General features: G+C 47.4%; 1 protein-coding gene and 2 long non-coding RNA genes across 4 annotated transcripts; 2 read left to right on the top strand and 1 right to left on the bottom strand.

The window, feature by feature from the left end:
• Positions 1-89,739: 89,739 nt before the first annotated feature.
• On the bottom strand, positions 89,740-117,310 carry LOC309807158. The gene is made up of 5 exons (XR_014294521.1): positions 116,915-117,310; positions 103,612-103,732; positions 99,099-99,206; positions 94,409-94,445; positions 89,740-92,898 (listed from the first exon to the last, which is right to left on the bottom strand). It is a non-coding gene; the product is annotated as an uncharacterized lncRNA (long non-coding RNA).
• A 176-nt stretch (positions 117,311-117,486) lies between these two features.
• LOC309808196 lies at positions 117,487-128,336 on the top strand. 2 transcript variants are annotated; one of them, XR_014294707.1, is made up of 3 exons: positions 117,487-117,552; positions 120,685-120,793; positions 125,171-128,336. It is a non-coding gene; the product is annotated as an uncharacterized lncRNA (long non-coding RNA). The 2 variants fall into 2 exon arrangements; XR_014294708.1 differs by lacking the exon at positions 117,487-117,552 and adding an exon at positions 118,837-119,085.
• On the top strand, positions 117,836-118,636 carry GVQW3 (GVQW motif containing 3). Its single transcript, XM_082628222.1, has one exon. It carries the CDS (start codon positions 118,000-118,002, stop codon positions 118,627-118,629), a length of 630 nt encoding a protein of 209 aa, XP_082484348.1. The 5' UTR covers positions 117,836-117,999; the 3' UTR covers positions 118,630-118,636.
• Positions 128,337-144,179: the final 15,843 nt, after the last annotated feature.

The following is a 144,179-nucleotide window of genomic DNA, read 5'->3' as shown; positions in this document are numbered from 1 at the left end:
GCACTTGGCTGCTGGAGCCAGAACAGGCTGGAGCAGACAGCGTGCAAGCAGCTAGGCGTGGAGCATGGAGGGGGGACGCTAACAACTCTGGCAGGAGAAGCAGCTCCTGTGGCCCAAGAGATGGGAGGGAGCCAGGGAAAGGGGTGTCTGGAGAGCAGGGCAGGGGTGGGGGTGGGCTGAGGGAGGTGGGGGCACTGGTGAGCCGGGCCTGAGGCTCAGGGTGGAGGGGAGGCAGGGGGCCTGCTGATCGGAGGGGTGGGGGAGGAAGTTGAACGTGTTTCCACGGGGATGGAAGCGGGTGAGGACAAAGCGGGGAGGTGCTGGGTGGAGAAGGGATCTGCCAGAGGGAGGAACAGGCAGGGAGCCCAGAGATGGGACGCAGGAAGTCTCTTCCATGGGGCAGGCCAGGAGGAGGACAGAGTGAGAGTGGGAACGGACTCTGGTGAGTCTGAGTGGCAGGAAGTTAGAATGCATTCCCTTTGCAGCAAGAGCATCCTGTCTGGCGAGAGTGGAGTGCCTCGAGGGAGAAAGACTTGCTGCCAGCGAGAGATGGGGAGAGAGCTGAGCAGAGCATATGGAAATGCTGCCGCTGAGGACCAAACACAGGTGGTCACAGACCCACAGTAACCTGCAGCGCTGACTGTCGCTGACACTTAGTGACCCAGGCAGCCTGACTCCAGAGTTGGGCTCTTTACCATTATACTCTCCCCTTCATCATGGAGAACTTAGGAATATTTATATTTATAGGGAACTTAGGAAGTGCCAGGCCCTGCACCGAGCCTTTTACGAAGTGTTAACTTGTTTAGGCCTCATAACAATCATACGAGGCAGGTACACTGATTACACACACAGACACGCACAGATACACAGACATGCACTGGCTCGCGTCCAACCCGGGATGGAGCATGCGGTGGAGGAGGGACCCCTCCTGTCCGGCTCTCAACCCCTCTTCACCTCCCCACCCACCTTCTCCTGCAGGGGCCATGCACCTCTGCTCTGTGTCTCCCTTGGACTGAAGATTCTCTTAGTGGTTTTCAGACTATCCTTCCTCACCCTGCAAAGCCCTGACTCATACCCACTTTGGCAGTTGGGAAGACTGAGAAATCTAAGTCCCAGGCCCCTGTGATGGACGATTCCAGGCCCTCACCTCCAGGGTAGGCTGCCTGTGTTGAAAGTTCCCCCACCCCCACTTACCCCACCTGCAGCCCAAGCACTCCTGGGAAAGGGCCCCCAGAGCTGGATGTGGGCAGCTGGAGCAGAGTGAGGCCCCTCTAGCATTTGACTGGGGTGGCTTGGGGAATCACCAAGTTCATTATCCCTGGGCAGTGCCCGACTAGCCAGAAAGAGAAAGGGGGCCTCTGCAGCTGCTGGCTGCCTCCCATCATGCCCTGCACCTTCATGGAGGTCCTTCCTCCCCTCCCTGGTCCCAGAGGTCACTGGCTGCCTCCCTCCGCACCCCCAGTTCACCCAGTTGCATAAACTAGAACTCCCTCCAGGAGGTCCCCTGGGCTGCACAAATTCTACCACGTTTCAAATTCTTCCTGCCCTGTCTTCAGATCCAGTCTCTGCCCACCCATCAAGCCATCCAGTCATTCACCCATCTGCCCACTGTATCCATCCTTCCTTCATCCAGCATCTAAAAGTGAGTATGTTGCTAGATGCCAAAGACATAAAATCCTTGCCCTACCCTCTCAACAGGGCTATGGTGAGGTTCAAAGGAGCTAATGGTTGTAAACATTCTGGGTAAACTGCTGGGATCTGTGCCGTGGGGCAAGCTTCTAGCTCATTTCCAGAGCAGGGGAGCACTGGGAGGCAAGTACCCTGAAGGCTTGAAGCCACCTGGTGCCTTCTGGGAATGAAAAGATTCTGTCTGCCGGGAACCCAGAGGTGAGGAGGGGAGGGCCTTGTAGTGAGGCTGAAGGTAAAGACAGGGCTGGGCTGTGAGGACCTTGGGGGTTGGGGGAAGGAGTTCCAACTTTGTTCTGTGGGTGCTGGGGAGCAGAGATAGGATTTCCGAGGGAAGTTATAGGACCAGAGCTGCAGGGCAGCTGGTACGGACAGCCCATGCTATCTCCATGGAGAATATAGAGACGTTCAAAGAAGAGGAGGCCACTGGAAGTGAGGGTTGAGTCCCATCCGTGGAAAGAGAGGGAGCTCTGATGCTTCCTCACAGTTGGAGTCTGAAGCCATAAGCCAAGAGTTAAGCTGGAGAATTCTAGAAGCTTCATAAATTTGGGCATGGTCCTTCCCCCTGCCTGGGTCCCATGGAGCATCCTGACACAGAAGGGGTGTCTGGTTGGTCCTGGGAAGGAAGAAAAGGAGACTGGGGAGAGGGTTCCCCTGCCAGGCACTCCAGGGGAGCCCCAAGAATAGAGTAGGCCCAGCTGGGAGGGGAGAGCAGAGGGGGCTGGGCAGGGCCAGTTGTGCAGGGTGTTCACTGCACAAAGGCAGCCCACTGAGGGGATGAATGGGTGGTGAAATCCTGGCATGGGGCTGTATCTGCTCAAACGGGCGCCTTTTTTCTAACTTTCATAAAGGTACCATAGAGCCTTACTGGAGCCCTTGGGCCATAGGAGAGCAAAGGGGGCCTTGGAGCAAATTCAGGAGTTGAGAATCCAGGAGCCTAGTAGGGCCCATCACTATCTACCTCTTGCTCTTTCAAAACACCACCTAGTTTTCCCCTGGGCAACGAGGGAGATGAGGCTTCACTGGCTTGCTGAGGACCCAGCCTGAGGAAATGGGGCTGTGACGGAGCCCCGGGCTGATTCTGGAATCTCCAGCTGATTCAGGCACTGTGTGTCCTCATGGCAGACCTGTGTGGCTAGGCCAGGAGAGGGGAGATTTGGCAGGGTGACCCTGAGCTCTGCTGCTGCTATACTGGGCACCATCGGGAAGTTTCCAGAAGACCCATCTGAAAAGTGAGGCATCAGATGAGATGGTGGCCACACTTGTGCTGGCCTCCAGGAGGCTGTGAGACCCAGCAGGGGAAGGCCTGCTGGGGGCTGAGCTCAGCATCCATCCAGCCCGGGCCATGTCTGGTCACTTTGTGGCAGTGGCACATCACTGTCCCCTCTGCAGCTCAGTGTCCTCGTCTACACAGAGATAGTGTCTGAGGCCTGCCCTGAGGTATCTTCTAACTCTCAGACCTGAATCCCTTACCTGTGCACATGCCTTTCACCCCCATCACCTCACCTGATTTCATTTCCGTCTGAATTACGTAGATGGCATTAGACCTATTTGACTAGGGGAAAAACTGAGGCTCCATCACGGAGGCCCAGGATCCCACAGTGGGCAAGTGATGAAGCCAGAATTCGCTCCTGGAGCCTGAGGTCATCGTCTCCCTGCCCTGAGGTGCCTGGTGGCTGCTGTGAGCTGGGACGGACATCCTCCTGCCCAGAGGAGGGCGTGTGGTAGGGAAGCTCAGTCAGGCCAGGGGGCAAGAGATCCCTCAACATGAACGGGGATGCTTTCTCCCATGACTTCCGGAGAGCCCCTACCTCTCCAGCCCTCCCTCTCTCCCAGCCGCCCATCTTCTCCACACCCCAGACTCCAGAGGCCCGGTGATGGCTACCATTTGAGAGCACAGACCTCGCCAAACCCACTGCTCAGCACCATACACACTTCAACTCATTTGAGCCTCTCAACAGCTCTGCAAGGTACAGTTTTATTCCCAGTTTACAGATGTGGAAACAGAAACCCAAAGAGGATAAATCACTGCCTCAAGTCACAGCTAGCAAATGCCGGCCCTAGGAGCAGAGTCTGTTCCTCACAACTCTATCGTCCTACGTTCTGGCCAACATGGCCTATTGTTCAGGCTCGGTGTCTGACTCTCGGAGCGGATGGGCCAGCCCTGGCCCTGCAGGGCTCACCCAGCACAGAGCCAGCACCCACTGCCTTCTGGAGCCACACGGGGTCTTGGCTGTCAGGAGGTCCGCCCTGCCAGCTTTACGTCTGGGTTGTTTTCTGGAGCTCCAAAGACAGAAGGAGAAGCTCCTGCCAGACCTGGCACAAGGCCTTAGCCTGGAGGGGCCACAGCCCCCAGGCTGTCCCTGGGGACCCTGGGGTTTCCGGCCTCCTGTCCTGTCCCAGGGGACTCCATCTGCACACTTGGAGCCATATCCCTCTGGTTCCTGGGGAGCAGCTTTGCACGAATGGACACGAATAGCTCCGATGAAGGAGAGTTTCTAGTTTGGTCCTCCCTCAGTCCTCCCTGCTCCAGCCCTGTTTCACACCCCACGTCAGGGCATCCCCGAGTGCAACCCCACTGCCAGAAGGGGAATTGAAGCTCTGTAGGGGGCCCTGACTGGCGCAAAGCCATACAGCCTGGGGACCCTGTTCTATTCCCTTTCTCCTCTGCCAAGCCCTCCTGCCCCAGCTCAGCACGATGGGGCCCAGCCTGGTTTTAGCGCCTGGATTATTATGGGCCTTCCACTTCTCCCGGACAAAGTTCCAGCTCCTCGGCCTGGCAGGTCAGATCCAGATAGAAGAAACAGTGTCTGCAAAAGCCTAGAGGTGTGAGCAGGAGGGGCTGGGTGTTGTATGTTAATCAGACCCCATGGGTCAGCACCGGAGAACTGTGTGAACTTTGGCTCTGAAGCCAAAATCAACAGAGGTGCAGTGGACACCCCTGGGCAACCTCCCTGCCACCCTTCCTGCCCTGACGCCCACCATCACCTGGGGCCTTCTCAGCCTATCAATCAAGAGCTTAACCGGGTAACCAAGACTGAGCCCTGAACTTTCTCCCACTTCTCACCCACCAAGGAAAGAAGCACGGCCTCTGAGGGGGCATCTACTTCAGCCTCCAAGGACCCCCAGGTCACACGACACACTGCTCTGAAGGTGCTGCTCTGTGGCGACTGGGGGTACCAGGGGCTTTGCATCTTGGAGGCCTCAGTGCTACAGAGTCAGTGGGAGGCAGATGGGGAAAAAAAGGTGGAAAGAAGCGAGAAAATTTATTCGTTCAAGAAGTTTTTTACTGATTGCTTACTACACACCTCATACAGAGTGAACGAGTACAGAATGAATGAGTGAGAAAATCAGTGGGTGGGCGTGCATGCTGGCAGCTGGCCCTTGGTGAACCTGGGGGCGGGGGGAGGGGGCTGCCAGGTGGGGCTGAGGACCTGGCAGGAGACCCTGGGTGGGCATATCAGTGAGTGGTCCTGGCTCGATCACAAGGGCGTCCACTGGCATTCTCGCTCAGAGGCCAGGCAGGGGGTCTGGGCCCTGACAGGCCACTCGCCCCATAAAAGCCCTGATTTACGCGGCGGCCGCCTGCTGGCCGTGATGCCGCCTGTGCCTTGTTTATTTGTGAGAGCCAGGTTAGGGTCTGGCTCCTCTGTCCTTCCCGGCTCCATGTGCTCTAACCCCACATGGTGAGGAAGACGGATGCCTTGGAATTATTTTGCATGAAATGACTGTGGAAAACTATTTGGCCGGCATTTGATTTCACCTCTTGTTACAGCATGATTTGTTATCCTGAAACATGAGCAGCTGGAGGCCTGGAAGAGCAGATGTTCCTGGGGAAGGTGAGGGCTCCCCAGGCAGGGGTGGTAGTGACACGGGGCAGCGGCAGAGCACAGCTTCTGCCACGCAGGCCTGTGCCCCTCATGACTGTGGGAAGCTCACAGAGAGCTTTCTGGGGCTTGGTTTCCCCCATCTGTAAAATGGGGATGAGGACACCTCTCTCTCGGAGGTGCCGTGAGGACTGGATGAAACAAATCACAGAAAGCACTTAGCATAGTGCGTGACCCACAGTAAGATTCAATAAATGTTTGCTATTATTCCTGGAAGAGATGACTGTCTAAGAGAGGCTTTTTTTTTTTCCAGAGAGGCTTTTAAAGCGTGAGTAGAAGTGAACCTGGTGAAGAGATGTGTTTTCTGGCACAGCATGAGAAAAGACATGGAAGGGAAAACGGGAACAATCATTTGGTGTGCCTGAAACAGAAAGAAGGAGGCAGGCAGCAGTGGGAGAGGGCACCTCGGGCTGGGAGGAAAGCTGGGGGAAAGTCCACAGAGTTAGCTGAAGGGCCCCCCATATGTGTTTCTTAGGACCACCATAAGCAAGCACCACAAGGGGGGCTTAAAACAAGAGCAATTTATTCTCTCACAGTTCTGGAGGATAGAAGTCCAAATCCAAGTTTGGGCAGGCCCATGCTCTCTCTGCAGGTTCTAGAGAAGAAGACTTCCTCGCCTCTTTCTAGTACCTGGTGGTGGCCAGCAAGCCTTGGCATGTCCTGGTTTGCAGATGCATTACTCTAATCTCTGCCCCTGTTGTCACATGGCATTCTACCCCGTGCCTGTGTTTGTGTCTCCTCTTCTTCTTATAAGGACAACAGTCATACTGGATTTAGGGCCCACTCTTTGGAAGACCCTAGGCCTCCACTCTGCAGCCTGAAAATCAGAGTCGTCCAGACTTGACTTCTATCTGTGCCAGGGTCCCAGAGAGGACAAAGACCTCCCCCAAGGTCGCACATGGGCCCACAGCAGATGGGGGGCTGGACCTCAAGCCTCCTGCCTCCCAACCCATGCTCTCCCATCACCCCAGCTGCACAGGTGCTCCCTGCTCTGGACCAAGAATTTCAAGGGTTATAGGAGATAAGGATGGGAGTGGGAGGTGGTATTGAGTTCGGAGCCCTCTGGAAGGGTGGTGAGCATCAGGTGAAGAGGGTACATCTGGGTGGAAGGGCACAGTGATGGGCTTAGGGCAGAGAGAGAGAGAGAGAGAGAGAGAGGGAGGGAGGGAGGGAGGGAGGGAGGGAGGGGGAGAGAGAGAGAGAGAGAGAGAGAGAGAGAGAGAGAGAGAGAGAGAGAGAGAGAGAGAGAGTGTGTGTGTGTGTGTGTGTGTGTGTGTGTGTGTGTGTGTGTGTGTGTGTGTGTGTGTGTGTGTGTGTGTGTGTGTGTGTGTGTGTGTGTGTGTGTGTGTGTGTGTGTTGCATGGCCCTGAAGGGACAGTGGCACCAACACAAAAAGGAGGGCTTTATTTATGGGGAAGACTGATAATGCCCCTCTGGAGAGAGAAGGTCTCAGAACTGTGGACAAAGCTGAGGGTGGGTGCTGCTGCCCTGAACTCAGAGACAAGGTCTAGTTGGATTAAGTGGTTCTCCCAGTTTTACGTTGCAATAAATCAGCTGTTCTGTGAAGACTTTCAGGTGCCCTTAGACCAAAAGGATTATTCACTCTAAGGACACGCTGTCCCGTGCAACCCCCGTCAGGAGTGAGGGCCAGCCCTGGTCCCGTGAGAACTAGAAAAGCAGCCAGGGGCTGAGGAGGCAGAGCCAGGGGGCTTCTTATCACTGCCTCTCTCTGCAGATGCTTTCCTGGACTCACGGGGGAGGACAGACACCCCGCAGTCCTCCCTTCATCTGTCCCTCAACATGGGCCACACCTGGAGACTGACTGAGGGCCAGAGCTGACTCTGAACACCAAACCCCCAGTTCAGCAAGGGAACACGTGATTGGGCCGGCCTGGGTCACGTGCTCACGCTCACCCAGTCAGGAGCCAGGATCCCAGGTGAGTAAACATGGCTGCCAGGGCCCCACCCTCAGTGTGACCCTCAGAGGAGTTCTCAGTGGGCTCAGCTCGCCCCAGACGGTGCCTGCCTGCCAGCAAAAACCAAAGATTATTCAAATTCAAAGGAGAAAAGTTCACAATGATACAAAAGGAGAATACATGCCACATTAAAAACAACCTAGGCACAGAAGAAATACAAAGTAGGATAAAGAAAAAGCGACAGACACACTCCAAAGCTCTATCATGAAGACACGGGAGCCACAGCTGAGGCCTCGCCAGGCTAGCATTCTGCCTGAAAAGAGCAGAGAGCAGAAGCCCTGATGCCTGGCATAGGGAACACCACCCACCCACCAGCCTGCCCCATCCACCACTGTACCCCCTGGCAATCTGATCACCTCTCTGAGCCTCCACTTTCTCATCTGCCAAATGGGGGTGCTAATCAGCCTTACCTCTCTGGGCAGTGGTTGGGACTAACCCAAGGATGCATTTTAATAAGGGGCTGGCCCAGGGTCTAACAAATGATAGGTGCTCAGCATTTGCTAGTTCTCTCCATTTCTTTCCTCCTACACCAGGGTCCCACAGACTTTAAATAAAGGACCTACCCCCCGCTGAAGATTAGCCTGAGGTGCTTCTTGTCTCCCTCATGAGTGTTAGGGCCTGGTTTACCTTCAGCTACTAGTTCCCTTGGAAGCCAGAAGCACGTCCAAATGTGAGCACAGACTGCTGGCCAAGAGTCCCCAGCTGAGCATTACCAGTGCTCTAGGAGGTGCTAAGGGCCTTAATAAGGCCAGCTACCATCCGTTTAATGTGCCCGTGGCCTTCATGTTGCTACTCTGGAAAGATTGGGGCTGGCCTGGTCCCTCGCCCACCTCATTCTCTGGTGGCTGCTGGGAGACAGCAAGCCCTCTATGGAGGTTTGTCAGGCAGACAAAAACCCAGGCCTGGAGCTTCTCTCCTGCACTGGCTGGCTGCTGGCTCACGGGATAGAAATTCCATCTGCCTGGGTCTCCAAGGGAGGGCTGTTCAGCACAGGCCTGGGAACCGCAAGCCCCTTGGGGAGCCAGGAGCCCTGAGTTTACTGTCTGACCCCTCCCTCCCTGTCCCAGCTTGGGACCCCCAGTTCCTCCTGGAATCTCTATTTGGGTTTGGTTTGGGGTTGGAGCTTGTTTCCATTCAGGGCAACTTGATCCCAACCCAGCCCCCAACCCCTACCCCCATCCCTGCCCCTCTGGAGGGGGCTTGACTTCCCCACATGCTGACAGGGCTGGCTCCTCCAGACCTCCCACCAAGGGCATGGGTTCAGTTGACTTTGATGTCCTGAAAGGAGGCCTCCCAGCCTCAACCCCCTCTCCCCCAATAGTAAATAAGTCAGAGGCTGTGAAGCCAAATGCCACCTGGTGGAGTAAAACAGAAAAAGAAAAACAGCCGTAGGGAGACAGAATAGGTGGGGTAGAGACACCTCTGGACCAATTCCTTACTGTGTGACCTAGAGGAAGACAGTCAACCTCTCTGAGAGGCGGCTGAAATGACCACAATGAATACCTGTGAGAAGGCACACGTGACAGATGACCAGGTGACCAGTACAGTCCCTTCCAAGGCCCAGTCAATTACTATTCTTTGTCTTTCATGTGTATGGATGCCTTTGGCCCACACTATGCTTTGGTTAAAAAGTGAACGCATTTTAGTCCTGCTCTCAAGGAAACTGCAGGCCTGGGGTCTAAGTCCTAGATGAGTAAACTGAGCCTCAGAGAGGAAAGGCACACTCAGAAAGGGAGTTGGCAGGGGGACGGGCTGGGCACTCCACCAAGTGTGTTACTGCCTGTGCTCTACAGATGAGGAAACAGAGGCTCAGGCAATTACACGAATGTCCCAGATTTATTGTCAGGGAAGGTGTGCAGGGTGGGGATGGAGACCCAAGAAAGGCTTAAGCAGAGGTCTTATCTGTCCTCTTCCCTGGCAGGCCTGAGATCAACGTCCTCAGTGTGGCTCATGGCCTCAGCCCAGCTTTGTCCCCGGGCACCTGGTTTTCCTGCCCTTACCTCTGAATCATGTCAGGTCACCAGAGCGTCTCAGAGAGCCCTGCACTGTTCAAGCCCCTGAATGCCTCACATTCGGAGAAAGCCTAGAACATGATAAGCCACAAGCTACCCACCAGTTGACTGTTCACCTAAAATTATTATGCCCTTGCTGCCATGAAACTGGAGGTCAGAAAGGCTGAGTGCCTTGTCCAGAATCGCATGTTATGGCATCATCAGAGTTGGGGTCAGACTCAGGTCTGCCTGTCACCAGAGCCTTCCTCCCAACACTGAGACATCAGGGTCTTGTGTAGGGCAGGAGCCCCAGCTGCAAGGGCCACAGCCTTCCCTGCTTCTACTGCTGTGTGACCCTGTACAGAGAATTTTCATGGTATCTTAAACCACAAACATTTATTTCTCACAGTGCTGGAGTCTGGGAAGTTCAAGATCAAGACACTGGCGGACTTGGTGTCTGGTGAGGGTGCTCTTCCTGGTTTGCAGATGGACAGCTACTTCCTGTGTCCTCACATAGTAGACAGAAATCATCATGTCTCTTCTTGTAAGGGCACTAATCCCATTGAGGAGGCTCCACCCTCATCACCTTGTCACCTCCCAAAGGTCCCACCTCCAAAAACCATCACCCTGGGGATTAGGGCTTCAATACAAAAACTTTGAGAGGACACAAACATTCAGTCCGTGGCACATGGATACCACAGGCAGTGGACTCTTGCGTCCAACCTGATGTTTTTGGCAGCACCTTGATGGGGATTCTAGGATTCCATATGCAAAGATTCCATGTGGTAAAAGGAATCTCTGGCTTTAATGTAATATAATACTAAGATATCATTAGTGTGGCTTTCTGATTCAACAGTTCTTGAATTCTAGCGTTACATTAGTCTAAGCTTCCATTATCCTGTGATTCTAAGATCCTACAATTCTAGGTTCCCCTGAAAGCTTAGGCTCCGAGGAATAGGAAAATCCAGCTGGTGGTACCAGGGTGGGTAAAGAGGCAGCTTTTCCATCCTATGGACTTTTCTAACAACGATGAGCAATGTGCTGTTTGGTTTTCATTGCATTCAAAGGAAAGCTTGGCCAAGCCACATCAGACTGTGAGTTCACCCACCCTGGGCAGGACAGCCCATGGAGCCAGAGGTGAAGGAGGAGGAAGGGAGGAAAGAGAGGGGGAGGAGGGGAGGACAGGGGGAGAGGGAAGAGGCAGCATCAACCTACCAGGCTGGAGGTGGCCGGTGCTCCATCCCCTTCAGTGAGGGTCTGAGTTGTGTGTGGCGCTGTGCTGGACACCAGAATCCTGTGTCACTCTTCTCTCGTCCTCACGCACCAAGCTGGCAGTGGCCAGCCAAGAGCAGGGACAGATAAGCAGACAAGAACAGATGAGAACAGGGGCAGGGGGTGCGAAGGCAGTCAGGGAGGGCTTCCAAGAGGAGGTAATATCTGCATCAGGAGTCGAAGGCAGTAGATCAGTAAGGGAAGAGTGCCCAAGTGTCTGGGGAGTGACAGCTGGTTCCATGTGGCTGGAGCCTAAAAGGAGAAGGCAGGAAGTAGTGAGAGCTGGGGTTGTAGAGTCACCAGGGGTCAGTCCATGCAGGTCCTTGACTGCCATAATAACCTTGGACTCCACTCTGAGGGCAGTAGGGAATCAGGACATTTTTTGTGGGGGGAATGCGGTCACTGGGCACCCTGAGAATGTCACAGTTGAGGGGCCTAAGATCATGGGGTCCAAACTTAACTGTACCTTCAGTTCGGAGGTGAGGACCAGAGAGCAGAATGGCTCACAGTCACCCAGCGCATCAGCCCCTTATGGTCTCACCCATGTTGCCAGGTTCTTTCCCCCATCCAGCTCTCCTGGCAATAGAGAGTCTCACAGACTCTGAGCCTGTGGCTCTCCACACCCAGCTGCCCATTATGCTTTGGGTCATAGAAACCACCCTGCAAGCTCAGCACAGCTACCAAAGCCTCCTTAGGACAGGATGGAGCCAAACCTGGGTTTTCTGGCATATTCCACCTGCAGGGAGGGGTGGCTTTACCTGTTCTCAGTCCCTTGCTAGATGTCATGGTGCTGGAGGAGGTCACCCCAGACCTCTTGGCTACCTAGGAAGACCCTTGGGATGAATCGAGTGACCAGCAATGGGAGAACGGCACTGTCAGCCAGCGTATGTGACAGAGCCCAGTGGAGTCCCGCTGTTTGCCACCCCTTAGCCTGAATGTCCTTAATAAGGGATAGAACCCAAGAGACAATACACTTGGCCAAACTTCAGGCAGCCAGTGGTCTTAGCACTGGATACCCTGGCCAACAAATGGTCCCATCTTCACATTTATTATAAACTCTTGGGCCATTATCTAAAAATTGTCCACTTCAAGATAGAGAACTCTGGGAATCTCTTGCCTCACAGATACTCACAATATAAATCAAAATCACACAGATCTCAGTACAAGACCTTGTCAGGCCTCTCCTTATTCCCTTCCAAGTTACAGACTTACTGGTAATAACCAAGATACACGTTTCCACTTCTCAAAATACACAATTCTGGGCCCTTGGAAGAGACATTTAAGAGAACTTTCACATCCCTGAAAGGTCCCAGATAGCTAACTGAGAGGCATAATGGCCTCCTCAGACAAATTCTTTTAAAATTCCAGTTCAGCAAATAAACTCCTAAATGAGTCTCTGTCTTGACCCAGGCCTTAACCTATCTTTATAAATTTTCAATCTTGTCCCCATCCCAGCTGGAAGCCAAACCAAGGGTGCATACTCCCCTGGGACCCTTTAACCATAGATTGTCCCACAGGCCTGGCAGCTACTCATTTGATATGGGACTCCTGTGAACCTAAACTTCCACTAAAAACAAAAACCTGTCAGGTGCAGCTGTACACCATTCTGGTGACTGTGGTCTTCTTGCTATCAGTCTGGGAGTGTTCATTGATTTATAATCTAGAGGCCCAAACCCTCCAAATAAGTAATGGTTTCAACCAAACATGGCAATGTTGAGGCCCACATCAGCTAGCAGGTCCCCAATTGGAAAGGATACCCCAGTCCCACATCCCAGATGACATTGCCCCGGCCCAGAAGCTCACTGCTAGAGGTGACATTGCCTCAGAAACTCAATCACCTCTAAAAATTAAAATCCTGCAGGTAATGACTGTGACATCCTGCCACCCATATCCTGCTTCTAACCTGACTCTGTCTGTCCATTCTGGGTTGGTCTGCATTGGCTTCTGATCTCTGTACTGGCCATACCCTCTCTGGGCAGCTTCTGGCCACCCAATGGGGCTCTCAGTCTTCTGCAAATGCTTCGTGTCTGTCTAGATGCCACACAGCTGGGCCTCCCAGAGCCCACCTCTCTGACTCCCAGACATGGGTCACCAGACCTGCTGGGGCCCAAAGCAGTTGTGGCCACAGAATCGTTTGGCCAGGTCTGTTCTCCATGGAGGTGGTGTTCTTGCCTGCGAGAAGATGGGGCTGAGCTTATAAGACAGGACTTCGCCCAGGTCTGAAGGAACTGCTCATCTGTCCCAGACCATCTGCCTTCCTGGAAACCACTGAACTTGACCCAACCATATAGCAATGTTGTAAAGGCCCTAGTGTCTGATAGTGGGTAATCCTGTCCCAGTCAACCTGCTCTTCCAGAGGACTTACTGGGGACAAAGTCAGACCCTGGGGAAGCAGCTCTCAGGGCAGAATTTTAGGCCTGGATAGGCCAGAGGAGATGATACTTTTAGGTTACAGAGTCACCAATGCCCCTGAAATCACATAAGAGCAAAATGTCAGTCATGGGCAGAACTTCAAAGCACATCTCCACCTACGATCTCATTGAAATCTTCCAACACTTTTTATTTTTATTTATTTATTTTTAAAAAAAAATTTTATTTTTTTTTGCGGTATGCGGGCCTCTCACTGTTGTGGCCTCTCCCGTTGTGGAGCACAGGCTCCAGATGCGCAGACTCAGTGGCCATGGCTCACGGGCCCAGCCGCTCCGCGGCATGTGATTTTCCCGGACCGGGGCACGAACCCACGTCCCCTGTATCGGCAGGCGGACTCTCAACCACTGCGCCACCAGGGAAGCCCCTTCCAACACTTTTTAACTAGGGCAAGAATGAATTTTCTCATCTCATGGAACCCTTGAGGCAGGGAAGTGTAGTGACTTGTGCAGCATCTTGCAACAAATATAGACTGGAGCTAGACAGTGAAAAACCATGGGTTGTGGGCAGAGAGATCCTTGTCAAAATCATAGACCAGGGTGACTTTGAACTGGTCACTTCACCTCTCTGGATCTCAGTCTCTTCATTCATAATATGAGGCTAATAATCCCTATTTCACAGGACTGTTGGGGGATCAAATCAGCATATGTCTTTAAAATACCTGGTTCATTTCCTGGTGGCTCACCTTGTAACTGGTGTCATTCTTAGAACTCAGCTCCCTCACAGCATCCATACTTGCTACTCTGGGAGCCAGCCAGAGGGGTTGGGCACTGAAAGAGCCCTGTGTCTCTCCAGTTCCACTGATGGGCCCCTAGCAGCCTACCAGTGACGTCGTGATGTCAGATGCCCTCCTCTCAAACTCAGAGTGGCTGGGCCCCAGGACTGGGTTCTGTGCCCGGTGTGAAGCAGTATCCTCTAAGGACTGACTTGATATCTCCACGGTTGGATATAAGATTCCCGCACCAGCTGACACCATACTCCAGCTTAAAGTACCTTCAGAATGTGGCACAGGCTCCTCTCATGGATCCCTGGGTATGGGTCCTGGATCTGTTGTGGGATCCAGGACAAGCTGTTAAAACTCTCTGAGCCCCAGTTACCTTGTCATTAACATAGAAAATATACAACCTAGCTTGAAGGTGGTTGTGAGATTGAAATGCAAGAAGGCATGGACAGCAATTAGCTCAGCACCTGGAATGTGGTAAGTGCAAACTTTGATGATGGGCTCTCAGTAAAGTTTCATTGACTGGATGAGCATCCTTCCCTCTCCCCATTTTACAGAAGAGGAAAACAGAAGTCTGGACGAGGGAAATAACTGGCTCACTCTGGTGGCTAGTATCTAGAGTGCTCAGAAGTCAAAGCTCTGGCCACTTCCTTCCCAGTCTTTTTTTATTTCTTCGGTACACGGGCCTCTCACTGTTGTGGCCTCTCCCGTTGCAGAGCACAGGCTCCAGACACTCAGGCTCAGCGGCCATGGCTCACGGGCCCAGCCGCTCCGCAGCATGTGGGATCTTCCCGGACCGGGGCATGAACCCATGTCCCCTGCATCGGCAGGCGGACTCTCAACCACTGCGCCACCAGGGAAGCCCTCCTTCCTAGTCTTTATTCCTTCTAAGAAGGCCCTTTCTGATTGGATTTTGGGAAAACCTTTGGTGTCTCTGCCCATCTGGCAAATCCCAGAGTGGCTGGATCCACCCACATAGCTGCAAGTGGACAGGCCTGGGGAAGGGGAAAGGAGACACGAATCTTGGTCTCTCCAGCTCGTCCCCAAGTCTGGACTTTCCGGAAGCCACACCCTGTCCCCAAGTCCCTCTGGAAGCCTTGGCAGCCTTATCTGCAAAGGGGAGGAGAAGGGGCTCTGAAGTCAGCCAGGGCATGTCAGAGGGAGGAGAAAAGCAGGTCAGAGAGGGACACAGAACACCCCACGTGACCCCAGCCATGCTCACAAGCACTTGCTGTCCTCCCAAACTGTGGACAGCCAGCGAGAACTGGCTCCCAGCCCTGACTCTGTCTTGAATTTGATGGTGACCTTGGGTGAAAAACCATTTCTCCTTTCTAGGCCTTGGTTTCCCCACCTATGAAAGGGCAAGTTGAAATTGAGCAGGGGGTCCTCAGCCCACTAGTAGGAAGCAGAGTTTCCAGAATGAGGCCTGTGACCTCCTTGCTCACAGGCCCCACACCCACCCTCAAGGGTCCAAGAATTTGGCTGTGGTATTTCATTTATCATCCTTGCGGTTTGCAGGTACCATGGCTGGCAGGCTGATTACTCAGCAGGCTTATTACACTCCTCTGTGACTAATAGATTCTTTTTCTGTTTGTGTTTTAAAGCCATAGCAATAACATTGGCTCTCAGGGACACCGCTGAAATCACCATTATTCAGCCCGACCCTACCTACAGGATAAACAGACCAGCAGAAACATCCCTTCTAGAAAAAGGGAGCCTCTGCTTCTCTCACAGTGGGGGCAGGTTCTTTGAGAAGCTGGTATATGTCGGGGTGGAAGGTGGATTTATGAAGTGTTGAGAATCATAGGATTAGGTGAGTTCTCTGGTCCCTTCCAGCTCTGACCTACACATTGGACCTCATCAAAGGGAGGAGCTGAACAGATACCATCTTCCTTTTGAAAGTTTGAGTGTGGTTAAGAGCCTGGCTGGGAGTCAGCACGGCTTGTGGTCCTGGCTCCACCAACTGCTGGCTGGGTGACCTTGGGCAAGTCCTGTCCCCTCTCTGAGCTGGTCTTCTTATCTGAAAAATGGGGGAAAAACAATGATCTCTCATGGGAGGTGGAGAGGGCAGAATACCAGGAAGTCATGCGTGAGAAGCACTTAGCACAGGGCTTGGCATACAGTAGGAGCTCACAAGCTGGGCATTGTTACCATTAAATGTGGAGCCCTGAGTAGTGGGCTGGAGCGCAACAGGATGGGGGAAGGTTACGGCCAACCCCAGGGGGGTACTTCATGAAGGGTCCAAACCCCCAGGAAGGCAAGTCAAGGGCTGGTCACTGTCAAGGTCACCTGGCCTCTCCTTTTCCGACCAGTTCTATCTGGCAAAACTGCAATGCACAGGGCTTCCCTGGTGGCGCAGTGGTTGAGAATCCGCCTGCCGATGCAGGGGACGTGGGTTCGTGCCCCGGTCCGGGAAGATCCCACATGCCGCGGAGCGGCTGGGCCTGTGAGCCATGGCTGCTGAGTCTGCGCGTCCGGAGCCTGTGCTCCGCAACGGGAGAGGCCACAACAGTGAGAGGCCCGCGTACCGCAAAAAAAAAAAACCCAACAACAACAAAAAACTGCAATGAACAAAATAGCCCAGCACAACACAGCAGCCCCAGCGTCTGTCGTGCCAAGTCGCTGAATTCTTCAGAGGGAGGAAGCAGGGGCTGCCTATGGTCTGGCTCCTGCCTCCCTGGAGCGGGTGGGGAGAAAACCTCTTATGGTTGTCTGACACCCCCTCAAATTCTCCTCACAAGTATTCAAAGCTCCCTGGCTTCTTCAGGAGCCTGCTTCTCACTTGCCGTGGGCAGAAGGTCCTTACTGACAACCATCCACAGGCCCATTTCCCTCCGTCTGTGGGTCTCCATCCCATGGGGCCCAATGTCCCCTTTATTATGTTGAAATAGTATCATGAAATGGTCTTCATTGATAACATAGCCTGCCTCCACACACAATGAAAAAGCCAGTGTAACCAGTGGTAGGCTGATAAATGTTTAACAATCAAATCTCTTAAGGAAAAAAATAAAATGATTTATACGGGCATACCTTGTTTTATTGCGCTTCACAAATACTGCGTTTTTTTCCAAACTGAAGTTTTGTAGCAACCCTGAGTGCAGCAAAGTTATCGGCGCCATTTTTCCAACAGCATTTGCTCCCTTCACGTCTCCGCGTCACATTTTGGTAATTCTCGCGATATTTCAAATCCTCCACCAACAGAAAGATTATGACTCCCTGAAGGTTCAGATGATGTTTAGCATTTTTTAAGCAATAAAAGTATTTTTTTTTTTCGCCAGACACGGGCCTCTCACTGCTGTGGCCTCTCCCGTTGCGGAGCACAGGCTGTGGACGCGCAGGCTCAGCGGCCATGGCTCACGGGCCCAGCCGCTCCGCGTCATGTAGAATCCTCCCGGACCGGAGCACGAACCCGTGTCCCCTAGCATCGGCAAGCGGACTCCCAACCACTGCACCACCAGGGAGGCCCCAAAAGTATTTTAAATACAGGTACATACATTGTTTTTGTAGACATCGTGCTATTGCACACTTAACAGACTACAGTATAGTGTAAAAATAACTTTTATATACACAGGGAAACCAAAAAATTCGTGTGACTTGCTTTATTGCGATAGTTGCTTTATTGTGGTGGTCTGGAACCGAACCCACAACATCTCCAAGGTAGGCCTGTATCTTTTGCCAATTTCCATGGTGTGAATACTTCCACAATGGCTGATTTCAGACTACCAGCATGATGACACTGAATGCAGAGTTAGAAAGAAACACACACCCCATCTGCTCTCGTGTGACTTGGCTCCAGCACACCACTGAATAAAAGTGAAATGAAATAAATGGAAAGTAATTTATAATAAAAATACATATTTCACTAATTTTCATGCCCAGGGCTGGCTGCTCTAAGAATACATAACAGAAGGAGCTAACTGTGGGCTCACTGCGATTGAAACTGCTGTGCCTACAGACGTGCCAGTTTACTCAAACATCATGAGAAGTACTGCCATCAGTGATGTAATTTTTCCGAAATGGTGAATGGTGAACCAGTCTTAACAATGTTTTGAACAAAGGACAGTCTTCCCTCAATTTACAAGGTAATTGTATTTCTGGAAAATTCAGGTGTATTCAGGGTGTATTAGAATCATGTAAAAAATACTTTGTGCTTATACATAGAATAGAGGTAGGTTTGAGGCACAGGTGATTACAAACAGGATTTTCATTCACACAAATGTCCCACAAGACTTTCCAATGTCCTCATTCGCAAAATGTCAGTGGAGATCCCCAATCACTGTGACATTGAAAAATCACTCCACAGATTTCCAGTACAGTCCCTTGGTTTTGTACTTGGCATCTGTCAAGATCCAGTGTCCCAAACACATACCCCTTCACCCCAGCAGGCCACTCTCCAAGACCCCTACCACACTAGCTTTGTTAATTTGATCATGTACTATCTTCCAAATTGTGACTAGAGTTTATCCATCCATCCATCCATCCATCCATCCATCCATCTCCTCGGTGCCAAGCCCAGTACTGAGACATAAGGATCCAGGATGAAGCCAACCTGACCCCTAACCTCAGGGATCTTCCAGGTAAGCCGGGAGACAGACACACAGAGAGACATCACAGAAAATGACAGCGCAGTGTGCCAAACGAGATGACAGAGGTGAGTGTGTTTGGCGGGTGTAGTTTACAGGCAAGAGCACCAGCTTTGGTCTTAACACCTGAGTATGAACCCTACCTGGGCAGGTACTCACTGTGTGACCTCAGCAGGGTGATCACAGTCTCTGGGCTTCAGGTTTTTTCCACTATAAATTGGGGAGGTAAAAAGTCTGATTTCCCCTTCTCCCACCTCAGGGCTGCTGTGCAGATCAACTGGGATAAAGCTCATGATGGGCCCACATGCCCTGGCAGGGGCCTCACAGAATCAGAAATGACCAGTCACTGGTTTTTCCTAGTGGACCTGTGTAGCTGGCTGCCAACCCCTGAGGTAAGGAGGCTGTTCTATGGAGACCAGATTGGGTGGATTTCTGCCAATGAGATAGGAGGTAGTCCTGGGCTTCCCAGACCAAGAGTCACAGTGACGTTAACTTCCAGGGTTGGTCCAGTGTCCTCACTGTGCCCTTGTCTGACAGGGCTGGGTAGCTGGGTGAGGGCCCACCACTCTGGGCCAGCCCTGATGTCCACTGACCATGTGGAAATCAAGAGAAGCCAGACAGTCCTAATGCCAGGGACACCTCACGCCCCGCCCCCAGTCAGCGGGGAAGGCAAACACCTCACGGGGTCATTGGCCCCTCCCCATCTTTTTGGCTTGTCTTTGTCCCTCCCCAGCGACCTCCATGTTATCGGTGGCTAACGGCCACGTCTCAGTCCCTGTCATCCACAGCGTCCCGGCTGCCACTGGGCCTGTGGCCTTCCTCCTCCTTGGCCCCTGTGACAGACCCCACACTTTCCTGAGGCCGGGGTGCCTCCCTCAGAGCCGGGTTCCCGGCTCTGGCCCAGCTCTCCTCTGCTGCATGACGCCACCTGGGGGAGAAGGAAATTGCCCCACTTCTCTGTCTTCCCCCAGCCCCGTGGCCTGCAAAATAGCAAACAGCTGCTGTGACCATGGGCTGCCCAGACCCCAGGGGCCCGGGGGGAAGCTGGCCAAGGGGAACTTGGAGAGAAAGCTCTTAATAACATACCTTCCCCAAGCTGCTTCCAAAGAAACTTCTCTTCACAAATCATTCCATAAACACTTAGCAGGCTCTCAGGAAAGCGTGCACGGCTCTCACCCGGCTATTAGGAGGCTCCTCACAAGTAAATTGAGACCAGGCAACAGCGGCCTGTGCCAAATCCCCCTTCCTGCCCTCTTCCCACACGGCCCCCCTCCACCACCCCGGGCCCTTCAGCTCCAAGGGCCGGGGTCTCCTCCCTTGCTGCTCTGGCCTCTCTTCAGGCTCCAGCCCCCTCTCCCTGCTGGGCAGAGGGTGCCCTGTTTCCCTGGAAACCAGCCCCCTACCAACCCCAGCTGCTGGGTTTCCAAGGGGCTGGTGTGTAGGCCTAAATCCCACTAAGACTTCTGAGGGCCACACCAGCCGGCCAGGCCTGGCCAGACTGGGCCGGCCCACTCCCTGCTCTGTCCCAGCCATCCTCAGCCGAGCCTGCTGGTGCCTCTCAGGCTGGGGCTCCTCAATAGGGAAATAGCTCTGGGTTCATCCAAGTCACGAGCTGGAAAATCCCTCCCATCCAACAACTCCCCTCCAGGGAGAGTGTTGTGCAACTCAGCTGGCCAATATCCAGCGCTCGGCTAATATCCCACACGGATCGGGAATCACTTGATTGTTCGTTAAGTTGACGCATTTGCTCACAGGTTAGCAGCTTGCTCGTGTAATGACTGCCATTAGGGTTTCTGAGAACAATAGCAGGGGCTGGCACACCGTATCGTCCTCCATTTTCCAGCGTTGGCTCTGGAAAATGCTTCAGGACTGACTTCCCCTTTTTCTAGGTTTGCCCAATATCATTTTGGAGAACAAAAAGCTCTATTGCAAATGAAAATCATCAGTGAAATAAATAAAATGTTTGGATGAAAATAAACAGGCAGGTTTGTGGGCACTGAAATTAGCATTAGATGGGCTTTGAGAGACAGGCCCCAGTCACAGATCTTGGGTCAAGCTCAGCCCCCCACTTACAGGAAGGCTGATCTTGAGCAAGCCTCTGTAAACCTCAGTTTATTCAACTCTAAAATGGGGATAAATCCTACCTACTTCAGAAAGCTGCCAGGAGAAGCTCACCTCACTCCGCCATCCGTTTACGAGTGGTCGGTGGTTCCTTCCGGGGAACTCGGAGTCTGGGGGCCTTGCCCATGACCCCGAGTACTGCTGTCTGTTCACTCTGAGAGTTCAATCACCGGTCATTCATTCATTCTCTCTTTCAGCAAATATTTGGGGAGCTCTTTTATACAACAGGCACTAAGCAAGACGCTGACCAAGGCAGACACAGGCCCACCCTGTGAGGCACGAGCAGAACAGGAGAGACAAACACAAAAGGATAAGTAATGAATCACAATTGTGGTAAGGGTTATAATGTCCCTGAGTCAAAGGACTGAATATTTCCTTACGGCAGGGTAAGAATCAGACAAACCCAAAGCCGTAGGGAAACAGAAATCCAGGCCCAAAAGGCACCAGGGAGGGGAATCAGTCTGCAGGTCTGTTGTCTGCACGGGGAGAAAGAATGGAAGGAGGAGTGGTTTCAGACATGTAATAACAATAATAGTGATGATGTTGAGGATAATAATAATAATAGCTACCATCCTTAGGGGACCTACTCTGTGGCAAGCTTCATGCTTTACTCTCATTATTGCAAATCCTCATCGCAGTCTATAACTTGCAGATGGGACACCAAAGTTCAGGAAGGTGAAGTGAGTTGCCCAATGTCACATATTTTAGAAGCAGAAGGGCCGAAATGCAAGCCCGGGGCTGTCAACTTTGAGGTAGGATGAGAGCAGAGCCCTTCCCAGATCTGAAACAGCGGGGTCACCTCTGGAACCTGAGCAAAGTGGCATCACTCCACAGTGTGTGATCTAGGGGAGTCAAGACAGACCCTCCTGACTCTTCCAAACCCCATCTTCTCAGACATGAGGGGCCTGATTTCCACCCGTGGTGCCCTGCCTCAACCTCTGCGCCTGTCCTTAGTGGGCCCTAGGTCGCCCGTCACTCTCCACCACACCTGCCCTTTCCACCTCCAGGCTTTTGCTCATGTGTTATTTTCCCCCCTAAAATATCCTTCCCAGCTTCTTCTATTGGAATCTTACCCATTCTTCAAGGGCCAGCTCAAATTCCACTTTTTCTGACTCTTCACCTTCTGGGAAGGGGAGAAAAAGCCTAAGTTTTCACCTTAGGAAATCTGTCCCTGGCATGTAAATAATGTGCAACCATGAACAAATCAAATCAAATCAGACTCAGTTTTCTTATCTATAAAATAGGGTGCATAATCTTTATGTTATGAGCTTAACGTGATTATTACATAGAATCATGGATATAAAAGTTCTTTGTGGGCTTCCCTGGTGGCGCAAGTGGTTGAGAGTCCGCCTGCCAATGCAGGGGACACGGGTTCGTGCCCCGGTCTGGGAGGATCCCACGTGCCGCGGAGCGGCTGCACCCGTGAGCCATGGCCGCTGAGCCTGCGCGTCCGGAGCCTGTACGCCGCAACGGGAGAGGCCACAACAGTGAGAAGCCCGCGTACTGCAAAAAAAAAAAAAAAAGTTCTTTGTAAATGGGAGAGTACTGTAAGGATATTATTTATAATCACAATCCCATTGCCATATAACGGTCCCATTGCCCAAATATTGGCTTAAGCAAAAATTAAAAAAAAAAAAAAGTCTTGACGCATGTCACCAAAAAATCCAAGGGTATGAGAATTTCAGGCATGGCTTTTTTCAAGGGATCAAATTCTGTCCCCAAGACCTGCTTGCCCCATCTCTAGATTCTCCTGGTTTCCATGCTGGCTTCATTCTTAGGCTCTATGTGGAGGAAAGATAACTGTGGAGTTATCTTCCAGGTTCAGATCCAGCTGTAAAAAAAGAGTACTCCTTTCTCAGTAGTCCCAGCAAGTATTCCAGTATTTCACCTTTTTGGTTCTGAGGTCACGTGTCCATCCCTGAACAAGACCTTGTGGTCAGGAACGTGTGGTGCTCTGATCGGTCAGGCCTGAGTCTTTAGAGTTGGAGGGTGGAGGAGAGTGGATGAGAGGAATGATTACCCTAAAGCAAAATCAGAGTGTTGTTACCAGAATAAAAGGGGAAAGGATGTTGCTGTCAAAAAGAATAACTGCCCCTCACAGTTCACCCCGTTGATGGACTAACATCCACACACACCCTTATTCACGTACAAAATACCTTGCCATCTCCTCCTCTCCCCCAAATGGAAGACAAATCAAAGACTCACATACTTACTGAGTTCCAAATCTCCAGGTGACTTACATTCTTTTACTTCAGAATCACATGTGTTCTCAAGGTCCTGTAAACTGTGGCCTGAATGATAACCTCCCCAACATGCCATTACTCCACAGTGGCCAAGAGAGAATAGAGTAACTGCAATCACAACTCCTATTTGAAAGAGGAAAGAAAGGAAACAGCACACAGGGCCACTAGCCCACAGCATCAATCAGTTCCTGATGAGCAGGAATAGCATAGTCTCCCTGTCCTGATGGAGCAAACAGTTACTTGGATGGAGCAATAGGCAGAATAATGGTCCCCCAAAGGGGTCCACGTCGTAAACCCTCTGAACCTGTGAATATGTTATATTACATGACAAAGGGAATTAAGATTGTAGATGGAATTAGGGTTGTGAATCAGCTGATCTTAAATAGGGAGGTTATCCTGGATTACCCGGAGGAGCCCACTATAATTGCAAAAGTCCCTGAAAGTGGAAGAGGGAGGCAGAAGAAGAGTCAATGTCAGGGCAATGGGATGCGAGGAAACGCAATCAGCCACTGCTGGCTTTGAAGAGAGAAGGGACCATGGGCCAAGGAATGCAGGCAGCTTCTAGAAGCTGGAGAGTGGATTCTCCCCAGAGCCCCCAGAAAGGAACGCAGCCTTGAAGACTACTTGCTTTTAGCTCAGTGAGACCTGTTTTGGATGTCTGGCCTACACCACTGTAAGATCAATCTGTGTTGTTCTATGCCACTAAATTTGTGCTATTTTGTTACGGGAGCCATAGAAAATGAATACAGATAGCAAAACAACAAAGCCCACTCCCCCAGGACTTCTCTGGATCCGATTTTTATGCCTCTGGCTGGGCATTTAACAGATACCACCACTTTCGCTCCCCTAGCCATCTTGGGAGATGGGTGTGACCATCCTTACATCACAGCTGAGGAAGCTGAGACTCTGGTAACAGCCCACTTGTCCAGAATCAACCAACTAATAGAAGAGGGAGCCAAAATTCAAACTCTCGTCTGTCTGGCCTTGAGCCTGGCTGGGTCCTCATAAAACTTCTTTGTCCAGTGGGCCTCTCATCTCTGCCTGAACCCTCCAGTGATGGGGGCTCACGCCCTGCAAAGCCGCCTTCCTGCCCCAGGCCTCCCGGCTCCTTCTTGGCTTCACTCCCTGCCTGGTCCTGATGTACGAGACAGCCCAGTGGATGGCGGCTAGAATGTCGGACTCCGGGCCAGCCAGTGGGCAATAAATCCAGGACGGAGTTGCCTGGATAGCGGGACTGAGGCTGAGCTTTCCCATCCCCGGGGGAACAAGTTCTTTTTATCAAAATCTAGATTTCTGCTCTCCTCTCTCGTCTCCAGCCTCGAGCTCCCTTCAGCTGTAGGGAGAAGGGCCTGGAATGCACCACTTTGTATCAAATGGAGGAAAAGTGGAGCTCTGTCTTGCAGGATTTATTCTTCTCTCTGTTGTCACCTTCACTCTGTTCTGACCCAAGAATGTCCCAGGAGTGGCTGAGGTGAGGAAGGGCAGATCTGGCTCCTCCAGTTTCTCCCTGACAAATGTGAAATGGGTCAGGGGGTTGCAGGGGAGGTAAACAGATTCCTAAAAGCGCCTTGTGTGTAATTTGGGGCTGAAAGTTCATGCAGAGATAGAACTCCGTGTGTGCATCCCCAGGGCCTGGCCCAGCTGACTGCCAGCCAAACCCAGCCTCCCATACCCCAACACACACAACCCATGCAGAGGCCAGGCCCAGACCCCCACTGACTGAGTGGAAATGCTCAAGGGCTCCCCGCTTTAGACCACAGAACCTAAACACAGACTCCAAAAGATCAGATGAGACCCAGTGAGCTTCTAATTTGATTCCTTCATTGGCCCAGAGAAGGGAGGTGATTTTCCTAAAGTCACATAGCAAAGCCAGGGCTCGTGCCTCATCAAGCCTCAGTTTCCCCAGTGGTAAAGTGCAGGCCTGAGGTGAACTCAGATGAGGCAGAAATTGCTAAGTGTCTGAATGGGAGAGGGAAATAATAACAGCCCACCATGGACTGAGCACACTCTGTGTACCAGGCACCATGCTAAATGCCTGACAAGCTTCATCTCATTTTGTCTTTGTAGCATTCTATGGAGCTATTGTTTCCCCATTTTGCAGATGAAGAAACTGAGACTCAACAAGGAAACCTTCTTGGGGGATAAAAATCTGTATCTTAATTCAGGTGGTGGTTACACAGCTATATACATCTGGAGATGTACACTTAAAATTGGTGTACTTTCTTCTCTGTCAATGACACTTCCATTTAAAAGTGCTGTGATGAAAAAAAAAAGAATAAACTAAGGCTCAGAGAGGTTAAGCGACTTTCTCAAGATCATTCAGCTGGCAGGCAGCAAAGCTGGGTGGGCCTTGAACTGGATCTGTCTGACCACAGAGACCACGGTCACTACCCTTGCCATATTGTTGTGTCACATATCTGCCTCACAGTGACTCTTCTCGTACCTCAAGTCTGCAGCCCTGTTCCAATTTGCTGAACCCAGACTCAAGAGAGTGACTGGGAGGCCTGAGAGGCTCTGAAGAGAGGTCTGAGTCTGGACAAAGGGCAAGGGCAGGGCTGCTGCTGCCCCATGTAGTGGTGCCTCAGTGCAAATTAGGACAATCTTCTCTTTCCCCTGACGGTGCAGCCTCACACCAGGGTGCAGGAGCATGGTATGGACTGTAGCCCCCAGCCCCTCAGTTCTCTGTGCAGTGCACAACCTGAACAATTGCACATGGCCCTGGCAGGGTGCCTCACGCTGTGGGCTTTGGCCTGGGGGGACTGACCTTCCTGACCCACTGCACTCTCCCACCTAGCCATTTCTGATGTCCCCCCATCTGTCTGGGGCTTGAGGGCCCTCTTTTTTGAGTTCAGGCCCTAACAAAGGTCTTCAGCTGCAGGGCACATGGGAGGAGGGGTGGTGGCAGCACAGGGGTGTCACTCAGTCACTTGGCAAATGCTTGGCAAGGGTCCTTTCTGTCCTAGGCTCTGGACAGAGATGATCAGACCCAGTCCCTGCCTCAGAGCAGTCCCACGCAAGTGCAGGAGATTCAGGGAGAGATAGTGACGAAAGGAGAGCCAGCACCTTCACACATGTATGAAAAGCATATTAATAAATATACAAATCCCTGGAGCTTCCCTGGTGGCGCAGTGGATAAGAATCTTCCTGCCAATGCAGGAGACACAGGTTTGATTCCTGGTCTGGGAAGGTCCCACATGCCGCGGAGCAACTAAGCCCATGCGCCACAACTACTGAGCCTGCGCTCTAGAGCCCACGAGCCACAACTACTGAAGCCCGCGTGCCTAGAGCACATGCTCTGCAACAAGAGAAGCCACCGCAATGAGAAGCCCGAGCACCACAACAAAGAGTAGCCCCCGCTCGCCACAACTAGAGAAAGCCCGCACGCATCAACGAAGACCCAATGCAGCCAAAAATAAATGAATAAATAAATAAAAATTAAAAAAAATTTTTTAATTAAAAAAAAAGAAATATTCAAATCCCAGATGACAGTAATGCAAAGGATGGCCCCCAGAGTGGTACAGAGCCAGCCTGCCTAGCTGTATAGCCCTCCTGCACCCCATACCTCCAAGCCAAGATCTGACCTGAGGTCTGTCTGACTCCAAAGCTGTACTTGCCCAACAGCATGTCCCCAGCTTCTCTCCCTGCAGCGCACACGCTTTCCTGCACTTGCTTCTCCCTGACCTAGGCTGGTAGCTTCCTGACCAGGCCCCTGTACCTCCACTGCACGGGCAGGGGCTGGATGAGGGATCCCGAAGACCCCTGCCTGCCTGGGATGGTCTGGGTTCTCTGCGTGGGAGAGTGTGCAGACCTGGCCCTCAAGCCAGGGTAATGGTCCTTGAAGCACCCGAGAGCATTCCTCTTCAATGTGACGTGACCACAGGGGTCACTAGGAAAGGGCAGGAGAAATGGGTCATGCGAGAGCGAACGAACATAACGGGAGCCCCTCCCATCCACACAGGCTGTGCAAAGCCTGTTTCTACACCTTGGTTCACTGAACCTGCAAAAGAATGGATGAGGCAACAGAGGCTCAGAGAGCTCAAGTAACTTGCTCAAGGTCACACAGCCATGCTGCAGCACAGCTGAGCCAGGAACGCCCGCCTGCCTCTCTGTTCCAGGCCTTCTTCACCACCCATGGCCCCTCTCTGGCTCGCACGGGTGGGCTCAGGGACGCAGGGGACTGAGCCTGGGGCCTGGGCCCCACCAAGCGCACTGAGGCATTGGACCTGGCAGAGCTACAGTCTGCTGGGAGGAGGTCACGGTCCGTAGATGCCACGGTCTGTTGGCTTTGCGAGCAGGATGAACTGGTGAGGCCCACCTGGGGCTAGGCAGGCCTGGGCCAGGGGCTCCTACCCCAGGTCGGCTTGGGGGGCTCTCGGCAGAGCCAGGGGAGACAGCAGCACCGCCTAGGCCCCCCTGCTTCCCCTCTCCTGTTGGGGGGGGTGGCCGCAAATAACCCGTCAAAGCCTCCTTTGCTGGGGCAGCTGGATGGGTGGTAGGCTGGGCAGGGGGTGGGTGGAGGTAGACTGGAGAGGACCAGGGGGAGCTCAGGCCCAGGGCAGCTTTCCCCAGCACTCTTGGAGGGCCAGCAGGCAAGCTCCAAGTAGGTTCCAGCTAGTGAGAACAGAAGAGCTAAGCCTGAGGGCTCTCTAGCCACACTCCTGGGTTCAAATCCCAGCCACCTCTGTGTGACCTTGGGCAAGCCACTTCACCTATCTGAGTCTCAGCTGATATACAATATCTTGAGAGCTGATATCAGTGTTTACCTCATAAAGTTGTTAAGACGATTAACTCCTAACCCTCACAACTTGCAAGTCAGGGCCAGGGCTGCTACTTCCCTTTCAAAAACAAAAGTATGGCAAAGTCTTCCTCCCTGGGTATGGATTGACAAAGATTACAGTGTGTTGGGGCCAGATAAATGTAGGTTCCCAGCCCACTTCCACTTAATGCTGTGTGACTTTGGGTAAGACACTCAACCTCTCTGTGTGTCCATTTCCTTGTCTGTAAAATGAGAATAATATCCCTTGCTCACAGAGAAATGACACATGGGAGAGCTCTCAAACCAGAGTTGGTGCTCAGAAGACAATGGTTGCTTTCCCTCCTCTTGGTGATTCAGTCCAACCACCTTGATGCCCCCTAAAATGAGCTAGGCACAGGTGTAGGCTGTGTACTCATATAGACCAGCCTCAGTCCCTGCTTTCCAGGAGCTCAAAGGACCCTGGGGAGGCCAACGCTGTGGCCAAAATGTTGGGATGAGTGAAGGCTTCCTGCTGGAGGTGGAGGTGACTGGATGTTTATTCATAATTGTTGAAGTTGGGTGATCAGTACATAGAAGTTCATTATCCTATTCTGTCTAATTGTGTGTATGTTTAAAATTTTTCCATAATTAAAGTTTGTAAAGCTTTTTCATTAATCACCTAAAATTATCTCAAGTACCACCAGCTATATGTAAAGTCTTTAAGAAAAACTAGACAACCTCTCTCTTCCCCAGTTCACTGCTATTATCCTTGAATCCAGGGGCTATCAATCCATGATCCATGAGCCAAATCCTAGCTTGCTGCCTGTTTTTGTAAATAAAGTTTTATGGGAACACAGCCAGCCCATTCATTGGCATTTTGCCTATGGCTGCTTTTGCCCTAAAGGCAGAGGTGAGTAGTTGCAACAGAGGCCCTATAAGAACCAGGCTGCAAAACCTAAACTGTTTACCATCTTCCTTTTAGAGAAAAGGTTGCCAACCCTGTTCTAATCTCCCACCCACCCATCCCCCATTATTCACGGACAACTCTGCTGTCAGGATTGCAATCCTGCTCTCCAGCCCTGGGGTGATCCTGGGTGATTTCCAGGACCATGGAGATGACAATCCACCCCCGGCCCCTCAGTCCTTCCCACTGCTGTCTCCACTCCCTTTCTCCACCCGCTCCAGCCTTCATTCCCACAGTCTTACCTCAGACCTTGCCACCACCCACTATGGCTCCACCTTCAAAGCACTGATTTAAACCCCAGCTCTCCAACACCTTCCTTCCCGTTTGTCTGTGTGGTCAGTGCCCTAGTCAATGGTTCTCTGACCTCACAGCACCTTTCCATCAGTTGATCTCTCTACTTCCTCCCACTCCATAAGCTTTCTCCTTTCTTTGCTTTCCTCCTGATCCACAGTCCATCATTTCAATAACACCCTTGTTAATACCCCAACCCTGTTCCCTTTTCACTTTGCACCAAATCTAAAATAAATCCAATGGTGGATGAACCCAACTATCCCCTTTTTTTTTTTTTTTCGGTATGCGGGCCTCTCACTGCTGCGGCCTCCCCCGTTGCGGAGCACAGGCTCCGGACGCGCAGGCCCAGCGGCCATGGCCCACGGGCCCAGCCGCTCCGCGGCACATGGGATCCTCCCAGACCGGGGCACGAACCCGCATCCCCTGCATCGGCAGGCGGACCCTCAACCACTGCGCCACCAGGGAGGCCCAACTATCCCCTTTTTAATGCCTAGACCCAAGCAACTGTTGAAGAAAGAAACCACACAGGGGCAGAAATTGTTTTCACTAGTTTCATACCACACTCCAAACAGTCAACAATGACTCAAACTCCAAATGCATTGACCTAGTTAACTCATTTCCCCTCTATCCACAGTGCGTCTTTCAAGCCTTCTCCAGTCTCTGGTGACGGGATTTTTAACAGGCTGAGATGGGGTGCAAAGGGCATCGCAAGTGAACCAGGAGGTGCCCGGAAGACATGGAGCTGGGTGTGGCCAGAGTGAGGATGGAGAGGGAGGCCAGGCCCAGGAGACAGCTGCATCCTATAGATTTAGAAAAATGCTGTGGGCACTGGGGAGCCACAGAAGGCTCTGGAGCAGGCAGTGGTCAGATGGGAGGCGGGCTTCAGCAGGGGCAGGGGTGGGGAATCAGGGAAGAGGTGTGGGGGGAAGGGGTGCTCATCCACCTCCCATTCTGCATTCATCTGACAGGTTGCAACTTCCTTCTGAGGAGAGAGTATGCTTCCAGGCACCCCCAGTGAGGAACGGCTGCCCATCCCCAGGGAGGCCCAGCCCATCTGCAGCGCACAGCTTCCATGTCCCTCAGTCAGGGAGCACCAGTGGCAATGTCCTCTGGAGGGAGATCCTGGCCCAGCGGCTGGGCGTCCTAAAACAGATCATCAAACCTAAGAGCTTTATAAAGCAGGAATGATGACATTTTCACATACCAGCTTTACTGTGGGGTAGAGTAGGCATTCCAGAGCACCTACTGTGTGCTGGGCCCCATCTCAGAGACTGTCCCACGGCCATTAGAGGTAAGCATGAGCACACCCATGTTACAGATCAGGAAACTGAAGCCCAGCAGGACGGGGGACCAGTGTCCAATCCCACAGTCCATGATGGCGCCAGACCTGGAGGCCACGGGTTAGGCTCCCTTGCAGTGCTTTCCCTACAACCAGCTGCCCCGTGGGACTCACCAACTGTGAGGATTCAATACCCTGAGGCAGGAATTCACATCCATCACCTTGCATGGCTTCCATGGAGGGAGGTCAGCCTCCCAGGGCCCCTTCCCGCTGTGAGCTGGCTCCATCCAGGAGAATGTCATTTATCCCGTGGAGCTGTGATATGACACGCTAGGGAGTCCCAGTTCATCCAGAGAGAGGGAGCTGGCAAGGGTGGCCTCCCACCCTCACCTCCAAGACTGCCCTTCTCCAGGCGGGCACCCCTGCCGTCTCAGCCACATTTCACAGGATACACTTGAGGACCTATCCAACATTTTGTCTCCTCTGAACAAGCTCCAGTCTGTCCGCGGAGCCCAGAGGGGGCAGTTTTCCAGAGCAGGACATCCCCTCTTGTGGTCCTGGTCCCTACGCCTCTCGGTGATGGACACAGAGGATACTGGCATCCTTTGCAGCCTCACACTGTTGACTCATGGCCACCCTCCCCTCTGCCCCCATCCTGGGTGGCCTGCAGATGTGCTGAGCCACAGGCGGGCGGCAAATATTTGCTGACCAAGGGAATGCACTGTCACTGAAGCTACTCAGCAGGTGTCTGCCTGCGTAGGAGGTGAAACAGGGAGCAGTGGCTGGGGAAGGAATTGCCCAAAAACTCACACCTGTGGGGAGGCCCAGACAGTATGTGACCCACCTCCAACCCCAGTCAAGTTCAAAGACTGAGGGAGAAGACCGGGCCAGATCGGACCCTTAAACAACGGGGTACGAGTGAAGATGTCATCGAAGGCCAGGATGACAGCTCCACAGCTGCGTCTGTGCAGGGAAGAGCTGGGCATGAGAAGACAGCTCCAGATCAGAGGGAAGGGCACCAGCAGCCCCTGGGAAAGCCTGGATATCCGGAGACCCCAGGGGTGCTGAGCACAAGGGGCCGGAGGGAACAGGACATATCAGTGTCCGCCTGGGGAAGGGCTGTGGCTGTGCTGTGTGCTGGACAAAGGGTCCCATAGAATCCCCATTCCACCCCGCAAATCTGTTCAGCCTCAGCTGGGACACTCCCCCTCTCTGAGGTCATCCTCCCCTACAAGGTCATCCGACCAGAGGTGATGATGGATATGCAGCGGGTGTTCAGTAGAGAGGAACTCACCCCTGTCTCTAAATCAGGCCCAGCCTTTATCTCTGGGGCTGCACCTGAGTGAAGCTGGCCTGTTTACCACTTGTTTAAAAATATTCATAATATAAGTAGCTACATCTAGTAAGCATCTAGTAAGTGCCAGCCACTTGTTAGGTGCTTGACAAGCCCTCACACTGGATCCTCAAGGCAAGGTCATGAAGTAAGTGCTGCTTTTACCATCCCTTTATTTATTTGTTTGTTTGTTTGTTTATGCATTACACGGGCTTCTCACTGCTGTGGCTTCTCCCGTTGCGGAGCACAGGCTCCGGACGCGCAGGCTCAGCGGCCATGTCTCACGGGCCTAGCTGCTCCGCGGCATGTGGGATCCTCCCGGACCGGGGCATGAACCCTGCATCGGCAGGTGGACTCTCAACCACTGCGCCACCAGGGAAGCCCTTACCATCCCTTTAAAGACAAGGATCCCGAGACTGGGAGCTGATGGGACTTGCCGTGGTGCAAAGCCAGCCTGTGACAAGGGACTCTGGGGCCTGCAGGCCATGCTGCAGGACCCTGTCCATCCTGTAGCAGTTCGCCCCCTGCAGCTTGCCACCTGGGTCACTCGTCTGGCCCAGAACCACCTACCACCGTAGAACAATTCAGAAGTGGTGTCTTGGGTTTCCCACTGGTCCTGTGGGCAGAGACTCTGTCCACTGCCCCCGCTCTCCCACTCTCGACGGGGAGAGACTGGGCGGCCTCGCGTCCCTGTGGAGAGATGAGGGCCTGGGTGTGGGAGGCCATGGCTGGGGAGGGGTCCGCAGAGCAGCCAAGAGTCCAAGACTCAGAGAGGAACTCCCACAGCTTGCTGCACGTCCGGGGACGTGTGAGGACCTGGACTCCTGCCCGCGGCTAGCTTCCTAGGGAAGGAGAGGCAGGGAGAAGGGCCAGCCAGGTCTTCAGCAAGTGGGACCGAGGCCCCTGCATGGAACCTCCCCTGCTCAGCATCTGAGTTGGGTGCAGAGGAAAGGGTGCCAGGTGCGGGTCTCGGACCCTGGGACCTGTGAGGTGGCCTTGGCAAGCCCCGCCCCCTCTCAAAGCCTCAGTTTCTGCCCGCTGATGCTTTGAGCGGCAGAAGTGTCCAGAGAGACAATGTGTGTGAATGCCCTTGGGGGAATGGGGGAGCGCCCTCTCTGTTTTCTTACGGTCATTGTTGTTGATACGTAACCTCAGGGCACTCTTGAGTCTGTCCCGGCAGGGCTTAGATGGGGGGCAGAGGTATGCTCTGCTCAGATAAGGGGTCCCCTGGCTCCCTGACCAGATGGCAGGGGCACCACCGTGTGATTATAGGGGCCATCAGAACAGTCAGGTGAGCCAGGAAAATAATAACATGGGCTGCTCCTTCCTGCCGCCAGAGATCGCAGATGGGAGAGAGCAGGGTGGGACTGCATGGCATGGCGGGAGTGGGGTGTGCCAGTGAGGGCCACTTGCCCTTGTGCCTGCCTGTCCCATATGTGGATATCCATGGGGAAAGCCCCAGCCCAGGGCTGGTCTCAGCTAATTGTGCCTCCAGCCTCCCCGACCCAGGATGGGCACCAGTGCATCAGAGGGGGCTGGGCTGAGCTGGGCTGGACTAGGAAGACCCGTCTCTGGAGGGATCTTGGAGGTCCCCGGCCCTCTCTGGACATTAGGGTTCCCACCTGTAGATGAAGGATTTCTTTCTGACTACTTCTCCAAGATGGGTGATCCTGACAGGCTGAGGGTTGATGTTTGCAGGGCCCTGTGCTGGGAACAGGCAGAGGTGGAGAGTTGGAGAGTTAGGGCCGCCCGTTCAGGCCTCTGCAAATCACTCCAGCCCCACGTCTGTGGCCTGTTCCTTAACATCCCTCGTCTGGACTTTGCCACGTCGTCCCCCCAGAGTCCCTGTCTCCCTCACCCCCTCCAGAGTGTGCAGACCTCACCCCCATGCAACAAAAAGGGCTCCTCAAGGGCAGGTCTCTGGCAGGTGCCTGGCACAGAGGAGGTACTGGGAGATGTTTGCTGAAGGACCAACTCTAGGCAGAGAGAACAGCATGGGAAGAGCTCAGAGCCGGAGGAGACCTGGCCCAATTGGGCCCCAGCATATCCCTGGTACGGCTCAGGGACTAAGATGGGCTGGGCACAGAAGTGGGAGAAGAAGGGGCTAGAGTGGGCATTTGGAGTAGACTGAGAGGGCCTTGAATGCTGGGCTGAGACCTGGTGTCGGGGAGGCCGCTGCACAGGACACATTTGTTCTAGGAAGGAGCCTCATGTCCACAGCGCAGAGCCCACAGCACGGAGCCAGGAAACGAGGGAGAGACCAGGGGCAGTGGGCCTGGAGAGTATGGCGGGTGTGGGAGAGATTACAGAGCCTTGACAGAAGTGCTAGGATGGTCACAGAAGAGGTGCCCACCCCGCTGGATGGGGGCCTTGCTGGGCCCTGGGGTCTCCCACCGCAGGGCAGAGACAGGAGTGGTGCTGGGGTTCAGTAGCTGCAGTTCCTGGAGCCCGATGCAGCCCTGGGGATGTGGGCCAGGGCTTAGTCTAGGGCAGTCCACCTGGGGTGGCCTGGGGCAGGGACAGTCACCAGCCACCCCAAGACAAGCTTGGCCAGTGTGGGGTTGGGGTGCCCTGGGCTGAGGGCTTCTGCCTCAGCTGGAGGTGACACAGCCCCTGTCTCATCCCTCTCTGACACCCAGAGCCTCCTGCCCACCAGCGCCTCCCCACCGATCTCCCCAGAACTCATCTCCATGCTTCAAGGCTGGGATCAATGATATTTCTTCCAGGCAGCCTCACTTGAGCCTTCCTTACTCTGGGTTCCCAGGATTCCTGGGCTTCCAGCTCTGTCATACTGTGTTGGCAACATCTGAGTCTTTTTTTAAAATAATTAATTGTTTTAATCATTCATTATTAAATTAATTATTAACTTTAATAAACAATTAATTATTTATTTTTGGCTGCGTTGGGTCTTCGTTGCTGCGCAGGGGCTTTCTCTAATTGTGGTGAGCAGGGGCTACTCTTCGTTGTGATGTGTGGGCTTCTCGTTGCGGTGCCTTCTCTTGTGGCGGAGCACGAGCCCTGCAGCATGTGGGCTCAGTAGTTGTGGCGCACGGGCTTAGTTGCTCTGCGGCATGTGGGATCTTCCCAGACCAGGGCTCGAGCCCATGTCCCCTGCATTGGCAGGTGGATTCTTAACTACTGCACCACCAGGGAAGTCCAACATCTGAGTCTTTGTCCTTTGCCCTGTGCTCCCAGGATCACCCTGAAGTCTGGGACTCCTGGGTGTGACTGAATCAGGAGTGTGTGTCCCCAAGATACTGAGTGACTGTGGGTAATTCGTGCGTCTCTGAGCCTTAGTTTCTCAGTCTGTAAAGTAGTGTGATGATCATCATCAGGCCCATCCCACAGGCTGCCAAGGGCCTGTGCAGACTATGTAGGTGAGAGCATTTCTGGGTGTTCTAAGTATCCTGCCCAAGGAGCCACGTCATCACCAAGCATCCCCTGGGGTGCAGGTGCTATATGTCCTGGCACCCATTGGGACCAGAAGAAAGGAGGCTGCTCCCTGTCTGGTCTGTGGTTTCATCTGAGCCACCCGCACCCTGAGGGCTCTGCTCAGCTCATGCCCAGCCCTGCCCCTCCGTGCCCTGCCCTGTCTGTCCCAGAAGCTGCCCCCCACCCAGGCCCCCATTGTCCTCAGAGCCCTTCCACCTGGTATCCTGCTCCCAGTCTGGAGCTCTGGAGAAAACGCTCATTACAAGGATTTCATAGCCCCTACCTCTGCCCTCAGCCTCCTTCAAAGAGGCCACTGGAACTGGGGTCCTCTTCACAGAGGTGCCAGGCCGCATGCCCCTCCCATGCCCCTCAGGCTTTACCAGCTCAGCTGCTTCTGAAGTTCTTCCAGGGGCGCTGAGGAGGGGCCCGTGCTGTAGAGGGTGCAGCTAGGGAAGCCTGGCTGGGATGGTGGAGCTCAAGCCAGGCCCAGAGCTCGGGAAGCCCCAGTGAAGCCACTGCCCTCTTGGGAACTCAGTTTCCCTGAGATTTACAGAAATAAAGCCTGTCAGAGACAGCAGGGTCCCAAGCTTGGGCTTCGCAGTCAGATGCCTCCGGGCCCTGATCCTGGCTTTGACCTGTGCAGGTCGTGAGGCCTCTGTTTTCCTCAGTTTTCTCCTTCATCAAATGGGGATGGTACCAGCACCTACCTCACGGGTGGCTGTGTGGTTTAGATGAGCTATGCAGACACGCCACCCAGCTCAGGGCCTGGTCCGGTGAGCGAAAAGGGGAACAGCCATCCCTAAGGGGCCTTCCAAAAGTACCCCTCACCCGTGTCGCCTCCTGCCACTCTTTGCTCCCCATCGCGGACTGTCCATGCGGTCCTGCCCTGTGCCTTTCCCCATGCTGTCCCCCTGCCTAGCATCCTTTTCCCCTCTACAGCATTTGTCTCCCTAGAGACTTGCTGGCCCTGCCCATCCCACCCTGACCTCTCCCATGTTGACCTCCCCATCTCTTCATCGAGCCCCATGGACCTAGCACAGTACACACCACACACACGCACACACCCCTACCCCCAGGACACATACCCCCTCCAGCACACCTCCTTGACCAGAGTCCTGGCTGACAGAGACATTCTCTGCTTTACGATGCAGCTCTCCTGCTGAGCTCCTCTCCTGGAGCTGCCCTCAGGTTCCTCCCTGCTGGGAAGGAAGGGGAGCTGGGAGGTCTTTTGGGAGGACAGGCACGTGACACCCTCTGAAACACAATGATCTGAGCATGTGGGAGGCCAGGAGCTGCCCGGAGGAGGGGCCTTAACTCTGTCCGGGAAGGGGATGATCAAAGAAGGCTTCTCAGAGGAGGCGGTGCTGAGCTCGATTTTGAGTGGTGAGCACGACTCTTCAGGCAGACAAGGGGTGAGGGGTCTTGCCTCACAGTGGGAGAACACAAGCAACGCCCCAAAGCCTGAAGCCACAGGAAGGGCTGAGGTGCACAGGGTGGAAGGGCTGGGAGAAGGGGGAGGTCTGGGGAGGCAGTGGAGGCTGGATCGAAAAGGCGGGCATGGGACAGGCTCAGGCACTGGGGAGCGGCTGGACAGATGTGATTGGCTGCTGGCAGCAGATGGGTCGGAAGGGGTGAGACTGGAGGCCCGAGGAGGGGCAGGGGCCCAGCCCAAGTCCCACTATGGAGGGAATAAGGGAGTTTAAATAAGGGAGGCAATAAGCATTCATGGGAGCGTCTCAGGCTCTGGGCTAAGCCTCTTCTATACTCTCCTGGCACTTCTCCTCCTGGGCAGGCTCATCCCCACCCCTCACCTGGACCTGCAAAAGCCTCCTCACTTGTCCCTCTGCCCCTGCAGGCTGCTCTACCCAGGAGTCCAGGTGAATGTTTTTAAGTCTCTTTTCCAAGCCTCAGTGGCCCATCCAGGCTGGCGAAGCCTTGGGACAGAGCTGGGGCATCACCCTCGTGCCCAGCTGGGCACTGGCAGCGAAGATGCACAGTCACAGAAAGCCTCCCGTGATTCCGACGCCACCTAGGATGGCGCCCCGCCTCTGGCGCCTCTCCCCAGGCTCCGCTCTCCAGCTGTGCTGGCCTTGAACTTGCCCTGCCTGGTCCTTCTCCTTCAGCCTCCACAAGCTTTTCCCTCCACCTGGGCCGCCCTCCCCTCACCCCTCTGACTAGTCACTGTCCCTCAGGTCTTATTAGCTTTAAAGACCATCCTTTCCCCAGAACAGCCCTTCCTGACCCTCCCTGCAGAGTCATCTCTGTAGTGGCCATTTGTGAGGTTAGATCATGGCTTTCCCCAGGGTGTAGGTCCCACCGGGGCAGAGAGCAGTACAGCTTGGGCCACAGAGCGAGTCAGACAGAGCGGGGAGCTGAGCCTCACACTCCTAGGCCCATGCTCAGGGAGGTTTCCAGAGCCCCTCTCAGCCTCCACGGGCTGCACTGGGCAGGGCCCTCCTGGTGGGCCTCACAAAGAGACTCGGGCAGAGGAGGTACTGAACCCAGGCCAGCCCAGGGCCATACTGCCACCCTCTTGCCCCTCACCTGCCCCTAGTTCTCCCTGAGGCCTGAGGCTTTCCACCCACACTGCCGGGAGGGCCACGTCCCCACCTTCTCCTGTGACATCCTCCTATTCCCACCAAGACCCAACTCAGGTGGTACCCTCTCCCTGAAGCTGTTGCTACCTCCAGGCAGGGTTGGCCACCCCTGCCTCAGGACACCCATGTCATTCATTAGCTGTCTACCAGTCAGTCTCTCTTCCCCGTAGGAGGTCTGGAGCCTCTTGACGGCAGGGCCTGAGCCTGCCTCTGTCTCCGAGTTCCCCACTCCCAGCCAGGGGACTTCAGTTGGGTTTGGTGTTGACTGTGGTTGGATGGGGGAAGGCGGATGGATGAGTGGGGTGACAGAAGGAACACACCCATCTCCAAATGGCCTCCAGCCCGTCCTCCCGGCCCCTCCCGGTGAGTGGGCCTCACCCTGCCCTTGCTGGCCTAATGTGTGGGGGTCCCTGAGGTGGTGAAAGGAGCCTGGGCCCCCTTCCCCTTCCTGCTTGGCCCACATGCACCTCTTGGAGGCTCTGAGACAGAGAACCCCCTCGGAGGAGGCATCTCTCAACAGCGTCAGGAAAGGGACACAGTCGGCTCAGTCAGCCCATTTGTCATCCCACTGGTCGACACCTGCCTGGCTCTGGCCTCCCTCCGTGGCCTGTTTCCCTTGGAGCCATTTCCCAGAGCTGTCTGCTCCCCATGAACATAAGCCATTCATTTCCTTCTGAAAATACAAACCACTTCCTGGCTTCGCAGAGAACTGTCCGGGTGAAATGGGCCATGGTCTCAGAATAGTCTGTGCGCCCCTCTCCACCGCCCAGCTGGTCAGGGATGTGTCCCCATTCTCTCCTCTCCCCATCACCCCCTCCCGTCCCCAATCCTGGCTCATATACATCCCCACAGGCATACACACTCAGCCCATCCCCAGTCTCGACCCCAGGCCTCCGAAGTGTCCAGCCCTGCACAGAGGACTGGGACAGGTGCAGAGTGTTCTTTTTTTTTTTTTTTTTCCTGCGGTACGTGGGACTCTCACTATTGTGGCCTCTCCCGCTGCGGAGCACAGGCTCCGGACGCGCAGGCTTAGCGGCCATGGCTCACCGGCCCAGCCGCTCCGCAGCATGTGGGATCTTCCCGGACCGGGGCACGAACCTGTGTCCCCCGCATTGGCAGGCGGACTCTCAACCACTGCACCACCAGGGAAGCCCCCAGCGTGTTCTTTTATTCAATAGACTCTCACCAAGCATCTTTTCCATGTCAGGGCCTGGGCTGGGCACTGGGGTGTCAGGTGGGCATGCCCTGGCCCTGCCCTAAGACTTTGTCAGTCTGGATGGCAACACTGAGGTATGGAGAAAAGCCAGATCCTGTAACCCCACATCTGGGTTTGCATCCTGACTTGGCCCCTCACAAGGCTGTGTGGCCAGGACAAATCCCGGGACCTTGTCCCTGAGTGCTGATGGCACAGGGCTGGGCTGTGTGGAGGAGCAGAGGCGGTGAGCAGATGCCACAAGGTGTTCTCAGGGGGACTTGTCCCCTGTACAACCTACGCAGTCCTTAGTTAATGAGCAGGCTACAAGGCGACAAGTACTCGGGGCTGAGGGAACATTTCACTCTAGGAAGTACTGAAGAGTTTCCCAAGTGGGTGAGATTGCCCAGAACCCCCGGAGGTGGGAGCCTGGAGTCTGCTTCTCGCTCCCTCCAGGAGGGCCCGCTGCCCAGGCCTCCCATTGGACCGAAGGGAGCACTGAGGTCCAGAGAGGAGCGGGAACTTGTCTCAGTAGATTGTGGTTCAGAGCGGCTGGGGCAGGAGGGGCACTGAACCCAGGGTCACTGTAGGTGTCCCCACAATGTCAGGTGAGGTGGAAGAGGAGGGGGAGAAAGGAGGGGGAGATCTGCAGAGGAATCGGTGGCAGGGTGGCCGCACCGGCATGGAGTCCAGGGGGCTGATGAAAAGTCTAACAACCCCTGGACATCCCACAGGCCCTGCAGACCCAACCTGTCCAAAACCCTCACCACCCACCCTCAGCCCCGCTCTCCCCGGGTTCTCTCTCTCTCGGCAGGGTGATCCTACCCTCCCGAAGCCCAGTCAGAACCCGGCCATTCCCTGAATATCCTGCCTCTCCCTCCCTCCCCACAGTGAGTCTGTCCATGAGGCCTGGTGGCTCCACCTCTTGAAAACCTCTCGATGGTGAAGGTGGGAGCACCTGTAACTCTCACTCGCTGCTGGAGGAGCAGGAACTGGCACAAGCACTTTGGAAAACAGTGTTGCCATTCAAGATGAATATTGTGAGTTACGGCTCCTGTGAGCCAGCACTGGGGATGGACCCAGTGATGTGCTGGTAAATGTTGACCAGCCAGCTCTTTTTAAAAAGCCCCAATTTGTAGCATTTGCTCATTCCTATGATGTAAATATTTCCCCGGGGTCCGTTTTGAACTGTGTACCAAGGTGATGTCACCGAATGCAGAGTTGGGAAGAGAAGCACATAATGGGCCCTAGTGCTGGCACCACTAGATACATCCCACACAAAGGACTAGAATATTCACACAGCACTACTCTTAATAGCCCCAAACTGACGCTACCACACGCCCACCTGCAGCAGAAACAGTAAATAAACTGTGGTCTGTTCACACAATGGAGTATCATGCAGCCACGCGAGGGGACAAGCCACTGGGGCTACGTGCAGCATCCTGGGTGACCGCCACTTGTTCTGTGTTGGACAAGAGCAGCCGGACACAAATGGGTACGCACTGCGCTAAGAAGCCCCAACACAGACAAAATAAACCTGCAGTGACAGAGGGCAGGAGATCGGTCACCCTGGAAAGAGGTCTTGCCGGCACAGGGCACAGGGCGCTGTCCTGTTTCTGGACCTGCTTGGTGGTTACTCAGGTGTGTTCACTTTTGATAATTTGCTGAGCCCTGTATCTATGATTTGTGCACTTTCCTGTATCATGTTATACTTCAGTAACGAGTTTTCGTGAAAACAATACTACCACCCAACCCCCTCGGCTGCCCCAGACCACCCACGCTCTAGCTCCACCAAACATTTTTTTTCCTCATAGCATATCAGCTTTTTTTTTTTTTTTTTTTTTTTTTTGCAGTACGCCGGCCTCTCACTGTTGTGGCATCTCCCGTTGTGGAGCACAGGCTCCGGACACGCAGGCCCAGCAGCCATGGCTCATGGGCCCAGCCGCTCCGTGGCATGTGGGATCTTCCCGGACCGGGGCACGAACCCGTGTCCCCTGCATGGGCAGGCAGACTCTCAACCACTGCACCCCCAGGGAAGCCCTGGACACAGCTTTTATCCATTTTTTTCCTTTTTTTATACTGAGATATAATTGGCATATGACAGTATATTAGTTTCAGGTGTACATAATGATTCACTACTTGTATATATTGTGAAATGACCACCACAATATGTCTAGTTAACATCTGTCACCATATACTGTTACAAAATATTTTTTCTTGTGATCAGAACTTTTAAGATCTACTCTCTTAGCCACTTTCAAATATACAATACAGAATTTTTAACTACAGTAGCACCAAACTTCTTAACATTCATTCAAGAGATAGTCACTGAGCGCTTACCATGTGCCAGGCCCTCTTCTCCAACCGTGCTGTACCCTCTAAAGGACTGTCATTTTGCACATGCTGTTCCCTCTGCCGTAAGGGCCTTCCCATAGCTCAGCTGCCTGAGAACTCATCTTCAAAATTCAGGCCAGGCTTCATCTCCCCATCCTCCCACGGAACTCCCTGACCCCAGGTTGTGTTAAGGGCCCCTCCTCAGGGCTTCCACAGCCCCTGAGCTTCCCTTTGTCCCAGCACTGAACACCCCGGTTTGTCATTGTCATTGCCTGTATCCACACCTGTCTCCCCACCAGACTGTGACCTCATCCTGGACAAAGGCCAGGTCTGACTCATCTTGGGGTCCCCAGCCCCACCTCAGGGCCTGGAGTGGAGCTGGCATCAGAAAAGGTGTGTGGAGGGACTTCCCTGGCGGTCCAGTAGTTAAGACTCTGAGCTTCCACTGCAGGGGGCCTGGGTTTGATCCCTGGTCAGGGAACTAAGATCCCACATGGTGCATGGCGTGGCCAAAAAAAACCCAAAAAACTGTGTGGAGTGAGTGGAGGAATCGGGTGATAAATGAGCCCAGAGAGCAGAGTCCTGGAGTTTTCTAGGCGGTTCTGATTTCACAGTTTCTTTCCAGTTGTCCCCATAAAAACTCAGCTAGTGGCAGACCATGTGTCTCTACTGATGTTTCGGAAAGCACCGTGCCCATCTCCGGGTGGGCGCAGGGCCTGGGGTCGTGGGGTACACAGTGGGCTGTATGGCTTGAGTTGAGGTTTGAGCTCTGGCTCTGACTCAGTGGGCCCCTGTTCCCTCCACTCCCCAAAAGTTCAGTCCCTGATATGTGATGGGAGACTGGAAAGTGTCTGAGGGTCCTTGCCTGGCAGCCATTTCTGCCCTTGCCGTGTCTTCTCCAAGCTGCCCTTGGGCCTCACGCTCCAGCGCCTGTGGCTCTGGGAGGTGAGACTGACAGCAGCAGAGGTGGAACCCCCGGCGCATTAATGGCGCTTGTGTTTACCCAGGCTGGGCCCATAAAATGTCTCAAGCGGAACTGAGCTTGGCTTGGAGCAATCTGGCATTGTCCGTTCCAGCTCCTGAACCTTGGAATGGACCACCTGGGTGGACATCTCATTCCCTAGACACCTTGAAAAACTCCCGAGGGAAGCCTGGCAAGGCCTTGGAGCACAGGAGTAGACAAGGTTGGGTTTGCAGGACTTGGGGACCTGAGAGGTCAACTTGTCCAGCCCCTGGTCCCATGCAAGGATCCCCTGCAGGCTGCATTATGGCCTAAGGGGAGAAGGACCTGTCCTGTGTGCTGCCTCTCAGCAGAACCCTGCACTGGTACCCAGGAGGCATGGCTCTCTGACACACCACCTCTGCCCAGTCTGTGGCTTCTTTCCATACTGAGTTGCTGAGTTCCTGAGGGCAGGAACTTGAGTCTCCTCATCCCTCTGTCCCCAGCCTGGCCCTTTTCTAAGTTCCTCCTCTGTGCCCTGTCCTGTGCTGAGCTCTTTGGACCAAGGAAGCATCAGACTCAGTCTTTCCTTTGGGTCATTTATGTCTAGGAGGAAAAGCACCTGGGTACCCAATGCATCAGAGGATAAGTCAGGAGTCCATCCCTCCATCCATCCACCCACACACCATCCATCCATCCACCCATCTATCCATCCATCTCTTGACAATAGTCCCATCAGCTTCTGGGGAGCAAAGCCATAAGCACAGGCTTTGGGTCACGTGGTTCTGAGTTCAGAACTGTCCCCCACTGCATGACCTCTCTGGGCCTCAGTTTCCTCATCATTAAAAAACCTGCCTCACAGGGTAGTTATGAGATTCTCTGAGACAAGACAGGCAAACTGATGAGAACAGTGCCTGCACTGAGGCAGACTTACCTGGAAGGTAATGAAATCTGTGTTTAGGGGCCCTTTGCTTACACTTGTCTCTTCTCTGGAAGATACTCTCGAAATGTGTTCTCATGGTCATATATTTTTATAAAATTTTGTAAGAAGTAAGATATTTTAGCCACAAACGGTTGATGGCACTTTTTCTCCCTGAATCCCCCTCCGTCTTCCTTTCCTGTTGAGTAGTGTTGAGTGGCAGAGGCATTTAGGGATCTGGCTAATGGGAAGTTGAGTTGAGGATATATTTACTGTATTGGGGGATTAGTGGTGTATATGTATATGCTTTGCAGTCACTTACGGGTATAGTTATTGTTAGCCGTCCTAGTATAGGAATAGCTTCCAGCATGAAGAACCCTGCTGCGCGCTGTGCAGACTCGTTTAGCATTGGAACTGCAACTGGCCCTGGAAGCATGTGGATGGTGGGAGAGAAACAAGGTTTGACATGAATGCACCTGGAGGTTAGTCTGTGGAATATTCTTTCAAGCATCAGTTGTGCCAAACTGTAGGCAAAGAATTTGGGCCTTATCAAAATAGAAACTCTCTCCTGTCAGTAATGGCACTGTGGCCTGAATAATTAGAAATTATAAATGTATCTTTTTTTTCTTGCTGGGAACCATGTGGAATAGAACTGATTAGAAGTTCTGTGCTTGTAGGGCACCATCTGTAGCAGTATACAAGCAGCAAGTGCCTTTGTGTCCAAAGTTGCTTATTTTATGTATCCCAGCTGTTATTATGAGGAGGCAAAGAAAGAGTATGTAGTCCAAAATTACAAGAAAAAAGTGTTATGAAGGTATTTCTGACACTTAATTTTAAAAAAAGACTGTATTACTTTTCTGAATTTGTTGATATTTGTGGTATTCAGCCACTTTAAAAAATTTGTAATTAATTGTGACTTCTTTTCTCATTCTGATTATTTACTTTTGTACTAGGTTTTTTTTTTTTTTTTTGGTATTTTCTTCTTAAAGAGGGCTCCCCAAATCGTATAAGTTTCAGGTCCCTGAAAACTTGATCAGGCCCTGCCTAGCACAGAGTAAGTGCTCAGTAGTGCTGGAAATTGCTGACTTGGTCCTCTTGCTCTAGCCAGGAGGCCAGTTAAGGTCTTCCCCCTCCTCCCACCATTGAACCCAATGCCCCCTACCCATGTTGCAATTATAAACAGATACATGGCAGCAGATATCAGGGCAGATGCAACGTCAATGCTGGCACAGCCAGCCAATATCCATGTCACACATCTGTCTCTCCCACCAGAAGGGAGGCTCCCAGGCAAAGACGTGTCTGACTCCTTTGGGTCCCCAGTGCCCAGCACCAGCCTGGCAAGGATGAGGTCCTTGAGCTCACAGGAGGGATCTGTCTCGGGCTCAGTGTCAGCCACAGCTGGGTGCCCCTAGCTTCCTTCACTTCTCACCTGATGGACAGAGAAGAGTGTAGCTTGGTGGTGTTAAACTGAGCCCTTGGGACCCTCAGAGGGACCCCCGGAGCAGCCAAGAGGGTGGAGGGAAGGCTGATGGGTTAGGGTTCTAAGACCCCCTCACCTTCCTTCAACCAGAGCACCTTCCCTTTTGTTGGATGTTTTGGCTGGGTCATAGCGTTATGGGTCACATCAGCGTTCATCTGGAAAATGTGTGGCAATGTGAGAAACAGGATGGAAAAGCACTGGTGTGCTCCTCCCTCCTGTGCACTGTAGGAAGCACAGAGCTGTGCTCCAGGCTCGTGCTTGGTAAGTAGAGAGACACACCCAGCAGGCATTTTGTGAGTTGACCTCACCCTTTGCATCCTTGTATTTTTTTTCTTCCCTTTTGGTCCCTTGTTCCTTTAAAAACTGGTTAAATTCTGTATGCCTGCAGTCCACCGCCTTTCGAAATGAGGTGGGCTAGAAATAAATTCATCTAAAGGTTTAACAAAAGTGTGTTGAATGAAGGATCCTCCAAACACATGTCCTCTTGCCCAGCCCAGCCCTCTTCACAATTCTCGTTCCCTCCCTCCCTCCCTCATGGGATAATTATCAGCTCCCTGTCTACTTTCCGCACTGGACGATGAGCAGGGGCCGTATGTACCCATCTAGCGCTCTCCCCAGACAGGGCAAGTTCTCACTACACGATTATGGAAAGAAGGAGGAGAGGGAGGAAAGGATGGCCTATGTCACAACCCGTCGTGCAGGGTGTGTGTCAGAGCACGCTCGGGCTCTGGACTGACACACACCCAGGTTCGAATCTTGCCTCCACAGCCTGCCAACTATGAAACTATGGGCAGGGACTTCCCTGGTGGGCCAGCGGTTAAGACTCCATGCTCCCAATGCAGGGGTTCTGGGTTCAATCCCTGGTCAGGGAACTAGATCTCACATACCATAAAAAAATCCTGCAGGTGGCAACAAAGATCTCGCGTGCCATGCCTAAGACCCGGTGCAGCCAAATAAATAAATATTTAAAAAAAAGAAAGAAAGAAGAAAGAAACTATGGGCAAATCACTTTCCCTCTCTGAGCCTCGTCTCTAAAACAGGAATAATAGGTGCTCAGGAAAGGGCTGGAGAATGAACTGAACTGACTTGGAAAGGAAGGGGGCCTCTGCATGCACAGCCTGTCCCAAGCTGGGGCCTCCCCTCTCCCACGAGTTCCTCAGCCCCGGGGGCTCCAAGTCCAGTGGGGCAGAACCTTTTAATTGGGCCAGGCCGGGAGGGTGAGTGGAGGCAATCAAGCCTGCCCAGGCTTGGCAGGCGGCCTGGTCCCCCTAAGCCTGCCCGTGTGGCTGCCAGCATCCAACAACAGGGCATTCCAAGGCCTGTCTGCCACTGGCCACGCAGCCTGCATGGAGTCCTTGAGGCTTGGTATACATGGTTAGGAGCCCAATGTGACAGGATGGACACAGAGTGGGTACCAAGCCAATGCCAGGTGCGTTGAATAGTTACATTCTATGGGCACATAGATACATCTGGCCCTAAATGGGAAAAGTGAAATAATACAACAACAGCCATTTATTGAGTGCCTACAATAATGAGACATATTTATATTATTTAACACTCTCTCTGAGTACTATTCCCATTTTACAGGTGGAGAAACTGAGGCTCGGGGAGGTTAAAATTTGCTCAAGGTCACAGAGAAGGCATGTACTGTGGTCAGGTTTCGAGCCCCACCATGTACTCCTCAGGTGTGCGCTGTTGCCCTGCCAGGGCCAACCAGCTCTCAGTGCACATCCATGTTAACCAAACCCTCCTCTGCCCAGCCTGGTGCTGGGGCTGGAGGTACAAGATAAACCTGCAGGGCTCTGCCAGGGAAGGTTAGCCTCACACAAAGACAATGCTAAGAGGAGGTAGCCACTCCCAGAGAAGGAGCTGGAAGAATCTGAACTGGGGGCATTAGAGGGCTAGAGGTAGCCTTTGTGCCGAGCTTCGAGGGCCGGGGAGAGAGGATGACCCCTCAAGACCATCTGCCTTGGATCACCCGTTATACAGAAGAGAGACAGACATGCCCCACAGCGGGATGCAGGGAGCTGGAGCAGAGCAGCACCTGTAACCCAGGCCCTCACATCCCGCCTGGGGCCCTGGCCTGTGCTTCGCCTGTAGCCTCCTCTGGGCCTTTGATAACTGTTCAGAGGTGCAGCCAGGGGACAAGAAGGTGGGGCAGAGAAAGAACTGACCGTTGACACTGGGGGCAGCTTCAAGAGGGCCCAGTTGGGGTACTCATATCCCAGAGGGGCGGACTGGGCAGAGGGGATGGCAGACACAGGTGCTACCCACACTAGGCTCATAAGTATTTGCTGAAGGACTTACCTGGTGGTCCAGTGGCTAAGATTCCATGTTCCCAAAGCAGGGGGCCCAGGTTCGATCCCTGGCCAGGGAACTAGATCCCACGTGCCACAACTAAAGATCCCACGTGCCACAACTAAAGATCCCGCATGCCGCAACGAAGATCGAAGATCCTGCGTGTGGCAACTAAGACCGGGCACAGCCAAATAGATACATAAATATTGAAAAAAAAAGTATTTGCTGAATAAATGAATGAATGAATGAGTGAGTGGGGTCCTAGTGGGCAAAGTGAGGGCCAATAACTAGGCGGCACAGAGAGGTAAACGTCTGAAGCAGTGTCTGCAAGGACCTTCTCCCAGGAGAGCGGTCCCACACGAGGGCGCTGCCCCGGGAGGAGTGAGCTCCCCGTCAGGGGACAGCGGGAAAGTCACTCTGTGAAGGGCCCATGGTCAGGACTGCTAGAGCCAGGGTTCTGGCTCCTGAGGAAATGGTGTCTCTGGTTTTGAGATTCTTTCCACCTTGCTGCTGGGGACAAGAGTCAGTTCCCATGAGGAGGACAAAAGTGCTGGCAGGCTGGAGAACCAGCCGGCTGAAAGGTGACCCCTCTGAAGGTCCGGGAGAGGCGGGGGCCTGCTGAGAGCTGAGGCCTCCACGCCAGACAGCCTCCAGCTCACTGTGTGGCTTCCTGTAAGCCTTGACCCCTCAGGGCCCTCATCTGCCCTGTAGGCTCTCAGGGCTGTTCTGAGGCCAAAACAATTCCTATTTCCCTCCACACTTTGCAATGTAAAAACATGCTTACATTATTCCATTTATATACAGTGGGGGAAAAAAACCACAACTCAGCTTTGGGTACAAGAATCTCCCACTATAGCTGGGAGTGGGGTGGGAAGTGGCCCCCAGAATAGGCCCGTTCTCATCCTCATCTTCCCCAGAGCCATCTCATCATTCAAGTCCCTTCACCTCTCTGAACATCAGTTTCATCTTCTGTGAAATGGGACTATAAACTATTTTACAAAATCAAAACAAACCACAAAAAATTCTTAAGAAAGGGATGGGGGCTTCCCTGGTGGTGCAGTGGTCAAGAATCCGCCTGCCAGTGCAGGGGACACGGGTTTTATCCCTGTTCCAGGAAGATTCCCACATGCCACAGAGCAACTAAGCCCATGCGCCACAACTACTGAGCCTGCGCTCTAGAGCCCGTGAGCCACAACTACTGAGCCCGGGTGCCACAACTACTGAGCCTGCACTCTAGAGCCCACGAGCCACAACTACTGAGCCCGGGTGCCACAACTACTGAAGCCTGCGTGCCTACAGCCCATGCTGTACAAGAGAAGCCGCCACAATGAGAAGCCTGAGCACCGCAACGAAGGGTAGCCTCCACTCGCTGCAACTAGAGAAAGCCCGTGCACAGCAACAAAGACCCAACGCAGCCAAAAATAAAATAAATAAATTTATTTAAAAAAAAAAAAAAGGAAAGGGATGCTCTGGGGACTTTGAGGGCTGACAAGTTGCCTGGAAGACCCCCACCCTGGGCCTGGCTGCCGTGGACACCCCCTGTGCTCCTGGGTTAGGCGCCAGCATGGGGAGCAGCCCCACCAAGTGCCGCTTCTGAAGCTGTTCGCTTCTCTCACTTTGGCCCTGGGCTGGGAAGACATGAAAATTCTGAGAGCCTCAGACTCCATGTGTTTTATGGGCCCTGAGAACACAGCAGCCCCGTAAAGTCACTTCAGATGGCTTACAAGCCCCAAGACCATCCAGGATCGCCTGACCCAGGGAATCCTGAGCTCACCGGGGAGCAACTGGGCCCCAAAACCAAAGGACGAGCCGCCGGGCCGATGGGACTGGACCACCAAGATAAATCTTCCACCTGCCTTGCTGCCCCTGTGGCCTGACGGACTTGGGAGTGGCTCTCAAACCAGCCAGACCCGACTGAGACTGCTCACCTATGTGCTGGGTGAGCTGAAGGATGGCCTTTGTCCCCAAACCCAGGCTGAGCCTATGTGGCTCTCGGAGATCTACTATAGAGAGGGAGCCGGAGAGGCTCAGGCTTTACAGTGAGCCCCAGGTTTGATCCTGCTTCTGCCATTAGCCCTGTGACCTTAAGGCACCAGCAAGCCAGCTCCCAATTTTCTTATCCCTTCAGTGCGAATAACAAGAGCAGCTATTTCTACCTCATGTGGTGTTGTGGGAGTCAAACAAGGTGCCCAACTGGGGCTATTATTTGGTCCCAGCTTTGCCCTCCAGGTAAGATGGCGCCAACCACTGACTCAACCGATGGGCACGTCCTGTCCTCACCATGGTTGCTTCTCTCTGCAACTTACCCCACTCCCGCCGACGGTCTTCTTTTTCCTGGATTGCCAAGATCTTCCAACAGAAACCTTGGCTCCAGTGTCCTCTACCCATACCCAGTAGCCCGCCCTCAAACTCTCTAACCTGATTTTCAGGGTCGTCCTCCACCCAGACCATGTAGACCTATCATTGCCCTCTAGTTCCCCCAAACAGAAGGACCCAACATGCTTCACTCACACAGGTAATGTTACTACTACTACTAATATTAATAATAATAGGGCTTCCCTGGTGGCGCAGTGGTTGAGAGTCCGCCTGCCAATGCAGGGGACACGGGTTCGTGCCCCGGTCCGGGAAGATCCCACATGCCGCGGAGCAGCTGGGCCCGTGAGCCATGGCCGCTGGGCCTGTGCATCCAGAGCCTGTGCTCCGCAATGGGAGAGGCCACAACAGTGAGAGGCCCATGTACCGCAAAAAAAAAAAAAAAAAAAAAAAATTAATAATAATAATAACTAGCATTTATGGAGTGCTCACTCCCTGTATATTACATGTGACATATCACTGAGTTACATGAACCAACGCAATTAATCCTCACAACCACCTTATGTGGTAAGTACCCGAATTATCCCATATTACAAATGAGGACACTGAGGCACAGAGAGAAGTAACTTGCCCAAAGGTCACACAACTAAGAGGGAGCAGAGCTGGGTTTCGAGCTTGTGAAGTCTGGCTCCAGAGCCCCAGAATGACCATTCTCGGCTCATGCTATTGTGGGCCTTCATGAGACTGGAGGGCACAGAGAACATGGGGATGAGGGGTGATGTCTGGCCTGGGCATTCTGGAGCTGCCCTGTCGTCTGCAAAGTTATTCTCACCACAAAGCCATCACGGTGAGGGTGGTGTTTCCCAGGACGTGCTCTCTGGACCACCTACCTGCACTGGAGCCTCCCAGGTGCTTATGAAAATGCAGAATCCTTTGCCCCACTCTGATCTGAATCAGAGTTTTGGGGGGCTGAGCTTGAAGGCCAAAAAAAAAAACAAAACCACTAGACTAGAAAGTTCTGCCCAGGGAATTCCTTGGCAGTTCAGTGGTTAGGACTTGGCGCTTTCACTGCCGTGGTCCCGGTTCAATCCCTGGTAAGGGAACTAAGATCCCACAAGCCGTGTGGCACTGCCCCCCACCCAAAAAGTTCTGCCCAGACACTGGAATCCATTCAAATCCTGAATCAAGGGCCCCTGGGCAAGTCATTGATTTTCTCTGAACCTCCATTTTCTCATCTGTATTAGGGAATGAGAAAATTGACCCCAGGGATGGCTGTGAGAGTCAATGAAATAATGGGTGTATAACTGGCATGTGGAACAGGCTAAATTCTGTGGTGTGCAAGTGAAAAAAACTTAATTTTTCACCACTGTCTCTCAAACCTGCCCTGTGGGCTCTCCCTCTCCAGCCCTAACTGCGATCTAGGGTGGACCCCAGCCTTCCTGCTCTAGGTTAGGTATAAAGTGACAGTCTCATTCCCAGGTGGTAACAGATGCACCCAGTCTGACCTCAGTAGGTCACTCTCATATCTGATTCAAAATTCCTCCTCCCCCTACTCAGGCCCATTTCCAGATTTAGCTGCTGGGAGAGGGAAGGGACTTGGGGGCTTCTTCTATTTCCTCACCTCCCTCCACTCCTCTGTGTCGTCCACTGCTTTCAGAATTAGGTCTGGGGACAGTGTGGAGGGGGGAGTGGGAGGGTAGACACAAAATGATGACAGTAGGACTGGCCTAAGGCTGCCGGGACCTGGCTTGGGGACTCCTCTTGCAGCGGCAATGCCCCAAACCCAGCCTTCTCTCTTTGGGGTATGTTGTGGATTTTTCAATGACCACCCCCCCTTGCTAAGAAAAATTTACTGACATGAGTAATGCCCCCTCTTCCAGTTGATGTCTCCCACTCTCCCCTCAATCCCAGGCAGACACCTTCTGTTTGGGTCACATGACCCTGGCAGGCAGCAGACCCTCAACTGGACCTTGCTACATGATTCATGTCCTGCTTCATTCCAGAGCGCCCACTTGGGCCCACAGGAATCTTGTTTCTTTGTCTGCAAACCCTAGCAGGGCGTGCTTGACCTTGCAGTCCCCTGTCCTCTCTCTCCAGCCTCAAGGCTTCAGACGGTGTTTCAGGTGAGAATCAGACACACAGCCCTCTACCTGCAAACTCCAGGACCTACACAAGGAGGGGACAGTCCTTGCACACCAAGTTTGTCCTTCCAACCCCTACTTGGGCTGGAAGTGAGTGCCAGACACAGAATTGGTTTGGGGTCATTCCTTTTTCTTGTCCTGCACAGATGCTTTGAAATGTGGGGTGCTGGGGATCTGTGGTATGCAATTTGGGGCCTCAGCACCTAACTCAAAGAAGGTGTCCATAAAGAATTCCTGGCCCTTCTCTTCCTGAAAAAGGGGAGCTGGGGATTCAAGGAAGGAGGCAGAAGAGCAAAAAGCAGGGCTACGCAAAGCATCAGGCAGAGCAGAGCCTCCACAGGCTCCCAGAGATGCATGTAAAACCAAGGATTGGGAGGGATTCGTTTTTAATTAAAAAGCAATCGAGGCCCAGATATAAAGTATCATGACACTAATGGTCCAGGAAATCTGGAACCTTAAATCATAGCAATTTCTCCCCAGAGGGCAGGCCTGGGACCCCAGGATTAGATAGGGGGCTTGGCGTGTGCCAAGGCAGGAAATGCTGAAGGTGAGTGCAGATTCCTCCCTGCTAAAGCATTCAGATAGACAGCAGGTAAGAGCTCAGAGGCCTCTGGGTCCAGTTTGGCGCCATCACTTCAAAGACGGGGAAACTGAGGCCCAGATAGTGGTAGGTCCTGCCGAGGGTCACACAGAGAATGGGAGCAAAGCCAGAATCAGAACCTGAGCTGGAGGCCCTGTCCCTGTACCAGCATTGTGCTCACACCCCAGGATGGATGCTTTCCCTGCCAGGGCCTTCAAGTGAGGCCTGGGGTCTGGGAATCTGCCAGGGTCACTGAGCCCAGAGATTTTTAGAATTTCTGCACGGCTCTTGGGTGGTGGTGGTGAATGGGGTTAACCTGGAAGCCTTGCAAATAGGGTGAGCCAGCTGTCACCTCCAGGTCAGGGGCCACCTGCACTTACATCATCCAGTGTGGTCCTCACCACCTGCCTGAATCGCCTTGCATCAGGGACTCACTGAGTGACTCTAGGAAACCTTGCCAGCCTCCCTCTATCCGGCCTTAGTTTCACCATCTGTATGATGAGGAGGTTGAACTGGACCCTCTGTAGAGGCCCCTCAGTGCTGACAACCTGTGAGTCCATAAGTCTTTTAAGCCTGCTGTTCCATCCCCCAAAGAGGGGTATTGTGAAGACAGCAACCAGCAGGGTGGAGTGATCATGAATGGGGAGACAGGAAGCATTCTGAGCTCCCAAGGAAAGCCTGCAACATAGCCCCCAGCTGCAGGGATCCTTCTGCATCCCCTAATTCTCTGGATTTCCCTCCTGAGGGCTGGCCTGAGCCAAAAGTCAGACACTTCATTCATTCATCCCACAAGGATTTATCACTTCCCTGGAATGCTCTGTGCTTCTACAAATCTTGAGATGTCTGAGAGCATCTAGCCAAAGTGGGTGGGTCTCCCTGCTGCACCTGAGTGAAAGGCAGGCTGCCAAATAACCACTGGCTTCTTTGGCCATATCAATAGAGATGGTGCCAAATCCAAGGAGGTGATTTTCTCAATCTACTCTGTACTGACAAGATTCCTAGAGAGTGATGACCAGTGTGGGAGTAGAACTTTGTGACCAGAGGAGGTGACCAGGGAGGTAAGAGTTCTGGAAACTGGAGAAAAGCAAACTCAGGGGACAAAGGTACTAGTCCCACACCTCTACGAGGATGTTGGGGATAGATGGCCGTATGTGTTTGGTGGCATTACAGACCTGAGAACTAGACGACTTCAGAGATTTCTGGTTCAAGCTCTCTTCCCGTAGCCTCCCTGACTGATGATAAACTGATAAACCCTAATGCAGGGCACACACCTCCTGTGACACGGAGTTTAATCCCCACCTGGCAGCTGTTTCCATGGTAAGAAGACTCTGGAGGCTAGAAAGCTCTGCTTACTGGTGGTGCCCCCTGTGATTACCTCTGTGCTGACCTCTGCCAGACCCCGGGTGGCATGCTTTACCTACCTTCTTTTATTTAATTCCCACAGCCCCGAGAAGTTAGAATTATATCCCTTTCTCTACAAACTCCTAGGCTCAGACAAATCAAACAACCCTGTAAGTCTCACGGCTAGTAAGAGCAGAGCTGGGATCTGATTTTGGGTCTCTCTGGTTCCAGAGCCATTTACACCAGAAAGCAGTCACCTCTTTCCTGATTCAGCCACACAGAACTTTGTGTCCCTGTCCAGACCCATGATGTTCTTTCATGAGTCACTGTCTTTGCCTTGTGCTCCTTCTGCCAGGAATGCCCTCCCTCCACATCCATTTGAAAACTTCTGTTCTCAGGGTTATGTCTTTCTTCATCTCTGTTTTACACACACACACACACCATCATCATCATCATCTAGTATGTTTTAAGACATATAGTAGGCACTCCATGTTTATCTAATCAATACACAAAGGCACCAATAATTCCAGTCCTCGGGACTTCCCTGGTGGCGCAGTGGTTAAGAATCCACCCGCCAATGCAGGGCATACCCGTTCGAGCCTTGGTCTGGGAAGATCCCACATGCCACGGAGCAACTAAGCCAGTGAGCCACAACTACTGAGCCTGTGCTCTAGAGCCCGCGAGCCACAACTACTGAAGCCCGCGTGCCTAGAGCCTGTGCTCTGCAACAAGAGAAGCCACCGCAATGAGAAGCCTACACACCTCAACAAAGAGTAGCTCCCGCTCACCACAACTAGAGAAAGCCCACGTGCAGCAACGAAGACCCAACGCAGCCAAAAATAAATAAATACATAAATAAATTTAGTTTAAAAAATAATAACAATAATATTGAAAAAAAAATAATAATTTCAGTCCTCAACAAAACTCTCATCCACTGTAAAAAGTCTTCCTTGCCTCCTGCCTCCAGCTGAGCCAGCTAGTTCTGGGCTCCCTCAGCCCCACTCCCTGTCCCCCCCCTCCCCTCGACACACTAACAGGCCCCCGGCATCTCTCTAGACCCCAGCATTGGCAGAGGAGGGAGTCAGAAAGGAATGTGCAATGCAATGGAACGCGAGGTCCCTAATAATACTACAGATGACCTTTCTGATCTAACCTCCTATTGGTACAGAAAAGGAACCTGAGGCCCGGAGAAGGCCAAGTGGGGAAGGCGGGATTCCAGGCTCTGAGTCCCCGTCCATTGGCTGTCCTGACCAGAGAAACGTGAAGAGGAGGCCTGTAGAGGCAGAGGGCCGGAGCTGGCCCCAGGCACCCCCACACATCAGCCCAGCCCGCAGCTCAGCTAGCCAGGCCTGCCTCTGGAGCCGCGGAGGGGTGAGCCGAGGGTCAGGGGAGTTACTCAGGCTCTGGCCTCCCCACAGCTGCCTTTCATTTTCCAGGCCAAGGGCCTGCTCCTGCTGGCTAGAGGAAAGACCCCCGCCATGGGTGCTGAGTGTGGGGCCGAGGTTCAGAGGCTGCCTGCGGCAGGCGCCAGCCCTCAGCTTCCCCCCGCAAATTCACAACCCCCAAAAGGCCCAGCGTTTTCAGACGGGAGTGGGGTGGGGAGGGTGAGTTTTTCCGTGGTTGGCCCCATGGCCCTACAGAGTCAATGACTTGTTGGAAAGTCTGAGGGAGATAAAGAGCTTTGTCCATGCTGGGCCTGGGGGGTGGGGTTGGCCCCAGGGACCCCATGTGGAGGAGTTGCAAAGCAGGCTTATCGCCTGAGCCCCCATCTGACCAAGCCATTTCCTGCCTGGCGTGGACTCCCACATTTCTTAGGTGACGTTCAAGCTCCTTTATCTGGATTCAAAAAACACAGGGTTGGGCTAGGGGAGAGGGGAAGTTGACTCCTTACCTCCGGACTCTTTGGTGGGCTTTCTGGGGCTCAGAGCCCTGCAGGCCTGGCCAAAGCTCCCAGACCTGCAGATGGCAGCCAGATCCCCAAAGTGGAGTGTCCCTGGCAGAAGCGGTGCCAGGGGTCGAGCACACTGAGCGATTTGAGAAACATCTGCGGAAAGAGCCCTGCCTCCCCAGGACAAGACAGGAAGTAGGCCCAGTTCCTGGGAAATCCCTCATGCTGCCTGTGGGCTGGGACTCAGCCCCGAGGACCCACCTCTGCCACGCTCAGCTGCAAGGCATCAGCACTGGCCTCTACTTGGTTCAGTAAGACCTACACCAGAAACTGCTGCAATCCCTGATCACCAGATACAGGACACTGAGTCCCACTTTTTGCAGAATGGGAAACCAAAAGGGGAAGGAAGTAACTTGTCTCAGGCCAGTGGCTAAGCTGAGTCATGAATGAGGCACTTGGTTCTTCACCCCATGTGGCCCGTGCAGCTGAGTGATCTCCTGGTGCCTGGACTAAAACCGCGACAAGAGTCATAGCATTAGCGCTGCAGAGTCAGAGAGAGTCAAGACTATCTAACCTTCCTCGATGCTACCTCTGTGCCAGGCCTTTCCTGGCCCTGGGGCCACGGGGGTGATCAGATCTGCCCCTGCCTTCCACTTCCTGGAGAGACAGATCACCAGATCCAGGGTGTTGGGAAAGGATCAGGTGCTCTCTAGGGAAAGTGGGGGGAAAAGACATCCTGGACCAGGAAACCACAAGTACAAAGGCCCAGGGAGGTGGGAGCGGGGGTGTTGGGAAAGCTCACCAGCCAGAGAACCACAGGTGGATTCAGGGCATCTACAGTGTCTGGTGGGGTGGAAGGAAGAGGGTCAGGGGCTGGATCGGGAGGGCTCTGTGAGCCTGTTAAGGAGGTGGGCTTCATCCTGAGCCCAAAGGGGTTCAAATATGACCTTCACACAGCAAGTTGCCTACAGAGCCCAGACTGAGGCCCAGGTGCCCAGCCCTCTCTTGCACCCACCCACTTACCACAGAGAGCCACATGTCCCCTTGCCTGGGGTAGTGAGGACAGAGGCCTGGCCATGGGTGAGGACCTCCCCAAGTGACCCCTTCAAGGTTTCCCCCTTAGACCTTGGGACTCGGGCCTTAGCCAGACCTGCCAGTTCTTACCTTCTCTAACCAGGAATTCGCTTCCTGAAGCCTTTGTTTAATGAGGGTCATTTTCTCCCGACCTGCACATCAGACTGAAAACAAAAACAAAACCACAATCCTGGCCTCTCCCTCTGCATCTCCAGCACTGCTTTCCCACCAAGGAAGGAGCAGCCCTCACACCCATCTGCCCGCTGCCTTCCAGATCTCCCAGCGTGGGCTGGGCCCAGGGGCGGAGGTGCGGTGCCTCAGGCCTGCCCCTCCACCGAGGGAGGGGCCCAGAGCATAGAGTCCATATAAATTAATTTAATTGGGCCCTATTATCACTTTGTTCCAAGCCTGCAAGTCTAATCTAGCGTTGAAGTAATTCATTGAGTGTGAATGTTCCGGAGCCAAGACTTCCCTCTGTTCTCGGAACAAAACTCTCCGTGCTTGGCCCAGGCTCCGGGCCACTGCAGCCTGGCTCAGCAGAGGGGCTGTGTGGGGAGCAGGGCGGGCAGGGGAGGCCTTAAAATAGCTCTTTGCTTTGGCTGCGTCCCCTGACTTTCCCAGAACGAGGCCCCGGTCCACACCTCCAACACACACACAGTCAGCCACACAGGCACACACTGGGGTGACACTCGGGCCTTGCAGATCCCAAAGATGGCTGAAGAGGTCCCAGGAGACCTGGGTGAACCCCTAATGACAACAAGAGCTTGGACAAGTCTTTCTCTCCCTTCTGTGCCTTAGTTTCCCATCCTACCAAATTTCCTGACTTCTCACTTTAGCAGCTGTGTGACCTCAGGCAAGTTATTAAACCCCTCTGAGACTCAGCTTCCTCATCTGTGAAATCCAATAACGCTTATCTCATTGGGTTATTAGGGGGATTAAATGAGTTAACATATGTAAAATGCTTAGAACTCTGCCTGACGTACTGTACGCGCTCCATCCATGTTCTCCCATTACAGTTGTGAGACTCCGATGGGATGGGGCCAGGGAGCCCTTTGTGCTACTGTAATTACTGAGGCCAAGGTACGCATCATAGTTATAATTTCAGAAAAGTAGGAGGGAGCTGGGTGGTGCAGTTCCCACGGAAGTTTTATCCCAGGAGCAGGGCACCCCGAGAGCTGAGAGAATGCTAGTTGCCCAGCTCAGTGTTGTTATGATTAGATTTACATAATTTATGGTGCAATTATTCATACCCTGATGCCAAGCTCATTAAGCAATCAGGCACCATGAACAGGGTGAGTCCCAATCTAAAGGAGAGACATGGCCTTGGGGGCCCCTGGGGGCCCTGGTCTGAGGGCAGAAGCAGCATCCTCATGCATGAATGCAAGTGCGCACACCACACACTCACAGGGGGCCCAAGCCCTGCAAAGGAACCTCTCAGGAAGAGGCAAGGGACACAGGCCCTAAAGGGAGTGGGGGAGCTGAAGATTTACAGGTCTGCCTGCTCCTTCTCTTAACCACCCTGAAATACCAACCAACCTTTGTAGGGCACCCCCTGTGCTCCGGGCCCTGGGCTTGCGCTAACCCCTGAGCCATAGGGCATCCAGAAAGCAGAGTTTATTAGCACTACCCCTGGTATTAATACTGATTTAACAGATGGGGAAAGTAATGGTTGGCAGGTCCAACCAAAATCTCTCCCCAGCAAAAACAAAGTCAAACCAAAGGCTCCTGCCCACTGATATTTGCTCCCTAATTCAGGGATTATACGAGATGGGAGTTGTGTTTTGGGGCAGTAACTAGTAAAAGAGAGAACCTTGGGCTGGGAGTTAGGTAATCTGAGTAAGTCCCTTCACGTCTCTGTACCTCAATCTCCCCATCAGAGCAATGGGAGTGATAATCTCTCTCCCACTGGGCCCTTGTGTGGATTGGATGAGACCACTGATTACAAACCTCCACATGGGGCTCAGCACACGTTAAGTACATGCAAGATAAAGCAGCATGTGAGCACAGCCCCAGAGCTGCCAAGTTAGGACAACATTCAAGTCGTCCTGACAAGTTCCAGCCTCTGGTAAGAAGAGGTTTCTTGATAATAAATCCCTGCCTCCTACATCTAGCCCTAGAAGGAGAATCTCCACCCAGGGCTGGGACATGGGAAATCAGGCCCCCAGCCTCCTTACCCAGGATGGAACTTTCCTTGTTCTGTAGCTAATGGCCCTGCTGGTAGGGGGAGGGGGTCTACTCCCCCTTAGTCTCTTCCCCCAACACCCAGGGCTCAGCAGAAACAGAAGAAAGTTCAGACAAGATTCATCTAGGGCTCTGTGGCTGAGGCAACTTTAACCTGTCCCACCTCAACACACCTCCAGGCATGGACTCAAGATGGCCTGTCCAGGCCTGGCCTTGTGGGGCTTCCTCTCCACCCTCCCAGAGGGCTGCCAGGGCTCCAGGAAAGTGGCGGTGGCTCAAGTCAGGGACTCCCTCCTGGCTCCCACTCGTACTCTCCATTCTGAATTCTCTTCCTCCCGTCCGGGTTCCTACTGCCCACCATTTATTCACTGGATACCGCTGTGCAAGTCACTGCAGCTCTCCAAGCCTCAGTTTCTTCATCTTTAAAATGGGCTAATAAATCGTACCTCCTCACAGAGTTGTGAGAACTACCTGCAGCGTATACAGAGCTCAGGTAAAGCAACTGACAAATACTTCTAGATGGCTGGTGAGTTGGGTGTTTTGTTTGTTTTGCTTTGTTGTTTATCCTGTCTAACCCATGATCCTGGGAATGGCAGGGCCCAGCTCTGGCTCACCTGTCTTTCCGCTAAAACATATACTTACCTCACCTGCTGGCTCTCAGCCGGTACCCAGGCTGTGCCTCTGAAGGTATGGGGGATCAGGGATGGCACCAAGTGCTTGAGTGAGGACAGTTCTGAGGCTGTGAAACACCAGCAGGAGGCACGAGATCTCTCCCGCCCTCTTGTGTCCCCCGGAGGTGGCTTCTGCCATGTCCCTCTAACCACCAAGTGAGGCCACCCGGCAGAGGGATCAACCACTCACTGCCCCTGCACTGGATCATTTAATTGTGTGAAGTGCCCCTCAGACCCGCCAGTGATCTGCTGCCTCCACGGCTCCCCAAGGGTAAAGCAGGTGCCGAGGGCAGAAAGGAAGGTTGGGCACAGCTGGACGTGGACCCATAGAACATGGCTTTAGCCTACGAGCAATGGGAGCCTGGAAGAGTTTTCAGCAGAGAGACATGATCAGGTGTGCACTTTGGAGAGATATCTCACTGCCACATGGAGGATGGGTGAGAGAGACCTGTCGGGTAAATAAGACTTGAGTGATGAGGGTTCAATGAGGGTGGTGATGATGGAGATGGAGAAAACTGGAAAGAGCAGAAATGTATTTGGAAGTAGTATCCTCAGAGTTTACAGATTGCTTGTTTGCGTGTCAGAGGCGAGGGAGAGGGAGAGAGGAGTCTGGAAAGATGCTGAGATTTGAGGGGTCATTAACTGACCTGGGGAAACTGGCAGAGAAAGAGGTGGAGGTCATGATGCTCAAGTGTTCCAATGTGAGGAGCCTGGAGGCATCCAAGGGGTAAAGTTCAGGCATCTGTGAAATATAAAAATCTGGATCTGGGAATAAAGTCCAGGCTGCTGAGACAGATGTGGGGGCAGCTGGGAGATGGACTGTGAGTCTTTGAGGGCAGAGACCCTGTGGGGTTCTGCTCTGCAATCATAGTGTAGCCTAGGCCTGGGACATTGACCCTGCTGGGTAAGTATTTGCTGGTTGGATGGATGGATGGATGGATGGACAGAAGGATGGATGGATGCATGGTAGGACGGATGGAAGGATAGACTAAAGGATAGATGTGTTCCCCCTGGAGAACTTTGGGATCTCTCAGTCTGCGATGCCCACAGCCCAGCCCAGGCCTGAAAAGTGGTCAGTACGCAGGATACTACTGTAGCCACCACTTTCTCTATGAGGCTGATGGAGAGAGAGGGGAGAAGGGAGAGGAACAGGGCATAGTCAGAGCCCCATTTGTACAGACAAGTTGCTGAGGCCCAGAGAGAGGAAGAGCCAGGCCTGGCTCCCGGTCTAGAGTTTTTTTTCACAAGCAGCTTCTTCATTTCTACAGGCACCTTCAGGAATACTGGGCAACAGTTATCTTCCTGAAACAGATAAAGAAATGAAGCCCAGAGGAAATCACTCACTTGCCCAAATTCACACCTTCAGGCAGAACTGGGTATTGAAGTAAACCAGTTTGGAGTTTAAGACTTGATTTCAGATTCCCAGCTGGGCCACTGGTCACTCAGTGCTAAGGGCCAGTCTGGCCCCTCCCTCTGCAGGTCCCACCTTCCTCACAGAGAGGCTGGCCCCCAGGTTGCAGGGAGGGGCACAGGCCTGGTGACCTGCAGAGCATTGCAGACACCGTCCGATCCTGGGAGTGGATTTCAGGACCTGTCCCCAGCAAGCCCTGGCTTCTGTCAATGGGTCCGCTGGCCAAGCAGGCTTGCTCAGGGCAGAGAGATCAGAGCTGAGGTGGAGCATTTCTGAGATGAGGCGAGGTGAAGCAGCATGGGGCTAAAGTAGCTTGATGGGTCCTTCCCTCACCCTGCCTCGCGGAGCTCAGGGCTGAGGGGACAAGGAGGGGGCAGGGAGTAGGGGGCAGCTTCATGCTGAGCATGCACCTGTGCACGCAGCCCTGCCCTCACTCCCAGTTTCTGAGGGGTGGCTGGAGGGTCCCATCACCCCAGTGGACAGATGGGAGATTTGAAACCGGAGTGGAACAGGGCTCTGCCCAACGTCACCTGGCAGCTGGTGGTAGAACTGAGGCCCAAGGCTTGCCAACTGGGGAGACTTTTGCTGCCTGTTTCTTTTATCCATTCATTCATTCATTCATTCATTCATTTATTCACTCATTCAACAACCTTCCTTCCTGGTTGTGCCATGGGAGTTGCAGACTCAGAGAGGAATCAGTCAAGGCCTGCCCTCAGGGAACTCCCAGTCTGATGGGCAGACAACCACATAACTAGTCAATGACAACATGGAACTTTTGTGACAACAATTCACAAGGCTGGGGAGCAGAGAGCAAAGCCCAGTCCAGGCTTGGGAACAAAGAGGCTTCCTGGAGTAGGTCGAGACTATGGGAGAGGAGGGGCCCTCACGGGTATATTCTCAGCTGAGTGAGGAGCACAGAGGTAGGAGAGCCACACGAGAGGGCAAGATACAGGAGCCCACAGAGGGGAAATCCCACGGTTAATTCAGTCCCCACCCAAATCCTGGTTCTCAGACTTGCTTTGCTTACCCCTCAATGGTGGAGGGCGAGAGAGAGGAAATGACACCCCAGCCAGATGTGAGGGACAAAGGTGGTTCTGCTCTCAGGGTCCCAAGGGGCAGCCCCCTCCCTGGGTGGGGACTGAACACCATTAAGGGCAGGTCCTCTCATCCAGCCCCCCATCCCTGAGAGCTAGTTCATTCACTCACTCCTTCCCTCAACAAATACATCTTGAGCCCCTACTACGTGCTAGCTGAAATATATGTTTATTCTCACTAGTTACAATCATTTTAAGAAACAGCAATAATGGTCTTTCCCTGTACACGAATGGGGACAGCTTCTGATTCTGTAAGGATTTGGAGAGACTTAATTCAAGTCCTGGTTCCTCTGCTTAGTGGCTTGGAAATTTGGGGTCTCAGCTGGTCATTGGGAGTGGTGACACCCATACCACATAGAGTGGCTGCAAGGACTGTCAGAGAAGGCATTCATACCAAGTACGAGCAGGAGCTCGGTAAAGGCTTGTCCCCTCTCCCCTGACCATCAGGGCGAGCACCTTCAGTGCGCCCTTCCCTGGGAAGGGAGAGGATGTTTCAGGGATGAGGCAGGGCCTGAGGAAGAGCCAGGAGGCCAGGAGCAGAGGCTCTGGGGCGTGTTGAGACTCGCCTGATTTCCTCACTTGGAGTGGGAGGATGCTTTTCCCCTCAAGTCCCCCAAGGGGAGCTGGTGGCATCATCCCAGTGGCTGATCAGACTTTTCCTCCCAGGAAACCAGCAGGGATTCTCTCTGTAGTCCACAGCTGGGGAGCAGTGACCAGAAACCCCGTCATCCAGAACTGGATGGCTGGAAGAGGTGCCCCACCCTGAGATTGATGACCCAGGGGAAGAGTTGCCTTCTAGAAGTGGCTGGGCCCCTTGGCTGAGCCTGGGAGAAGACCTGAGTGGGACCCCATGGGAGGCCCCGGGAGCAAACCTCCCAGAGAGGGGATGACCTCACCAAGCTGAGCGATGCCATCGGGTGGGCATGTGTCAGCCTGAGCTAGGCAGACACCCCTCTCCTCACCAGCAACTGCTCACAATGCCCTGCCCCAAACACATCCCCAAGCAGCCTGGCTGCAGCTAGGGGGGGCAGGGGTAGCCTCAAGGAAGTTCTCCAGCACTGTCTGGAGTGGATTTAGGCCAGGAAGGCATTATGAATACTGTCTCCTAGAGAGTAAGGATTAAGTCCAGCCACAGGGGCTGTATCAAATGACCCCCAGAAGGTTCCCCCAAAGAATCTGAGCACAGGTCTTAGAACAGGAGGGAATATGCTTAGAGTCATCACCAAATCAGACTGGGAATCAGGAGACCTGGGTTCTGGGCCTGCCTTGTGGGACTGGGCAGGTGCAGTCCCTCTCTACACCTCAGTTTCTCCTTCAGAAAACACAGGGCCCAGGCTTAGACACCGAGGGCCCTTCTATCGCTGACTTCTGCATGGCTTCAAGACTGGGCACCAGACACAGGGGCCCCTTGGCGGACTCCAGGCTAGAATTTTCCTTACTGGTACCTAGACCAAGCCAAGGTCACACAGCAAGTTGAGGACACTCCCATCATTGATACTGTGACCCAGAAGCCTGAGACACTCTGTGGGCCCCTCCTTTTGCCCATCCCCAGCCCTGGGATTCTCTGCAGCAAATATTTGCAGCTCGTTACCACGTCCTGCCTGTCCTGCCCGCCTGTCTTCTGTGGGCAGCCTTACCTCCGGCTTCCAGGCATCTGGCCTGCTCACCACAGGGCTCCTTGGAAAATCTTGGTATTTTGGCCTGGCCTGATCTCAGACCATGAGCTGCCTGCCCAGCGGGGCCTGCCCCTCTCTGGATCACCAGGTCAGCCTCTTCCCCGGCCTTGGCCGCTGCTTTCTGCCTCACAGCCGCCACGTGAACACGTCTGGTACTCAGGCCCCAGGTCCTTGCCTGACTCAGAACGGCAGGGGGCTCCCCAAGCGCCAAGACAGGAAGGGAGCTCACTTTTGAGGACCGTCCACCCCAGGCACCCTGAGTGGCCGCCTGATAGCCCCACACTAGCCTTACTCAGACCATTGGGTACTTGTGGCTCCCACTACCCTTCAGCTGTGGCCCGAGGCCTTGCCCTGCCCGCAGCCTGCCCTGTTCCACTCCCTCGCTTACTCACTGCCTGACCTTCTGCACTTCTGTTTCCTATTCTGCAAAACCAGGATAATAACTGCAGCCTCTGACCCATCCAGCTTGTGGTGTGGACAGAGAGGCTGTGAGTGTGCAAAAGCACCTAGCACGGTGCCTGGCTCGCAGCGCGCGCTGACCTGGTAACGCTCCTCCCAGAGCGTTCCTATCGGTCGTTCGGTCACTCAGAGAGGCTGCACTGAACTCCAGTTGGGGGTCCCCGCCCGGAGGCCCTCTGGGTCACTGGGCAGAGGGAGCCGGGCACAGGGGCATCCAGTCACACGGTGCGGTCACAGCCACAGGAGCCCAGGAGGGGTACCTAAACCTCCACGTCTCAGAAGCCCCACGAGACAGGGCGGTTGAAGGTTGGATCTGTGTGTGAGAAGAATCCTTGGATGGGTGCAGGCTGCGTGGGGTGGGGAGGGGCACAGGCAGGCACGGAAGAGACCACCGTGCAGGGACCTTTGAGGAGACTGGGACAGTGGTCCAGGCCAGGCAGATGGTTCAGGACTGAGTGGAAAAGAAGCAGCGGGGATGGCAAGGCGGAGGAGAACTGGTGAGAGATGCAGGAAGAGGAAGGGACAGGAATACTTCCCGCGGCTGGCACACAGGAACAACTCCTGAGCTACTAACCCACTCAGGGGCTCCAGCAAGCCCCTCCCTCTCTGGACCTTAGTTACCCTACCTGTGAAATGGACCAGAGGAGCCCTGGAGGCCCTTCCTGCTCACAGGTCCTGTGGTTCTGTAAAGCAAAGCAAGCGGCCCTCTTTACTCTTGGAGGAGGGGGAGCAAAGCCCAGCCCCACCCCACCCTTTCGCGGGGCCTCATCAGCAGAGATAGTGCCCATCAGCAGAAACAGGGCCCAAGCAGGGCTAGGGGTCTCATCGTCTAGGTGAGGAGCAGGTAGCCCCGCCCATGAGGCTGGATGCACAGGGATGCAGTGCCACCTACTGTCCATGTGGGAAGAGGCCACCAGTCCCAGGAGCCTGGCTCTGACCTAAACAAGTCCCAGGGGACTGAAGCATAGGCAGGGGTTCCTAATGGGCCCTCTGCCCCAGTTCCCCTTCCCCCAGGCCTCTCCAGGTGGCTTACCAAACACAGAATGTTCCCTTCTCTAATGGATTCTGACCACATCATTCTCTTGCTCAGAAACATTTCATGGCTCCCCATTGCCCTGGGGTTCAGTGCACACTCAGCCTAACAGTCAAGGCCCTTCCCATTCCCGCCCCTCCTGACTACTACAGCCTCATTTCCTAAACAGCAAAACACTCACCAGCTCCCTAAACACTTCATATTTTCCCCTCCCCCATGGCTTTGCATATGCTCTTGCCTTTGCTTAAAATATACTTCTCTGACTTCTTGGATTAGAAAACTCGTGCATAGCCATCAAAGACCACTGCAGATGTCACCTCCTCGGTGAAGCCTTCCTTAACATGCCATTTATCCCAAGTTCACCACTGAGCCCCAAGCCTGCCCCACAGCAGAGATTCAAGCCTGTCTCCTTCTGGGCACCCCCTGCCAGTCCCTGGGCTGCCCTTTATCTCTGCATAAGCCAGGAATGTTTCTGTGTACAACTTTTGGTCTTCCCAGGCTTTGAGCTCCTTGAGGAAGGAGAGAGTGGGTGTGACCCATTGCTTCCCTGCATAGGGTCTGGTGTTCAATTAAGTAACATTTATTAAGCATCTACTCAGTGCCATTGGCCTAGATGCTTTCCCATGCCTTATCCCATTACAGTGACTCAGTTCACCTGTGTTGAACACAGAAGCCTTTACCACTTTGTTCCTGCCAGTAGCCTGCTGCATGACCGTGGTGGCTCACTTAATTTTCATTTGGGCAAAGAGAAGGGTGTGGTAACACCACCGCTATGGCTTTTTCAGCTGGGACCTACCCAAATCCCATGGCTTTGCTCACATATGTCTCATCCTGCTGCTCCCAAGATGCCTACCTCCCATGCCCTGATACCTGCTGCAGCTGCTCCAAGCCAGGCCCTTGCCAGTTTGTCCTCTTGGAACTGCAGCTCTGGGCTTGTGTTCCAGGTGCCTTGGCCTCCCAAGGAAACCCAGGCCCAATCCCACTACACCCCAAGCCCTGCTGGAGGACCAGCCCCAGCTCTGGTCTCTAGAGGTCTGTAGGAGGGGGATACTTTTGCTTCCCCATTAGGATGGCTGTAGGGGGAAGCCAGATTCACAGGCTGGAGGGAGGAGGTCATGGCAGCCTGAGAATGAGCACTGCTAATCTCTCAGTGCTTAGGGCTTTCTGGGAGCTATGGAACTCCACTAGAAACTGGATGACCGAGGGGCAGCAGCGGGGACTCCAGGTGCCATCTTATCCACTCTCTGTTGTCCAAGGTGGGTAAGGGGGCCCTGACTTGCCTGAAGTCACATGGGAAGCCCAAAGTAGGGCCTCGTGCCTTCCAATCCCAGCCTTAACATCTTTCTATTACCCCACTCTGTCACTTCTATCCAAAAGCTCCAGAAAAGAAGTTTCAGGAGATACTCTAGAGACCTTTATTTGGTTTTCCAGGCTGATCAACTTTAGTGGAAAGAAAAGCTCGCTCACTGAGCACACACCATATGCCTGGCACATAGAATCCTTCAAGGGAGGGATTATTAGCCCCACTGTATGGATGAAGAAAGCAAGGCTCAGAGAGAATAAATGACTTTCCCAGGTTACAGAGCAGGACTGCCAGGATTCTAATGTGTTCTTAACCACTATGCTGAGCTCCCTTGAAGGCTGATGCACACAAATTAATTCTAGAACAATGCAAGACAGCATTTAACCAAACACAAGTTTTGACGTTCTGAAATCCATAAAGGAGCAGGGAAGGCTTCCTGGAGGTGGAGGGGTCAGGCACTGAATGAGGCCTTGGTCCAAGCTGGATGGATAGAGAAGGAGGGACACACTGTGGGAGGAGGAAACCTCCTCCCCCTTGCTTCCTACTTGGGAAAGCCTGGGCCATCCACCCATCATCTCATCCAGTCTACCACTGAGTCCTACCCATAACACTCAGAATTCTCCATCCCCTTTTTTCCATTCCCACTGTAGCTACTATGGCCAGGCACCATGACCTCTGTCTACAGATTCCTCACTCATGTCCTGCAACCCCTCTATTCCACCTCCCACACCAAGCCAGAGTGGTCTTTCTTAAAAGCAAATGATCTGGCCGAAGCACAGGTCCTGCTTAGAATCCTACAGTGCTTGTCCCGCACTGTTTACAAGGCCCTGCTTGGATTGGTCCCTGCCACTCTCTCCAGCCCTGCCTTGTGACATTTCACCTTAACTCAATACTTCATTAACACAATATACCTGTAGTTTCCCCAATTGCCACCCTCTTGGCCTTTGCATATTCTATTCCCTCTGTCCATCACATGCGTTCATCTTTCAGAGCTTATCTTAAATATCACCAGGAAGCCTGTGGAGTGCAGAGCCCTCCTGCAGATTTCCATGGTGCGTCTGTTTGCCTCCGCTGCCCAGGTGCCGTACTTGGGCAGCACCGGCAAGCTGGGGCGCGGGAGCTAATCCGCTACCCTGTCCCGGGTCGCGCATGCGCCCCTCAGGCTTCGCGGGCCGGAGAGGTGCTGACTCGAGTCCAGGCTTCTCCTCCCATGGTTCGCGCGGGGGGAAGGTGGGCCAGGGCCAGAAGGGGAGCTGGAAAGTCCGTTTCCGCCCCCTCCGGACCCACGAAATATTTATGGGCTGCTGGAGGCGGGGACGGAGGGAGGCGGGGGCCTCGGCTGCCCGGGCCGGCGGGGAGCGCTATGCCCTCGGGTTCCGGCGGGGGGCCGGCGCGTGCGGAATGGGGACCCCGAGCCCCCAACCTCAGGGCGCGTCAGTAGCCGATTAGAGGCGACCGCAGCCTGGAAGAAAAGAGCCCCCAGCTGTTTCCTTCCACTTGGGGCGGGGCGAGGCGGATGAAGGCGGGAACGAGCCTGGGGAGGGAGGCAGGTGTGGAGCGTGCCTGTGCTACTGGGGCGGGCAGCCCGCGGCACGTCGGCCCTCGGAGCCTCGCGTGCCTCGCCCACTTAGAAGGCGGGAAACTGAGGTGGTCCCTAGACAGAGCCAAGAAGGGCAGTGCTGACTCCAGGGTCCCCGCTCTGCCCACTGCGCTGTTCAGCATCACTGTGGGCCCAGGGCTGTTCACTCTTAGGTGAGCACAAGAATCACAGGGACAGTTGTTAAAATGCGGATTCCAGGGCCCCATCTCCTACTGATTAGGTATGTCTAGGGTGGAACCCAATAACTGGCTTTTAAAAACAGTCAGGCGGGTCATACACACACATTGTGAAACAATGGTGAAGAGATATTTCAGAATAGGAAGGCTCCCCTCAACTGATGGCCAGGGTGAAGCAAGAGTGAACAGGGTGGGAGAAGCAGGGAACCTAGAATTGGAAGGGATGGATTTGAATCCTGAAACCAACATTTTCTGCTGGGTTACCAGGAGCTGGTGATTAACCTCTCTGTGCCTTCATTTTCCTCTTGCCGAAAATGGAAATAACATTCAGCCCACAGAGTTCTGTAATATCAAAGAGATCTGTGTAAAAATGCTTTGCACACTAAACCACTACCATCATTATTATCCGCTGTCACTGCCAATCCTCTAGGCAAGGAGAGAAGCCAGCCTGAGGTGGTGGTGGTGATGAGCTCAGATGCTACCTCCTATGTAAAGCCCACCCTGATTCAGTCACTTGGGATGAAGCCCTCCTTCCTCTGGACTGCACACCACTCAACTTCTTTATCCCTATTCGGTACTCCTTTTCTGTGCCTGGGGCTGACTTTGCAGTACATGTGCCATTTTTTTTTTTCACCAGAATGTGAGCCCCTCCTTTGGGGAGCCCCTGAGTTAGGAATGATGTCAGAGGGCCTGGGTAGTGGAGACAGGAGTTCAGTCCTGTCACTCGTTAGTCATGGGATCTTGATCTATGGATCCACCTCTCTGAGCCTCTATAGCTATAAAGTATAAAGGTTTAAGTGGAATAATGTCTGTAAGGTTCTGTAATGTCTTTCACTCAGTAAGTCCAACTTGGGTAAAACAAGATACAAGCTTGGGAGACTGAGAAAGGCATCACAAAGAGTGGCTTTTGACCTGGGCCAAGATCTTTTTTTTTTTTTTTTTTTTAAGCCGGGAAAGATCTTAACAGGTAAAGAACTGGTGGGGAAGGCCCCTGCAGGCCCTCTTCCATATTCTGGTTACACTCTATTTACTTCTGTAAATTGGAAGCAGAGAATTCCTGCTTTGAAATATGTTGCTGTTCATTTAAAAATTGAAATGGGATAAAGATAACAAGTCGAACACACACTGTGGTCTTTCCTGAAACCAACTAAAACAACAGTAAAGGGATTTATCAAAATATTGGAAACCAGACACAGCCAACAAAGAATGGTAACTGACTGAATCCTAAACAGGCAATAAAGAAAGTTGAAGAGCAGCCCAGTTTACACTGTGAAACCCTCATATGGTTTAGGAATTGGCCGTCCCAGGTATTTCTGGAAATTGGGTGGGTAGGGAGGCTTAAAAACAGGAAAATTGTTTGAAAATACATTTAAGAAGCAATCAGACTCCAGATACCCTCCCCACCTGGTCGAATACTGAAGGTCTATTCTCAGAAGAGGTTAACAGAGGATCTCTATTCTGGGGGCACTCTGACAACAGGAATAAAGTGAACACTTTGTACTCAATATTGAGGCCTCTAGCCTTCTTTCTCCATTAGGCTACCCAAACTCTGGCTGCCAGGAGAGTACCCTCCAGGCAGGAGATTGGAAGAGCTTTTCTCTTGACCAGCTCAACAAAAAAAGACATGGAATGGCCCAACAGATCCCTGTACACAGCCCCAGTCATGATCATCATGTATCAAGTCTTTTAGTGTCCCATTCTTAAATATAAGAAGACAGCAAAGGATGAATAAACATTTGAGGGAAGCCTCTAATAAGAGGTTAAGGGACTTCCCTGGTGGTGCAGTGGTTAAGAATCCGCCTGCCAATGTAGGGGACACAGGTTCGAGCCCTGGTCCGGGAGGATCCCACATGCCACGGAGCAACTAAGCCCATGTGCCACAACTACTGAGCCTGTGCTCTAGAGCCTGTGAGCCACAACTGCTGAAGCCCTCATGCCTAGAGCCCGTGCTCTGCAACAGGAGAAGCCACCGCAGTGAGAGGCCCATGCACTGCAGCAAAGAGTGGCCCCTGCTCACCGCAACTAGAGAAAGTCCGCGTGCAGCAACGAAGACCCAACGCAGCCAAAAATAAATAAATAAATTTATAAGAAAACGAATGAGGTTAAAACAAACATCAGGGGGGAAAAAAAGGAATGTGAAAGATAGGAACTATGCAAAAAGCAGAAGACTTAAAAGAGAAAGCTGTCATTAACGTCCTAAGAGATAAGATATTGCATCCATGAACAAGAATGGGATTCTACAGGAAAAAAAAAAAAGAAGAACTCTTGGAAAACTTCAATAGCAGAAAATGAAAAACTAAAAAAATACAAAGTGGTTGGAATATAAATTTGAGAAAATAGAGCAAAAAGGCTAAGAGATGGAAAACAGAAAAGACATGATAGTTTGAGGGCTAGTCAAGGGAACTCAACATCTGAATAACAGGAATTTTAGAAAGATGGATTAGAGAAAATGTCCTAGAATTGAAATACATCAGTCTCAGATTGAAATGCCCCATTGAGGATTTAGCACAATTGATGAAAGTAGATTGACACCAAGACATCAAAATTACAGAACCCTGAGAACAAAAACATCACAAAAGCTTCCAGATAGAAGAAAAAATAAGCAGGCTTCAAACAAAGGCTTAAGAATCACACTGACATTGGATTTCTCAATAGTAAGGTGGGAACTAGGAGACAAAGTGCCTTCAAAACTCTGAGGGAAATTATTTCCATCCCAGCCAAATAATCATTAAGGGTGCAGATAAAGACATATTTAGTCATGTAAGGTCTCTTTGCACATTTTCTCAGGAAGCTACTGGAGAATGTGCTTCAACAGAAATGAGTGAGTAAACCAAGAAAGAGGAGGACATGGCATCGAAGGAAGAGAAGATGTCACAAAGCAGGAGGCAGAGGAATCCCCAGGCCAATGGTAGTGAGGTAGAAAGTAACTAATCCTGACTGGAGCAAGTTGAAAGACTCCAGAAGATGAAATTGGTAGACTATCCAAAGAATTTAAGCATATCAAGAGGAGATTACATAACTGTAATTGCTATGAAGGAAAGGAAAAGTAATCAGCACATATTACATAGCTCACTTGTCAACAGCATTTATATTGCCTAATAATGCAAACAGTGAATACTGTTCCACCCACACTTGTGATGTAATTATACTGGGAGGATGACAGGGAACACAAAATGGACATGTGGGTGTGGAGAGAGCAAGGAGAAAGGTGGTGGGTGGGTGGGAGAAAGGTACTTAAAACTAAAAAGAAATCAAGAAGTAGCATTATGAGGAAATAATTCAGAATTGAAAGCAACTGCCTCTGCAGAGTGAGAAGTGGTCTGTCTCTGTGTGTGTATGTGTTGCATGGGGGACTACTATTTTCCATTACAAGCCTTATATACTTTCTAAACTATGTGCATGTATAACTAAAGTTTTTAAACATTGAGTGAGTTACAAAAAGCCCCTAAGCCAAGGTCACTAGTGGCAGGAGGGCAGTCATTTTCAGCAGAAGGCTTAGCCTAACACTGACCAACTCTGAAATGCGAGCAGGAGAGGAACATTCTGGAGGACTCAGGGGAGCTAAGCTGAGTAGGTGGAATGCAATTCATCTGTCGAGGGCAAATTCAAATACCACGCCTTCCTGAAGCCTCCTGTGGCCCCTGCAACCTCATGGATTCTTCCTTCTCCCTCATCCCTTATCCCATTGTCATTACTGTGATCACTGCCTGGCTTCAACTGTAGATATTTTGTCTGTCCCACCAGGCTGTGAACTCCCTAAGGACAGTGACTTCAGCCAAGTGACACAGAGAAGCTGCTCAATACATACTTGCTGTGTGCATGAATGGTCAGCACCTAGTGAGGCCTTGGGACATACTAATTGAACAGAATAATAATTAATTGAACAGAAAGGATCTTCTTCCTTAGAATCACTTTCACCTGTGTTTTTAGTACAAAGCAAGTCCTTGATAAATGTGCTCAGTGGTGCGAATATGGCCTCCTGGACCCCCAGGCCTGCTGTATGATTTTAACAAATTTCTTAACCTTTCAGAAAGATGCCAGGATTTCCCCATATATCAATAAAGAGAAAAAAAGAGGTAGAGAATGATTTTCTGGGTCTGGGGAGAGAGGAGGTGGCAATGATGGTGCACAAAAGAGCCCCTGGGGATTCTGAGGTGTCCAGGAGGGCGGGTGGGTGGAAGGGAAGAGTTATAGCTAATGAAAAGCAGCTAGAGAGAGGCCTGGATGGGAGGAAGATTCATCCCCAGCATCTTCTGCCCAAAGCCACTCCTCCTCACTGTCCCCTGGCCCTGGCTTCCAGCAGCCAGTGGTGCTGAGTCCTGCATCTGGAGGGACAATTGTCCAGATCCTCCCTATCCCCCAGGACTGGGCGGTGGAATCCCAGGCCAGGCCTGCTTCCCTCTGGCTGGTGCATCTCCGAAGATGCCAGTTCTAGGACTCAGGTAGAACCACAGAGTGCTCTCACTGCACAGGACATGAGATCATCTAGCCAAATTTTAAGTCTTACAGATGAGTAAATTTTAAAGAGCGGGGAGACCAGGGTAAAGTTGCCAACATTTATTTTGCTCGGTAAAGAAAATTTAAAAAAAAGAATTACCACAACCTTCTATTTCTTAATCTGGGTGGTGGTTACAGAATTTTTTCACTTAGTGGAAATGCACCAGTCTGGACACTTGTGAGCGTGACTACTCTATATGTTAGAATTTGTAAGAAGTTTACTCAAAGAACTATCATGGGGACTTCCTTAGTGGTCCAGTGTTTAACAATCCACCTTCCAATGCAGGGGACGTGGGTTCGATCCATGGTTGGGGAAGTAAGATCCCACAGGCCGCGGGGCAACTAAGCCCATGTGCCAAAACTACAGAGCCTGCATGCCAAGACTAGAGAGAAGCCTGTGCACCACAATGAAGACCTGATGCAGCCATAAATAAATAAATAAATATTAACCAAAACAATAAATAAAAAGAATATCATGTACTATCACACCATTATTCATCTTAAAAGACATTTTAATGCTATAAAATGGGAAAGGCATAATCTCAATTAAGGACAGTCAGTCCTTCTAAAAAGGGGCAGTGGTAAATTTACAATAGCATAGTTTGCATGTATGACAGTAAAACAAATTCCAGGGGAGAAACAAAGCTTTATATTACAGTATTACTCATACATCGGTTTTGTCAATTTAGGAGTCTATATCTCGCTAAGCTTTATCATGGTTCTTGAGAAAAACCCTGTTTCATTTTGGTTATCTTGTGGGAAGCCATACCCAACATAGTTCCACTGAATTTGGAATGTTCCACCAGAGCTGAGAGAGTCTGAGGACCAAGACAGCACCCACCAGCCCCTCCTCCCCCTACTGCTTGAGGGGGCAGGTGGCCAGGTGGTGGGACTCAGAGCCAGCGGGCACCCTGATCACCCAGCAGAGAGTAGCAAGACGTTTACCTGAAAGGGATGCTGCAGACCAAGGAGACTTTTGTTAGAGACCCTGGCCCATCAGTGCATCTGCAGGCTTTTGGAAAGCACCCTTCTATCAGACTCCTTTATGTGAACACTGAGGCCCAGAGAGAGGAGGTGGTTTACCCAAAGTCACACAGAAAATCAGTGAAGAGCTGGGGCTAGAACCTGGGTCTCTGGTCTGTCAGCTCCATATTCTCCCCACCCCTCTCGGCTCTGGGGCTCCCGGTAGTCTCCTTTCCTGACCCTGAAAGAGGCTCACAGGTCCTGCCATGTTGCCATAAACTCTTCAGGGTTCCTGCTCTGGTGGCCAGAGATAGGCTGCTGCTGGGCTGCAGAGGATCAAGTTACCTGCTTGGAGTGGGTCCCCCCCAGGAGCCAACCGCTCTCCAGCTTGGCAGGAGGACAATTAGGCGAGGCTGGGCTCATGGAAGATGCCAGAGCTTCTACAATGGAGGGCTTCAGCGATCCAACACCTCCTTTGGGGCTACTGTCACCAAATCCAAGCTGACACCCTGGCTCTGGGCGGAGGATGGCGGGGGTGGGTAGGGGGGTAGGGGCCTGGTTGTTCAGAAGGCTCTGCCAGGCAGGGGAGGGAAGGGGGTGGGAGGGCTTGGCCTCTGCAAGACGGCTTCTCTCTCTTCCTCGAGGGCTTTGCTTAGGCCATGCCTTTTTCCTGCTTCTGTTTCCTCTTAGACACGCCTGCCTCCACAAAGCCTCTTTGACTGGGGACCTGAGGTCTGGTCTACATGTTAGTCCTTCGTCGCCTAACCTGTGAAATGGACAGTTGTGAGCGTGGGAATATCTCTAAGGGTCTTGTCAGCACAGACATTGAGCCTCTCAGGTCAGCTCTGTGGTGGGTGTGCTCCCAGATGAGGACGTGGACCCTTGGCAGCCCAGATGGCTGATTCCTACCCTGAGCGGAGGAGTAGCTACCCTTAATTTTTCTACCTTATGTCAGAGTGCCTCAAATCAGGAAGAAAATCCAGTTAACCTTATGTTCCAGGCACCTGGAAGGTCTCAATAAATATTTGTTGAATGGATGAAAGAATATTAAGGTTTAGCCTAAGGTTATTTTTTTTTTTTTGCGGTACGTGGGCCTCTCACTGTTGTGGCCTCTCCCGTTGCGGAGCACAGGCTCTGGACGCGCAGGCTCAGCGGTCACGGCTCACGGGCCCAGCCGCTCCGCAGCATGTGGGATCTTCCCGGACGGGGGCACAAACCCGCATCCCCTGCATCGGCAGGCGGACTCTCAACCACTGCGCCACCAGGGAAGCCCAGCATAAGGTTATTTTAAGAAAGGTGCCACTTAAAAAAAAAGAATCAAAGACCTAGTCCAGCTGTGCTCATCTGACAAAGAGGAAATAGTCCTGATGAAGGCCCTTTCTTGTTAAAGGTCACACAGGGAATACATGGGGCCAGGCAGGTGTCCTAAGCCCAGCTCTTTGAGTGCTGCTCTTCTGATGGGTGAGAGCACATCGAGGGTCAGGGCTGAATGAACAGCCCCACTACTCCACCCTCAAATCTGTAGCTTCCAGGGACACTCCCAGTCTTCAGTGGGCACCCTGAGCTTCTTGAAAATTCCCTGTCATTCGTTGGGCTAGCTTGCTCCACTCCACACCCCCTTCTTTTGAATGTCCCCCAAGTTCCCCATCCTCTGCTGTAAGCTGTGTGGCCTTGAGCAAGTTGCTCAGCTTCTCTGAGCTTGCATCATTAAATTGAGAGAAACATTACTGATCCTGAAGGGTTGCTGTGAGGTTCACAAGCTCTAGCAGAGACAGTGCAAGATAAAGTCAACATTTATGGGACACTCCCCTTACTCTTTGCCAGACACATGTGAGACACAGGATCATTTCTTGCACAAAGCAGGGTAGGGGTTAAGCGGAAATTAGATTCACAGGCAGGTAGGGCCGACCTGAGTTAGAATTCTGGCCCTACCACTGACTCACTATGTGACCCTGGCAAGTCATGTAGCCTTTCTAGGACTCTCTTTTCTCATCTGTAAAATGGAGATAATAATACCTACCTTGCTGGGTAGTTGAGAGGATTAAATATGAACATTATAAACACCCAGTGTTTGGCATATGTTAGGTGCTCAGTGAAGGGCAGCCTTCATACATTTCTTTCTCCATGAAGTGCCCACTGGGCCAGTGCTGTACCCCTACCCTTCCCCCACGCCCTGCACACCCCCGCCTCCCAGGTCCTCAGGTAAGCACTTGCTCCTTGTGTTTAGTAAGTCCTCAGTTCAAGGCTGTGGAATCCTACTTGGGTCTAATAAGGAGCACCAAAATAAAGGGAAATGAGGAGGCCCCAAGATGCGGAGCTTGGAGTGAGGGTGCTGTGCTTGGCTGGCAGCCAGCAGGCCTGGCCCTGAGCCCCCGGCAATCACCTTTCTAAATCATATCCTTCCCTCCAAGCAAGCAAGCAAGCAAGCCGGCCCTGGTGGAGGCCCTGGCCAAGCACAGCAGAACCTTTGTGAGCTCTTGGCTCTCCCCACAGCTCCCCGCCTCATCCTGTCATCACCTGCAGGGAGCCCTGGGGCGGGGCTCCAGGCAGGGGAGCAGAGCAGTTCCCAGGCTCCCTGGCCCCCATCCCCTCCAACAGTCGCTAACTGCCTGAGCCTGGCATTCAAGGCTCGAGGGTCCAGTCTCAGCCCACTCTCCAGCCACATCTCCCTTCAGGGCCCCTCCTCCCCTCCCGGGCTGCCACCTGGTCTGTGATTCTCTGGAACCGTGTGCACAGGGCCAGGGCTGTGGAGAGGCAGGAAGAGGCCTTCACTCCAGGAGAGGTCAGCATTGTCTCCCCATCCTCTGCTGCTCTTAGAACACCACACTTCATTGCCACCCTGGCCAGTCCTAACCACTCAGACCTCAGTTTAAGTCTCCACTGGCTGGATGGCTTCAGGCCCGAGAGTCTCTTTCTTCCCTTGTACAGAGAGAGGAAATCCCTGCCTAGAGCAGGGCCTAGTGGAGCAGCTTTCTGTCCACTCAGGGACTCGAGGAGACCCCTTAGACTCTATCCTTGCCCCCCCCAACCCAGGAACAGCTGTGCCAGGTGCCTCATCACCACCCAAGGACAGCTTGGGCTCCAGAAACCTGACTCTGAAACCTCCATCTCTCTGAGGTTTAGCCTTGTATGAGTCACTGCGCAGAACTCTCCCCCTGCAGCTTGGACCCTGGGTAGTCCCTCCTCATTCATCAGGTCCAGCTGTGGAGGTGCCCCTGTGACATTCTCGCTGAACACTGCCCTACTGCCCATCACTGCTGCCAGGGCAGAGCCTCTGCCTATCTCCTTCACCACTGGATTCCCAGGGCCTAGAAGAAGGTAGGGGCTCAAACACAAGAACAGCCTGCCTGGCCCGGGACCTCCACCCCCTTTGTTGTCAGCACCCAAACCCACCTTCACGTCACTGATAAGTAAGCATCTCAACATGAAAAAAAATCATAAAGTCAGACAAATGACAAATGGAGAAAACCTACACAAGACAGAATGCTAATTCCCTTAACATTTTATAAAGTGATAGGAAAAATACCTTTGTTCATATTTTTTATCCAATTGGAAAAAAGTAAAATCTACAAAAAAGAGAAAAGTAAACATTTATACCTGTGTAAAGATGCTTAACCTCACTCAAAACAAAAGAAAAATCAACTAAAAATAACAGTGAAATGTACTTTTTGAGCTATGGCCCTCAGACCGGTTTAGATGAAATAGGATGCTATTTATGAGATCTACTTACATGTGTTTGCAATAATGGATAAGGATATTCGTTACAGTATTTTTTAGAACAATAATGGACCAGATAGTAACCATGTTAGGCTTGAGGACCATACGGGCTCATTGCTATAAGAATAGGCAGTGGGCCAGATTTAGTCAGCAGGCCACAGTTTGCCAACCCCTGGTTCAGATTAATAAAAGATTAGAAATGATCTCCATGTCCATCAGTAGAAGAATGGCTAAACACACATGACATATCCCTAGGATGGAACATGCCTGCAGAAGAAATGTGCTCATCAGTTGCCTCCAACTACATTTTGAAAGGAACACATCCTGTGTAACCTAAAATTCCCTAGGAAAATACAGAAGAGCCACAAATAACTTCCTCTGGAAGGAGGAAACTGGGAGTCCAAGGGAGCAAGTGTGGGAGGAAAGCTTTGCAAAGCATACCCCATTGCTCAGTTTGAAATGTATTCATACTGTAAACACACATTAACTTAAAAACAGAATTAGTCCCCTAGTCCCCCAAACAAAAATGTTCCCTGAAACAAACGGATCTGTGGTGAAATAAGTTCAGTCCATACAGGGTTAAGCAAAGTTAAAGTGTCTGTGCACAGGACTTGGGGCAGGGGGGTGGGGGGGGCTGTGGCCTTTAATATGCTGCTGTGCCTTGTGACTCCCAAGGAAGACACTATATGGGTCACTTCCTAGGCTTATTGTGGTACCATGTTTCCACAGAGCATCTCTGGGGTCTACTATTCTGTGACTAGATGCTGGGAATCCCCATCTCTAAGAGCAAGCACAAATGCCTTCACCCTCACTATATTTGCTCTCCCTCCCTCCCTCCCCCTCTCTCCCTCTCTCTCTCTCTCTCTCTCTCTCACACACACACACACACACACACACACACACACACACAAGGTACCAAAGAACTTCCTTAAGGGCATTCCTCAGGTGACTGATCTCATGAGATGCTCTGTGGTCACATATTCTTGGGAAACGCTGTTCTGCCAGTGCGGATGATAAATTCTTGCTTACACTTCTCACAGATTTTACAGCTTCTCTGCCTTTGCTCACACCATCCCTTCCATCTGGACTGCTCTTTCTTTTAACCCACTTCTTCCTGCCAAAGTTCCAGCTCATCTGTCAAGGCTTGGGTCTCATGCTTTCTGCACCCTGATGAAGACTTCTTGGATCCTGGCAAAATCCTAGAGATGCCTGACAACTGTCCCAGACCCTTGCTGAAAGAAAGAAAGAAAAATTACTGAGTGCAACAGAGGAGTGCCTGAGGGAGGGAGGAGAAAGGGACAGAGGGCTGGACGGGTGGAGGGTTAGATGGCTGTGAGTGATTGTGACTGGGTTAATGAGTGGGGATGCAGCAGCTTGTTATACCTGTGTCCACAAATCCGTTCATCATGGATGGTGCCGGCAGAACTTCAGCTCTGTAGATCTGACTGATGGCTCCAAAGCAGCTTGTTGGCCTGCTCTTGGGCAGTCCCAGGAAGAGGGCAGAGGTCCCTCTCTCCCAAGCCTCTCCCCTGGGCCCTCATCCCTATCCAAAGCCCCATCAAGAAAAATGCCCACCTTTGGATGTGGATCTGGGGATGTCTTGCCACATTATGTGTTCCTGCCCTTGTCTGCATGGGCACTCCCTAGGAGGTGGGCATCCCCTGAGTTGTTTTGACCGGAGAACCTGTGGGGGTCTGTAGAAACTGAGCTTTCCTCACTCCCCACCCGACTCTGCAGCCCGCTAGACACCCCAACACTGTGCCTCTAGGGGGCCCTATGAGAGTAGACCTGCACAGGGATCCAAAATGGAGAGGCCAATTCACCTGCTTATCTTTAAGCAAGCTTCCTCATAAGCAATTTCCTCTGGAACCTTCAGCAAACTGCCTAACCTCTTTGAACCCTATTTTCCCCGCACTCCACAATGGGCATGTCTACCTCATTGACTACTTATGAATATTAAGTTAAACAAAGTAGATGAAAGTATCTGGCACATAGTAGGGTTTTTGCAGCAGTTTCTCTCTCCCTTTTTCCTCAGTGTGGATTCTGAGCTGCTAGAGAGACTGCTTCTTCGTTTTCCACTGTGTGGTGTCAGGACACTGAATGAAGGATAAATTGGGACGGATGGGAGAAGGCAGCTGTGGCCAGTCTGTGCCAAGTACAGGTTGGCAAATTTCAAAAGCAGCCTCAGCCCCAGGGAAGGCTTCCCTGAGCCTTTCCCTTCAAGGGCTGCTTTGATCATTCGGCTTGTGACCAGCTGGTTTTCTCGTCAGTCTCCCCTTTCACCCCCACCCACCTTCCGCAGATGTAAATTCCCCTCAGATCAGGTGCTGGGGGTGACTCACCTCTAGGTCCCCAAGCCCCCCTCAGTGCTTGGCACAGAGCAGGCTCACCAGATGGAGTAGTGGAAAAGGCTAGTCTCTTCAGTTGTCACTGAAGGTCCCTTAAAGAACAGTTTTACTTGCTGCCGAGAGGGTGCCAAGCTCTCAGCAAGAGAGAGCAGGCACTGGTAGCCCAGGCAAGGAGAAGGGATGAGGTGGTGAGAGGCAGGGATGGACAGAGCTGGATGAGGGACAAGCTACTTTGTGATTTGCCCTTGGGCATTCATTCATTCAACACAATGAACAAATATTAAGTGCCTAGCGTTCGCCAGGCTCTTTGCACATTCTGGCTTGTGATACTGCAGGGTATTGGTCAAGAGTGATGTGGATCTGGCTCTATGCGTTCTTGGGCAAGTTGCTTAATGTCTCTGAGCCGCAGTGATAGCATCAGCAATAAGGTCAATGTTTCACAAGGTTGTTCTGAGAATTATATCAGTTTATTTATGTAACTTGCTTGACACAGTTCCTGCTAGATTACTGTTTACAGATATAATTGTTAAAGATAATAATAATCCCGACTCAATCCTGTGTGGGTAGAGCCAGGGCTCCAACAAGCCTTGGAGTCCAGGCCAGCAATCCAGTTCCTTCATCTGAGAGCTGAAAAAACTGGGACCAGAGAAGACAGAGGAGGAACAGGAACAGATCCCTGGCCAGGGGCTTTCAGGGCACTCTTTCCATCTGAGCTGTTGTTTTTCCCTAAGTTTAGAGCCTGCAGAGCAGGCATGTATGCCGATTCGCCAAGTACTCCTCTGGGGAAAGTGGTATGTAAAGCTGGGGCGCAGTTTGCACTTAACAGTGCAATAAAGGCGACTTCCGGGATTCACAGCTGAGGATGTACTTAAGATGCAATCCACTGCTGGGCCTGCAATATTCTGCTCTGAGCACCTCCACTCTCTGGCTGTCCCTTCTGCTGAGTTACAGCCTGGCCCAGGAGAGTTTATTACTTCAGCCCCAGAACATTCTCTTACTGGAGTTTGAGGCAATAATAATGATACAAGTGTATTTGTAAGATTTTCCAGATTCCATCATGCTGTCATATCCTTAATTTCATCCGACCTCCACAACATTTTTTAACAGATGGAGAAACTGAGGCACAAGGAGTTAAGCAACTTATCTGAGGTCCTGGTACCAGTCAAGGTATTTTCACAGACTCTAGCGTTTATTCAATTACTTAAAATAAAAGCAGATACTCACTAGGTGCCTCTTGGAAGCCAGTCTCCATTCGAAATGCTCTACCAACATTAAGTCCTGGTAACCCTCACAAGCACCCTCTGTGGCAGAAATTTACTATTCTTTCCCAGATGACAGAGGTCAAGTAACTGACCCAAGGATACACAGCAGAGCTAGGGTTCAAATCCAGATAGTTGGGCTCCATAATCCCCATTCTTAATCTCTATGTCAGTGTTTCTTAGCCTTGTGCTATGGACATTTGGGGCCAGAAAATCCTTTGTTCTGGGGGCCTATTCTGTGCGATGTAGGATGTTTAGCAGCATCTCTAGGCTCTACACACTACAGGCCAGTAGCTTCCCCACCACCACAACCACCATAGTTGTGACTACCAAAAATGCCTCCAAACATTGCCAAATGTCACTTGGGGGGTAAAATCGCCTCTGGTTGAAAACTACTGCTCTGTTATGCTATTCTAAAATGATAATATGTATAGTTTTTTTTTTAAATATAGCAACCTCTGATTTCAGACAAAATATGTTCTGTAGACCTCTTTCCAAAACGAATCAACATTCAGATTCAAACAACCTTAACTGCTCACCTCCTATGCCCAGGCAATTTATAGACCATTTAAAAAATGAACTGATGCTTAGGAAAATCAAGCAACTTGCCCGGAATAACAAAGCTGGTATGTGGCAGAACAAGAACACGAACATTGGTCTCAAGGTCCACATGACAAACTTTTCTGGTAGTATTCATTCTAAAGTGACATATTCTGTATCTTCTCAATTCTAAGATACATTTCCTCCCCACAATTTAATAGTTTTGAAATTGAGATGCAACTAAAACCAATATTTGATTACATAGAAAATTTTTTATTCTCCCCAAAGCTGCTATTTAATTAAAATTGTGTCTCATAACTAATAGCCTCTTAGAATTGAGAATTGAGAGCGGGAGCTGTGATTGTGGGAGATGCTGATGAAGTCAGATGGGAAGGAAAGACAGAGCAGTAGACCTTCCTGTACTCGGATATTGCCTGGTCCTCTACGCCAGCCGTTCCACCAAAACCCTGCCTCCTTCCCTGCTGAACCCTATCCAGCCTTCGTAACCTAGCTCATACCACCCTCCTCCGAGAAGTCTTTCCAGGTCCTTTGGCATGAAGCTCACCCTTTCTAATTTCATCTGGAGGCTTTTTTTCTTTCAGAGCACTTCAGGGACATGATAGAACATATAGCTGACTAAACACTTTCTCCTTAATCATGGGTGATATTAGCATCCTTGCTTTACAAATGAGAAGACTGAGGCCCAGAGAGGGGCAGCAACTTGCCTAGCGTCTCTTTCAAGGGCAGGGAAGAGAAGTGAGTCCCCAGGTTCTTCATACTCAGGGTTGTTCTGCGATAGTTAACCATAACCAGCTGGTTAGCAGTCAGGTTAGCAGAGACTTTCCCTTGGAGAAAGTATTATTCCATGCTGTGGTGAGGTTTGACCATGACTGCACAATAAACGCTGTGGTATCTGTGCTTCGAGTGGTGAAGTGGTTTGCCTAAGGCCCCACAACTCCCAAGTAGCAGCCCTCAGACTGGGTCTCCTCACACCAAACCTCTGCTCTTTCCCCTGTTCCTTACTGCTGGCTTGTCCAACCTTCTCTCACTCCGATGCTTCCAGCTCCTGGGCAGGCCTGCATCCACTCTCACAAGCAGGAAAAGGACAGCAGCTCTTCCGGGCCTCCCTCAGAGAACGAGCACCCACATCCCTGCTCTCATGATGTCACAGGGGTTGTGGTCTGGCCCCTCCAGCATTGCCCACCAATGATCTAACTCTTCTAGAGCTGGATTCGAATCCTGCATCCAGCACGGTGACGAGCACAGGACCCTGCCCAAGCCCCAGACTCCAAACCAGAGAGCAATAGGGCTGCAGGAAGTCCCCGTGATGGTGCATTTTCACAAGTCAGTTGGGGACGACCCTGCCAATCCTACAGGTTGTTATGAAGACTGAAATGACAGTGTCTGTGAAGACCCTTTATGCACTTTCAAGTGCTGTGGCAGGGTTGGGGCTGGCTGTGCAGTGTATGCAAGGACACAGGGTCTGGCTTTAGACAGACATGGACTGTGTGACAGCGGGCAAATCATTTCTTTGAAATTCAGCTCTCTCATGGGGATAATATATCAACCTCATCAAAATATGAGTCTTAAATGAGAATATACGCATAAAGCATCTCACACAGTGCCCGGCATACAGGAGGCACTCAACAAATATTAAATTCCTCCCTAAGTATAAGCATCATTACATGAAGCACAGCAGAAATCAATACTTTAATTCTATTATTTAAGCACACTGACAAATCTCATGCTATGGGTAGCAATGCTAACCTCAAATGAGCACTGAGATCACCAATGACTTTAAAGCACCAGCAACCACCTTTGTGTCTAGTCATCTATCTTCCAGGGGGACTGCAAAGCTGGAAAAGGAATTGCAGTCCAGAGGAAAACACCACTATGTAACGGAGGTAAATTAACAATGTACATCTCCCTCTCCACACTGTTTCAGGTCTTCTCCCCTTCCCTATAAAAAGGCTGGAGCTGAGACACAAGAAGGTTCTAAAGAGGGCAATGAAAATTATATGGGTTGTGGTTTGAGAGGGGAAGGAAGAGAAGAAAAAAACAAGGCAGAAATTACTTGACATGGAAAGGAAGGGGTAAGACAGGTGATAAATAGAAGGGTATTATATGGCAGGGGAGGGTGGTGAGTCACATGCCAAGGTTGTTATTGTGGCAGGGCCTGGGGGGACCAAAGGGATCATGTCTCAAGACCTGGAACACTTTGGAAGAAAGATTATACAAATCACAGACATTACTAATTATGATTAACAGTGACCAATGTGGGGTTTGCTTTTTTAGTTCAAACATGTTCTCTCATTTTCTAAACATGCCCAGAAACTGCAGGCCAGACTTCACCACACACCTCACCTTTGAAAGGCTCTATTCCTATGGCCAGTTCACACAGACAAGGCGTTGAGGTTCAGCATTTCTTGGAGGATTCCCCGACCAGAGGGTGATGGCCAACTCCTGAGTGGGAATTTCAAGGGTTTTCATGGATTGGCCCCTAACTGCCTTTACATCTTTATCTCCAGTTGCTTTCCCCTTCCCTCAATCTTCCAGCCACTCTGAATTTCCCATTGGTCCTGGAACACATCATTTGTCCATTCATTCAGCAAATATGGAGCACCAGCTACCTGCCAGGCACTATTAAAGGCAATGGGATACAACCACAGCAAACATTACAAGGTCCCAGCCCTTGTAGAACTTATATACTAGTGCAGGAAGTCAACTTATTTTTAGAAAAGGTAAGCTAGTTTCAGAAGCATCATCAGAGAAAGCTGCTCTGTGGAGATGTTTAAGCAAAGATCTGAATGATGTGAAAAATGAGCTAGGAACTAATTGGGCTAACAGCTGTCATGGTACAGCAAGTGTAAAGGTCGTGAACAAGCTTCTCTGAATGTGCCTGGTGAGTGGGAGAAACAAAAAAGACCGTAGTAGCTGGGCAGAGTGAACAAGAATCAGACTAGGAGATGTGGCCAGGGGTAGGCATGGACTAGATTGCGTAGGGCCTTAGGGTCACGGTCGGAGTTTGGATTCTGGCCTAAGACCACTGGAAGGGTCTGAGAAAAGGAGGTTCATGATAACTCTGCCTGTTACATGGAAAACAGACTTGGAGAAAAAGACAAAGTGAGAGGTGATAGTGGTTTGAACTGAGGTGGTAAAACAGCAGAGGTGGAGAGAAGCAACTGGGCACAGGTGATGGGGATGCACTGGCGACAGACACTTGAGCTGGGCCTTGAAGAATCAGCAGCCTAACAACTTGCCATCAGGGCCAATGACTTATCTTTGTAGCCAAAACACTTGGAATAATGCTTGGCATGATGTGTGTCAAATGGAACTGGAAAAGTAGCAACAAATCTTTTGGAAGAAAAATATTTTCATGTAACTAGTCTTGAGTTTTCCATTTCAGAACGCTATACAATCCTTCTGAAAATGAGAAAAATAAATACATTGTAGAGAATAAGGAAAATTTTTAATCCCCCATACTCCCACCACCTACCTAGAGACAAACATTAGTATTTTGGTGTACTTCCTCCCACCCCAGTCTTTCCACACAGATTTTTTTTTAAAAGGTGAGGATTTCTACTCTGAGGAGCAGCCTGCTCTACCAGCAATAGCTGGCCGGGTTGACTGCCACTCCACAGCTGCATGGTCTTTTACAAGTCACTTTCAGATCCATAAAATGAGGATAGTAACACCTACTGCCTCAGGTTACTGTGAGCCTAAATAAAATGATTCATACAAAGTACCTAATATGATGCTTAGAGTATAGTAAGTGCTCAGTATATAGTAGCTGCTATTAATAAAAGGAAGTCCAAATCCCACAAGGCACGATTATAAGGAAAGCTTTCAACATCTCATTTTTTAGGGAAAAGGCTTTGAAAACCCACACTCTAACCACATGTATCCTTCCAAAGAAAAATAATCATACCAAGAATAGGAATTTGCCAAATAAGATGTAGCAATATCAAATATTTTTAAAACCAAAATTTTACGGTATGCAAAACAGCAGTGTGCCAAGAACTAACCCCAGACCCTGGCCTGTTTAATAAACCTCTCTCCTATAAAGCTGACATACTTATGGGATTACTGTTTACATTAATAAGTCTGAAGGGTGGACACTGCTCACCTGCCAAGAAATGATTCTTTCAGGCTTTCCATCTTCAGTTTCCCGGGTGGTAGGACAGAGCACAGCACTGTTGGGACACTTCGGGTCTCCCCTGGCCTCTGCCACCACCGAGTGGTATGATCCTGAGCAAGCTGTCCTGTCTAGTCCTCTGTAAAATGAAGCGTCATCTGTATAACTCTACTGCTCTAAACTCTACCATGCAGATTTTAATTTAATATGTATAATACTGGTTTAAGGAAGAAGTATCACATCTTAACCGGGTATCTTGAAAGCCTTAAATAGCAGGTGATGACTGGAGACTACAGCATGCCTCACACTTTTCTAGGTCTAGCTAGGGCATCACCTCCTCTAGTCACTCAGGGCCCTCCCTTCACACCGTGTGTTTGCTGCCAGCTAGGGTGACCATACGTCCTGGTTTGTCCCAGACAGTCCTGCTTCATCTGTTGTTCTGGCGTAACTAATAATCGTACTCTTACACTATCAAAAGTGTCCCGGTTGGGATGATCAGTGATAGGATTACCCTACCCTTAGCCCTGCTCCTGGCAGCTCCTGGCTTGCATGTCTGGCTCCCCCATGTGACTGAGCTCACTGAGGGTATGGGCTCAGTCTTACCTTTGCATCCATGGCATGGGATTCATCTCATTCATCTTTGTATCCATGACCCTAGCCTCATGCCTGAGGCTAAACTTAGACTAAGCATCACAGGCATTCAATACAATATTTGAAATAAGAATGAAAAGCAAATATGAGACAAGGAATTAGATTTGCACATCTTTACATCACGTTAGAATCACGGTTCCACCTTTCACTAGCTGTGTGGCCTTGTAATCGTTAGGTTTTCACCTGAAAAAAAATACAGATAATATTACCTTTTTCATAGGGAGGAAAAGTTTAAATGAGATAATTCAGGTAAAGTGCTTGAGCACAGCACTGGAATACAGCGAGCACTCTTCCCTAGCAGCAGCTGCTACCAGACAATGATGAACACTCCTGCGGCTGCAACTCTGCTCTAAGAAACGTAAACCAACACCTAACAAGCATCCAGTAGGCACCCAATAAGTGTGCACTAAACGAATACTTGGTCTTATGCTAGACCAAGCTGGCAGCAGACCAGATTCTTGGATTACAAAATGCATTAATCAAAATTACAATTTAGTGGGACTTCCCTGGCGGTCCAGTGGTTAAGACTGCGTGCTTTCACTGCAGGGGCCATGCGTTTATTCCCTGGTAGGGGAACTAAGATCCCACATGCCGCGGCCAAAAAAAAAAAAAAAAAAAAAAAATTACAATTTAGAAGTCAAAAGGTTTGACTCTTCTAAGTCCAGTTTAAATAATAACAAAAGAAAACCGCACCTCATATCCACAAGAACAGAACATACAACACAGCAGCACTATCTGGCCATATCCTAGACATGTTAATTAACAGCATTTAAACTTCATCCTTGTTATAACTATGACCTCTTTTAAAAGTTATTTTTCTACAAGCATGCCAACTTGGATATTTTGGTCCATCTCTTCTCTTTTTGAACTGTCAGCCTCTCAAGTTTTATGTGATTAATGTATATAGAGAAAATTAGAAAAGGCTTCAGATTGAGTCAACAGTAGTTTTCTTTATCCCTCAATTACAATATCCTCTTTGCAGTATATCCTTGTTGAACATTTGGAATGAATTAAGACTTTAAACTTCCAGATGTTTAAACTACTACTGTAAATTCAAACTCATTAAAAAGGGCAGATTTACTACCTCTACTTAATTTTGAAGCCTGTTGTTCACCCTGTCCGAATAATTTATGAAACCAAATACAGTGGCAGGTAGTGTATTCTATTTATATAGTATTCATGGTGAGAAATAAGGGGCATTTTAAAAGGTCTGGAAAGTAACTGCCATTTTAGCCAACCTATAGATCACACTTGTTTCTAAGCTAGTAATTGTTTCCTGAAACTGATCTAGTAGAGATTTTTATGCTAATCTGTACTAAAAATTACTTTGCTTTTTCTGGCCACAAAAAGTTGGCTACAGAGGAGCATTTGATTACAGCAAGAAGACAGCTGCATCCACTCTAGTGAAGTAAATGGACCTGGATCTACAGCCCTTTGTGGTAGTGTCTTGGCAGCCAAACAAAGGTGGCAGCATTTCTACACCTAGTTTGCAAAGTCTCAGAAGTTTCAGGCTTCAGTTTTTTTGTTTTGCAAGGAACCCACGTTGACTATAATGAGCACATTTTAGAGATGCTGTGCTGAAAGTTGGCAATGGATAAAGCAAGAACATAAAAGAAGCCTATTCCTAAAGCAAATATTTCTCTTACAAACGTTAAGAATGAAGTGGCTTTCATAATCAGTTTTAAGATTGAAGGACTGGATTGAAGTACCTGGCTCTGGCAGTTAATAGCTATAATTCGGGGCAATTCATTTACCTCTGTGAGCTTGAACTTCTCAACTGAAAAATGGGGATAATTCTTACCTGAATTTTTCTTAGAATTTGAATGATACAATCAAGGTGCTTTGTAAGCTCTAGAGTATCGTATAAATATTAATAAACACTGCAAGTACAATTTTCCTACGTTTTATGACTCACTTTAAATAGCACTTAAAAAGTGGCTGTCCCTAATATGAAACAAAAACCAGATCCAATGAAGTTACTGCAGAGGAACTGGCCACAAGAGGAGTGGGCAGTGGGAGGGGGTCTCTTTCAACTCAATCAACTACTATTTACTTCAAGGGGCCATTGTTAAGAATTAAATAAAAATTACATAAATTAATAACGTATTTGTTCTCATCAATTTACAGGTAACAAATCCTATGTTAGGCTTCAGCTTTTTTTCCCCCAAAATGAGAGTGGATATGTCAAAAGCAAAAATTCCTCCAATTATATATATTAAATCTTGAATATATTTCCTAGTATCTTTTGAAAAGTTTAGATATGATACAGAAAATTTTTAATAGTTATTTATTTATTTGGCTGTGCTGGGTCTTAGTTGAGGCATGCAGGGTCTTCATTGCCACGTGTGGGATCTTTAGTTGTGGCACGTGGAATCTAATTCCCCGACCAGGGATCAAACCCGGGCCCCTTGTATTGGGAGCACAGACTCAAGCACTGGACCACCAGGGAAGTCCCCAGAATTTTTTTTTTTTTTTTTTCTTTTTGGGTACGCGGGCCTCTCACTGTTGCGGCCTCTCCCGTTGCGGAGCACAGGCTCCGGACGTGCAGGCTCAGCGGTCATGGCTCACAGGCCCAGCCGCTCCGCGGCATGTGGGATCTTCCCAGACCGGGGCACGAACCCATGTCTCCTGCATCGGCAGGTGGACTCTCAACCACTGCGCCATCAGGGAAGCCCCAGAATTTTTTTTAAATCGCACAAGGCTTTTATAGATACCCTAATGTGTTATTTTCTTTTCTTTTAATTTCAATAATCTGATCAACTATAAGGTATGTGTGTTTGTGTGTGTGTGGTTATAAATAAGTACAATTGTAGTCCTATGGGCCAACCCTAGGCTGTAAGCTCTGTAAGAAAGTGCACGTTATTGCCAGCACTTAACCCAGAAGCCTGGCACACAGTAAGCATTCAACTAATACTTGAAGAATAAACAGTCACTACATCAACCTCTTTCTCACTATCTAATCTTGCAAAAATGATAATCTGTTTCATCTATGGGGAGACTACCATTGACTCTATCTTCAAAGACCAGAGTTTCTGAAGATGCTTAAAAAATTAGGGTTTTCAAGCTTTCAATAAATTCTCAAATTAACTTTGAGAACATACAGAGATTATAAAAACAAGTGGTGGGCACCTTTAAAGCTTAACCAATGCTTGGAGCATGAATGTTTTGGATAAATTAGTATAGTAGACTGAAAACAGGGCCCTATTTTATAGCTCCGCCCATCAAGACAAGGAGTCTATTATCCTTACCCCTTCTGGGCCAGCCTCGTGACTTGCTTTGACCAAAAGATGTGGTGAAAGTGACGTTCTGTGAGTTCTTGAGCCCAGGCTTTGAAGCTACTGCCTTTGCCTTCTTGGTACTCTGAGACCACCACGCCATAAGCCCAAGATAAAACACCACATGACAGGCCCAGCTGTCCCATCTAGGCCCCCAGCCAATCTACCAGCTGAATGCAGAGTCCAGATGAGACCAGCAAAAGAACCACTCAACTAAACCACAAAACTGTAAACTTTTTTTTTAAGCCACTAGGCTTTGAGACACCAATAAGTAGTAATAGATAATTGATAATAAATTATCTAACCCTCATAGCACAAGCTTAAGTGTGGTTTTATAGTTGAGGAAATATACCCAGATTATATAATCTGCCAAGGTCACACCACTATTAAGTGTCCTAAGAACTGTATGCAGCTATTAAAAGGCCAGCTCTGTGTCTCCTTTTCTGTCATCCTGCCATCATAAACCGGATCAGTTCTTTCTGTCAAGGACAGAGGCACCTCTTAGAGCTCTGGATATAAGATAAACTCTGTTATCTTTTTTACAGCCTGCATGGGAAATGTGTCCTGATTTGACACATCTGCCAGGTTTGTCCACAACAGGGAAATGCACTGCTACCAGTAAGACCCAGCACTCCACAAATATACCCCCATCCTGTTTTCTGAAACTCAAATAACACTAACTTATCCCAACATAAAATAATGCAATGACATCTTTGCAATATTCATTCATTTACATTTTAGCCAGCAACAATTACGCAAACACTAACAACTTATATCAGGGGTCATACAGCATATAATACTTAAAAAGTTAGATAAATCTTACATTTAATAATTTCACAATTAAAATGGCTTTTTTATTCCCCCAAGTAGTAAACCATACACCAAAAGAAAAAAAAAAAGACCTTATCTTCAATTGTGAAGGTGATAAATATTTTTGAAAAGATTTACCACAAGAATCTGTTTTGTCCGCATCAAAAACAATGTACCTGAACTTTAAACAAAATTCACATTTTATTTAGGTTGAAATAAACTATACAAAATTGATTTTCTTCACCAAAAATAACAGCAATATTTTCTATATTATTCCTAGATAAACCACAAAACACTTATTTTTGTAGGTTTTCTAGGTTTTGCTTGTAAATCAAGATGAGGCAGTAGATAGAGTCATGGAAAAAGACAGAAGAAAACAGACAAATCAGTTGTCAGTATCCATGGTCTCTGATCCTGTCTTGACCATGAAACAGAAGTGTTCAACATATACCTGTCAAAAAGCTTATGAAGATGTAGGCTCAATAAAGGAATGTAAACAGCAACAATCAGATGTGGAACAACAATGGCAGGCTCTTCCATTCAAACTTTAACTTGTTCCTTCAACTTCATTTGATAAAGGCAAAATCTACACTGAAATCCGTGTTTGGTGAGCTCACACGTTTCTCTTACAGTCTGATCATTTTAACGGTCCCTTACAGATTTTTAACAGCATACTTAAATTCCTACTATTCAAAGGTCAGTCATGAGCTTCATTGTAATGTTTTATATAATGTATTCCTTCCTCCCATACCTCCTCCAAATTTATTTCTTCAAAGAACTGATAACTAAGTACCTGACAATTGGATCCACAGTGACAAATGTTATATCTAAAATGACTTAATACAATTTCAAAGTGCCATTAGCAGAGATCACACAGAGTGTAACATGGTACTTTCAATGCTATCTTCTGGAAGAACAGTTAGGTCTCCAAAGCATGGGACTTCAAACGGGCCATTTAAACAGGCAGATTATCAATGACTAATGTACTCAATGGGAGGCCTACAGGTCAAGATATTCAGTGATTAAGTGGCCTACGTACACCTTACAACTTTTCTGTAAGATATTTTCAAATTTCCTACAGATTTTTTCAAATATCAAATATAAGAGAAAGCCTATTTTAAAAGTCTCTTAGGTATTTTCAATGGTTTCTGAATTATCTGTAGGAAGCTCTGACTTACTTGTATAGAGTTTGATATATGTATCCACCATTAAATCCAAATCGTGTTTTATATCAAAATTTATGTTAAGCAAAGCCAAGTTACTTGACCTTTGGTCTGTCAAAGTGTTCCTCAGGTATGCTTTGAGACGCTTTCGTCCATTTTCATAGCGTTCATTCTCAACCTTCATCACAGGAAGAATACACAGGACCTTCAGCAATGCATAAACATTAGGAAAAAACTTGATGTCTGGCAGATGAAGGGCTTCATAAATAGTGGATGGAAGTTCTATATCTTTCCCTCTGTGTTTCCACTTGATTCTCCAACAATGCAGCTCAGCAGACAGTGTGTCAGGATTAGGTAAATCACTTCTGTACATGTCAGCATGATGCTCCTCTGATGTATTGAATTTAAGCTGTCCCATGACAGAGGGTACCAGAGATAAGCATTTAAGAGCTTTGAGGTGTTGTTCTGAGAATATATCTTTCAGTTCCTGAATAATGTGTTCCACTGTTGGAACACTTAGAGTTTCTTTATAGTAACTCTCAGAGGTTAGCTGAGATTCCAGGTTACTGTGCTGAGCTCTGCGAAATTTCCCTGGGAGTTTCATCTGAATATCAAGTTTGGCTGCCAAATTTGTGGCTTCCTCAAACCAAAATTCATGATAAACTTCGATATTTTCCATCACTTCATTTAGTGAATGCAGCACTGCAGTCAAACTACTGGCTGCAAAGAAGACATCAGAAGTTTGCCCCTGAAGATTTTTCCCAAAGGCTCTTGTAAAAGATAGAACATTTTTAAGAACAACAATGGTAACGATGAAATCAAAATCTGTTACTGCACTACAGAGTACAAATGCTCGGCCAGCTATACAGTTATTCCATCTAACATTTGTGTCACTATTTATACCATCTAAACATAAAACAAGTGCTTGTAGGAGGTCCACTAAGATTTCAAAAGCATCATGCCTGCCTGTCCACTGAGAATGGCAAATTTCCTTCAGTTCTTTGCCCCTTTCTTCATTGTTCTGAAATAGGACAGAAATTACATTGTCAAGTTCTAAAAGCAGTTGTGGTGATCGATGGAAAAAAGAACAAACTTCCTCAATTGTTCCTAACGTGACAGATACCCCCATAACAGGCACTGATTTTGCCAACCACATATTTAAGGCACAGGAAGAGCAGAGTGTGTAGATAGCTTGGGGATATTTCTCTAAAAGTCTAGAAGCAACAACTTTCATTTTGGAAGAAAATCCACTGGACACAATGTAAGCCTGGCCACGACAGTACTCCATGTTTAATCCCCACTTCTCAGTTATCGTAGTGTGAAATTTCACAGCCAAAATTTCTGCATCAGCTTCATAAGGCAGGAAGCCCACAAATTCCTCTCTCAGGTTGTGAGCTTCGTCAACAAACCTCACCAACACAGGCAGGTGCTCTTCCCCTGCTATGTCCACCACATCGTCAGTGACGATGGAAAAGAAGTGAGAGTCTCTCACTTCCCTGAGGGTTTCTTCCCGAATGCAGCTCTCGCAGATCTCTAGCATCTGTTTCTGCTGTGTTTTTGAACAGAACAATGTGTTCACTGCTGTTGTCTCAAAGCGCTTTCTCAGAACCTCTTCACCAGAATTGATCCGGCACTCCAGCAGTGCTTGAAAGTTATCAGGAGTAAAGAGACCTTCTGGGATTTCATCAGCTTCATGCCCATCCAGAGGTATGTTCTGTTTTCCCATAAGAATCAAAATTTCAAATAAAGATTTTAAGTATTCTTTGTTTTCCTTCTCTTCAAGGGTTAAAGGTAAAATGTCTTCATCCTGCTCTTCACCCCCTTCTTCTGCACTGGGGTTCTGAGCATTGCTGTTGTTTATTTCCTTATGTTTTGGGTCCTGTTCAGAAGTTTCATCAACTGGAAAACAAAGAATTAATTTTATAAACAGGCTCATAAGGAATCATACAAACAAAAAAATTACATTTTTGATTGGTTAAATATTAAAATCCACAAATTCATTCATTCAACACTCATGGGGTACCAACTGGACCACAGACTAGGATACACAGGTTAAAATAAGATACACTCTAGTGGAGGAGACAAACACTGTGAATGGATATATTTTAATCCTGTATGTCAATGCTATCATGAGAGGGACAATTTCTTATAAACTTAATAAGGCACATCACATATACAGAGTAATAAAAGATAGTCCATGTCCTCACAAAAAGGAAGGGGAAGAGAACTAATACGCACTGAGACACTGCGTTGGCAGTTTTATACGTAGCACACTGCTCCCTGTACAGGCACGTGGTATCAAACCCATTTGACAAATGAGGACAGTAAATAATTGTCCAAGGTCACAGATGGAGGTGAAATTCAAATCCAAGCTTCTCTAGCTCCAAGGTACATGCTGACATTGTTTCTATCAAACCATTAATTTATGCTTTTATATGGGAGATGAGACTATACAATATAAAGCATATTCATGCAATTTTTAGGGCTATATTAGAATATTAGAAATCTTAGCCTAATATCTTCATATTTGGATGGGAAAACTGTGGCCCTGAGATTAATAAGGGTCCTGACCATAGTCATACACACAACCCTGAAAGTCCTGGCCCCTGTGGTCCCTTTAGGTTCATTTTTAACCATCATGGGTTATTAGATGTTCCAACAACAAAATGTGTGTAGTTCCCCAAATCTGGCACCCTGTTTCAAGGCACTGCACAGACTATCTTTCCCTCCTTTCTTTGCCTAAGTCCATGTCTCATCATCTATAAAGGGTGAAAATAATAGTACTTTCATCAGGGCTACTATGAGAATTACATGAATTAATATAAGTAAAGCACTTATAATAATGACTTGGCACACAATAAGCACTCAATAAAAAAGTTATATTAATAATAATAGCAGTAGTAGGAGGATACAGGAAAGGAAGAGTAATAGTAATAACTGACAAGAACAGAAAAACCTTCCAGTCCTCATTCTTTAGTGACACAGCTCAGGCAACAGTACCTGGAGAACAGCTATTGTGACTCCTACTCTCTGTAAGCCCAAGTGTCTCAACAGCATTTATTCCTTAAATATTTATCAAGAACTTAGTGTGCACCATACATTGGGTGGACAGATTCTGCTCCTTTCTCTCCCTACACTAGGACACTCTGCCTGTGTGCCTGCCATCCTTACCACAATGGGAGCACCTAGTGGAGAGAGAGAAGGCCAAGTGCATGCCATAGTGGCACTCAATAAAGACAAACTAAGACTTTATCTCATAGACAATTCCAGACCACAGGACAATGCCTACCACACTCTTACATCATTCTCACAGTAGGTTTTTGGACATAAAACATATTTATTTGTCCTTACCAGGTCAAGGCCTTTTAAAAAGGCATTCAGAAGTTGAGTCACTAACACTATCACTTACTTTTTTTCTGTTTCAGTGTCCTGATTTCATCTTCACTCTAAATGACAAGAAAAAGAAAAAAATATCTTTGAGAAAACTGAACTCTAGTATTATCATCACAGACTCACAAGTAAAAAGCATATTATGAGTCAAATTTAATTCTTTTTTTTTCTTTTTTTTTTTTTTGGCATGCGTGATCTTAGTTCCCTAACCAGGGATCAAACCCGTGCCCCTGCAGTGGAAGCGCGGGGTCTTAACCACTGGACCAACAGGGAAGTCCCAAATTTAGTTCTTTTAAGAGCAGGAATTCTTCATAAAGAATACATTCTTCAAACAGACAGATGACAGGAAAACTGGAACAATAATTTGTTAATGACTCCAAGTTTATAATAAAATAATAGAGGGTAAAGAATACATCATTTAACTTACTTTTATACCTATATCATCCTAATTTGGGGTTACAAGTGTGTATTGGCTAATATTGATAAAAGGCATGAAAGTATATGATGGCATTTGAGGTCAAATCCAATGGCCCATAAACCATGCCCCCCGCCCAATCTAACCCCAGGGATTGCCATGTAAAAGGGAGTTGCTGGATCCCAGAACCTAACACAAAAGCTATGAGACATCTCTGGGAAGCAGAAAGTGACAGTGCCAATATGGAAGAGAAATGGATACATACAGCATAGAGAGCCAAGTGGCATATACAGGGTTAGACTGAGGAAGAACTTTTCAATTATGTCCTTTTCTCTCCCTCTAACCCACTAGAATTCTTAGATCATAACCCATCCTATTACTATTGTGGGGCATGAAAGCAGCAGTGACAGCTGGAGACATCAAGGTGCCTGCTGGGTAGCACCGGACATGATATTGATAACAAGAATGTCAGCAGGTTAGCCAATCTGGAACATTCCCTCCTTATCCTATGGGCTGTGGAGTTACAAGGATGGCATATCTGGAAGAGTGTGCCTGTTGTAAGATATCTGAGGTTCCTTGAGGGGCAGAGCAGGGAAATGGTAGCTACAGGATGGGAAGTGGTTGAGCTCTTCACCCCTGGTTCATATTACTAAGAAAAAAGCTGAGGTGGAAGACTGTTGTGTAGTGTCAGCATTCAACGATAAGAAGTCCCAGAAAAAAACAAATAAATAGAGGAGAAGAAATGCATGAAGAAATAAAAACTGAAGATTTCTCAGAACTTTAAGATGTACATCTGGATAAGAAAAAAACCTCCCATTTGATACAGTTTAGTGAAATTTGAAATATCAAATTTAAAGAAAAATGCTGAAGGCTGTGAAGGACGCAATCACCTAAAAAGGAACAAGAATCAGGCTGGCATCAGACTTCAACACCAATAATGGATGCAAAAAAAACTAGAAAGAATATCACATAGACTATACATACCCTCTATGCATCAGTTAACAACATTTGGGGGAAAAAAGTTTTAAAAAATAAACCCACGTCTAGAATCTAAGAACAAAAATAATCTTATACTAAAGAAACAGAGGAAATTACAAAACACAGATGAACAATAAAAGCACTACATGTCTAAAATTGTAGGATACAGCTACAATATACTTAGACATTTATAGCTTTGAATACACATAAATGAGTTAAACATTCAAGAAGTTAAAAAAGAGCCAAAAAGTAAATCCTTCAAATCAAGAAGAAACCAATAAAACAGCTCACAAGTAAGGCAATCAGTGATAAAACTCACTACTGTTTCTTTGAAAAGACTACTAAAGTAATTTTAGGAGCAGAGAAAGGCGAGCGTACTAAAATCCTAGATGAAGTTCATAAACTTTTGGAAACATATAGAACACAAGAAGAGAAACTACTAATAATCAAACCGAAATGGTAATCAAAATATTCCCCCATCCACCCAAAGCTCTCTGATGGTTTTACCAAGTTCAACCTAACTTTCAAGAGCAGACAATAGCTACCTTATACAAGTTCTTCTGGAAAAATTAGGAGAGGAAATAAAGAAAAGCTATCTAAATTATTTTATGAGGCTAACAGAACCTTGATATCATAACTGGATAAAAGGAATACATGAAAAGAAATTATAGGCCAACACTTATAAATGCAAAACCGTAGATAAAATACTGACCAACTGAATCGAACAGTGTATGAAAATGAAGGGAGATATACTGCAATCAATTAGGGTTCATCATAGGAATGCAAAGATGGTTCAACAACAGAAAATCCATCAATGTTATTCACAGCATTAAAGAACAAAAAAAAAAGAGAACTCAACAGATGCAATGAAAGTATTGATAAGTTCAACAAGTTATGATAAAAACTGTGAATGTGAGGACTAGAAGGAAATGAAGGGAATTTCTTTAACTTGATAAAAATTATCTAACAATACCAACAAAAATATCATACTTAATGGAACAAGGCAAGTGTACCAGCTGTGACATTACTGGGACTACTCAATACAGTACTTACTTAATGGAACAAGGCAAGTGTACCAGCCGTGACATTACTTGGACTACTCAATACAGTACTAGAGATGATCTTGACTAAACAATAAGACAGGCTACAGAAAAAATTAAAATTGGAAGAACTGAAAGAAGAGGCAAATTTGTCCTTATTTGTAGATGATACAATCAACTACATAGAAAACTCAGTAGACTATTAGAATTAATAAAAAGGGATCTTCAAAATTGGTGGAGGGCTTCCCTGGTGGCGCAGTGGTTGAGAGTCCGCCTGCCGATGCAGGGGACGCGGGTTTGTGCTCTGGTCCGGGAAGATCCCACATGCCGCGGAGCGGCTGGGCCCATGAGCCATGGCTGCTGAGCCTGTGCATCCGGAGCCTGTGCTCCGCAACGGGAGAGGCCACAACAGTGAGAGGCCCGTGTACCACAAAAAAACAAAAAACAAACAAACAAAAAAAAAACCAAAAAAACATTGGTGGCAACGCTCTCTCAACCAGAAATACATTATCTATATCAACAAAAACCATAAGGTATTTAGGAAGTAATTAATCTAAGGTAACTGGGAGATTGGGATTGACACATATACACTAATATGTATAAAACAGATAACTAATAAGAACCTGCTATATAAAAATTAAATTAAATTTAAAAAATTAATCTAAGGAAGGATGTACATGTTCTCTTCTAAAGAACTGCAACAAAAACCCTGAAATTTTTTCAAATTTTTTACTTTTTGCACTCCTGAAAGTGTTTTAATAGTCTTTTCAAAGAACCAGTAGTTTTGTCAATGATTGCTACTACTTGATAGCTATTCTATTGGGTTTTTTTTTTTCTGTTTATGGATAGGACTAATTAACATTGGAAAAATATTAATTCAAAGTACTTATAATGTAAATCTCAACAGAATTTCTAGAACATGACAAAAGGATTCTCAAATTCACATGGACAAATAAAGGTCTACAAATAGCTAAGACAATTTTGAAAAAGATGAATTAAGAAATCACCCTTTTTGAAAATAAGATATAATATAAAGCGATGGTAATTTTAAAAAGTGTGGTATAGCTGTAAACAAACAAATCTTCCAATGGAACATAACAGAGCTCCCAGAAACAGCCTTGCATATATGTAAACTTGGTATACAACAGAAGTGGCACCTTACACCAGACGGATTAACAGACCATGTTGGGAAAATTGATCTCTATAAAGAGAAAAATAAAATTAGATCTCTACTGGACACCACACATACAAATTTAAATGGATCACAGATCTAAATATGAAAGGTAAACAGAGAAGAAAATGAGGAAAATTGGACAGTTGTTATCTTAAAAAAGCACATAGTCGGTGGAATGAAATGACATATTAAGTGCACTAGCATGGATACAAAAGGGAGGGGAGGAAAGGAAATGGTAATAATGGAAGAAGGAAAGAAAATAAACAAATAAGGAGCTTCCTGGTGGCAAAGATGACAGAAAGCAATGGTCTGAGGAGTCTGAGTAATTTAATTCTGTTCATTTGAGGTCAACAAAAAAACAGACAGGTTTCAAGGATATCAAAGGTTTATAAAAACATGCACAAAGATGCCACATACAGAGATTTAAAAGCTTTTTGTAAACCCTGTCAGTACTTAATAGTGATAGAATCCTTATTTCTAGTAAAACTACCCATGTCTTAACTTTCACTTATCCCTTTGTGCTGAATTCTGGAAATATACCTCAGCCCCACTTTCTTCACTACAAAAGCAAAGGTGGGGTTTTTTTTTTTCTTCTTCCCTGGAAGAGAATGAGTTAGGAGCCTGTAATTAACAGCATACTTTGGCTCAAGTCAACAAGTATCAATTGGCTAAATTTGAAGATTTTCCAATGTAAATACTAAAACAAACTAATCATCTTATGTCCACACTACTTCAACAATAACCATAGCATTAATTTCCCATAATGCTACCTCTGGAGTAGAAAGTAACTTGGTTCAATTTTTTTTTTTTTTTTTTTTTTTTTTTTGTGGTACGCGGGCCTCTCACCGCCGCGGCCCCTCCTGCTGCGGAGCACAGTCTCCGGACGTGCAGGCCCAGCGGCCATGGCCTACGGGCCCAGCCGCTCCGCGGCATGTGGGATCCTCCCAGACCGGGGCACGAACCCGTGTCCCCCGCATCGGCAGGCGGACTCTCAACCACTGCGCCACCAGGGAAGCCCTTGGTTCAATTTTTACATGAATGCATCTATATTTGATTTCATAATATTACAGAGGATAGGAAATCTGGAAGCACAGTGACATACCAATTCTTTTATTCGTTTTCTGTGTCTACTGTGTGGATTATTCAAATGGCTGGTAAGATCAAATATTGTTGGTATTGCATTATCTCGAAGAACTGTCCTATAAGGGCTCTGAAAAAGAAAAATGTGTTAATTCAGAGACGGTCCTTAAGAATGTATCACACATAAATAAAATTCTAGTGTTAATGATTTCCCCAGTACTCCTTCGACTCCAATTCTAAAGTGTAGAGACTTGTAGAATGGAAGATGTCAGTCCAGATCCGCTTATTATTTCTAACTATTTTTGCATTTGCCCTTCTGGCAATCTTACTACTATAATGAAGGAACTGAATTGATGGTAGGCATAAAAAATAAAATGTATTTGCATTTTACATATATTTTTCTAATTCAATCTCCCAGCTACTTTTCTGTTCTTCCATGAACCCACAAAACACAGCAGGCACCAAAGTTTCTCAAATAATCTATCCGCCTGTATGTTTTATAATAATTCTTCCCTCCTTTACCTGCTGTTCACTCCACTTTTGCTACTATTACTGAGAAGCATCAAGGCACCATGAAATAATATTGGACTAGGACCCAGGAGACTTAGGGGCTAGTCCAAATTCTACCAGTGACTCACTCTCAGACCCTGACTAAATCCTCTCCCTTTCTGGACTCAGTTTCCTCTTCTGAATAAAACTCAGGTACAGAATTAGATCAGTATTTCCCAAAATGAAGTTATTCACATGCTAATGATCATAACGCTTGCCATTTCAGTTACACAACTATACTTTTTCATAATCCACTCACTTTTTTAGTTAACATTATCTTAAACAATAAAAACTACACAATAATGATTTGATGAGCTAGTTATATTTTTAACACATATTACAAAACTTCTAAAATAAAAATTGGTTCATGTGCCACCTGAAATCACTCATATACCACAAGTGATATACACAATCACACTTTTGCAAACACTGAACTAGGTATTTCTAAATTCCCTTCTAATTCTAACATTCTTATCATTGAAGGATGACCATTCTCTATCTTAATTCCTCTTAACCTAATCCAACCTGGCTAGAAGCTGGATGCATACTTAGATGGTGACAGTCTTCCACAGCCAGACCAGAGGAGGTCAGGTAGGGACAAGAAGTTTATTAAGAGGTAGAATAACAGATGAATAACTGCTACTACATTTCCCTAGCTAGTCCAAAGAAACAGTGCCTTTAATTTCTTCCAAAATTAGCACTGAAATTTCTTCCCAAATTTGCACTGATAAAAACAAAATACACTTCAGTTTAAAAAGCTTTTGTGGGAGCAGTGATTGTCTCAAAGATGACTAATAAAGCGTATTCAAAGTATATACCAAACAAAAATAACAATTCCTATGTTTTTGCACCCAAGGAAAGGTTAGGAAAATATGATGGAAAAATATATAATTAAAGGGAACACACTATCTTAGGTTTCATCTGAAGAGTTGTTAAACACATTTGGGAAGAATTTCTGTTTACAGTCAATATTATCTAGTTCAATCCCAAGCCTCACAGAAAACACAAAGAAGAAAATCTATTTCTTAAGGATGTTCAGCTTCTAGTATTGGGCCAAATATCCTGAGTCTACTACGGAGTTTGAATCAGGGATTGATTTTGGACACAATTAATGAAGGGAACAAAAACTATACTATACCCCAAGTGTCTCATCTTTCCTACTTAGCAAACATCTCAAAAAGCAAAGATATCCACATACACAGTAAGTTCTTGATATTTTACCAATTAAATAAAGAGAGGAGGGATAAAACATTGTAAAGACTTTAAAAATTCAAATAAAATTAATTTGCTACCAAGGAAAGATACTATAGACCAGAAAACAATATATGAATAAAAAACATGCAATTTTTTACATCTATTTATAAGTACACATGCCAATAAGGGTTATATTCAATTCGTGTGCATGATAATTTTTATTCAGTATCAAGATTTAATCTTTAACTGCTGATTTAAGGTTTGAGTATAAAGTAATGATCTTACTCTAGCATCAAAGATAATATCTGGCTTTCGTTGAACTAGCCACAAATGTTTACTGATGAGATCTTAAATGCCAAACTAATGAAGTCAAAACTCTTAAAACATCTGGGTGTATTAGATAATCCAGATTTAACAGCAATATCTTCTACATGTGTAGAAAGAAAATGTCTCACATTTGCATTAATTGATCCAAGATTAAAGAATTATGTGGAAATTTAAAAAGCGAAAATAGTTCTGTTCTATGCTCTGACTATAAACAAGAATATGAGTGAACTATATTTTATGTTTCTCACATTAGTCTTATTGGAATTAACTAATTAAGAGACCATATTTATTAATAAAATAAAAATGTAAAAATGCATATGGCTTGTGTATTTAAAATAATTGGGGATATTTTTACTTAATGTCAAGAACATAAAGTTTGCCTTTTAAACATATGAAATCTCTTATTTTGATCATTATTACCCTTTTAACAAAGCAAGGCAAAAATATCCCTCAAGTATTTGTGATTAAACTGTTGAACCGGAATTGGCTCACCTCCCAATGACTTCACAAGTATCTGCTTCAATTAATTTTGAGAAATAAAATAACCCAATCATTCTTTAGTTTTCTGATGCCTCTGCAAAATGTATCTGAAAAAAATATCAAAATAAATTGCTGCATAACAATATATAGTGTACCTTCAAATCAAGTTTATGTCTATCCCAATAACTGAGATGATACATGTTTTAATACCTAAACAAGACTATATTATTTGTTTAACAAAACTGTCTTCCTAACTAGTTTTTAAGTGTTTCATCAAGTCTGCTTCTTTTCAATCAAATCTGTCCTATTTGTGCCTTTTATGGATCACAGCAATAACAGAATCACAGAGGGTTAAAAGTCTTAGACCTCAAGAATTATCTGATCTAATTTCTTCATTAGAAATTGGGGCTCAGAGAGGGGAAGGGACTTGGCCAAAATCACAGTTAACAGTAGCAAGGCTGAGAGAGTCAGGTTTTGATATGAAATTGCAAATTACTGATGGAAACGTTTTTTCACATTAATTGCATGATTTGCTTCCTGTTGTATCCAGCAAATAAAAATTAAGGGTTGGTTCTAACAGTACATACAAAACTTTGAAAACAAAGAGCTCTATTCCTTGATGAAGATTTCACTCATAAGAAAGCTCTAGAGAAGCTGATCCAAATAAAAATGCCAACTTTACTTTAAATATACACATTTATGATCATCTAAAATTTTCTGAAGGTTACAAAAGAAGTTTAAAAGTGGCTATCTCTGGTGAGTAGGAATGGGGCATCAGAAACAGAAGGGTTTAAAAAAAAAACAGGTTTTTGATTGTGAAATAGCAATAGGACAGTTTTCTCCATGTTTTTCTTTGCCTTTAGAAGTCTTTTTTCCAAAATTCATCTCTAGTTTCCTTAGTAACTCAGTCTTTACAGAAACTCTTGTGATGTTTGATACTGGATATTACTCGCCATCTAATTCATTGGACTTCCTCATCCTACAACTATTAGATTTCTGATTTCAAAGGGCAAGTGGCTGGCAATATGCATGATGGCCTCTTCAGTTCTCATTAAAATATGATTGTAAATATATGAAGCAAAAAATATGGAAACAGCAAAAGATGAAAACTCAGAATAAAGAAACGAAAATTGGAAAATAACCTAATGCCAAAATCAAAGAAAAATTGTAATTATTTATTTTGCAGATGGAGCCAGGTGGGAAGATGCTCCATATTCCATTCTTCTATTCCAAGACCTGGACGATTAAGGAAATAAGCAGTTTTTCTATGATGTCAGAAAAAAAAAGCAAGAAATAATCAACAGAAAACATCAAGGACCTGAAGGACCAGAGAGCTGACAACCACCATCCTCTTGATCCACATCACCCTCACTCTCATCACCATGGCCACCATGTCCTCGCAGCAGCCATGGGAGAACAGATGGACTCTGAAGAAAAGCTCTGCTACGCTACAACACAAGCGAGATTGTTCTTAAAGTATTCGTATGGGTGCAATACTATTACTGGTGAGTCAGAAATAGCCAAAGGAAAATTGTCATGAAAACGTGTGTCAGAACAGTGCTTTGGGCATCAGCCAAACAGCTGAAGGAACTGTCAGAGAAGTCAGTGAGTCTATTCTTTACCATCATCTCTCATCAACTATAAAATTATAATTTAAATTGGGTTTATTTTTCCTGTCCCTGGCTGTAAATTTAATACTATAGAAAACTCAAGACATAGAAGTGTAAAGTAAAAATAAAATAAATATCTCACTACTGGAGAGAGCAAAAAATAAATAAATAAATAAATAAATAAAATAAAAAAAAACAGGTTTTTAAGAACAAAATAGATACTATTAAGCTCCAAATTTGTCTTCATCTTAAAAAAAAAAGTGGCAGGGTGTAAGGATACTCTCCAACATTAATATATAAAGATTTACATTCCAACCAAATAGTGAGTAAGTGAAAGAATACGAAACAAAAAAAACAAGCCCTCTGGTTACTTACAGTTCTACAGATCATAGAAGTCTCAAAGTGTTTGGCACACAATCGATAATGTTTATTTAGTTGATCAGGTGTTTTATCTTCTAAGTCTGCTCTCCTACAATTCTCCACCCACTTCTGGCATCTATAAAAGTAAAACCAAAATACAATAATGGAATATGAGCTCAACACTTAAATCTTAGCATTCAGTTTTAAGGTAAATATCTATTATGGACAATGGATTCCTGCTCCCCTATAACCAAAGAACATAACATAATTTGGAGAAGGTGATTAGTAACAAAATGAGAGCTGGAAGAAACCTTAGAAATCATTTAGTACATTCAATTAAAGACAGGGTTAAGGAGTGACTCACTCAGAGTCATGTACAAAATCAGCAGCAAAACTAGAACTTAAACCTGAATCTTTCAACTCCCAGGACATCCTAGCATCAGAGAGGACTCAATCATCAGCAATATAAGCAAAATACTGCACAACCATGAGGCCAATGGCTTAACATTCCCCTCAGGATTTCAACTTAAACAAGCATATGAAAAGACACTGTCATTGTAGAAAATTAGTAAGAAGATGTTCTATAAATAACTAGAGTCGATTATGGAAGCATGATGGCTGTATTCATTTGCTTTATTATAAACATGATTATCTACAATGATGTACAAACTAGATTGCAAGCTCCATGAATGCAGGGATTGTGTCTACACAATCTAGTACACAGACAATGTTAAAGATAGTGAATGAGACAAAGTCCATGTCCTCTTGGTGCTTAAATATCTGCAAAAAAACCATCATCATCTTCTTCTTCTTCTTCTTCCTCCTCCTCCTCCTCATCATCATCACAATGCTTATTAAGCACTTATTAAGAGCCAGACACTATTCTAAATCGTTTCCAAAGGGGATAGAAATATTCTATGTACCTAAAAAGGCAAAAATAAGCTCTATTGGTAGAAATTTCAGGAAAACAAAATTGAATATAAGTTGATTAAAAAAAAAAAAAAAAAAAAGGGAGTACTATTATTATTATCCCCCTTGTGCAGATGAAGAAACGAAGGCACAGAAATGTTAAGTAATTTGTTAAAGGTTACAACTAGATCTTTCCTTCATTCTTCAAGCTTCTAAGAATAAAAGTCCACCATGAATATATACTGTCACAAACTTGAAAACATATTTATTTTATAATTACATCATAGTATATTTTCTTATGTCTTAACATTACAAATTTACCCCTAAACACACACAGCACTCTGACACTTAATTCGCTCCACTCTCAATATGTAAAACCATGGTGAAATGTTGATTACATAACCTAAACTAAAACCACACCTAAATTGTTCAGCATCTCATTTGACCAAGAAGTAATACTATACACAGTAATGATGCCTAAGGTGTCCATACTTTTTTTTTTTTTTTTTGCGGTACGCGGGCCTCTCACTGTTGTGGCCTCTCCCGTTGCGGAGCACAGGCTCCGGACGCGCAGGCTCAGCAGTCATGGCTCACGGGCCCAGCCGCTCCGCGGCATGTGGGATCCTCCCGTTCCGGGGCACGAACCCGTGTCCCCTGCATCGGCAGGCGGACTCTCAACCACTGCGCCACCAGGGAAGCCCAAGGTGTCCATATTTTAATCATAGTTTTACACAGCTGTACAATATGATTATAAATATTTCATGTTTCAACATCTAAATTATTTGGTATAAAAACTCTCATCATAAAATAATTTGCCATATTGCTAGAGTTAAGTTTGTTTTTTAATTCTTAAATCTCTGAAGACCTTCCACACAGAACATTACTGTCTGTATTATTTCTGAACTAAGTTAAAGTAGCTTTCTGGTAAAAAGAACACTCAGATTCAATCAAGAAAGGTTGAGCATCACTTTGTTATAAAGCAGAAACTAACACACCATTGTAAAGCAATTATATGCCAATAAAGATATTAAAAAAAAGAAAGAGAAAGGTTGAGCAGAGAGGCCAATTAACTACACCTACATGTTCCATATCAAATACCTAGAAATAAACCTAGTGAAAGATGTGTAAGACCTCTAACAGAAAAAAAATTTTTAAATAGCTTAAATAAATGGAGGGATATACAAGTTCATGGATTGGTACACTGAATCCTACAGATACTGGACTTCCCTGGTGGCACAGTGGTTAAGAATCCACCTGCCGGGCTTCCCTGGTGGCGCAGTGGTTGAGAGTCCGCCTGCCGATGCAGGGGACACGGGTTTGTGCCCCGGTCCGGGAAGATCCCACATGCTGCGGAGCGGCTGGGCCCGTGAGCCATGGCTGCTGAGCCTGCGCGTCCGGAGCCTGTGCTCCGCAACGGGAGAGGCCACAACAGTGAGAGGCCCGCGTACCGCAAAAAAAAAAAAGAATCCACCTGCCAATGCAGGGGACATGGGTTCGATCCCTGGTCCAGGAAGATCCCACATGCCGCGGAGCAACTAAGCCCGTGCACCACAACTACTGAGCCTGCGCTCTAGAGCCCGCGTGCTGCAACTACTAAGCCCTCGTGCTGCAACTACTAAGCCCCCATGCTGCAACTACTAAGCCCCCGTGCTGCAACTACTGAAGTCTGCAGGCCTAGAGCCCGTGCTCCACAAGAGAAGCCACCAATGAGAAGCCCGCGCACCACAACGAAGAGTAGCCCCCACTTGCCGCAACTACAGAAAGCCCGTGTGCAGCAATGAAGACCCAAAGCAGCCAAAAAAAAAAAAGAAAAGATATCAATTCTCCTCCAAATGATTTACTGATTTAATACAATCACAACAAGTTCTTTTGTGCATGTCTCTGTGTGCGTGGGTGTGCGCGTGTGTGTGAGAGTCAGAGAGAGAGAGACAGAGAGAGATACAGAGAGAAATGACAAAGATCATTCTAAAACTTTACACAGAAATTCAAAGGACGAAGAATAGTCAAGATAATCTTGGGGGAAAAAAATTGAAAGACTTATACTACCAGAGAGTAAGACTTATTATAAAGGTTATTAAGACAGTGTGGTATTGGCACAAGGATAAAACAATGGAACAAAATCGAGAGCTGTGGATGCTTAAGACAAAGGTAACATTGCACAGCAGTGAAGTCAAATTTTTTCAATAGTGCTGAATGGGATATCCATATAAAAAAATGAATCTTGACCTGTGTTTTTACACCATATATAAAAAAATTAATTCCAAATGAATTGCAGATCTAAATATAAAAGGTAAAACAAAGTTTCTAAAAGGTAACACAGTAGACCATCTTCATCACCTTGGCACAAAGATCTCTTAAAAAGGCAACAGAAAACATAAACTCTAGAGGAAAAGATGGATACATTAGGCTACTTTAGAGTTAATAACTTTTCTTCATTAAAAGAAGTCACTTAAGAGTGAAACAGCAACCCACAAAATGGAGGAAGGTATCTGCAATACATAGATACAACAACGAACTCATATCCAAAATATATATGAACTCCTACAAATAAATCAGACAACCCAATATAAAAATGGGCAAGAGACTTGAACAGGCAATTAACAATAAAAAGCTGGCCAATACACATGAAAAAAATGCTCAGTAAAAAAAAAAATAATAATAATAGGACTTCCCTGGTGGAGCAGTGGTTAAGAATCCGCCTGCCAATGCAGGAGACACGGGTTCAAGCCCTGGTCAGGGAAGATCCCACGTGCTGTGAAGCAACTAAGCCCATGTGCCACAACTACTGAGCCTGCACTCTAGAGCGTGCGAGCCACAACTACTGAACCCACATGCCACAACTACTGAAGCCCACGTGCCTAGAGCCCATGTTCCGCAACAAGAGAAGCCACCGCAATGAGAAGCCCCTGCTCAACGCAACTAAAGAAAGCCCACATGCAGCAACGAAGACCCAACACAGCCAAAAATAAAATATAAATAAATAAAATTTTAAAAATAAACAATTTTTTAAAAAGCTCAATCTCATTAGTCATGAGGAAAATACTATTTAAAACTGGAAATATTACTACATACTCATATGAATGACTATGATATAAAAGAAATAATACCAAATGTTGATGAGAAGGTGAAACAACTTGGCCCATCAAGGGTGGAAAGGGTAAACTGTGGTATAGTATTATATATAGACTACTATGGCAATGGGAATGAATGAACTAGCTAGATCCCACAAACATAATGTTGAGCACAATAAGCCAGGAGTACATACTATGTGATTCCTTTCATATTAAGTTCAAGAGTAGGCAAAACTCATCTATGGTGATTGTGCAGAAAAAGAGTTAACACAGCAGGCCTGAGACTGCTATCCTTAGAAAGGCTTGTTTTTAAGGCTGGTCTTTTGGCTGATGTCTGGGAACTTGGCTGGTAAACAGTTTCCTACACTGACATAAAACTTTTTCTAACTGATACGGTGACTTATGGCGCCTATACTGTGCAAACAGTATGACTTTTAATGAGCACCTGCCTTCCTCTGGGAGTCTGGAATTTTAGCATATGCTAAGCAGAATGTGTCTAAATGACCAGACCTCAATAAAAACTTTGGGCACTGGGTCTCTAACGGGCTTCTCTGGGCAGAAACATGGCACACATGTTGCATTTTCATTGGTGGGGAAAGTGGGATCTGAGTGACCCCTCATGGGAGGGAGAGAGCATAAGGAAGCCTACATATGGATCCTTCCATACTCTACCTGTGTCTTTTTCCTCTCATGATCCAGACGTGTGTTCTTACTACATTGCTGTAATAAATCTTAGCTGTGAGTACAATTAAACACCGAGTTCCATGAGTCCTGGTAAATCTCTGGATATGGGGGTGGCTTGGAGACCCCCAAAACGGTAATGATAGTGAGAACAGCCGATAAATTTGGGGAGAGGTAATGACTAGGAGTGGGCACAAAGGAGGCTTCTGAGGTGCTGGTAATGTTCTATATCTCGAATGTGACCTGGGTATAATCATTTTGTAAAAATTTATCAAGTTCTAGACTACCATTTTTGCACTTTTTCCTATGTATGTCATATACCAATATAACAGCTCCCCATCACTCTTCCCCTTCTCCTCAATAACCAACTAATCTAATGTGTGTGAAGTCAAACAGTGTCTACTATGGGGGAGGGTAGGATAATGACTTGAAAGGGCCACAGGGGAGAGGAAGTTTGGGATGTTAGTAATATTCCATTTTTTTTTTAAATCTGGGTAAAAGTTTCATGGACATGTTACTCTGAAAATCTAACAAGCCATATACACTTATGATTTGTGATCTTCTGTATATATATGTTTTACATCAATTAGTTATAAAAATTACATATAACCACAAGCCTTTTTTACATGCATACATGTACTTTTTTGTTTTGTTTTTTTTTAGTAGTAGTTATGAGACTTGTGGCTAGATCTTGGGTTTTTTTTTCATACATGTATTTGTGTATGTGTTAAGATGTATACACACACTTACACAGTTATTTCTCAATTATTTTTTTTAACCAAGGTCTTCCCTGTCCTAGCTCTCCCTGTCGCTGTTTTGTGCCCTGTACTCCAGATTCCGTAGCCTTTTTTTTCCCTTGGCAGAGTGGAATGACTCCCCAAATCCATCTACTTCCAAACTAGTCTTACCTTTCTCTCACCCCTTCTCCAAGTGTAAAATGCTTTTAAAAAGCCAATTTGAGAGTATCTTTCCCTGCTTAAGATCCTTTAGTGACTTCCCGTTACCCTTAGGATAAAGAACCAACTCCTCACATGTCCCATAAGATTCTGTACAATCTAGATCTTGTCGACCTTTCCCTCTTCATATCGCACCCATCTTTGCACTCTGCCCCCTCACATGCCTTACTTCAGTTTCATGAATGTACTGTGATCCTTTTTATCCTAGAGCTGTTCCCTATGCTGTTTATTCAACCTAGAATCCTCTTCATTGCCTTTTTTCACTTCCTTTGCACAGGAAAGCCTTTGCAAACATCAGCCATCAGATCTTAGCTCAAACGTCACTTACTGAGGAAAACATTTCAGATTTGAAGAGTATGTACCCACACACACACCCAGATAGGTAAAACTCCTCTACCTCTCTGTACAGTAGTCTCCCCCTTATCCGTGGGGATATATTCCAAGACCCTCAGGGACACCTCAAACTACGTATAGTACCGAACCCTATATACACTATGTTTTTCCAATACTAACGGGTGGGTAGTGTATACAGTGTGGATGTGCTGGACGAAGGGATGATTCACATTCTGGGCAGGACAGAGTGGGATGGTGCAAGATTTCATCATGGCTACCTGCGACAGCTAAAAGTTATGAATTTCATCCTGCCAAATCCAATGGTCACTTTCTATCCTCAACTTTCACTCTTTCAGTACTATTCAACCATCATTGACCACTCCTTTTTAAGTTTTACGTTTTGTTTGTAATTTTTTTCTTCAATGGTCTTCAACTTATGCAGAATTTCCAAACCATATTCCAAGGAACACTAGTCAAATAATTCTTCCAATAAAAAAAAAAAAGAGAAGGTTTCACGGTCAAATAAGTTTGGATAATATTACATACTTTATCTTACATTTGGGGTTTTAGATATTCCTGTAGGACCTTCAATAAGTTAGCTAACCTCTCTGTGTCTGCTTTGCTCATCTGAAAGTGTTCCCAGTGAATTTAAGGTTCTTGCCTCCTCGCAAAAGAATGTGAAGATGATGTGATAGGTAAGAAGTAGATTTACTGGACTTCCATGGTGGTGCAGTGGTTAAGAACCCGCCTGCCAATGCAGGGGACACGGGTTCGAGCCCTGGTTCAGGAAGATCCCACATGCCACGGAGCAACTAAGCCCATGCACCACAACTACTGAGCCTGTGCTTTACAGCCCTGCGAGCCACAACTACTGAAGCCCGCGTGCCTAGAGCCCGTGCTCCACAACAAGAGAAGCCACTGCATTGAGAAGCCCACACACCGCAACAAAGAGTAGCCCCCGCTCGCCGCAACTAGAGAAGAGCCTGTGTGCAACAACAAAAGACCCAATGCAGCCAAAAATAAATAACCAAATAAATTTTTAAAAAGAAGCGGATTTATTTAGAGAGAAACGCACTCTACAGTGTGGGCCATCTCCGAAGGCGAGAGGCCTTGGGAAACACACTCCACAAGACAGAGTGTGGGCCATCTCAGAAGGCAAGAGAACCTCAAAATATGGCATGGTTAGTTTTTATGGGCTGGGTAATTTCATAGGCTAATAAGTGGGAGGATTATTCCAACTATTTGGGGGGGGCGGGGAGGGAGCTGGGATTTCCAGAAATTGGGCCACCTCCCACTTTTTGGCCTTTTATGGTTGGCCTCAGAACTGTCATGGCACTGGTGGTTGTGTCATTTAGCTAATGTATTACGATGAGCATATAATGAGGCTCAAGGTCTATTGGAAGTCGAATCTTCCGCCATCTTGGATCTAGTTGGTTCTAACCAGTTTTTGTCATGTCCTCGGGTTATGTCATTCTTTTAAAGGTTGTGCCCTGCCCCCTGCCCTCCTGTTTCAAACTATCTTAAAATTTATTGCAAGGGTTAATTGAAATAGTGTACATAAAACAGAATAGTGCCTGGCACATAGAATAAAGTATTCTCTAAGTAATATTGTTATTATTACAACTCACAGCATTGTTTGGAGGATTAAATGAGAGCATATGAAAGTACTTTAAGACTGTACCTTACAGAAGTGATTCTCAAACTTCATAGTCTCAGGACCCCTTTACCTCTTAAATTATTAACTATCTAAAGAACTTTTGTTTATGTGCATTTTATCTAACAATGTTCATAATTACAGAAACTAAAACTTAGAAATTTTAAAAATATTTATTAATTCATTAAAAATAGCAATCCCATTACATGTTAACATAGACAACATTTTAATAAAATAACTACTTTTCCAAAACAAAAAACATTTAATGAAAAGAATGGTACTGTTCACCATCTTTGCAAATCTCTTTAATGTCTAACTTAACAGAAGATACCTAGATTCTCACATCTGCTTTTGTATTTAATCTGTTGCCATATGTTATTCTGGTTGACTTCAACCAAAGACAATGACTCCTCAATGACATGCAGTTTAAAAGGTTATTACAATATTCCTCTGCTTCCCATATAATTGTGGATGTTCTTTGATAGGGCACTGGAAGTCCACAAGTGGCGGTTTCTTAAAGATTAGCTGCAATGTGGAATGTGAAACCAGACCAATGAGCCTTTACACACTGTTTCATTAAAATCCATTAGTCTAACTTGCACTTTGAATAGAACTTTTATCTATGCATGTCTTTGTAAAATCATGAATTTATCAGTTTGAGTTAGGCAGAACATCGGAATGGTAACACATTTCATTATACAATATATTAAAAGTCACATTTATCAATATCACCACTGATCGCATCAGAAAAGTCTAAATATTAGAGAGCTGTCAAGCTCAAAGTGATGAATATAAATTCTCCAAAATTCTAATTTTTCCTTAAATGCTTGGCTGTCAGTTGCTTTCCTTGAAGTGGCAGGCTTATTTTGTTCATTTCCAAGAAAATGTCTACCAAACACCTGCATGTGAATAATCATACTTAGAAAATTATATAGAACACAAAATATAATCTATCTGAGCAGTGGTTTCATAATGTTACGTAGCCCCTAAAAAACTTCACTGTACACTCCTGAGAGAATGAGCATGAAAAAAGAAAATAATATCAGTGTTATTATGAAGTAGTTTTTACCTTGTAGACTCCTTGAAAGGGTCTTGGAGACCCTCACAAGTGCCTGGGAAACCACCGTTTTACATTTTACATCTTAAGAGTACATCAACTCTCAATTAACTTTGATTAAATTACCAAAGAAACTTGGAAGACCTCACTACCTCAGGGATGAGTCAGTACTAACTGCCTGAGGAGGAAGAAGAGCCCTTCAACTGCCCAACTCTCTCAAATAATAAGAGCAATTCATTAGCTCTACCTTTACCTGGTCTGGGGATGAGTTCTACTGTGACCTGCCCCCAGGTTCCTGCCAAGCTTGGGCATTAGTCAAGCCATCCTGGGGTAATCATGATTTAGGCGTTTTTTTTTTTAACTTTAACTTTAGGTAATCTATCTCCCTGCCACTGCCATAAGGTGAGTTGATTCTATTATATTTTTTAAAAAGTACATTAATGTCACTTTTTCTAAACCAATATGAGATATTAGGGTATGAAATTCCACATAGTGCCATTTATTGATTACACTTTTAAATTTTAAGTTACCTCTAAATAGCTGTTTCTAAAAGTGTGCAAGGCATTTATAAATATGATGAATGGGAAATGTACTATTTAATAGCATTAAATATACTTATCTTTATTGTTAGTTAACAATGTGAGTTAACTTTTGAATAATAGGTAGGGTGGCAATGTCACCTTTTATCAACCCTCCCTACAACCCATTTACAGAAAAAAAAAAAAACTAGTTATAATCACTAACCCTAAGAATACTGTTATTAATTCAATAAACAACTCTGGAAACTACTGTACTCCTTTATTATAATTAACTCTGGGCACAGTGGAAAAAAACTGTCAAATTCAGTAGAATTTGAAATCCTATAGTATTGACCTTTGGTTCAGAAAAAAGTTAAGACCTTTAATACATTGTTAACTAAAATAAGCCAGACACAAAAGGACTATTATTGTATGATTCCACTCGTAGTATGAGTAGAAAGTACCTAAAAAGACAAATTCATGGAGACTGAAAAGTTGACTGGGATATGAGGAGTTATTGCTTAATGGTTAGAGTTTTTGCTCAGGGTAATGAAAAAGCTGTGGAAATAGATAGTGGTGATGATTGCAGAACACAGTGAATGTAACTAATGCCACTGAATTATACACTCAAAAATGGTTTTAAAAAATGGTTAAAATGGCAAATTTTATGTTATACTACTGCCATTTTATATAAGGGACTTGAGCATCCATGGATTTTGGTATCCGCGGGGGGGGGGGGTCCTGGAATTAATCCCCTGCAGATACCAAGGGACAACAGTATATTTTTATCAAAAAATTTAAAAATTAATGATGTAACATACCAAAAGCCACTGAATTGCACACTTTAAATGGGTGAATTGTATGGTATGTGAATATCTCAATAAAGATGTTTTTTTTTTTATAAATTTACTTATTTTATTTATTTATTTTAGGCTGCATTGGGTCTTCATTGCTGGGCGCGGGCTTTCTCTAGTTGCAGAGAGTGGGGGCTACTCTTCGTTGCGGTGCATGGGCTTCTCATTGTGGTGGCTTCTCTTGTTGTGGAGCACAGGCTCTAGGCACGGGCTTCAGTAGTTGTGGCTCACGGGATCTACAGCACAGGTTCAGTAGTTGTGGCGCACGGGATTAGTTGCTCCGCGGCATGTGGGATCTTCCCTGACCAGGGCTCGAACCCGTGTCCCCTGCATTGGCAGGTGGATTCTTAACCACTGTGCCACCAGGGAAACCCAATAAAGATGTTTTTTTAAAAAAATTAAGAAAAGTTCATAATTTGGTCTTGGAATACTCAAGGGGCTCTTACATAAAAAGGGCACCGGGGACCTCCTTGGCAGTCCAGTGGTTAAGACTCCACACTTCCACTCTAGGGGGCACGGGTTTGATCCCTAGTTGGGGAACTAAGATCCCACATGCTGCACGGTGAGGTGAAAAATAAATAAAATAAAATAATAAAATTTAAAAATAAAATAAAACAGGGAACAGCTTTGTTCATTGTCACCCTAAGAACAAAACTAGGACCTCCCAAGCATAAATGATAGGGAGGCACATATCCACTCAATAAAAGGAAGAAACAATAGCCAATGCTGTCCAGAATCCTCAAGTATCCCCTCACAAAGCAGAGAAACTGGCACTGGAGGTGTTTTAGCAAAGGCTCACCTGTCAGAAATGCACAGGATCCCTAAAGGGTCCATAAAAAATTTGATATGAAATTGTGTCAATGTCTTTTCTCAACGGTCCTTACATTAGATTACCAAAGAAAACAGAGACCCAAAAAAGGTTTAAAAGCCACTATTCTTGAGGGAATTCTGACACTTCAAAGGATACTGCACTACATCTAAAAACTCCTTCCAAATCTGAGACTGTAAGCCCCTAAGGACATACTCCCTGACTGAGAAGCATAGTGAAAAGAGTATCCACTACCTATGAACGTGGACAATCTGTGGTCCAGAATCGACTAGTGGTGCACTCATTACGCGAGCGAAATATACTCCCAATTTGTCTCAAAGGAAGATAATGCTGAACAGAGTGAGGCTCAGTCAGATTAAGATGCTCCTCTTCTCTGCTCCCACAGAACCCAACAGCTTTTCCTCACTCTCTTGAGCTAGCTCCTCCTCATCTCCCGGAACTTTAAACACTAGGAACACCCCAGGGCTCAATCCTCATACTTACTCTGCTTTATTTACCTGGTTCCACGGTTTTAAATACCCTCTATAAATTGAGAACACCCATATTTACAATCTCCAGTCTGGAAGTCTCTAAATTCCTGACTTGTATATACTTTTATGGTTTTAGCTCTTAAATATTTAGATCATTGATCTAAATATGGACCATTTTGAGTTCATTGATGTATATAGTATGAAGACATCTATTCTTGAATGTCTATCAGGCCTCTCAAACTTCACATGTCCTAAACCAAACTTCTAATATTCCTCCACCAAACCCGCTTCTCCCTGTCTTCCATAGCTCAATAAAGGCTCAGATTAAAAATCTTAGAGTCATTCTTGACTTCAGTTTTTCTCTTACAACCTACATCTACACCATTAACAAATCCTGTTGGCTTCACCTTCCAAAATATATCTCAAATGCAACTATTTACCACCTCCTCCTCTATTAACCTGGATTATCGCAATTGCCTTTAACTGGCCTTTCTGTTCTCACCTCTGCCTCCCTACAATGTATTTAACAAGCACCCAGTGATGCTGTTTTAAGTATACGTCTCTCCCCTCTAAACCCTTCCACGACTTCCTATTTCACTCAGTATAAATGCCATAGTGCTTTCCACCGCCTACAATGGCCTACACAATTTGCCCCTACCACATACACACACACATTTTTCTGGTCTCATCTTTTCCTCTCCCTCCTTCCTTAAACCAGCTTTAGCAGTCCAACCAGACTTCTGGTTGACCTCTAACAAGTATGCCCTGCCTATGCATTTATTGTTTCCAGGGACTGAAATGCTCTTCCCCTAGATACCTCCATGGCTGACCCCCTAACCTACTTCTGGTCTTTGCTCAAATACACCCTCATAGTGAAGCCTTCTCTGATAATCCTATTTAAAATAGCAATCGTGCCTCCCCTGTTACTCCTATTCCCCTACCCTACACCCTGTCAAACACTTGCTTTTTCTCCATAGTATTTATCACCATCTGACACAAGGTATATTTACTTATTTTCCCCCACTAGAACATAAACTCCATGAGAGCAGGGACTTCGATATATTCATCTGTACCCTCCCAGTGCTCAGAATAATGCCTAGTACCTAGTAGGCCTTCGATAGATATTTGTAGAACTAATAAACAGCATGCTATATTATAATCGCTTGCTTACATATCTGCCTCCTTAATGGACTGTAAGCTTTCTGCAGGCAGCAACCCTACCTCGTTCACCGTGAATTTCCGGTACCTCTAATGTTAGTGCCCTAGCACACACTAGGTGTTGATCTGAAATGTATGAATCAACAAGGGATGCCAAGAAAAAAATCCTCAGCCTTTCAAACACAGTCCCTACTCTACCACTCTCTAAATACAAGTCAGAGCGTGTGGGTTACCTCAGAGAAGAGGTTTCAGTACTAACTCCCATGCCCTCTCGCGTACCCCGCCCCAGCCCCCCGTTATCCCCACATTAACCAAGTGAGATAATGAGTAACGGTCAGAGCCAGAATCTGAACCATGCACAAGTCCGAAGGAGGGAGTAGTTGTGACCTGACTTGAGATCAAAGGTGGCCGGACTCCAAAAAGAAACACTGTCCCGGGGGTAGAAGGGCCCCGGTGACCACAACCATTGAATCCAAGTTCCTCTTTTGACAGCTGGGGAAACTAAAGCCCAGAGAGGACAGAGACTTGTCCGAGGTCGCACGAGCTAATCAGGGCGAGAACCCACCTTACCCCGCCCGCACCGCCCCAGTTGCCTCTAATTTCGGGTGGAGCCCTACGCGCCGAGCCCCCGCGGGCGCACGTGCTCCAAGGCCCTCGAGCGCCACCCCGCCCACGGCTAGAGGCCCGCTCCCCACCTCGGAGCCGGGCTGGGGTCGACAACTGTGCTCCCCCAGCCCCTCTTAGCCCCGGAGCCTGCCCGGGGCCGGCGGCTGGCAGCGCGCATCGCGGAGGAGGGCCCGGGCTGCCAGCTCCGCGCCCACCGCTCACCTGGCTGGATCCCGCGGGAACCTGAAAAAGGCCAGGTCCGACTGCGTGCTCTTCCGCGTGCAGTTGGGGGCCGCGCAGAAGTTCGGCATCGTCGTCTGCCCGCCGGCCGGCCCAGCCCTCCCCTCCCCGCCTCCTCAGGGCAGCCCGCCCGCCCGTCGGGGCCGGGGAGGGGAGCCAGGCCGGCCGGCCGGCTCGTTAGGGCCGGCGCGCCGGGGGGAGGGGCGGGCGGGAGAGAAGCCGCGAGGGGCAGGAGGGGCGCCGCGGTCCGAGGCCGGGCTGGGGATGCGGCTCCACAGTGCTGTGAGCGGCCGGGAGGATTTACCGCCGCCGCCGCCGCTGGTGCACCTCCCGCCCGCCCGGGACGCTGCCGCCTCCTTCCCACAATGCACCCTGACGCCCGGGGGTGCCCTCTCTTCCCTCAGCCTTCCTCCCCCGCCCCCTCCTTTCCGCCGACTTCTCCACAGGCGGGCACGCGCAAGGAAGCGCGCCTGCTCGGGTGTGGCGAGGCGGAGGCGGAGGCGGGGCCTGGCCCAGGCTGCCGCAGTGCGCCTGCGCACGGCCTACCCCGCGAGTGGAGGGAATGGCGCATGCGGGCGTGTCTCCCGGACTCTAGAGCCTCGGATCCCGGGGCAGCTCCGGTAGGTTTCGCGTGCGCGGGTTTCTGCAGGTCTGGGGCGAGCTTGCACGTTACATCACCGGTGCATCGCTCCTTGCTTGCTTAAATTAACACCACATAGGCTTTTATTGCGGAAATCGCCGTAGACTCTTAAGGGCCGCGGAACGGGACGGCCTTAGTAACTGGTTTGCACACCCCCAGGAAATCTCCGTGCCGCGGAGTTGGACGCAGACGTGGGTTCTAGGAGCTTTCATTTTCCCCAGCTTTGCAGCTACTCTTTGGCCCCGTTAGCTTCTAGATTGGAAGCCGAGGGGCTGAAACTCAGAAAAGCAATTATTCTTCCCTGATGAGGTTTCAGAGGAGCAAGAATAGCGACATGATTCCACCTGCAGCCCTATAGAGATTGGTCCCTCTGTCTTCCCCTCACACTCGTGGCATTTTAACGTTCCTGTGTTATTTGAGTGCCAAAATGAGTGACCGATATCTAGAACAAAGGATTAGTATCAAATTCTGCGTGAAATTGAACAAGTCTGCAAGTGAAACCCACCATCTTTTAAAAGAAGCTTATGGGGATGAAGTCATGTCAAGGGCCAGAGTTTTCGACTGGCACAAAAGGTTTAAAGAAGGGCGGGAAGACATTCGAGATGATGCCCGAAGTGGTCGTCCAGTCACCCACCGGACGGATGAAAATATCCAGAAGGTCAAGGACTTGGTTTGTTCGAATAGGCAGTTAACTGTGAGGATGATGGCTGAAGAGTTAAATTTAGATAAAGAAACCGTTAGGCTCATTCTGAAAGAAAACTTGAATATGAGGAAGGTATCTGCAAAAGTTATACCAGGTATTTTGAAGGATGAGCCTAAACCTCGAAAACTTGACTTTCGGTCTGATCATTCAAAGGAAACTAGGAAAAATAGCTCACGTGTGAGGGAAAAAGTAACAAGTTCTGAACCATGGAGTCACCTCCAGTGCGAAGCTGGTGGGGAAATGCCTCTGCCTGTATCCCATCCCAAAATCCGTCCTGCCAGCCAGCTGCTGCAGACTTCATCTTCAATGAGCCTTCCCAGCAGGGCGGCTCAGGATTGGTTCACACCGTGGTGAAAGGAATCTGGGGTAGCTGAACCCAAACTAGAAAGCTGCCTCAAGGTTAGGCACCTTCATTTGCCACTCATCTATTTTCAGCTTCTTTACGACTCCTCTCTACATGTCATGGCCCTGCTACTTACTCTTTGCTGGACTCTTGGGCCATCTTCCTTGCTGTTCTCCACAACTTTGAAGAACTTCTGGCTGTTGACTTCTGGTACTTGCTTGTGCTTGATTTTTCTTTTTTTTTTTTTTTTTTCCTTAACAAGTTTTTTCTTCACTGTCCAGACCTTAGCTTGTTGTGGCTGTCCTCTTCCTTTGTTCTCAGTATTCTGCCTCAGGGGATCATACGAATGAAAAGTGGGAGGAGGACCTCTTGGAGTCTCTCTCTCTGTGCCCAGGGAGGCATACTCTGCTGGGAGGACCCCAAAAGAAGGCCTACAGTTCCAGCCTGCTTCACAGTCAGGGCCTGAGGTATGGTGCAGAAGGCAGTGGCATACTGACATAGTGAGCAATGCTAAGGGCCGATCCCTCCCAAATGACTCAGTGGGAGCCCCTCAGAACTCAGGGGTTGGCCACCCATCCTGATCTTCTCACAGACCTACCCCTCACAGAAGTGCTGGGTTTGTTTCATTCTAGTCTTGTGCTTTGGAACCCCGCCCCCCCCTCATTTGGGCGTATCCCCTCTGATGGAGGAGGAGGATCTGGTCCTGGAAAATAGAAACCAGGGCACTAAGGTCCAGGCTGTGATATGTGAGGAGGAAGACAAGGTGACACTCTAGACCTTGAATTAAGGGAGTCTGCTGCCTACGTGCTGATTCCCACACAGCAGCCTGTTTTTAGTAACTAATATCAACATTGTCGGGTGTTTTTTTTTGAGCACCTGCAGTGTTTAGAACACTGCTGAGCATTGACAGTGTGATATTATGAAATAAGATCACCAAGGGCTGGGTGGACTCCATGGATGAGGTAGTTCCTGGACTGGATCCGTAAGGAAGGATGGGACAAGGAGGCTAGGAAACGAGGGCATGCTTCCCAGGCGGGTGGAACAGCACGAGGCTCCGAACCTCCGTCAGTAGGAAAATGAGGGCACTATTGGCTGAAATAGCAAAGTCCAAAGAGGAAGATAATGGTGTTATACAGAAGATAAATAATTTGGGATGATTTGCTTCCTCTCTCCACCCCCAACTCTATGCTAGTAGTTTATAAATTGCTTCCCCTGAGTCTGTGGATAGGTTTATATAATAGCCTACTTATTTGATTATCTGATTTTCTCATCAAACCCTCAAAAAAGCAGCCTTTCCTAGTTTAGACTCCTTTATCTCTTTCTGGCTCTCTGCCAGGATTTATGGAATGGAACTTTTCCCAGTTGGGTTCCAAGTAATACCACATAGATGGGAAACATCTCAGAATGCCTGGTGGAGGAGTGTGTGTGTGTGTGTGTGTGTGTGTGTTGGGTGGGGGGAATGGTTAGTAACAGCATTTCACAGGATTGGCCAATGTCTATGTTTTAACCCAAGGATTTTTACATTCCTATTATTTAACTGGTAAGTTAGTAAACAGTATTGGTTGATAGTAGAGGCCCAACATTTATTCAACACAGTTGTTTTTAGTTCTTTTCACTATCATCTTCAAAAAATTACAAGTTTCCCACTAATACCTGTCAGCTTTGAGGCACTCTGAAACTTAGACCTTATCTCACAAATAAAAGATATTGTTCAGGAAAGCTCTCAAACCAAGCAACAGCTCACAGACATCTGCCTACTTAGCAATTTCTAGACATTCCATCTCAGAATCATTACATTTTCCTACATCAGATAAGGCCCTGGGCTTCCCATAAGGCCTTTGCAACAGGAACACTGCACTTCTGGAAGAAAGCCGCCACAGCTGGCAACTTGGTGACTAAACCAATATTAATCCTTGCTCAGCCCAGGGGGTAATTGTTGCAGAATTGTAAGCCCCTATGCCCAGGCCAGGTTCCCACAACAGTACCTACAGGCATATTTCCAATCTGTGATAATACAGAGGTCCTGAGAGAACTTATTTCTGGATTTATTCCTGTTCTGTAAACAGGGCTGGAGTGACCCTGCCAAAGGTGCTGGACCAAGACCATGTTGGAGAGTAGGGTACTGGAAGCCATGTTGTCCCAGACAGGGTTTGGACGCAAAGCAACCAGAAGCAGGTAATCAGGAGGGTGGATTCAAATTGTTACAAGTAGCTGTAATGAAAAGGACTTAACTTATTACCTTAGATCATGTCCTGGGCGGTAGTCAGGTTGAACTGCACTACCTGAACCCATTGCCCTTTTGCAAGGCTTCTCAGAAAATATTCAATAAGATGATAATAAACCCTAGGAAGCCTCAAGTTTGGAGGGAAGTAAAAATATTCATGCAGAGCAAACCATTCACACATGGCTGCTCAGAATCTCTACACACCAGTTTAGAGCATAATCTCAAAAGAGTGTCCTCAGACAAGAGAGTTCTCATGTAACAGTACCCCTTATGTGTCCACCCGCCAAATCTGTTTTATTTCTGACATGAATTTTGCCCGGCCTGCACCTTGCTGCCTAGGCCTCTTGAGCTTTTTGATCCTATAATCTCAGGGTTCCACCCATCATGCCCTAGGCCCTTGTCCTTGACTTTTCTCAGATATCACTCAGTTTATTCTCCAGTTTGCTCTTGCTCTTCTGTTTCCCTGGGCTTTGTTTTCTGGTTCTGGACCACACCCTCCAATAGCTGCTTTTGGCCACTTTGGTATGCTTGAATTCCCCTTTTGGTCATGGTTTCCACTCAACTGCAACTTTTCTCTCTTCTGATTTTTAGATCCCTCTTCCAGCTCCCCACTTCAGCCCTATAGTCTTTTGTGTTTTCTTGTTTGTTTGTTTGTTTTTTGGGGGTTTTTTTTGGCAGTGCCACACAGCTTGTGGGATCTTAGTTCCCCAACTAGGGACTGAACCCAGGCCTTCAGCAGTGAGAGCACAGAGCCCTAACCACTGGACCGCCAGGGAATTCCCAGCCCTATAGTCTTGAGTAAAGAAATTGCTCCATCCCTGGCCCCAGATTGCCTTCATATATAAGAGGCACACTGGGAAGGAACAAAAAAGCTCCCTCTCACCCTTAGCCACCAGGGGTTCCACTCCCCAGAGGCAACCAGTATTACCAGTTTCTTGAGGCAATTTGGTTACCTCTAGTACTCAGGAGTTATGAAAGTTTTTCAGAGATATAATGTGCAAATCGCACTCTCCCAGCAACTGTATTTTCCCTGGCAGGAGAAGCTCCATCTAACCATAAGAGATGAAGCCTGGCTCTGTAGGATGTCAGGAAGAGAGCTGGCCATCTGCAAACCTTGACCATAATTCTCAAGCTAAACACACAGTCAAGGAATCTCTCTGGGTTTCAGGCTGACCTTCCCCTTCCCCATTCTGGTTCAACATCCACATGGAATGTTATACCCTACAGCTGGAAGTCTGGGAGGAATAAACACTTTCCAGGGCAGATCATTTCATCATTGAGTTTATCCAGTCTGTTCTCCACCCATCATCCCACCTTCCACCTGTCCCACTGGTAATGATCAAAAACAGAAAGAATAAAATATTCACCAATCTTTGATTTTGAAAAACGTGGGTAGTTCTGCAGTCTTCTGAATTCTGCCGCTGGCTCTGAGTTCTCATTGAAATGTTATTGTTTGGGAAGAATGTGTACCTGGGGCCTGCTTTCCAGAGTCTTCCTTTCAGATCCATTTCTTAGAGTTCAGACTTTGGAGGTGCCCAGATAAATCTGGATGCTAAATGACTTGAGGATATCTAGTACAGGAGTGGGCTACTATTGGGAGCTGTCACTGTATCACATGTACTGATCAGCCAGTCTGCCATTTACACACCTCATTGCCAGCAAGTCTCACTAGGCTCCTTGGGATTGGTCACCAGGGTCCTATGTGGCTCAATAAGAGTCTTCTTTGCTTCTGGGATTGTGTATGTAACCCTGCGTTCTCTAACTCCTTCTTAGTTGGATCAGACCCCTCAGATTCTGCCAGGCTTTTACATCCTATTTGAGGCAACGCTCATATTTATCTTCTCTAGTCTCTGTCTTATCAGATCCTTGCAAATACTGTCCCAGTTGCATCACCCTTCTCCCAGTATTAATATCCAGAAACAAAAAATCTGTAGTGGGAAACTTTAGTACTTCTTAGGCCCCACTTGGATTTAGTGAAGAGGTCAACAAACTTCTTCTGTAAAGGAAATATCTTAGGCTGTGTGGGTCATACAGTGGCTATTTCTCAACATTTTAATGCAAAACCAGACATAGCTAATATGGAAACAGGTGAGCATGGCTGTGTCCTAATAAGACTTCATTTATGGATACGGGGATTTAAATTTCATATAGTTTTCACATGTCACAAAATATTTTTTTCAAACCACTGAGAATATTTTAAAAATTCTTAGCTTGCAGTTCATAGAAAACCAGATGGTGGGCCAGATTTGGTCCATGGACCATAGTTTGCTGACCCCTGGTCTAATGTATATAAAATGTGTATATAAAAATGACATGATTGATCCATCAGTAACATTGTTAATGCCAAACTGATCTGGCAATGTCTGACAATTTACTACTATAGAAATTGTGGAATATTGAAGGTAGTCTTTATGGTGTCAGGAACGTGAACTAGAGCTGAATGATTGACTGTATTACCTTGACCATATTCTGATTCACAAAATAAGTTTTGTGCTGTTCTCGGCTAAAAATTATAATACACAAACTACTACCTATATTTTGCCCTTGTAATATTTCCAAAAAAAATGGGCAATACAGAAAATGGTGCCAAGTTACAACCAGTGATAGCAGAATGAACTGAAGGTAATTCCAAAATTGCCTTGACCATGAACAGCATTTGAATAAGTTTGTTATCACCTATGAAAGTGACTACTATGGAGGTGACAAAACTCATTGAATTATATTTTTTTGCATGCTTGTAAAAAAATTATATATATATATTGGCAACTGGTACCAAGCTATGTTCTTTTAGATATGTTTACTTGTTTTTCTCCTAAAGAGTGCCATATTGTGTCACCTTCATTTAAACTGATTTTCCAAAGTTGAAATAGAATCTCAGGATTGAACAGACCTTTGCAAGGGTGTTTAATCCAACCAGTCATGTTTCCTTTGAATCCAGGAGTGGCTAAATCCTACAGCTGCTGAAAAACTGCATCTGAAAGGAGATTCTGTGTTAACTCAGCAAATTTTTATCGAGTGGCTCTATGTGCCAGGCACTGTCCTATGTGCTGGGGTACAGCAACAGACAAAGCAGACACAAGCCTTAGATTTGACAGTCTGAAATCTAATTATATTGCTGTTCACTCTTGCAAAACTTCTGTTCCATGTGCTCACACTAACTCATTGTTAATTGCATACCTGGAAAAAGGTATGACCTTTGCCACAGGCCTCTCTGCTGTGGTCATGATGCCTCTCCAGCTGCATTAATAATTTAAGGACTGTATGTTCCACTTAAATTTTATTATCCTTTAGACCAATCTATATTGGTAGAAAAACACGCTGGCAATGTTGGAAGTGTAAATTAGCAACAGCTTTCTGAAAAGCAATTTGGCAGTATCTATCAGGAGCTTTAAAAATGTTTATAACTTCTGATCCTCTAATTTTACTTCTGGGAATCTGTCCTAAAGAAATAGTCTGGGGCTTCCCCGGTGGCGCAGTGGTTGAGAGTCCGCCTGCCGATGCAGGGGACACGGGTTCGTGTCCCGGTCCGGGAAGATCCCACATGCCGCGGAGCTGCTGGGCCCATGAGCCATGGCCGCTAAGCCTGTGCGTCCGGAGCCTGTGCTCCGCAACGGGAGAGGCCACAACAGTGAGAGGCCGGCGTACTGCAAAAAAAAAAAAAAAAAAAAAAGTCTGAAATGTGGGCAAAGTTTATGCTTTAACAATCCAGAAGTCCAACAGTAGAAAATTGGTTAAGTAAATTACACTATGATGATACAATAGACTATTATGCAGTCATTATAATTAATGTTTGTGAAGTGTTAAAACAGCATGGCAAAATACTTATAAGTGAAAAGAGTGACATACAAAATTATATACATAAATCCAAAAATATTTTTCTAAAATATTAATACTTTTATTATCAGAATAAAACAATAGCACCAAAAGTTGGCAATGGAGAGAATGGGGCCAAACTATTAGTTTGGTCCAGGAATAATTAACTGGCTGGGTCCCCATGGAGACTGTGTGATACTATTGTATTGGTAGCAGGAGTGGGACAGAAGGGAAAGGGGCCTTCCCCAAACGAGAAGGGGATCAGAATCCCTACAAAAATCCCAAGTGATATGAGAAGACACCACAAATGGCATGTTCCTGTTATGTGGTCCTAGGGAGGTAAAGGAGCACATATGGATCAAGTATATTCTGACAAATGGAAAGGATTTGAAGTTCTCTCCTGGGTAAAATTAACCTTATTCTTGCATTCTCTCACAAAATGAATATTCTTGAGATGGATTTTATTACAACTGATTCTTTGAAAAATCCTTGACCTTCTCATATAATTTCTTTAGGATAGGAATGGCTTTCGATGTGCAGAGTCTACCTCTTCCCATGCTGGGACACTCAACACGGATGTACATGGGAGTATTTGATATTCCACACTGAGAATACCACATGAATATCAATAGTCATCTTAATGATGTAACTTAGGAAACTCGAAGGTTCGCAAATGTTTTTGTTGGTGTCCAGAATTACTGTGCTTTTATTTATATCTGAAGAGTAATTATTCACAGGATTTTCAGGTATGAAATGATGTAGATAATTCCTGTCTATCCATAGATGAAATTGTTGTTCGGTTGGGAAAATGTGTCTTTCATTGTTATTTTAGCAAAATGTTTACCATTAAAATGCCAAATATATCTCCTCTGTGAAATTTCAGATTTTCAAATGAGTACCCAAAGTAAATACATGTTTTATAGGCATCTAGGTTACAGATTTGTCAAGCTGGAAGAGTTCTTCAAGGTCTAAGTCTCTTGGTCTATAGAAAGAACAAAAGAGTGAGACTGGGGTTTGTCCTGCTCCTTAACAAGCCATGGGACTTTGGGCTGTTCATTTGCACCACTGGAGCACTTCAGGTTACTCATCCATGAAAGGAGAATAGTAAAACCTGTCTTATGGAGATGTTCACTTTGTTCATTCAACAAATATTTATTGATTGTTTATATGTATCTGACCCTGTTGTAGACACTGAGGATACAGCAGTGAACAAGACAAAAAAAAAAATGTTCCTTCTTATGAGCTTACATTTAAGTGGGGGAGACAGAAAAGAAATAAGATAAATGAGTGAAAATATAGTATGTTAGATAGTGATTGTTAGATGTGAGGCTTACATTAAAATAATATATATGGGGTGCCCAGCACAATATCTGGCATGTAGTAAGTACTCAATAGAGAGTAATTTCCTTTGCTTCTTCAGTCTTCCGAACAGTTCCTGAATTAGTCTACAGCATGGTAGTAATCAGCGAAAGGCCTGACCCATTGCCTTCTACCTCTTTCGAGTTAATACGGCCTAAACCTATTTTGCTTAAGAAGACAAAAGAATGCTTACAGATGTGTTTTGTACTTCCTGTATGGCAGATTAATCAAGGTGGTGCCTAAACACTGTTGATAAATGGCCTTTTCTGAAGCCAGTTGGCAGGGGTCCTTGCTTGGAGCTAGATGGCATTTGTCCACAAAGACAAATGCATTGTTTCTTTGCTGTTTAAGCAAAATGGACTAGGAAACTGTACTGGCTGTTTCTCTTAAAGAAAATATGTGTGACCTTTGTTCTGTTCCAAACATCGGAGAACTGGACAAAATTTACATTATTTATGGGAAACCAGGGCATTAACTAAAAGCCTGGAAAAAGAGGGTTAATACTTGTGGTTTCTATATATTTTTGCCCATTGTAGAAAATTTGGGAAGTTCAGAAATGTTTAAAGAAGCAGCCAAAAGTTCACCCTTAGGATTCAGTTATTTCACCAGACCCATCTCTCTGCCTCAGCTTGCTCCTTCAAAAACATCCAGTGAATAGTCATTTACTGAATTCCTTCTTTAGGCCTGGGCCTGTACTAGGCACAGAGGGTATAGCCCTTGCCCTTAGGCAGTACCGGCCTTGTGGGGGTAGGGAAAGGGCCAGAGGTGGAGAGACCACTGAGAATGGGCTCCTACCTTAGACTGTCAGTCTCTCCCAGAGGACAGCTCTAAGGAACAAGCTTTTGTAAAGAATTTGGAACAAAAGTTGTTATCATCACAGTTAGGATGATTGTGGGAATGAGAAAGTGGAGTATAAAGAGGCAAAACACACAAAGCATTGGTAACTGGCCTGCTGGCCTTGCCATCCCCAGCTCCTCTTAAGTAAAAGGGCCCTCAGGTCTGTCCTGCAGTATCACCTTTCAGAAGAAACTAGACATTAGGCTGTGGGCCAGTACCCCTGTATCTTGCTTTAAGAATCTAATAAGTGAAAATTCAGAGTTACAACCCAGATTAGATGAGGAAATTGGCCCAGGGAGATTGAGTGAATTTTCTCGAATCACACATCTAGTTGGCTGCAGAGCCAGGATAATAATGAAGGACCTTGAATTTCTCTCAGTCCAGTGAGGTTTTTTCCATTACTCCATGGGTAATAATTTCCTTTACTAAACTGTACATTCTTAAGATAACTTTAAAATAATGGTCAACCTTGCATTTGATAAATATGATTTACCAACAACTGATTTACATGCAGTTTGGGGGGAACATATTTATGACAGAGAAGGTGGTGCAAAGGTTTTTCCAAGTTTTCCTGGGGTGTCCAGGCCCCCTGGTCCTTCTCCCAGACTGTGTATTCACAAGTAAATGTTGGCATTCTGTCATTCATTTTTTTCCAGATGTTCTTCCCATGTAGTGTGTTATGTTTTGTGTTTTTAATATTTCTCATATACATTTTAAAAAATCTGGGCACATAAATCCTAATAAAGTTCTCAACTATCTCTTCTATGCTGTCTCAAATTTCCAGGTGTGTTTATATTTATGACACAGTGTCTGAAGGCATGAACGCTATCACATCGTTAGGGCTTATATTCCTAAACCCTAGACTTGCATTTCTAGATGTTCTGAAAATTCTTTACACTTCACTTTTAAATGCCGCTATACTATGCCATGACATTTCCAGAGTAACATATATTTCAAACAGGAAAACAGAGGAAGCCCAAAGAAAAGGGAAGTAGGCTTCAAATATAACTACAAAAAGAAAAAAAAAATCATTAAAAAATAGTAGAATACGGCTTCCCTGGTGGCGCAGTGGTTGAGAGTCCGCCTGCCGATGCAGGGGACACGGGTTCGTGCCCCGATCCCGGAAGATCCCACATGCCGCGGAGCGGCTGGGCCCGCGAGCCATGGCCGCGGAGCCTGTGTGTCCGGAGCCTGTGCTCTGCAATGGGAGAGGCCACAGCAGTGAGAGGCCCGCGTACAGCAAAAAAAAAAAAAAAAAAAAAAGTAGAATACATAAGATGGGGAGGAGTATAAATTCTAGTTTCACGTCCCCTGAGAACAGAATGTCCTGCAGACCCACTTTAGGAACTGGCAGTTTCCACTACCAGCAAAGTGGCCCAATCTTGGCATCACACTTCCTTTGACTCTCACCTGCAGTCAAGTCCAGGTCATTCCCCTAACATGTCTTAGCGTCACCTACTGCAACCAGACAGGGTGGTCACCCACCTCTCATGTCACCGTCCTGAAGTCCATCCTCTGTGCCGCTGCACACATGCTATTTAGTTGGGAGTTTGCTGAAAACCGGAGGCTTTTTGATGCCAGCTTTTTGAGCCTGCTCAAGTCACACCCTCTGTCTCGAATCCATCCTTGCTGCCATCCACCTAGAAAACTCCTACTCAGCACTCAAGCCTCAGCCTTACCATTGCTATTCTCTACCCCTCACTTCTTGGCAAAGCCGTCCCCACAGTGTACAATGCCCATTCTTAAGTGAAGGAAACCCTAACACTTAATTGAACTTAATTGTCTGCAGAATGTTTTTCCTCCCCTACCAACCCATGAACTCGAAAGCCAAGACCACATCTGATTTCTCTGTATTGCCTGCATCCAGAATAAAGCTTCCCTGGAGCTGTTCAATAAATGTTTGATAGATGAATGAAAGAATAGACTTATGGAAATTGCTTCTTTAAATTTCTGATTAAACTCACCATTTTAACCATTTTAAAGTGTACATTTCAGTGGCATTTAGCACATTCACAGTGTTGTGCAGTCATCACAGCTATCTACTTCCAGAACACTCCAAAAGGAAACGTTGTATCCATTGAATAGTCACTCCCCATTCACCCCCTTTCCCCTAGCCCCTGGCAACCACTAATCAACTTCCTGTCTCTGTGGATTGGCCTATTCTGGACATTTCAAATAAATGGAATCATGCAATATGTGACCTCTGTGTCTGGCTTTTTTCACTTAGCATAATGTTTTCAAGATTCATCCATGTTGTAGCGTGCATCAGAACTTCATTACATTTTAGGGCTGAGTAACAGGCTGTTGTATTGATATACCACTTCTTGCTTATCTGTTGACGTTTAAATGTCTGATGGATATTTAGGTTGTTTCCACCTTTTGACTCTTATAAATGGTGCTGCTATGAACATGTGTGTACAAGTTTTTGTTTAAACACCTGTTTTTTAGGTTTTTTCCTAATATATTTATTTATTTATTTTTAACTGCCTTGGGTCTTCGTTGCTACATGCGGGCTTTCTCTAGTTGCAACAAGTGGGGGCTACTCTTCATTGCGGTGCGCGGGCTTCTCATTGCCGTGGCTTCTCTTGTTGTGGAGCATGGGCTCTAGGTGCGCGGGCTCAGTAGTTGTGGCACGTGGGCTTAGTTGCTCCGCAACATGTGGGATCTTCCAGGACCAGGGCTTGAACCCGTGTCCCCTGCATCGGCAGGTGGATTCATAACCACTGCGCCACCAGAGAAGTCCCTAAACATCTGTTTTTAATTTTCTTGAGTACATATCTAGGAATGGAATTGCTGGGTAATATGGCATTATATGTTTAACTTATTGAGGAACCACTAGACTATTTTCCACAACTGCACCATTTTACATTCCCACCAACAATGTACGAGGTGAGGGATTCAATTTTTCCACATTCTCTCCAACACATTTCATTTCTTACTATATCCATTCTAATGAGTGTGAAGTGGTATCTTGTGGTTTTGATTCACATGTCCCTAATAACTAATGATGCTGAGCATCTTTTCATGTATTTTTTGGCCCTTGTGTGTATCTTCTTTGGAGAAATGTCAGTTCAAGTCTTTTGCCCATTCTGTTTGGGTCATTTGTCTTTTTAAATTTATTTATTTTATTTATTTTTGTCTGCGTCGGTTCTTTGTTGCTGTGCGTGGGCTTTCTCTAGTTGCGGCGAGCGGGGCTACTCTTCGATGCAGTGCACAGTCTTCTCATTGCGGTGGCTTCTCTTGTTGCAGAGCACAGACTCTAAGCACGCCGGCTTCAGTAGTTGTGGCATGTGGGCTCAGTAGTTGTGGCTCATGGGCTGTAGAGCACAGGCTCAGTAGTTGTGGCGCACAGGCTTAGTTGCTCCGTGGCATGTGGGATCTTCCCGGACCAGGGCTCAAACCCATGTCCCCTGCATTAGCAGGCAGATTCTTAACCACTGCACCACCAGGGAAGTCCCGGGTCATTTGTCTTTTTGTTGCTGAGTTGTAAGAGTTCTTTATATATTCTGGATACTAAACCCTGATCAGATACATCCTTTGCAAATATTTTCTGCCATTTTGTGGATTGTATTTTTACTTTTTCTTTAAAAAAAAACTTTTTAATTTTATTTTTTGGCTAAGCTGCACGGCTTGTGGGATCTTAGTTCCCCAACCAGGGATCAAACCAGTGCTCCCTGCAGTGGAAGTGCAGAGTCCTAACAACTGGACTGCCAGGGAATTCCCATGGATTGTTTTCTTACTTTCTTGATAGTGTCCTTTGATGCACAAAAGTTTTTTATTTTGATGAAGTCTAATTTATCTATTTTTTCCCTTGGTTGCTTGTGCTAAGAAACCATTGTCAAAAACAAAGTCATGGAGATTTTCCCCTATGTTTTCTCCCAAGAGTTTTATAGTTTTAGCTCTTATATTTAGATCTTCGATCCGTTTTGAGTTTGTTGGTGTGTATAATGTGAGGTAAGTGCCCACCTTCATTCTTTTGCATGTGGATAGCCAGCTCTCCTTGCACCATTTGTTGAAGACTATTCTTTTCCCATTTTCACATTTGTTTTTGAAAGATATTTTCAAATTATAAGTTAACAATTCTTTTTTTTTCTTTTGTGTATCTTAAAGATTTTGCTTCACTATCTTCTGGGTTACATTGTTTTTGATGAAAAGTCTGCTGTAATTCTTATTTTTGTTCCCTTGTATGTACTATTTCCTTTCATGCTGCTCTTAAGACTTTTTCTTTATCACTGACTTTAGCAATTTTATTAAGATATGACCTGGTATAGTTTTCTTCATGTTTCTTTTGCTTGGGGTTCACTGGGATTCTTGAAATTGTGGTCCTAAAGTTTTCATCATTTTTGGAAAATTTATGGCTGTTATTTCTTCAAAAGAATTTTTTTGCCTCTACTTCCTTCAGGGTCTTCAATTACATGTATGTTAGCCCACTTGAAGTTGTTCCTTAACTCAATGATGCTCTATTCAGTTTTTTTGGTCTTTTTTTCCTCTTGTTGTGTCTTTTTTTAAAATTAATTAATTAGTTAATTATCTTTGGCTGTGTTGGGTCTTCATTGCTGCTTCCGACTTTCTCTAGTTTCAGCAAGTGAAAGCTACTCTTCATTGCGGTGCGTGGGCTTCTCATTGCGGTGGCTTCTCGTTGCGGAGCACGGGCTCTAGGCAAGTGGGCTTCAGTAGTTGTGGCATGAGGGCTCTAGAGCGCAGGCTCAGTAGTTGTGGCCTACAGGCTCAGTTGCTCTGCGGTATGTGGGATCTTCCTGGACCAGGGATGGAACCCGTGTCACCTGCATTGGCAGGCAGATTCTTAACCACTGCTCCACCAGGGAAGTCCATCTTGTTCTGTCTTTTTATGTAGTTTTTATTGCTGTGTCTCCAAATTACTAATCCTTTCTTCTGAAATATCTAATCTATTTTTATCCCATTTTATGTATTTTTTATCTCAAACATTGTAGTTTCTATCCCTAGAACTTTGATTTGGGTTTTTTTTAAGTAGCTTTTCAATTTTGGAATAATTTTAGATTCATAGAAAATTTTCAAAGTATTCCATATGCCTCTCATCCAGTTTCAGTTTCTTCTAATGTTATTTTCTTACATTACCATAGTACACTTATCAAAACTGATATCAACACTGGTACATTAATAGTAACTAAACTTCACATTTTATTCAGATTTCAACAGTTTTCCATTAATGTCTTTTTTTCTGTTGCAGGAACCAGTTAAAGATATCACATTTCACTTAGTTGTTATGTTGCCTGTTCTCTTCTGACCCATTACAGTTTCTAACTCTTTTCTTGTTTTTAATGACTTTGAAAGTTTTGAAGAGTACTGGTCATGTATTTTATAGAATATCCTTAATTTGGGTTTGTCTGATGTTTTCCTCATGATTCAACTGGGGTTATGGGTTTGGGGAAAGAATAACATAGAGGTGAAGTGTCCTTATTACATCAAATTAGGGGACACATGATATCCACACAACATCATTGGTGATGTTATCTTTAAACACTTGGTTAAGGTAGTTTTGCTAGATTTTCCTACTGCAAAGTTACTATTCTTCCCTTTCCATACTCTGTTCTTTAGAAGCAAATCACTAAGTTCAGGCCACACTCAAGGAGAGGGGAGTGATTAAGTTCTACCTCCTATGAAGGGGAGTATCTGCATATATTATTCAGAATTCTCCTATATGGAATAGTTGTCTTTTCTCCCCAATTTATTTGTTAATATCAGTTTGGACTTATGTATATTTATTTAATATTTTGGATTATAATCCAATACTATGTTATTTATTTTATTGGTCAAATTGTTCCAGCTTTGGCCATTGAATGCCCTTTCAGGTTGATTTCTGTGTCTCTTTGACATGCTCCATCCTTTCGTTTTCTGAACACTTCCTTACTTTCTACTATTACATTATACTCTAGGATCATCTTGCATTTACCCTGTTCCAGATCTGCAATCAACCATTTCTCTAAAGAACGCTGGTTCCTTTTATTGGAGAATGGTATTTAGAAACCAGGACATGGACACTGGCTGTGTTTGTTACTACTGGAAGTTGGATCTTTTTTTTTTTCAAATTTTTGGCCATGCCATGTGGTATGCAGGATCTTAGTTCCCCAACCAGGGATAGAACCCATGCCCCCTACAGTGGAAGCACAGAGCCTTAACCACTGGACTGCCAGGGAAGTCCCTGGGTCTTTTTTATATTGCCCATGTCTCTATTTAACATGCTCACTCTTTTCTCTAGCTTCTTGATCATGTGGAATATGGTTACAACTATTTTAATGTCCTTATCTGTCTTTCTGTGGATGAGATGAAGTGAGGTGAATGAAGTTGACATTGTGATGTATCGTTAGGCTACTGTTGACCTTCTGATGTATTGACGAGGATCATCTGCTCCAGGTGATACTGCATTTGTTACTACTGGGATTTGGGTCTTTTTTTATATCATCCATGTCTCTATTTAACAAGCTCACTCTTTTCTCTAGCTTCTTGATCATGTGGAATATAGTTATAACTATTTTAATGTCCTTATCTATCCATTCTACCTATCTTGGTCAGTTTAAATTGACTGATTTTTTTCCCCTCTCATCATGGTTCCTTCTATATGGGCCCTCTGGCTTTTTGCAAAGAGCTTTTAAGCTTTGTTAGTTGGGACTAGAGTACTAAATTAGCCTAGGGCTAATTTTGCCCCACTATTGTGGCAAAGCCGATCTGATGCCTTGTGAAATATGCCTTGCCACTCTAAATGCTGGGAACAGGAACTGGACCTGTGTGATCTCCAAGAATTGTTCCTTCTAATTCTTTTGGATGGTTCTTTTTCTGGCTTCAGGTAGTTTCCTCACATGCATGCTGAAGACTCAAGGGGGACCCTCAGCAGATAGCCACAGCTTCCTTTCTGTGCACCTCTCTTCCCTTAGGCATTCTTCCCTGTGAACTCACCACCTTGGCCAGCCCAGACTCCTCACTCCATCTCCTGAACTCAGGGAAACTACTGGGCTCTGCCTCGGTTTACTCTCTTGGTACCATGGCCTGGAAATCCTCTCCAGGAGGTAAGCAGGGACAATCATAGGGCTTACTTCACTTATTTCCTGTCTCGTAGGAATCACTATCTTTAGTTGCCTGATATCCAATGTCTTAAAAACTGTTGTTCCATATATTTTGTCCAGAGGTAAGTCCAAACCCTATTACTACATCTGGGCCAGAAGCAACAGTATAAGCATAGAAAATTAATAGAGCTAGGGGTTATGATTAGAACACAGGCATGCATATCATAAAACTTAGAGATAATATCATATAGTGGTTAAGAGTATGGACTCTGGAAAAAAGACTGCCTGGATTCAAATTCTAGCTTTCCATCTTACGAGCTATAAACCCTTGGCCAGTTATGTAATCTTTCTGGGCCTCAATTTCCTCATCTTTAAATGGGGATCATAATGGTCCTATCTCATTGGAATGAAATGAGGGTTAAATAGATTAACATGTAAAGCATTTGGAAGAGTGCTTGGTTCAGAGCAAGCATTCAATAAATATTGGCTATTACTATTCTGAATACAGTAGTCTCCCCCTCTTACTCACAGGGGATACATTCCAAGACCCCCACTGGATGCTTGAAACCATGGATAATACTAAACCCTATATGTACTGTTTACCTATACATACGTACTTATGATAAAGTTCAATAAATTAGGCACAGTAAGAAATTAACAACAATAACAAAATAGAACAATTATAATGATATAGTATAATAAAAATTATGTGCATGTGGTCTCTCTCAAAATATCCTGTTGTACTGTACCCACCCCACTTCTTGTGATGATGTGAGATGATAAAACCTCTATGTGATGAGATGAAGTGAGGTGAATGAAGTTGACATTGTGATGTATTGTTAGGCTACTGTTGACTTTCTGATGTTTTGACGAGGATCATCTGCTCCAGGTGATACTGAATTATTGAGATGATCATTGAGATCATGACAATGTTGATGGTTGGATGTCAGGAGTGGATGACATTAATGGTTGGGGATCCTGGGTGGAACAGAGCGGGTGGCACAAGATTTCATCAAGTTACTCAGAATAGTGTGCAATTTAAAACGTATGAGTTGTTGGGCTTCCCTGGTGGCGGAGTGGTTAAGAATCCGCCTGCCAATGCAGGGGACACGGGTTCAAGCCGTGGTCCGGGATGATCCCACTTGCTGCAGAGCAACTAAATCAGTGCGCCACAACTACTAAGCCTGTGCCCTAGAGCCCACGAGCCACAACTACTGAGCCCGCATCCTGCAACTACTGCAGCCCACGTGCCTGGAGCCTGAGCTCCACAGCAAGAGAAGCCACTGCAATGAGAAGCCTGTGCACTGCAACGAAAAGTAGCCCCTGCTTGCCACAACTAGAGAAAGCCTGCATGCAGCAACAAAGACCCAACCCAGACATAAATAAATAAATAAATAAATAAATATTAAATTATTTTTTAAAAAACATATGAATTGTTTATTTCTAGAATTTTCCATTGAATATTTTCTGACCATAGTTGACCACAGGTATCTAAAACTGTAGAAAGCAAAAGTGGGGGGGACTATGTACTTGTTAAAAGTAGCCAGCAAATTTGGCTGTGAGTTCTCTAGTGACCCTAGCAAAGTGGAAATATTGGTTACATGATTTAGTGTCCATAAAATATATACGAACTCTTGTATAAGTGAAGTACAGATTTCAGAATGTTTCCTCCCAATATTTCCTCATAAAGAGGATACTGGAATAATGTACCAGCCAGAGGGAGTTTCCCAGGATTTTGTCTTTGCCATCCCTCCAAATAGCTGATAGCTTCACACTAGAGCTCAGTTCAGTAAAAGTGACTCCACTGGGACTGAAATATTGTAGTACCTTTGGTCTGGCTTAAACCAACGATAAAATGTATAGTGTCAACATAAAACTACTGAACCACATGTCATTTGGGCAGTTCTCCATAAATATAGGGGGGTCAGTTAGGAACCAATTACAATGGTTCAGGCAAGACAACTATAGCCTGAGCCAAAGAACTAACTCCAGGATGAAAATGTACTGGCAGGGAGCAAGACCACTGCACAATGAGAATCCACAAGACTTGGCAATTTACTCAGTGTATAGCTACAGGGAGGAGGAACTTTCAAGGCCCAGGAATGGATGTATGGAAAGATGGAAAGAAAAAATGATCTTTGCGTTGTTCAAATTTTCTATAGCTTTACAAATAGTTTGTCTTCTTCCTCTATCAGCTACTGAGGAAGATGTGTCAAAATCTCCCACTATGTGGATTTGTCCATTCTCCTTTTAATTCTGTCTTATATATTTGGAGGCAATGTTTCCAGTTGGTACAAATATGTGCTGCTCATTATATCTTCCTGATGAACTGTCTCTTTTATCATTAAAGCATTTGACTCTATCCCTAATAATGCTTTTTGGCCTAAAATCTATTACTGTTGCATTATTTCATTTTGTATTTGCCTAATATATTTTCATATTTTCATTTTCATCATCCCCAAAAGAAATCTCCCCATTCCTTCTATCCCTAGCCCCTGGCAACCATTAATCTACTTTCTGTCTCTATGGATTTACCTATTCTGGGTATTTCATATAAATGGAATCATGTAATATATGGCTTTTTGTGTCTGGCTTCTTTCACTTAGCACAATGTTTTCAATGTTCATCCATGTTGGAACATGTATCAGTCCTTCATTCCTTCTTATGCCTGAATAATATTCAGTTTTATGGATAAACCATATTTTATTTATCTATTCATTAGTTGGTGGACATTTGAGTTAGTTCCACTTTTTTTTTTTTTTTTTTTAGCGGTACGCGGGCCTCTCACCGTTGTGGCCTCTCCCACTGTGGAGCACAGGCTCCGGACGCGCAGGCCCAGCAGCCATGGCTCACGGGCCCAGCCGCTCCGTGGCATGTGGGATTGTTACGGAGCACGGGCTCTAAGCGTGTGGGCTTCAGTAGTTGTGGCACACAGGCTCAGTAGTTGTGGCTCGCCGGCTCTAGAGCGCAGGCTCAGTAGTTGTGGCGCACGGGCTTAGTTGCTCCATGGCATGTGGGATCTTCCTGGATCAGGGCTCGAACCCGTGTCCCCTGCATTGGCAGGTGTATTCTTAACAACTGCGCCACCAGGGAAGTCCCCACAGTCTCTTTTATTTATTTGTTTGTTTGTTTTTTGTTTTTTTATTTATAGTTGAATAGAAAAGAGGTTTAATTTAATTTTTTATATCTTTATTGGAGTATAATTGCTTTATGATGTTGTGTTAGTTTCTGCTGTATAACAAAGTGAATCAGCTATATGTATACATATATCCACATATCCCCTCCCTCTTGACACTCCCTCCCACCCACAGTCTCTTTTAAATGGTTCTATTTTAACCCTTCTTCTCTCTAGTTTGTTGTGTTGGTTGACTCTCCATTTTGCTCATTTCTTTCCTCATGTGGTTTGATACTTTTCAGGAGCAGTTTCATCAGGGATTGTTTTTTCTAGTGGATTCTGCAAGCCCTGGATTGGTAAACATCCCTGCAGAGCTATTTTGAATTCACTTCAGCCTAAACCTAAGAATTTTAGTAGGTCTTACTTCAGCCCTAACCTAAGAATTTTAAGGTCTGGACCAATTTTTCTGTTAATTTATCTCACTAGCTGTCTGCACAGACAGGTAGAGTAAATTTAAACCTCCATATGCATTTGGCACTGATTGGGATTTCTGTTTCTCTTGAGTGCCATTTCTTCCCTTCCTAAGGCCTCTTCAGACATCAAGGTTCCTTGAACTTCTCTAACCTTGGGGTAGAGTTTTTCCAGTCTCCTTTTCATGGAAGGGGACAGAGCTTCCAATGTCAGGGTTGTATGCAAGGGGCTCCGTTCCAGCTTTCTCATCTGTCCAGGACTGGAGCCCCATCTCCTACTCCTTAGTGTTCGGTGGAACCCTGGCCTGCAGATCTCAGGATCTATAGCTAAGTGTGAAATCCCTGTGGCAGCTAAGGCACATCACCTATGACCTGTTCTGGCTTTGACGGTTTCATTTCTTTTTCATTTTTGATATCTGGGGATTTCTCTTTATATTTTTCAAATTTGGCAATAAAAATATAACATCTGTTATAGTTCATCCAGCATCTCTACGTGTCTGTAGCAGGGGGTGGGATGGGAAACCCATCTATATTAGGATAGTTGATCATGTTTCTGGAAGTTCCCAGATCAGAAGGAATCATTCTGTGAGAAAGACATTTATTGTCTTCATTTTTTAGATAAGAAAATGGAAACTCAGAATGGTTGTCCAAATTGCCAAAGCCATAAAACTTTAAATGGGGAAATGGGTTTTGTGTCCAGTCTGTTTGCAAAATCCCATGCAAGGTATCTAGGCATCTTAAAGTTGACTTGGTACCTCTGGCTTCTCTCCATTATTAGCCTTTATGGATAATTCACCCCTGGCATTTTGCTGAAGCAAATACTCTGGAAAAGATTCTTCCTGCTTCTTAGCTAAGGCTGTTTTGAAGAGAAGGGGAGGGAGTAAAACGTAGGTCGTGGAAGCTGGGCTGTCCTGATCCTGAGAGCCCCTGGCTCTCAGAAGCATTTGCCTGGGAGGAAGTGAAAGCCAACAGACATTTCTGCCCCATCCAGAAGCACCCCCAAGCTCACTCGTGCAGTGGGCAGTGAAGGGGACAAACCAAGGGTCTTGCACATTGTCTTTGGTTTGCCTCTGGAAGAAGTAAGAAGCCCAAGTGATGGCAGAGACTGGCACATTCTGAGGCTTTTCACTTTGCTCCTTAGACTAGAGCACCTCTTGCCCTGTGCATTCTGCACAGAGCCTGGCCCTGAGTAGGTGCCCTACAAAGGCGATGTGGATCAATGACTCTAACTGAGGAAAAAGAAGCCACATCAAGTATTTACAGTAGAGGGACCTTAATGAGGAAGACTGGTTACACAGGTGATAGGATAGGGGACAGAGAGGCATCCCAGAGCTTATCAAGGAAACCACTGCTACCCAGAAGGCAAGGGGGCAGAGGGAGGAGGCAGTGTCACCAGGAGACAGGAGGTGGAAGCCAGGAGCCACATAATCAGAAGCTGGAGCCCTAGCAGTGGAAGCAGGAGCCATGGAAAATGTGTAGATGAAAATACCACCTCAGGCAGATGCTATGGGGGGTGGGGTGGGCGGGACATCCCTCTGCCTCCCCTCCCCCACCACAATCTACCCCCAGTCTCCTGCTAGTACTTCCCTTGGGCCAAGGTCACATGTCTTAGGGCTTGGATTCACAGCCTGAATGGATCAACCTCCCTGGGTGCTATAGAGCACGGCAGAGCAGAAGGCTGAGGGTTGAGTCTGAGGAAAACAGGCCCAGGACTGGCATGGAAGGAAAGAAGGAAGGAAAAAAGGAAGAAACGAAGACAAGCCTATGTGTAACATATAAGCATTCTAAAATACTTCTTAAATATCCTTTTGCAATTAAAAAGGATCTTTAGGATAAAAAGTTCCCTTCCTTACAGAGTTGTGAGGATCAAATGACAAAATGGATGTGAAAACCTTTTGAACATTGCCAACTACTGCATAAATATGAGACGATCATCATTTACATCATTAGTTCTTTGGATGGAGGAAGTATACTTGAATATGAGTATAAATGGAAACACTTTATAGAGCATCTATTATGTGTGGACACTTTTTATGCATGTGTATTAGAATATTATTAGCTGCAAGCAATAACTAACAGTGACTTAAACAAATAGGTAGTTACTTTCTGACATAACAGAGGTGCTCTTCTGGTCTTTCCATCGATTACAAAATGGCTGCGAAGCCCAACCTTCACCTCCAAGTTCAAAGCAGGAAGGGGTGGGGATGGGAAGACAGTTCCTACTTCGCAGTCCTGTTTCATGAGGAAAGCAAAAGCTCTCTCAATAACTCCCAGGAGAGTTCTATGTAAATCTCATTGGCCAGAGCTGGGCCATATGCGATCACCCCTAACTACGAGAGAGCTGTGGTGGGAGGGAGCAAGGGAGAAATGGCTTCTGGGTGACCAAACAGCAGGGTGTGCCACATGCATATAAAGCACAGTACTTGGGCACAGACTAAGTGCTCAATACATGTTAGCTATTTTGTGTGCATGAGTGTGCGTGTATGTATGTGTGTATCTATGTCTGTATGGTTCTGTGCAGTCCCCATTTCTCCTAACAATCCTGTGAAGTAAAATCATCTACCAATGAGGCCAAACACATGGCTGGTAAAAGGCAGAGCCAGGCTTCAGACCCAGCTCTTTCTGACTGCAGTCCGAACGCTCTTTCCATTGCCTCGCCATGGCCCACCCTCTCCCTAAACTGGCCCCTAAGATCTTGGTGTTGGAGTCACATCAGACTCAAGTGGGCTTGATGAAGAGAGAAAGTGGGATAGGACCAGCTCTGAAATGAACTGACACCTGTACCTGGGGCTATACATGGAGTAACGATGAAGTCATGAGAAGAGGTCCCATAATTACACGTGCTAGACTTCCTGCATTTGCGTGTAGCCTCTTTGGAATGATCATGCTGGGAGGCCTGGCACTTGTTCTGATGATGCCACTACTGCCCAAAAACTCCTGTGGGACTCCCCTTCACAAGTCACAAAAAACCTCAATGTCATTACTGTAAAATTACACCTCGTTTCTGACCCAAACCCAGCTGCAGCTCCTCATCTCATTTACCATGAGTTCCAAATGGCTTTTGACTATTGCCAAAAATAAAAAATCATTCCTCAAAGACAGAATTGTATTGCAACTGAGATGCAAAAGAACGGGTTGTCTGCTCTTTTTGGTGTGTTTAAGAAAAAATTACTCACCTTGAGTGGCATTGTGAAAAGAACACAGTGCTTGGTAAAGATTCCCAATGGGGGGCTTCCCTGGTGGCACAGTGGTTGAGAATCTGCCTGCTAATGCAGGGGACACGGTCTGGGAGGATCCCACATGCCGTGGAGCAACTAGGCCCGTGAGCCACAACTACTGAGCCTGCGCGTCTGGAGCCTGTGCTTCACAACAAGAGAGGCCGCAATAGTGAGAGGCCCGCGCACCGCGATGAAGAGCGGCCCCCGCTTGCCACAACTAGAGGAAGCCCTCGCACAGAAACGAAGACCCAACACAGCAAAAATAAATAAATTAATTAATAAACTCCTACCCCCAACATCTTCTTAAAAAAAAAAAAAAGATTCCCAATGGGATAATACTAAATGTAGGTCAGGGCGTTGTGAGATAGGCACACTCATGCATTGATGGAATTGTAGATTGGTTCTCAGAGCAATTTGGCAGTGAGCATCAAGAACCTTTGAAGAGTTTTAACCAGCTGACCTAGACATTCCATTTCTAGGAATCTTTCTTAGGGAAATAGTCAAAGATGCAGACAAAGATTTATGTATACAGCTATTTATTTTATTTGTAAAACAGTAAAAAGAAGTAACTGGTCCAAATGTCCCACAATGAGGAAATTGTCAGGTAAACTGTGGTATACTCATTAAATGAATATAATGCAGCCATTTAAAATGATGTTTTTGAAGAACTGTCAATGACGTGTTTATGTTCACAATGGAATAGATGCTAAAGCCAGACTATAAAACCACATGCATTACATAGTCCATTTTTACCTTCTATATGCTAAAAAAAGGCTCAAGATATACTCAAAATGGTACCAGTGGTTTTATCTGGGTGATGAAATTATAAGTGATTTAAAATTGTCTTCATTATACTTCTATATATACAATTTTTATCATTATATCTATAACTATTACTTTCATAATTAGAAAAATATGTATGATGAAAATTACTTTTTAAGAAAAAAAGAAATGCGTTTTACTAGGAGAGAAGATATCTCTCCCCAAGGTGCTGATGGCTTGATGAAGGAAATGAAACACATACGCAAATAAATTCATTACAAGGTAATAAGGGCTATAATGGAGGGAAGGATTAGCTCTACCTGGAGTTGAAGTTGGGTGAAAAGAGGTAACATTTGTGCAGGGTCTTGAAGGATGAACAGGAGTTCTCTAGGGCTATGTAAATTGTTAAGCACTATATAAGTGTAAGTTAGTTTTTGGCCTTCATTATGACTGTCAAAGCTTACCTCATATAAAGCTCTCTTTCTTGTCTCTTCCCCATGCTCCCTGAGGCCCAGGATCCCTGGGACAGGAAGCAGCGGCAATTAAACAGTCACACATCAGTGCTCCAGCAAGTGAACTGAGGTGCATCCAACTAAGGAGCAGATCCAGGACCAGAGGACATAAAATTACCTGGGAGCAGGGCCAGGAAGGTGCTGGTGGGTAAACAAGTTCCCCTTTATTTGCCATCCTGTGGAAAGGCTGCCTTTGCTTGGGGCCTCCACCCTGAGTTATAGGGCCATCTCCACCTGGGGGATGGTAAAAACTGAGAACAAGCATCACATATCAGTCCATAATTTACACTGGCAGGAAATGGTGTGTCAGATGTCCTTACAGCCTCCAGACAGAGTGGAGTAGAAAGGAGGAGTGTGAGTGAAGAGACCCGGAAGGTTGGCAAGAGATGATTTGTTTGGGAGAAAGTCTTAGAAGCTCAAGGTTGGAAGAGATTTCAAAATTATCTTACTTAGTCCTCCTGATCCTCTCCCAACATCCCCATCACATTGTCATCCTTCTTGGCCTTCAGGGAGCAGCTCAGAGGCCACCTCTTCTGTTATCTCCCACCTCAATTCCTCCAGCCTATGCTTTAGGTATTCCTTGTTGTTCAATTTTATGAGAAAAAAATTCAATGCCCGCTGTGCACCAGGCAGTGTGCTTATGGTTCTTTGATTGCAGTAGGCCCTCCTGTGCCTCCTGTTGTTTATTTATTTATTCAGGCAACAAACATGTATTGAACACCTACACTATGCTAGGCAGTGTTCTAGACATTGTGATAGAGTGGAGAGAAAGACAGCCAAGATCTTGTGTTCTCTTGGACCTGTCATTCTAGTCAGGGAAACATAAAATAAAGGAATGAATAAGAAAATACCAGGTTGGGCTTCGCTGGTGGCGCAGTGGTTGAGAGTCCGCCTGCCAATGCAGGGGACGTGGGTTCGTGCCCCGGTCCGGGAAGATCCCACATGCCGCGGAGCGGCTGGGCCCGTGAGCCATGGCCGCTGAGCCTGCACGTTCGGATCCTGTGCTCCGCAACGGGAGAGGCCACAGCAGTGAGAGGCCCGAGTACCGCAAAAAAAAAAAAAAAAAAAAGAAAGAAAATACCAGGTTATAAATGTCAAGAAGTCCCCTTTGGGGAAATTTAGGGGAAGAACTTTCCATACAAAGAAAGCAGCTAATTCCAAAATCTCAGGGGATAACCGTTGCTTTTTCTAGAAACAAAAAGAACACTGTGGTATTGCACATGGAATACCCTTTTGTGCTTTATCTACAAACAAAAATCTTCTCATTTTTTAGGACTTAGCTCAAGCATCGCCTCTTCAGGCAAATATATCCTATTTATTTTCCCTGGGTAAAAGTGACCACTGTCTCCTTTCCTCCCCACTGGCTCAGAGCAGACTTCTGTCAGCACACATGTAACGATTTGCCATTCTTACCATACTATAGCATTGCTACTCCCTATTGGATCTCAGTCTTGTCAATGGCAGAGCTTCCTGTCTAAATCCCTAATGCTCATCACAGAGCCTGGCACAGAGTCTGTAATTGGTAAACATTTGTTCCTTGAATACGTGAATTCTCACATAGCACTTTCTCAAAACCTCCCTGGTGCCGCTTATTCAGAATTAGCAACCCTTTACTGGTTGGTGCCAGGTCCTGCACTGTGTTCTTTCAACTCTGCTACCTCTTATAAGCCTCATGGCAGCCAGGTGCAGTGTTATTATCCTATCCTGTAGTTAAAACTCAGAGGATCAGAGTGACTTCTGTGGTGACTCAGAAATAAGAATCAGGGCTGAGATTTGAACCCAAGTCCTCTTGATGGCAAACCTCAATGCTTCGTTTCCTGTGATGCACCCATCATGCATTAGTTCATTTGTGTACCCATCCTCTCCTTTCTCCTAGATAACCTTTTCCCTTAGGGAAGGATCTGTACTTGACACCATTCCATTCTGTATTCTCCATGACACCAGAACAGTGCTATGTATTTAGGACACACTCAACACAAATCTCTAAGGATGGAAAAGAAAGAATGAATGTGTAAATGAATACTTCACCCAAAGCGGATCAACGACTGATATCAGTTCATAGGACGGTGATGCGCTGGAGGAAGAGATGTTTCTGAGGGGAGGGACCTTCCCAGATACCTCTGCGCCCATCTGGGAAAGCTGAGGGTGCCATCTCCATGCTACAGCACTCATTCCTTAGAAATCACACTTTTCACTCAGTTGTACATCTCA

Source organism: Mesoplodon mirus (genome assembly GCF_964341445.2).
Source record: "Mesoplodon mirus genome assembly, chromosome: 7".
Classification (NCBI taxonomy): Eukaryota; Metazoa; Chordata; class Mammalia; order Artiodactyla; family Ziphiidae; genus Mesoplodon; species Mesoplodon mirus.
Note: the sequence above shows the minus strand (reverse complement) of the source record. Positions and strands in the feature narration are given on the sequence as shown.

Bases quoted from the DNA above. Each gene is read 5' to 3' on its own strand.
- GVQW3 (XM_082628222.1), top strand. From the start codon at position 118,000: ATGAGTGACCGATATCTAGAACAAAGGATTAGTATCAAATTCTGCGTG.